The sequence below is a fragment of the Mauremys reevesii genome, linkage group 4 (assembly GCF_016161935.1).
Source record: "Mauremys reevesii isolate NIE-2019 linkage group 4, ASM1616193v1, whole genome shotgun sequence".
Lineage (NCBI taxonomy): Eukaryota > Metazoa > Chordata > Testudines > Geoemydidae > Mauremys > Mauremys reevesii.
The window spans coordinates 18,353,705-18,497,883 of NC_052626.1; the positions used below are offsets into that span (position 1 = coordinate 18,353,705).

At 44.4% G+C, this 144,179-nt stretch overlaps 3 protein-coding genes across 4 annotated transcripts in view; all 3 read right to left on the bottom strand.

Moving 5' to 3' along the window:
- Positions 1 to 14,128, bottom strand: part of LOC120403895 (inverted formin-2-like) — a 16,202-nt gene extending 2,074 nt beyond the window's left edge. The window contains exons 1-11 of one of the 2 annotated variants that reach the window (XM_039535822.1): positions 13,988 to 14,128; positions 13,384 to 13,445; positions 11,391 to 11,493; positions 10,223 to 10,305; positions 8,905 to 9,005; positions 8,080 to 8,150; positions 7,811 to 7,918; positions 4,985 to 5,055; positions 3,374 to 3,491; positions 2,251 to 2,415; positions 1,536 to 1,638 (exon numbers count right to left, since the gene is read on the bottom strand). In XM_039535822.1, coding sequence (XP_039391756.1) covers positions 1,536 to 1,638; positions 2,251 to 2,415; positions 3,374 to 3,491; positions 4,985 to 5,055; positions 7,811 to 7,918; positions 8,080 to 8,150; positions 8,905 to 9,005; positions 10,223 to 10,305; positions 11,391 to 11,493; positions 13,384 to 13,445; positions 13,988 to 14,119 — 1,117 coding nt within the window. In that variant the 5' untranslated portion in view covers positions 14,120 to 14,128. Of the gene's footprint in view, positions 1 to 1,535; positions 1,639 to 2,250; positions 2,416 to 3,373; positions 3,492 to 4,984; positions 5,056 to 7,810; positions 7,919 to 8,079; positions 8,151 to 8,904; positions 9,006 to 10,222; positions 10,306 to 11,390; positions 11,506 to 13,383; positions 13,446 to 13,987 lie in introns of both variants that reach the window. The other variant, XM_039535821.1, reaches the window with a different exon arrangement.
- Positions 14,129 to 38,002: 23,874 nt separating this feature from the next.
- LOC120403113 (inverted formin-2-like) lies at positions 38,003 to 59,718 on the bottom strand. The gene is made up of 18 exons (XM_039533861.1): positions 59,669 to 59,718; positions 57,314 to 57,455; positions 57,035 to 57,176; positions 55,176 to 56,177; positions 52,646 to 52,791; positions 52,496 to 52,557; positions 51,016 to 51,118; positions 50,841 to 50,926; positions 49,564 to 49,664; positions 46,766 to 46,836; positions 46,501 to 46,608; positions 44,353 to 44,423; positions 42,942 to 43,062; positions 42,365 to 42,553; positions 41,108 to 41,210; positions 40,135 to 40,296; positions 38,203 to 39,012; positions 38,003 to 38,082 (listed from the first exon to the last, which is right to left on the bottom strand). The coding sequence occupies exons 1-18, from the start codon at positions 59,716 to 59,718 to the stop codon at positions 38,003 to 38,005; spliced, it is 3,549 nt and encodes a 1,182-aa protein (XP_039389795.1).
- Positions 59,719 to 60,412: 694 nt separating this feature from the next.
- Positions 60,413 to 102,674, bottom strand: LOC120403896 (inverted formin-2-like). Its single transcript, XM_039535824.1, has 5 exons — positions 102,319 to 102,674; positions 65,267 to 65,675; positions 63,664 to 63,779; positions 62,860 to 63,019; positions 60,413 to 60,450 (listed from the first exon to the last, which is right to left on the bottom strand). Exons 2-5 carry the CDS (start codon positions 65,658 to 65,660, stop codon positions 60,413 to 60,415), a joined length of 708 nt encoding a protein of 235 aa, XP_039391758.1. The 5' UTR covers positions 65,661 to 65,675; positions 102,319 to 102,674.
- Between the last annotated feature and the right edge of the window lie 41,505 nt (positions 102,675 to 144,179).

The window sequence follows — 144,179 nt, forward strand, 5'->3', positions numbered from 1 at the left end:
TAAAACTCAATGTGAATAGGAATTGCAGCTAAGAATGCCCACAAGTGCTGAAGTAGCTAGGCACAATTTTCTGCAATAAATATTGAAGAAGAAACTGCAGTCAAGATTTCCAACTCATGTTTGAGTTATCATAGAATAGGGTTAGAAGGGACCTCAGGAGGTCATCTAGTCCACCCCCCTGCTCAAAGCAGGACCAATTCCCAACTAAATCATCCCAGCCAGGGCTTTGTCAAACCTGACCTTAAAAACCTCTAAAGAAGGAGATTCCACCACCTCCCTAGGTAACCAATTCCAGTGCTTCACCACCCTCCTAGTGAAAAAAAGTTTTTTCCTAATATCCAACCTAAACCTCCCCCTCTGCAACTTGAGACCATTATTCCTTGTTCTGTCCTTGTTCTGTTATACCCATATAGGATGAAATTCACCTTGATGCATTGGGCCAACGCCACTTGAGTCCTTATTAAACCCAATTTGGAGAGCTTAAATGGTGCAGAGGGCCTTGTGCTGTCTCTCTGCATGGCGGGTAAATTTCACTCTTAATTTTATATTTAAGTAACTTTCCAATATATTAAATTACTTTTTCTATTTACAGTAAAATGTAGATTATTCTAATTAGTAAGACTATATTAAATATTAGTTTACATTAAATGTACTGTTACATGCTAACGACACAACATATTGGAAATACAGTCTGTCCAATGACAATCTTGGCCCTCTTGTGGTTGGTTATCAAAATTCAGATTTTTCTTTAGAAGTTTCTAAAGATCAATAACTGGAACAGATGATATTAAAACGAATAGGACTAAAGAAGAACTGAGCTTTTTTGGTCACAGATTCTTACTCAGAGCTTGTTGAAAAATGCAAAATGTGTGTGTGTGAACATCCAATCAAACATTTACATGAATCCCGTTCGGCTGTGCTAATACGCAAACCTTCATGTAAAATGAACTTAAAATATGAATGGAATTTTAAATTTACACATGCACACGTTTACACTAAAAATGCATATCACTTAGGTGCATACTTAAGTTTAAGAATGCAAGTCATCCAGTTCCTATTCCGCAAAGCATGTGCTTAACTTTAAGCATTTGCTGAATCAGAGCCCTAATCAGGGGGAAAAAAAAAAGGAGGAGGAGAATGGGAAGAGTAACATGTGCTTTGCCCAACACAGCTTAGTTTCAAATATTCCTTAACAGACTCATATCCTAAAAAGATGCAAATGAGTGTTAAAAGAAATGCAAAGAAATCAGAAGCCTCCAAACTGAAATTAGCCTCTATTTCTGCTAATGCATTGTTTACCGTGAGTGATTATTTTCAGCTCTAGCCCCATTGTGAGGGGTATAAGAAAAGAGGTGTGTACATTTTTATCATCCTTGTGTGAAAAGGGCTTCAAAATTAGTATTTTTTAAATTTCTTCCATATCTGATGGAATAACTATGCCAAGGACTTAGAAAATTAACCAATGCTTTTTTGGTCACAAATCAGATTGTCCTTTAAAGTAGCAAATAATTCCAAAATACTTTTGTGAGACTTACTGATATTTCCATATTCTCCTTTTTGCCGCTTAGCTTCCTCCTCTTCAAGCAGTTTCTTTCTTTTCTCTGCCTTTGTAGCTTGTTCCTTCCTTTCTTGGTTTTCCTACATCCAAACATCCAGATAGAATGTGAAATAAAACATCTGAGATAAACGTTAACTGGAGAAGAGCTGACGGAGATATTTGCAATTATAAGCAAAAGCTATTCCAAACATGCTTCTTCACTTGATACCCACTGCTGTGGCTCAGTCACTGGGCTGTTGGGATGAGTGGTAGAATGAAGGCTGTTCAGAGTAAACACCGGGTAGGCCTTGCCTACCATGTTTTGAGTCTTGCTATTCAGTAAGATCTTTACTCCCTTCTAAAAATGTATCAGTTTTGCTTACTCACTTTTACACATCGCTAGCTTTTACTTCACTGAGGCCAGCCGGTCATTTTAAGGAGAACCCAAGAGATTGGAGCGTCCTTAATTCTTTGTAACAAATAGCGGATTTTTGTATTAGTTTGTTCACCCATTCTCTGCACACCTGCTTGGAGGTGGGGGGAACATAAGCAGGTGAATAGCCCCATTCACTCCTATGCACTGAGATCCAAGGTCTGGGTAGCCGATATATTGGTGTAAAAGGGCCTAGAAGGGAAGGGGAATTCATACTTCCATGCATGGGTGATAAGTTCAAATCACAATGTAGCCCTAATTATTCACAAGTGTAAACCACCTTTAGTGCCTTGATAAATAAATCCCTGAAGGTTTTCATTGTGTTAAACACATCTTGTAATGACAATTTGTTTCGATCTTCACAGAGGTAGTCCGCAAGTTCTGCCTTCTTCTTTTTAATGGCGGCAAGCTCCTCCTCCAGTTCCTTCAAACCGTTTATATGGCCCTGAGACATATTTACAATGCAATTTATTGAGGTTAAAAGCAACATGCATCTCAATTACCCGCAAGTCTCAAGGGGAGGGGCAAAATAGTTAACAAATCAACGCAATAGCGTTTAGAAAATCAGACAGAACTCTAAGTACTGCTTGCTTTGGAAACAGCAATTCATGGAAAGTTAGAACTAGTTACAGTATGCTACTTTACTTGTAATTACATTACTTGTTGTTTTCCTCAAAAATGTGTAACTATTGGGGAACCTCGCCTACCCTTAACACATCATGTAGTCTCACAGTCACAACATGACCACTTGGCATTCTTGGCCAGCATTACATGGCTAAGCAGAAGATTTATGAGGAACATGACTGTCTCCCTGCCCTTAATTAATATTACCCTGCTTTAAGACTCTCTCTAATATGACAGGCTCTGAAGGATGGTGTGATAGCGAATTATTTACTTTGGAGATGTGCAATACATATACAAAGGTTTAGTTTTGTTTAAGATGCACCTACTTTCTAAACATAGGAAGGGCCTGATCCTGTTATGTTAAGTTAAGCAGAGTTAGATTGGACCCATGATAATCAATGCTTATAAATGCATGCAAAAGAACCTTTCTGTTCTTCAGGAATGTGAGCAGTTTTTTCAAGTAAAAAAACCAAACCAAAACAAAAAAACCACAACACAAATAACTCCTCTGCTTTTCTAGAAGATGTCATGCCACAGTGATACATCTGTATACTGTAGAATACTAGGCTTAATTTTAGCTTTTGAGGGGGATTAAATGGACCAGTGGTTCAACCATTTCCATACTGTGACTGCACATAAACTCTGAAAAAGGGTTCAGGACCTTCCTCCCATCTAGGTTTAAAGGTACACCCCTTCTTCTGACCTGTTTGTGATCTCCTAGAGATATATGACATCTTGGAAGAGGGAAGCATGAGATGGATCAGACCCATGTCACTTACTTGAATAGATTTTCCATACTGTGCTTTTAAATCATCTATTGATGACATGTTATGCTCAATTTTCAAAAGTTTCTTTAAATGGGCATCTGCCTCTGCCTTCATAACTTCAAAGTTGGTTCTGAAAATTCCACAGGAAGGTTGTAAACCAAGAGGATTGCAAACAATATAATGACTAGCCTGTTTTGTTAACAGAGGAAGGATGTAAAATCCCAATCCTGCAAAAGCATCCCAATGGGTGGACTTCTGTGTTCCTGGGGAACCTCAAAAGCATATGTGGCAGCAGCATAGGGGCCCCAACATACCTTCCAGTTTCTGATTATCCCTTCATGGTAGGCAAAGCATTGTATCCACATAACGTGAGGCAGAATTGTACTGTACATCCAAACGTAAACCGCTAAAGCAGCATTAAAGCCACCCCTCCTTTCATATTTACAGATGAAAACCTGGATATCTATTTAAATCAACAGGGTTTTTGGTTTGCAAATTTGTTTTGAAAATTCTCACCGAGTGGCTTAACCCCAATACCATTAAATTAATAAATATATGATGAGCATATTTATACTAACAGTACTCATATTTCAGCTTTAGGTAATGGGATATTTATACTTTTACCTTCCAACAGCATTAGCAAGCTACTTCTTCAGAATTTAAGCTAAAACCAAAATGCTCCCTATTTTCTTAAAATTAATACACTCTTTGCATTTAATCGTTTAGCAACTGCTTGACTATGTGAGTCCATCTCCAGATTTACAGTTTCTCTCAGTGACTAGCTGCAAGGAAAACATCAGACTCCTAGAATACCATAGAGTTTCTATGAATGCATATAGCATAAATCAGCACTAATTATAATGTTAATTCTGATGTGGCGTTTCCCTCAATGACTGTGTTCCTCTTTGGATAAATACTTAGTCACTGGGCAAAAGAGAGAAAGAAAATTACTCTGTAATCCAGTGGTTATGGTCACCCCCCTAAAAGGAGAGACCTGGGTCCAGTCTTTCTTTCATTATTTATCCATAGTGGAATAGCTTTAGCAAGAGAAACTGAGGGAGCCCCACCTCAGAATATCCCATGGCTCAGTGGTTCTTGAGAGGTGAGAACCCCCTGTTCACATCCTTTCTTCACTTGTGCCTGAGAAGGGGGAAATGGGACCTGGCTTTCCCATATTCCAGGCAAGTGCTCCAACCACTGAGCTACAAAGTTATAAGGCAGATGGCAGCAACCCCTCATCCAGACAGATTTTGAATCGGACCCGATCCAGCAGGATGCCTCTGAGCATGCATACTGGTCAGATCAGGCCTTGCATATGACTTATGCAGCCAAATGCCCAGCTTCCACTGGTTTGTGAAATCACTTTGGGGGATTAGGCAGTCTGCAGCAGTGCACATGCTCAGAGGCAGAATTATAGGCACCTTGGGAAATCTGACTCTGGAAACATAGACTCAGAGCAAGTTTAGGTGTCTACAGGGTTCAACAGGAGTTTTGTGGATTGCAGTAGAGCCAAAACTGGGACTTGAGTGCCTACGTTCCTGTTTTAGGCACCTAAGTCTGGGGTTTATGTGACTAAGTACTTTTATGATTCCCACATTAAAGATTAAAAAAAAAAGGTCATACCCTTCTGCCTTTGAAACACATTCAAGGTCATTGGGAAGCTGTAGTAGATCCGTGTGGTTTTTTTCAACTTCCTAAAATGTAAGTGAAATTTGTTTATTTTGTATGGTGCATTTCCTTATACATGTGGGCACTGAGACACTTAATTTTAAAAAGTGAGAACTGAGAAAGTATGGTTTACATGTATTGGGATAAGTTTAACCCTATTATTACTCCACTGACTTAAACAGTCTCATAGTTGTACATACGGGGAGTATCAGTATATCGGACTCTACTATGTTGTAATCTGATAATTGGTACATATAAGATAAATGCTGCATCTTATAGTAAGTGCTCCATGCTAGATCCTCCACATACCTAACAAGAAACTCTTCTTGAAGCAGATTTCTTGGGCAGAGCCAAAATGCATAGAAGTCAAATCAGAGGTGTATGAGTAAAGTTTTCTTTGAATTGCTCTGACCCTAGTGTGTTCCTATAGATGCTCTCCATTTGTGTTGACAAAGCAACCTGATGACTGTTCTGATTTGCGCTGGTCTATTTCACCTACAAGGGGGCAAAAAATGCAATCCAGGAATGGCATAGAAAAGGAGCATTCTGAAGACATCTTTCTTCTAACCACACCTCCTTTTCCTGCCTTGCCAGCACCAGAGAGAATGTGGGCCATACAAGCCTCTGTTCCGGCTCTATGCCACTTGCAGGATCACCTTTCACTGGGGTGATGCTTGCCAGGGCTTGTGGCCAATGTTCACTAGCCATCCCATGCAATGCAAGAACCTGACCTTCTGTCTCTCACTAATAGAGGACAGAAAATTCATTTCATTTGGCAGATTGGCCCTAGCTTGAGAATAGCATGAATGAAGGTGCAAAGATAGGAGGAGACGACAAAAGGAGCAGCAAGGAGATATTACATTAAAGAAGCTTTTAGAAATGGAAATCATGCCTCCCCAATCTATTAGAATTCTTTGAGGGTGTCAACAAGAACGTGGACAAGGGTGATCCATTGGTATAGTGTACTTGGACTTTCAGAAAGCCTTTGTCAAGGTCTCACACCAAAGGGTCTCAAGCAAATTAAGCAGTCATGGGATAAGAGGGAAGGTCCTCTCATGGGTCAGTAACTGGTTAAAAGATAGGAAACAAGGGTAGGAATAAATGGTTAGTTTTCAGAAATTAATTAGCAGGGTCCCCCCCACCCCAAGGACCAGTGCTGTTCCACATATTCATATGGAACAACATATGGAAGCAATGCTGTTCAACATACTCATAAATGATCTGGGAAAAGAGGTACACAGTGAGGTGGCAAAGTTTCCAGATGATACACAATTATTCAAGATAGTTAAGTCCAAAGCTGACTATGGAGAGTTATCAAGGGATCTCACAAAATTAAGTGACTGGGCAACAAAATTGCAGATGAAATTCAAAGCTGATAAATGCAAAGTAATGCATAGTGGCAAACATAATCCCAACTATACATACAAAATGATGGACTCTAAATGAGCTGTTGCCACTCAAGAAAGATCTTGGAGTCATTGTGGGTGATTCTCTGAAAACATTCACTCGATGTGCAGCAGCAGTCGAAAAAGCTAACAATGTTGGAAACCATTAAGAAAGGGATAGAAAATAAGATCATAAAACCACTATATAAATCTATGATACACCCACACCTTGAATTCTGTGGGCTGTTCTGGTCACCCCATCTCAAAAAAGATATTGGAATTGGAACACAGAGAAGGGCAACAAAAATGATTAAGGGCATGGTACAGAGGGCATATGAAGAGAGGTTAAAAACCTGGGATTGTTCAGATAAGAAAAAAGGAGATGACTAAGGGCAGTGGCACATAAGCCAATTGGGTGGGGCCCCAGAAAAATGGGAGCCCTCACACTCTGACAGCTCCACCCAGGCGGCGCTCCTGCCAGGGAGCAGGATTGAGACATGGGGGCTTGCCTCAGTCCACCTGCCCAGTGCTCCAGCCGGGGAGTGGGACACGGGGGCTTGCCCCACTCCACCCACCCAGCACTCCTGCAAGCCCCTGCACCCCAGAAGGAGCCCGGGGGGACTGCAAGCAGAAGAGGTGGGGAGAGGCCCCCACTTCTTCTGGTCCAGGGGCCCCACAAAACCCTCATCTGCCCCTGACTAAGGGGCAATATTTTAGAGGTTTACACAATTATGAATGGGTGGAGAAAGTGACTAGGGAATTGTTATTCACCCCTTCACATGAGAACCAGGGGTCATCTAATGAAATTAATAGGCAGCAGGTTTAAAACAAACAAGGAAGTTCTTCGTCACACAACACCCAGCCAGCCTGTAGAACTCATTGCCAGGGGATGTTGTGAAGGCCAAAAATATAAGTGGGTTCAAAAAAAGTAAGTTCATGTAGGATGGGTCCATCAATGGCTATTAGCCAATATGGTCAGGGATTCAACCTCATGTTCCGGTATGTCCCCAAGCCTCTGACTACCAGAAGCTGGCATTGGATGACAGAGGCCAGATCACTTGATAAATTCCCCTGTTCTGTTCATTCCCTCTGAAGTATCTGGCACTGGCCACTGTCGTACAACAGCATTCTAGGCTAGGTGGACCATTGGTCTGACCCAGTATGGCCATTTATATGTTAAGTCAAGAATAGGACCTTGGTATAATTTAGATGGTACTGATCCTGTCCTCACTGAGATCAATGGCAAAGCTCCCATTGTCAACAACAGGTACAGGAGCAGATCTTAAAATGTAAGTAAGGTACATTTTAAATTAGAGCACATTAACATTAGCTGATTGTACATCTGGAAATATATTACTTGCAAGGCTAACTTCCCAGTAAGAAACTGCAGTGGTACCTCCAAAATATGGTGGAGCAGAGTAATAGGAGTTTGGTTCGCTTTGATTTCAGTTAGTTTGAGCAAAGTGTTAATTTTAAAACCACCAGCATCTCCAGTGTGACGCCCCTAAAAGATAAATAAAATAAAATAAAATCCTTGTTTCACCTTAAAATAAAGCTCCATTATTCAATTTTTGTTATTTTTATTTTATACATACACAGGAGACTGGATTGCAATTATATTTTGCCATCTATAAAAATGTAAAGATTTAAAAAAGCCTTACTTACATAGTTCAGAAAGTTTCCAACTTTAAGAATCAACTGACAGAAAATGGGCAGCCGGTGACTGGTAAGAAGTGCTAAAAAAATTAAAATGGATGGTTTAAATAAATTCAATGAAGGACTTTGAAATTGGATTTTCCTGATGTTTAAACAGGGCTTGCACAAAGGCTTTTATCAGATTATGCAGGGCCAGTATTTTTATGGCTTTGGAAACATGCCAGGCATAGGATTCGTTTGTCCCAGTGCAAAAAGAAGCAGGAATAAATAAGTTGAATAAAAGTGGCCCAAGTAGGCTTGGATTGTATAGTTGCGTGGAAAGTTGATCTTCCCTTTTAGTTTAGAATATGTCTGTGTTTAAATTCATCAATAGGAGGAAGAACTGCTTGAACAATTTCTGAAGTGCATCAAACCAAAAGGGTCAACATCACATGTTTTTCTGTGCATGTTCCCAATGGTTAAAAAAAGTGATGGTTTTTGCACACACAAAAAAGAGCCTATATTAAAACAAAGAACAAACGGTCTATATACAGAATTTGGGACCTTCCCCCTCACTAGTGGAGATCTTTGGTAGGAGTTAGTCAGCACACCTATATTTTACTCACAATCTGCTAGAATCATTCCCCCATTCTGTGTGTTCCATCTCACAGCTGAACTGTACAAATTGCAGTTCTGCATTATTCCAGAAATTGGAATCTGTGGCTAGCGCTCCCACAGAGCTTCCTGTTCGATAATAAGAGACTCATTTGGCCTAGGTGCCATTTCATTTCAACTAATGGTGAGTTTTCACTTGGCTTTTAGCACAAAGCATGGATACAATTGCATCTCACTTACTTTCACAGGCTCTCCTGACCATTTGTGCTTCAGGCCATAGCAAATCCAACAGACTGCTTGTCTCTTCACAGAACAGCATACATTCAATTCGCAACTGGTAGCTAAAAGAGAAAGTCAATGCAAGTAATACAGACGTGCTTAGCTGAAGCATGTCTAGCATGACAGCAACACATTGCTGAACTAAGACCAGAGCAAGGGTTATCTTGTTCTCTTAATGCCACCATGTGAGATATTTCCCTCATTGGATTAGATTACAAATAAATCAAACAAATAAATCAAATGTTTTAGGCATTTAGACAAGTGTCCTATAAACAATTATCATGCCCCCTCCCACCAAAAAACCCACATAGGCAACATCATATTGCAACCTATGCAAGAAAAACACATCATAGCAGTTATGGTAATAAAATAATAATACCTAGCACTTCCCATCAGTAGATCTCAAAGTGCTTTACAAATGGGGAAACTGAAGCATAGGGAGGTGAAATGACTTGCCTAAGGTCACCCAGCAGGCAAGTGGCAGACCTGGGAATAGAACCCATGTTTCCTGAGTCCGAGTCCACTAAACCACACTGCTTCCTGTTATACAGCTTTGTCTGGGGTTTGTGCTTCTCCTCTTAAATGAGAGGCAGTATTTGCCAGCACGGAAATCCTGAATCCTTCTCAGTGATGCACAGTGATCCACAGTAATGTATACAAATGTTGGAATAGCCAAGAAAGCATTTTAAAAGGGTTATTTTAAAGCAATAAATGCAGTTTGAGACTGATATAAACTACATTTCTACAGCATTTTGCAGAATGTTAAAAACAGTCTCTCTGTGAATGAAGAATAGTCAAACCTTCAGATTTTTTGTAGAACACCACTACAATTTACAACATCACAGTATCAGAGAGGTAGCCGTGTTGGTCTGGATCTGTAAAAGCAGCAAAGAATCCTGTGGCACCTTATAGACTAACAGATGTTTTGGAGCATGAGCTTTCGTGGGTGAATCACAGTGTTCTCATAAATAGTACAAAGATGACTGTACGTCTGCCAGTCTGCCCAGTTAATTCAGGAAGGCTGTTCCTCTGGTGAAACACTGCCTGGCACACACATAATCCAGTATTTAGTGTATATTATGAGACCCTTGACAGTGGCTGGTGCACAGAAGAGAGGAGTCGACTACAGCTGCAAATAGAGGAGTTGTTACTTAAGGTGAAGCAGGAGAGGCACATGCGTCTAGTGTTGTGGGCTTAGTCCCCAGGGATGATCCATGTTGAGAGAGAGAGAGAAACTCACACACACACACACACACAAATCAGTGAAGATTTCCCTTACCTAGTAATCCCAAGGAGGAGGAGATAAAATTGGTCTGCATTTGCTAGTTTTGCTTTTTCTTTGCAGGATTTCAGGTTCTCTATCTAACAAGGAAATAAATCCGTTAACACTAATAACTGCATTTGATAATTGCATTCCATACTCACAGAGCCCACTTTTCAAAGTGACTGCCTAATGCTGCACATATCAATGAGTATTTCAATGGACAAGGTGGGCAATTGGGCATGCAAGGACCATTTTGTGAGTGCAAATTCATAGATGGTCTCTGCTCTAAAGAGCTTACACCATTCTTTTGTTCTGTGTTGTATGGCACCCAGCACAATGGGGTCCTGGTCCATGCCTGGGGGGTCTGAGGATCTATCACCGGACAAATGAATATTAATATACACCCAAGTTAGGCAGCCACTTCTGAACTTAAAGTCCCTCTGGAAATTTGTCTTCTTTAGAGAAGCATATATATGCTAACACAGTGGTTTTTAACCTGTGGTCCATGAACCTCTGGGGGTCTGCAGACTATGTCTAAGGGGTCGTTACCAAACAACAAAAGTTTTCAACTTGTGGTTAGCAGACCACAGTCTGAGATTTCCAAAGGGATCTGTACCTCCATTCAAAAAATGTTAGGGGTCTGCAAATGAAAAGAGGTTGCAAACCACAGTGCTAACATATTTTAACATTAGACTATCACCAGGGCCGGCTCTAGCCAAAAAAAAAAAAAAAAAAGCCACGAGCGTGACCTGCGGCAATTCAGCAGGAGGTCCTTCGTTCTGAGTGGGAGCGAGAGTGAGGCACCCTGCCGTCGAATAGCTGGACGTGCCGCCCCTCTCTGGAGTGGCCGCCCCAAGCACCTGCTTGCTAAGCTGGTGCCTGGAGCCGGCCCTGACTATCACCCAGCCAATTTAAAAGGACCACTGTGCTAAACCCAGTGTTTTAAATGATATCCACTCTGAATCTCCCAATGTGCTGTTCTCTAATCTTTGTCTCAGTGCCAGATCCTGCAATCAGCTCCAGATGGGAAGACACATTACCTCTTAGAGCACCCTTGGATCCAGTTGCAGGATCTGTCCCATACAATGTGAGATCTTAAGAGCTGGGACTGTGACTTCGTCTGTATTTTATACAGAACCAAGCACACTGTAGATGTGTAAGAATTAATAAATAGTGTCAATACCTCATGCTTTTCAGGCAGTAGCTTCATTAGCTGCTTCAGAGTGTCAGCATCAAACTTGGTCCTGTCCCCTTTCTCAATCATGTTAGCAACCTCCTCATTTGAGCTGCAGGAAAGACTTAAAAGCTACAGTAGAACTAGGAGTAACAAGCCAAAAATAAGAGGAACTGATTCTGCAGCTTAACATTGTATCAGTAATGGATCAAGGTCAAATGGACATTACTGCTTTTCCCCCTCTACTGCGCTTACCTTGCCTTTACTTCTAGGATCATAGGTGTGCTAGAAAAATAGGATGATACTAAGAGGGAAACTGTCAAGATAGGTTCTTGGTACATTCCTGCTTAGATGATTAAAACAGGAAGAATTTTAGAAGCCTAATGTATTTGTCACTGTTTGCAGGGCTGGCTCCAGACCCCAGCGCGCCAAGTGCACGCTTGGGGCGGCATTTTGCCGGCAGGGCGGCAGGCGGCTCTGGCGGACCTTCCGCAGGCATGACTGCGGAGGGTCCACTGGAGTCACCTGCCGCCCTCCCAGCGCACCCTCCGCAGGCACGTCTGCAAGAGGTCCCCCGGAGCCGCGGGACCGGCAGCGCGCCCCCTGCGGCATGCCGCCGTGCTTGGGGCGGCCAAATTCCTAGATCCGCCCCTGACTGTTTGTTTATGTTTCTCGGCAACATTTTGAACTTCACTTGGCTTGCATGCTGAACCTAGAGTGCTCCATTTGGTTGAGTTTCCAGTATCATAGGAAAAGAGTCTCACCCCGCCAGCTTCCTCCTCTCCCTTCTCCCCCCGCCACCTTTCAGAGAAGTCAAAGCAAAACACAACTCTCCTTCTGCTTTAATGAAGACGTTTCACTAGTTTGGGATGGGCCCAAACCAGAATGTTTTATCCGAACCCCCTCTTGACCTCTCCCTGCTGTCCCAAACTTGGTGAAACAAGATACATTTGACTTGAATCCAAAAAATTCTGGAGTTGGTTCTGCAAAACCACAGCTACTAGACTAACTGGGGTAGAGCATGACCACCAAGCTGAGAGCAGAAGAGGTCACGCTTACGTGGATCTCGTCGCTCACAAACGGAAGGGCAGGCTCAGCTAGCTCTGCAACACCATTCCGACCTCTCTTTGACCCCATGTGGGCCACTCTCTACATTTAGGGCCCATGCAGAGGGAGGAAGCAGCGACTGGATGGGCTACATGCCATTCTGTCCACCCTCCCTCCCCTACATCACACACAGAGCGCAGCGTTTATACTAAGTTAATACAGGCTGGGGCTGAGTTATCTTTTCCGGGACATTCCCTCCATGGTACCAATTTCCTCTTAAAGGTGGGTCCTGGAGTAACCATGGCCCAGTAGGAATACATTGCAGTGTGGCTCCAGTGGAGATGTCCTGTTACATGGTGGGTATGTGTGTGTGTGTGTGTGTGTGTGGGGAGAAAGTGCACCTTCACCATGTGAGGAAATCTCTGTGGAAGAGATTTAGTCAAGGACCTGCAGCGATCTCCTCCCTTCACAGCATCCCATGGGCTAATTCAGCCCATGATTTTGATAACATTCTACTATTAACTAGTAGGGTATTTTCCTCTTGAAAGAAAAGATGACTCAAGACTGACTATGTTTTGGGTCTAAATTACTTGAAGTGTTTCTTTAAATTATTAAACGGATTTAGAACTTCCAGTGAGGAATCTCCATGCACGTTTGATGTCAGCAATTAACATTTATGTCACTAATGCCCATCAGATGCACCAATCTGAAAGATTCCTTTGTTATTCTGTATGAATATTCCCTGTCTGGATGCTTAGCCTATTCACCCTTAGGTCCTATAGCACAATCCTGGACTTGGTCCAGGAATATATTGCCAAGCACGTTACTGTTTTAAAAGAAAACACATTTTGACTCACTATTAAAGGTATTTTAGGGGATTAAAATATTTCTGTTGAATTGATTTGCATACCATGGTTGTATTTTATTCAGTAATGAGGTACTCTTCAAATCTTACCATTTAAATTGCTTCAAAAATATGTTCAAGAGGAGGCTTTTCTTCATATCTATAAATGTGATCTGTGTCAAAAAACGCAATCAGATGAGAAGAAACGTTTTCCTTGATTTTAATAAAATATAGGCAAGGGCTTTTTTATTTTAGTGTATCTGGTTTATATTACTTACATGGCACTTTTCATAAATTAAGCTCAAAGCAATTCACAAAGGAGTGCAAGTATAATCTCCTGCTTACAGCTAGAGAAACCGAGGCACAGAAAGGAGAAACCATTTGTCCAAAGACTAAGGGGGCAGAGTACCCCAGCATGCCTGACTCCCTGCCAGTACCCACCCACAAGACTGCACCTAACCTTCATTGGCACTAATGGAATATTGTTTACTGTAACACTGTCTATCATATGCCTTAAAAGCATATGCCATATGCTATCAAGGCATGGGGAGGAAATATATCCCTGGCATCTTACTGCATTATGAAAGGCTAATAAGAATAAAGAGTCAACTATCGTATAAAAACACAGGAGACAACTAAAAATAAGAGTCTTTCATTTTAGGTGAGCCATTTCCATGATCTTTGCCATAGCCAGAAGTGAGGCATACCCAAGTACCTCTTTTGGTTCCTTTATTTTGGGTACTGCTGTCTCCTTGGGGCTTGTTTGTGAAACACAGAAGAGTTGCTCTATACTTGTGTAATCAGGCTCTATAACTTCATCGCTGCTGCTGGTCACTGAAGCCCACATGGAGCGACTTTCTGAAAAAGATAAGGTAATAAGACTGGCTACAGAGACATCTGAAAACTCAGCACATCATGTTCAAAGCAATACTACTTACTAAAAGCGAAACACTGGGAAATTATTTAAGAGCAGCAGTTCCCACAGACAATATCCTAAAAGTTTGAAGGCTAATTAGATCAGGAAAACTACAGCCATTTGTAATTAAATAAACTGAAGACAGCAGCTGAGCTAAATGGATTCTACTAACTTCTGTTTGCTCTAGCTGATCGGTTACATATTGCAGAGTAGCAATATGCACACACAGGACTTTGAGCTCAAATTAGGTTAACATCTCTGCCTAAAATACTTAAGGACTCCCAAGGCTGCATAAACTCTCCTGGAAATGGGCTGGTGACTGATGTTTTCTGGCAGCTGCTTCCATCAAAAATAATAATGTCAAAACATCAGTTAAAAAAAAAAACTAATACCATACATTGGTGAAGTTAATTGCTAAAACATTATTGTGCTCTCTAAATGAATTTGTAGACTCTTCTAAGCAAAAATCTTTAAAAACATTAAATTAGTAAAGTCCTATACCCCTTTGTAATAACCCCATTTTATGGAAGAGAAACTGAGGCAGAGAGAGAGCAAGGTTGAGTGACATATCAAAGGCCTCACTTAGCAGAACTGGAAACAGAACACAGATGTTATGAGTCTCAATCCTGTGCTTCATCCCCAAGGCCCTCTGACTCAAGCAAATATTTCTACTAACTAAAAGCCCAGTTTCTCAAGCCCCACTATGCAGTGCGATGCTTGTGGGGGGACGGACAACATGACTCAGAGTAGGTATAAGGAGCCACCCACATGGAGCAGCTTGCAGTGATCAGGGCCTAACCTTTGGTGGTGATGTTTTTCTTAGAGTTATAAAGTCATTAAATGAATGCAGTGTTACAAGCACCTACCTCTCACCACATCCCAGGGAAGCTTCTGCCAGTCAAATGGCTTCATTCTTAATGTTGGTGTCTTTGCCTTCTTAGGACAAGGCTCGCTTTCATGTCCAGAAGAAGCACCACCAGGTGCAGTATTACTGCATGTTGGGGGATAAGAGGGTGGCATAGGTACCATACTTTGCCCAACACAAGGCCACAGAGGGGGTGGCGGGGGCAGTGGTGATGGTGGCAGAGCAGGAAGTGGAGACGCACACTGACTTGGCAGCACTGAACAGGCTGGTAGCTGGGAAGACAGAGAGTTCTCTGAAGTTCTTAGTGGCTGCCGTGAAAGGGTTATAGTTTCAGGAGGGCAGATAGTTGTAGCAGTGCACTGATCTGCACTGAGGGACTCCTCTTCTAAGTCCATGTCAACCTGAATACACTTGTTCACTTTTTGAACCAATCTCTTTTGTGCCAACTTATTACTATTTGGACATTTCTTGTGTGCTGGAAGTCTCTCCATGGCTTCCTCAATGTTGTTTTCCTCTTCTACAAAATAATACAGCCTATGAATTAGCGAGGTTCTCCAGTACTGACAAGTGCAAAATTCCATATGGAAATACAAAAGGAGCAGGCCTTACTTGAAATATTTCACCTGTTGATGTTTAAATCTGCTTTGCATGAACAAATTCTATTTTAAACATGGTTTTAACATGTCCATGTCAGGGACTAATCCAGCATTAATGAGAGCAAAGCCCAGACCACAAACTTATGTGCTGTCTCCACTGTTCACCCCTCCCCGCCTCCAGACCCCTTGCATTGTAACTTTAAAGCAACGAGAAGCAGGTACTAGCTAATGGGAAACAATCATTCTGCTTCCCTTGTTGCTCCCTTTCCTTATCACTCATCCATTGATTGGGCTGTTTCACCTACTTCAAGGACTGAGAGGAAGTCAGTGCAGATGCTTCCCCCCTTCCCACAGTCATTCACCTGTGAGGGAAAAGACCAAACAGAAATCTGATGTAAGCCACACCTAGAATGAGTCACCCAGGCCTGAGATCCAAGGATCCTAAGTATTGCCACTGAAATTACTTAGACTTCAGAAATGAGAGGCCCTTGAAAGAAGCTGTAGGTAATATGAGTAAATAGTCTACACCTGGGGAAAGCCCAGGGTTATGTGGCTGGGCTGGCTAATTGCCCTAGAAGCCTACATATGGCATGAGTAAATTGCAGACAAGTTTGAAAATTAGTCAATTATTCCTATTTTTTTGTTTTCTCTCTCAACCAATTTTTAAGCCATAGTAGATCTTTACCTCTCACACTGCGATTGTTTAGTTTCCTTCATAGCCTCTTGTAAGGGATCCCCTCAAAGGCTTTTTGAAAGTTCACCTAAATCATATCCAGTGGTTCTCCCTCATTCACTACTCTATGGATTCTCCCAGAGAATGTTAACAGGTTGGAGAGGCAGAGTTCTCCTTTATAGTAGCCATGCTGATACAACCACATCACAACACATTCCTCAGTGTTTCAAATAGGTGGTTATATCAGCATGTCTTAAAAACTAGAACTATCAACAGGCCAGAAAACATTAGTTTCCTACCCTCAGTGAAGTCACTAGCTAATTAGCAACATAGTGACTAAGGTTGGAGAAATGAACAAGGCTAATCCAGCTTTAAACAGGGGTCCCAATCAAGAAAACTCTCATACACATGCCTAGCTTTATACAAGTGAGTAGCCCCATTGAATTCAATGGGATTTCTCACAGGCATAAGTGTTTGCAAGCTCAGGTTCAAGTTCTGAATGCCTGGTCAAATGAAGTCCCTTTGAACTTTCCCCCCATATTTTATTGGAAGTGTGGAATGAATGGGAAGATGACCAGAAGGATCCCTTGCTGGCAAGACAATTGCAAGGAAGAACCTGATATAGGACCTATATAGGAGCTAGATAGGAGAAGTTGCAGAGATGGACAAATTGAAAGAGATTTCAGGGAAACCAGCAGCCCTTTGTGCCTACATGGACCCTAATAGGGCTAATAGAGAAGGTATGTGAGCCTCTACCTATTATCTTTGGAAAATCATGGGAGACAGGAGAGATTCCAGAAGACTGGAAAAGGGTAAATATAGAGCCCATCTATAAAAAAGGAAATAAAAGCAACCCAGGAAACTACAGACCAGTTAGTTTAACTTCTGTGCCAGGGAAGATAATGGAGCAAGTAATTAAGGAAATCATCTGCAAACACTTGGAAGGTGGTAAGGTGATAGGGAATAGCCAGCATGGATTTGTAAAGAACAAATCATGTCAAACCAATCTGATGGCTTTCTTTGATAGGATATCGAGCCTTGTGGATAAGGGAGAAGCGGTGGATGTGGTATACCTAGACTTTAGTAAGGCATTTGGTATGGTCTCGCATGATATTCTTATCAATAAACTAGGCAAATACAACTTAGATGGGGTTACTATAAGGTAGGTGCATAACTGGCTGGATAACCGTACTCAGAGAGTAGTTATTAATGGTTCCCAATCCTGCTGGAAAGGTATAACAAGTGGGGTTCCGCAGGGGTCTGTTTTGGGACCTGCTCTGTTCAATATCTTCATCAACGACTTAGAAAGTATGCTTATTAAGGTTTGCAGATGATACCAAACTGGGAGGGATTACATAGAAAGTAGAAAGTATGCTTATTAAGGTTTGCAGATGATACCAAACTGGGAGGGATTACAACTGCTTTGGAGGATAGGGTTATAATTCAAAATGATCTGGACAAATTGGAGAAACGATCTGAGGTAAACAGGATGAAGTTTAATAAAGACAAATGCAAAGTGGTCCACTGAGGAAAGAACAATCAGTTTCAGACATACAGAATGGGAAGAGACTGTCTAGGAAGGAGTACGGCAGAAAGGGATCTAGGGGTTGTAGCGGACCACAAGCTAAATATGAGTCAACAGTGTGATGCTGTTACAAAAAAAGCATACATGATTCTGGGATGCATTAACAGCTGTGTTGTGAGCAAGACACAAGAAATCATTCTTCCACTCTACTATGCGCTGGTTAGGCCTCAACTGGAGTATTGTGTCCAGTTCTGGGCACCGCATTTCAAGAAAGATGTGGAGAAATTGGAGAGGGTCCAGAGAAGAGCAACAAGAATGATTAAAGGACTAGAGAACATGACCTGTGAAGGAAGGCTGAAAGAATTGGGTTTGTTTAGTTTGGAAAAGAGAAGACTGAGAGGGGACATGATAACAATTTTCAGGTATCTAAAAGGGTGTCATAAGGAGGAGGGAAAAAACTTGTTCATCTTAGCCTCTAAGGATAGAACAAGAAGCAGTGGGCTTAAACTGCAGCAAGGGAGGTTTAGGTTGGACATTAGGAAAAAGTTCCTAACTATCAGGATGGTTAAACACTGGAATAAACTGCCTAGGGAGGTTGTGGAATCTCCATCTCTGGAGATATTTAAGAGTAGATTAGATAAATGTCTATCGGGGATGGTCTAGACAGTAATTGATCCTGCCATGAGGGCAGGGGACTGGACTTGATGACCTCTCGAGGTCCCTTCCAGCCCTAGAATCTATGCATCTATGAATTGTAGGACTAGGACGTAATTTCTCACTCCTAATATCATGGTGGTCTCCCAGAGCACATAGTCCAATCATTTAGTAAAGATTTTTTTAAAGTGTTATCCATTTCTCTGACTAGCATAAAGTAAATGTCATTTCAAACTGTCCATTACCACTACCATGGATCAAAATGGTGATAGAATGCCTGGGAAAGGACGTTTGCTGGCACCTTAGACCTCTGTGAAAGATACTAGCCTATGAGATCAATATCTAAAGGACAGTTTGCTTTTGAAAACCCTATGGGTTTATTGTAGCTTATTGTTAAATCATTTGGTCTACATGGGCTACTAATAATATCTGATCAGACAATGGACTTACCCATGGAGATGTAAGGCAGTCTACCACATCTAACCAATACCCTGCTCTTATATAAGCCTTTCCTTGGTATATCTCAAACCACTGTGCAAGAGATGGAGTAACATGAATTTCTTTTCACAGATGGGGAAAATAGACAGAAAGATAAGTGGTTTACTTGAGGTGGCAGAATGGAAATAGACTTCTGGTCACCTGACTCCCAGTCTAGTGGCCTATCCACTGATTCCTGTTGCCTCCCTCACCTAAAGGACCTAGCTGTCTCAGTGGCAGACTGGAAGGAATATATGAAACAATGTAATAACTCCCTAGCAGAACATTTGAGTGCCCCCCGCCCCATTAAGCCACCAACATGAAAGTGGTGGAGAGAAGAAGCCTACTGCCTTGCAAACGTGGTGTGAAAAGATGCAGGGAAGCCACCGATGGCTCAGGGAGAGGGCATTCAGAACTGCCCAAGACAAGAAAAAGAAAAATGGTGTGAAGATGCTTCCTGGTTTCTTTGGCTACCTACTGACATTTTATAATAAACTTTACCAGTCGTCTTCATCACTAACCTCAAGAGGAAAGCAGGTGGAAACACTGCCTATTGCACTTCAAATGGCAAGGAAGCTAAGATCTATAGGCAGTGGGAAGACTTCTCTAAGGATTGCAGGTAAACGTCTACTTCTTTAAATAATTTGTGTAGCAGCAATAACTACCGCACTGACCATGCATTTGTGCACAGGCTTAACATGCATGTGAGTAGCACCATTGACCTTAATGGCACTATGAATAAAGTTATTCTCAGGCATATTTGTTGGACTGAAGCCTTAGTATTTATATAATACTTTGTATTTCCCAAGTTCTGGATTAACATTAATTAATGAATTTTAAAAGTGATTTGCAAAGGGATACACAAGTCAATGATAGAGTTGGGATTAGAACTCCAAAATTTACCAGTTCCCAGTCCTATACTACTGCCCTAACAACAATTCTACAGTAACCCAAACCAACTCTCATCCCAAAAACCCAGCACCTTTTATATTGATGACAATATATTCACTCACTTTATAATATATCCACAGTAAACTTGGGAACAATGGCACCTAGGTTAAAAGAAAGTGTTAAGACTATTGGCTTGTGGTTTTTAATCTTTATGAACAAGAGCTTTGCATTAGAAACCCACAAAAGCATCAAATCAGTCAAAGTTACATTTGATTTATGTATGAAATGGAATCACTTCAAATTTTAGAGAGCCAACAGCTAAAGACCTAAAGTAGCAAATGAGCATTATTTATATCTGCTGTCTACTTGAAGTCTCTCACTGTGACCTTCCATAATGATTTTTGTACAAATAATCACTAATGCTTTCCCAAAGGTAAAATAGATTTTTATTTCTTTTATGCAAGCAACTTAATGTATCCTCTTTAGGATCTTACAGTCTTTGTATTAAAGTTGTACAGATGTTTGTAATTACTCTAGCAGTGTAAGTGAGGATTTTATTACTGTGAACTATCTTAATAAGCAATAATCCTTTTGGTGTTATAAGTGTTAAGACTAAAATGAGATGATAAATATATTAGAAATAATCATCTTAAACTTCTACTGCTTATGCGTGTTAATTATGCTACTGGTGGAATCGGCAATAGACAATTAGGAAGCTTTATTTTTTTCAGAGAACTGTTTTAAGTTATTACTGTAGGATTCTTATATAGGCAGAGCAACTTTTTTTTTGTAAATCTGTTTAAATATGAATATGTTATGTACACTTATAGTTAATATGCTTTGAATGATAAAGGGGTTTATAACAAAGTGCCACCATAGATTATACTTTGAGAACCTCTAGAGAAATCTATGCTGTTAGACAGCTTAAGAGTTTATTAAAAAGAACAGGAGTACTTTTGGCATCTTAGAGACTAACAAATTTATTTGAGCATAAGCTTTCATGGGCTACAGCCCACTTCATCAGATGAATAGAATGGAACATATAGTAAGAAGATATATATACATACAGAGCACATGAAAAGGTGGAAGTTGTCATACCAACTCTAAGAGGCTAATTAATTAAGATGAGCTATTATCAGCAGGAGGGGGAGAAAACTTCTGTAGTGATAATCAAGATGGCACATTCCATTCTATGCATCCAATGAAGTGGGCTGTAGCCCATGAAAGCTTATGCTCAAATAAATTTGTTAGTCTCTAAGATGCCATAAGTACACCTGTTCTTCCTTCGAGACAGTTGACAAGAAGGTATGAGGATACTTAACATGAGGAAATAGATTCAATTTGTGTAATGACCCAGCCACTCCCAGTCTCTATTCAAGCCCAAGTTAATGGTGTCTAGTTTGCAAATTAATCCTAGTTCAGCAGTTTCTCATTGGAGTCTGTTTCTGAGGCTTTTCTGTTGCAAAATTGCCACCTTTAAGTCTGTTACTGAGTGACCAGAGAGGTTGAAGTGTTCTCCTACTGGTTTTTGAATGTTATGATTCCTGATATCAGATTTGTGTCCATTTATTCTTTTGTGTAGAGACTGTCCGGTTTGGCCAATGTACATGGCAGAGGGGCATTGCTGACACATGATGGCATATATCGCATTGGTAGATGTGCAGGTGAACGAGCCTCTGATGGTGTGGCTGATGTGATTAGGTCCTGTGATGGTGTCACTTGAATAGATATGTGGACAGAGTTGGCATCGGGCTTTGTTGCAAGGATAGGTTCCTGGGTTAGTGTTTTTGTTGTATGGTTGCTGGTGAGTATTTGCTTCAGGTTGGGGGGCTGTCTGTAAGTGAGGACTGGTCTGTGAGGGATCATCCTTCAGGAAAGATTGTAGATCTTTGATGATGCGCTGGAGAGGTTTTAGTTGGGGGCTGAAGGTGACAGCTAGTGGTGTTCTGCTATTTTCTTTGTTGGGCCTGTCCTGTAGTAGGTGACTTCTGGGTACTCTTCTGGCTCTGTCAATCTGTTTTTTCACTTCAGCAGGTGGTATTGTAGTTTTAAGAATGCTTGATAGAGATCTTGTAGGTGTTTGTCTCTGTCTGAGGGATTGGAGCAAATGCGGTTGTATCTTAGAGCTTGGCTGTGGACAATGGATCATGTGGTGTGTCCTCGATGGAAGCTGGAGGCATGCAGGTAAGTATAGCGGTCAGCAGGTTTCTGGTATAGGGTGGTGTTTATGTGACCATCACTTACTAGCACAGTAGTGTCCAGGAACTGGACCGCTTGTGTGGATTGGTCCAGGCTGAGGTTGATGGTGGGATGGAAATTGTTGAAATCATGGTGGAATTACTCTCAAGGGCTTCTTTTCCAGGGGTCCAGATGATGAAGATGTCATCAATGTAGCGCAATGTAGAGTGGGGGTGTTAGGGGACAAGAGCTAAGGAAGTGTTCTAAGTCAGCCATAAAGATGTTGGCATACTGTGGGGCCATGCAGATACCCATAGCAGTGCCGCTGACTTGAAGGCACTTTAGCTTGCATTGCAGTTAATGTTCAAGTGAGCCTGCAGTGATATTTAAAGAAAAGCTGCACAAGAAGTTTCTGACTATTAGAATATCTGCATCTTTACATACAAGATGTACTATTTTCAAGCATTTAAGAGGAGCCCTCATATCATTCTAATTAAATCATCTTAGCTATGCCTTAATAAACAGAGCAAGGACTGGCTTGCTATAGAAACCTGTGAAAATGAGACAATTATCTCATGGAATGCAGGTGGCTAGTTAAGGAATAGCAATTCTATTAGCATGCATAGAGGCGAGGAGCCAGAGCTTGATTGAAATAGGATATCCTAACTGAGATAATCCAGTTAAAGTAAATTTACCTACAACTGCCAGTATCGTGGCTATTTCTTTTCAATAGGCTGCTAAATCAGCCTAATCCTAGGAGGGTTACCAATGTCTGTGCTATGACAGAATGCAAGCGGTGTATCTTTTTCACATAAATCTATTTTACCAATAGATTGAAAACATGTGATGTAGAAGCACACAATTTCCCAAAGTTAGGATTTAAATTCTTACTTTGTAAAAGGTTAGATTTTTTTTTTAAAAGTCTTACTTACCAGTAACTTTGAGAGTCTTTGCACAGCTCAGTTTTCAGTTCCTAGAGTTATTGAAGATACATAGCTACATTATCATGTCCGACCTTATTATCTGTAGTGGATATTTGAAAGCCCATTCATCTGCTTCAAAAACCGGACATTTCCTTTTTTGCAGACATACTAGCTCAGAAGATTTGTCTTAAAAGCTGACTTGAAAGTAAAGTGAATCTATACGTATTAGTTTAAAATGTGAAATATATAACTATTCATAGAATATCGGGATTGGAAGGAACATCAGGAGGTCATCTAGTCCAACCTCCTGCTTAAAGCAGGACCAATCCCCAGATTTTTACCCCCAGTTCCCTAAATGGCCCCCTTAAGGATTGAACTCATAACCCTGAGTTTAGCAGCCCAATGCTCAAACTACTGAGGTATCCTTCAGGAAACATGGTAATGTAATAAAATGACTTGTTTGCTAAGTAAAGAGAAGCCAACTAACTATAAATCTAACATGTATAAATAAACCAGACAGAAAGCTAATCAATCACATATATAGCAGGTTTCCAATCATTGGAGAGTACATACTTCTGATTGTCTCACAATGAGCAACATTGTTACAATAGGTATTTAGTATTTTGCTTGTTTCAAGGATTTGGTAATGTGATGTTAATTTTTGTGATTTCACAATTTTTTTTTGTTTTCTCATTTTTTGAGATCTTTATAAAGAGATAAAGATGTTCAAGAAAACCGTAAACACGGTTTTAAACCAAATCAGGGATCTTAATTCCTACCCAATAAGCAAACTATTTAACATCCTACCCTCAAGAGTCTTTTTACTCTCAACAATGTCAGGAAAAGTTATATGGTCTTCAAGGAGCCACAAGACTCTGGTTTCGGAGAGGTTTTAAAGGGACAGCAGCAACTTTAAATTTACTCTTCAGTTTGTGACTGTACATACGTTATTATTGTTAGAACAAAAAATTTGTATTAAGACACCAAAACAAGGGAAGCTGTGAATGGTGTTTATTACCAGTATTTTAAGTTACTCACCTATTTCTGATTTAGTTAAATAATGTCTAGATTTTGAGAGAGAGACTTGAAACGAGGAAGGGAGAAAGAGGTGATGCTAATGTTTAGCAAATCTGCTGTAATATTGTCTTTCCTTTTGTTTAGTGCTGCTTGTCTATAAAAGCCCTGATAAATTCAAGATAATTGCTCATGATATACAGGCATTCAAGGTCTACTCTGTAGCAATGCATGAGTGATCTTTGCTCCTCTGTTATATCAGTGCTGGATTAAATTAGAATCCGTATTTAAAAATAATTTTTTTCCCTAAAGGGCTGTCAGATTTTCCATTATAATCCTGCTTTTTTGAAAGTTTATTCGTTAGCTATTTTAAAACCATTTCTGGTGGGACACCTGCCTTGGCAAATGTGCATGACCCTTATCCAGAATGATCACAGAGCTGCTGTGTGCCGAAGAGCGTGAAAGATAAATCAAGAGTAGCACGTATGTAGTGCTGGGAGCCCTGTCATATACCAATAAGGTAGCCTTGGTACTGTGCACATTCATAAAGAACATGACTGTACTTCTTAAGGATCGTGACAAAGGAATTTCTTCAGTGTCTTCATTGGGGACTGTATGGCTCAGGGGCTTAGTGACAGACTATAAAATTTTCAGTCTCTAGGATGGTGGTTGGACTCCAGACAGGTAGTGGTTGAAGAGATTTACCATGTGTTTGCTATCGTGTGGCGTATGTGAAATGAATTTGTGGTCTTTGTCCGAATCCCTGTGGACAGCCATGCATGTCACGAAACCTGGCCTCTGTTACGCAGGAGCTCAGGCTCGATGATCATAATGACCACTTCTGACCTCAAAATCTATTGAGAACACAAAATTCCAATTGGCACTCCTTCCCACCCATGTTTGCAGAGAGGCTAAGGACTGAATATACACAAACTACCCTCTCGCCTTTCTAAGCGTTAGGGTTGCTACAGCACGTCCGTGAGATGGTTGGGAAAAACTTGAACTACTTGTACCTATGCTTTAGTTGCCTCATGGATAGCAGAAGCCTTTATGTCCAGAGATAGCTGTGTGGTAACTTCCCCAAGAAATGCACTCACTGAACATGGTAAGAAACCCACAACTTTTCATCTTTCCTCCTTTTCATTGGGTGTTACGTTCCTGTTGACCATTTTCAGGATTAAAGTATCTTCCTGAAAGGGTCTCTGGACTCGTGACTGCCACCAACTTTTCTGAACCACCCTCTGCAGCTCCTGTATCTGGTGCTAGTCATGTAAGTGGCAAAACAAGTAGGGGAAAAGACACTGATGGAGTCCAGTGGCTCCCAAAGGAACAGCTGTCCAGATCATGGGGCAATGGTTTGCCTAGTGAATGGGGGCTCTGTCCTGCAAGGCCCTGAGACCCAGATCCTCAAAGGTATTTAGGGTCCTAACTTCCACTGATTTGACCCTAACCCAGAATTGTCCGAGAGCTACTGTATAACTGTGCATAGTGCATCAAAGGGACGCACTGATTTCAGTGGAAGTTAGGAGCCAAAATATTTAAAGTGAGGATCAGGGCCTGGGTAGCTAGTGATTTCAATGGGAGTGGGTCAAGCCTTATGTCTCAAAGTAAATCTGTGAGATCTGGAAAGAATGTAGCTAGAAGAACTGTAGATTCCCTTCATTCTTCTTCTTCCCTCTGTGTATGTGTGTGTATATGTTTGTAGGCAAAAGCCTACCTAGTTCAGCTGTACTGATGACTTCCATTTTGTAATCACTCTATCGGACTTCCTCAGTTGCCTTAGCCTGCCGTTAAGCCCTAACCCCACTCAAATCAGGCTACATTCTGAAATAAGTGTTTGACCTCTTTGAATGCTGAATAACTGTAAAGGGTTCTGTGTACCCAGAAGTGGCTGAATCAGCCTTAATCAGTATGTAGGTGTTGTCAGCAAAAGATACCAAACTTCCAAGAGATACTGGTAAATATAGATAGCCATCCAACTGTAAGCAGAGTCAGGATGAGCCCCACTCTGACATCTGGTGGTAAATTATGGGGAGTGCGGAAAGTGTTGCATTGGTATTTCGGTTATTTGCATGGGCACTCCCACCCCCTAGCATATACAAAGCAGCATGGGATGGTTATTTTTGCAGCTGTGAGCCCCCCCAATTTCGTTGTTATTGGGGGAGGAATGATGATGTGTCAAATTGTCTTGTGATGGGGGTTTCATTGTCAGCTGGGATAGCGCTGCTAGATGGGGACATGGGGTTCCAAACCCATTGGAAGAGAGAGGGCTGGGGAGAGAGATCTGTACTTGGGTGCAGGGTTAATTTTTGATTTCTTAAGAGTCTAAATGCAGGTTTATTGAGCTGATTCACTGGTACTGGGCTCCCTACTAAGAAGAGCTGGAATCACTAAGAGCTGAAATCACTGAAGAGCTGGACTTGCTGAGCTGAGAGAGCTGGAGTACTGTGCTGAGTGGGGAGGCTGAAGCCCATACCCGGAGCAGAGCAGCTGGCAGAGCAGAGTGGAGCCAAGCAGCTCGCGGGGCTGCTGGCTGGCTCGACAGACAGTGGAGGACCCAGCAGAGAGGCAGGCGCAGCCAGCCCAGCCAGCGCAGCTGAGCTGGCTGTGGGCGGAGATGACTAGCAGAAGCAGAACCCACGAGAGAGGCAGGCAGTTGGCCCCCGAAACCAAGGTGTCCTTTTTTACTACCAGGCTGGGGGAGGGGGTGCAGAGAGACTCTTGAGCTCTGGGGCTGCACTGACCCGGGACAGAGACTTTTGGATTGTTTTGACTTTTGGGTTTTGGGACTGTTTGTGATTTGGGGTTGCTGGACTCCCAAGGGCCCCAGAAGGACATGCATGGTTTTGCTGGCTGTTTGCTTTTTGACTTGACCCTGAGACTCTAGATGAGATATTTTTTTTTTCCCAGTGTTTGTTGTGTGTTTAATTATCACTTTAAACCTTTTCTCGAGCTGGTTTGCTGTGCGAGAGGGGAAGGGGCCCTGGGTGGGAGGAGGTGAGTGTGGGTGGAGTGTGATTGGTGGGCTGGTGGGGGGTTGCTGCTTGTTTGTTTTATGTGGGGGAAGGGACCCCTATGTATTGAACCCGGCCCTTGCTGCTATCGTTTCGGCCCGGCAGAAGGGTTACACAACCAAGGGGGCTTAATAACTATATCCAAACCAATTCAATAGGGGCTGATTGGATTATTATGGATGCCACATAAAGGAAACAACAGTTCTCCCTTTCCCCCAATGCCTCCTAGTCCTGCAGGAGAAAATCTTCTCAGAACAGGTTTTTGGTGTATATCCTGGCTTGTCTTGGAAAATGAAATCTTGTCAGCCGGGGCCCACCCTGGCTCTCCTCATCTGCGAGTGTATACAGGCCAAACCATTCTGAAAACTCTATAGGAAGCATGTTTGAAAGGGGAGAGCAACAGCTTGAAAACTTTTTTATTTCAATGGCATCAACCTGGTTGTCAATATGCCTCACTTTAGCATCTGGTTTAGTTCATTGTGCAGACATCCTTTGAAGTCTACTCTAATTCCTGAAAGGCAATTGATCTAGCTTTGGGGTTACTGCTCCCGCCCAGAGATGGTAGTTTCTTGGCTTGCTGTGGAGTTTTTCTCTCTTGTGGTTTCAGAGTAGCAGCCGTGTTAGGGTGTATCTGCAAAAAGAACAGGAGTACTTGTGGAACCTTCCCTCGAGCATGTTAGTCTCTAAGGTGCCACAAGAACTCCTGTTCTTCTCTCTTGTGGGTTCAGCAAGGCAGCACTAGCCAAACGTTCAGTAGAATCCTGACGTGGTGCAAAGAAGTTTTATCACGATCACAGCATTATTACATATTTTCTACTGGTTTTAAGCCCTGAGTGTCGGAGGTCATCTCTTTGCAGGCTTTGGGCAATAAGTTGTCTAGGCCAGTTGAATTTTAAAGATGATGAGCTTTTGCCCAGTTGGGCCCTAAGGCAGTGGCATCGTTAGGGAGTTTTGCTCTATACTGTCTGGCTCTGAATGGTGCCGTTTTACCCGAGTTTTTACACAAGATTTTCATGGCAAACACTGTAAGGATTTAAGAACCTATTGTGAGTTAGTTTGTGTCCTAGTACCAATCAAGGTGTGTGTGTGTGTGTGTGTCATATATATGTATAGTGTGTGTACACTACATGTACTGCAGCCTCCATTTTTACAGCCCCTCGTGGGAAATTACAGGTCCCAGTTTTCTCCATTGTAGTGAAGGCTCTAGACAGGACCAAACCATTTTTCACACCGTTACACAAAAAGTGACTGAGCGCTGGTGGAACACAGAATACTCCATGACTGAGTTTGGTTTTTGATGAATTATTACCCAATAAAGAAAGGCAGGATTTCATATAGTGCTGATTTATTATTGGTAAGCTCTATCTTTTACTCCAAATAGAGTACTGTGTACAGAAAACCAATCCTTTACATACAGAAAGCCAGAAACATTAAGCTGTAGAACTAAGCTTTACATTTAGAGGGGATGAAAATTGGTTAACTTTTACATTTATCTGTAAATTTCCTTAACAGACAGTTTGGTGCTTCTCTAATCTTCTCTCCCAAATAGCACATAACAAGTGAATCAAATAATGAAGAGACCATGGCAGACAGGTATTTGCATAACTTTTGTACACAAAAGCCATTCTAGCCCCATTCTACACACAACTCCCATTGACATTGTACTGAATGTGGAAATTGTTAGCACCATGTGAAGGTCAAAAACTATTGTAAATTCATAGATAAAGTCAGTATGAGAGAAATTAACCCTGTGAAAATTATTACTAACTGTATGCCACCAACAGTGTGCTTAATAGCCAAGTAGGAGACAAAGTCCAAAGAGCTTGCAGTGTAAGGCTCTCGTCCTGCAAAGATTGCCACACATGCTTAACTTGACCTACTGACTTCTGTGGCGTCTACTTAAGTGCATAAAGTTAAGCTTGTGCATAGCCTTTGCAGGATGATGCTTTAGGCACTGTACAGATGTCGGAGAGGGGTGGAAAAGGAATGCAGCTGAAAAGTGAAATGTACTATTAGTTTCACAATTTGATTTATTTTCTGTTTCTTTTCACTGCGGGAAGGACTGAGATTCTCTGGGATAAGACTGTGTTAAGTTAGTGATTCCAGTAGGAATATTTATTTAGGCTACAATGTAATATGTTAACTTTATAGTTATAATCACCATAACTATCTGTAACCATACAAAATAGTGTAGAATCCTCCCCACCCCGCAACAAACAGGAAAGTTGTGAATTCATCTTTTCCATTTTTTTAATTCCAAATTTTTAAATATTTCTTCAAAATGTTGAAACAAAGAAGAAAAAACCCACCTACCTCTAATGCAAGGAACTTGAAAAAAAGGTGTTTGAATTTATTTATACCATAGATTAATCATGCAGATGCTGCTCAATACTAAAATTCTTGAAAGAAAAGTGAATTTCTTTCTGAGGGCCAAATTCACTGCTCTGCTGGCATAAATGGATGCAACTCCATTGAAACAAATTAGAAAGGCCTTGCTTACACCAGCACTGAATTTGGCCCTGAGGTGACTAGTAAGAAATCATGAGGAATGCTTAGTTCTTTTGGGAGAAAAGGGGTGGGCGCTTCTTGCAAAGATCACAGGTAAAATACAGCCCAAAATTAGACATCCCATTCAGACAGCCTTCCTCTTCCCACCCTGTCTTAGTCACCTGTACTCTTGCTAAATTATTCCTGTGACAAAATTGGAACTGCTCTGTCATGATTTATGAACAGTGAGTGTTGACCTGGCTTTTGGGACATTTACTGTGTGAATATATTGGTTTAGTTTAGTAGGTGGCTATAAAGAAAACAAACAGGAAGGGAAGAAGATTGGCTCAGGATAAGCCACATCTCAGCAAACACTTGAGTGTTGTTCAGTGAGCAATGCCCATACTCTTATAGCATCAATATTTTACCTCCTCCCAAGCCAACCTGCAAAACTAGTTTTGTCCAAAGGGACAAAGGCCAAGAATGTGAGAACAAAGGAACTCTGACAGTTTAGGAAGGGGTGCTCTCTGCAGAGAGACAAGTTGTCGTTTGGGGGAACCAGACTAAGATGCAGGCATTCGCTGGATTGTCTGAAGAAATTAGTCCTGACTAGGTGACCCTGAGGGGATGGTAAGCCTTTGGGTAAGATGGACAAGTGTGGACTATTTGTCCTAAAATGCTTTTTCTCTACATGCTTTGTTACTATAAGTAAAATGATCAATACTCCGGTTTCAATAAGGCAGTTTTGTCACTATACACCACCGGCCACAGGCTCCTGAAGGGAAGAACCATAAATGCGGAACCCAATCAGACCTGCTGGGTAAGCATGGTTGAGTCCCAGGGTACTGAAGCCAAGCTCCCAGTCTGAATGGGAGAACTGTAGAATTCCACCCTGGGATAGGTAAAGGCCTGACACTTGAGGGGGTGCATCCAGAGAGACCAAAAAGGGAGCTGGGTGCAGCTAGCCCTCCAGCCATCACCATTACAACTGTGATTGACCCCTAAGCTCTTTTGTGTGTGTGGATGTGTTTTTTTTTTTTCTCATGATGAAGGGTCACATTCACTGCTGATAGCATAGCTCCACTGAAGGTAATGAACCTCTACATGTTTACACCAGTGGTGAACTTGATTTCAAATGCAGCTTTGCTACACTGCTACAGAGGATTTCCGCAGCTGAATCTGATAATGGCAGCGTTCCATTCTAAACTGGTAATTGCTGTAGTTAACCAATTTTCACCACACTCCAAGCAAAGTTTTTAGTTAAAGGTAGCCCGTTTTAATTCTGAACTTCGTCCAGTACAGATGTTAGTAAATGACACTTGATCAAGTCTTAATAAGCGATGCAAAATAGCTTAGCCTGAACACTATTATATATGCTCAGCAAGTTACTGTATATAGGCATGATTGCTAAAAGTAATGATTTTCTACACAGTTCCCACTGCAATCTAATATTGCAATACAGCTTGAACAAACATATAGAATTTTAAATTGACAGCTATGTACAAAATTATATGGTACAAGGTTATTATAAAACATAATTCAGAAATAAAGCTCTGATTTCTTAACACAAAATACTGCAGGTTCCCGGATTTAAAGCACAAATTGCATAACTATTTTTTTAAACTGAAACAGACTCTAAACATTCTGTAGTTTGATTCCAAGTGCCCTTGAGTGCATGCAGCAGGCAATAAATATTCAGAACCAGAGATTTGCCAAATAATAGTTTTAAATATTATGAATGGATCACCCTAGAAAAATCTCTTCCTGTTTCTTTAACAAAATAGATACTCTAGGCCCCAAACCTGCAAAGACTTATGCATGTGTCTAACTTTATGCATGTCAGAAGTTCCACTGAACTCCAGAGGACTATTCACATGCTTAAAGTTAATGTGTGTTTAAGTCTTTGCAGGATCCAGGCCTTAGGACTTGTGTATATGGAGAGTTAGTGTGCAGCAAGCTGGAGTGCAGTGCCCCAGCCTGTCACGCGAACTAACAGGCAGTGCGGACCCTCCGAATGCCCACTAGAAGTTCTGTAGTGCACTTTGATCTATTCCCAAGCTGAAACTGGAGTAGATCAAAGTGCACTGTAAAACTTCTAGCGTGTGGTACCAGGGTCCACATGAGTGCACAGTACATTTGAACTCCAACTTGACACAAACTAACTCTCCATATAGACAAGTCCTTAGTGTTCAAACAGCCAGCTGTTCACTACAATAAATTTTCCTTTAATAGAGATCCCTGTTTAAAATGATAGCAAGGGAAAGTATGTTCATCTGAATTGGGTCTTTTATTTGGTCCAATGTCAGTTCCAATTGTTGGTAGGGCACTAGAGCGGGAAGTACCAGATTTCCAATCAGATGCTGATGACAGTGTCTAATTTTACCCATAATTCGGTTTTGGAGGAACTACTGTCTTTAAAATGACACATGGGGTAAAATGCTGCAGTCATTACCCAGGCCATGGCCTCATTGTCTTCAGTAAGAGTTTGGCCTAGGAAGGGACTGCAGGATTTGACCCCAAATGAAGTTTATCAGAGGCCTATTCCTATTAGCCCTCGACACATGGAACTCCCATCAGCTTCCACAGAAGTTCTGGGCATGGAGCGTTTTCAGCATCAGACCGTGGCAGCATTCACATAAGGCACATTCTGAAGGTGCTTAAGTCTCTTGCATCTGGCGGTTATTTGCTGGATACATAGACTCCCCAAGGAAGGATTAGTGAAAGACCATTTTAGAAGAAACTTTACATCCCAAGATATTACTACAAACATGATCAGTAATGGAATTTCAGCACTGCGGAACGTACAGAGAATGGCAGCATTATATGGATATGTCAGCATTTCACTGACTCCTCGTTATTTATTCTTCTGCTTTGTTGTGACACCTGCGGGAGAAAATATAAAACAATTACAACAACAAAAAAGTTGTGGTCAGGGGTGTGTGTGTTCATGTGTGCATATCCTGTACATGATGTACTAGTTGGGAAAATTGGTTTTAAATCCATCAAATAACCAGGTGCCCTAATGCACTTTAATTAAAAAAAGGGGGGGGGAGAGCGAGAAGAAAAAACAAAAAAAATGGTAAAACTATTAATGTATGTACTCTGTGAAAACTCTATTTCATTCATGCACTGAGATTCTAACTTTGTTTGAAGAGTTTAACCAACCATCTTCTTTGTTCTGGAGCTGGTCACTGCTAATAATTCAGCACAGTACTTTAAACAATAAATGTCATGTTCTCCATGCGGAATGCTGGAATATACTAGGTTTTCAGCTGTTTGGTAGTTAGACACACCAAGCTTTGGGACTAATACTGCTTCCTCTGCAGGAGCTGGCAGTTTTGCCATTGACTTGGGCACTGATCCCACAAGTAAATCTGAGGAGACAGACATCCCGCTGCCTTCACCCAGAGCTGCATGCAAGCATGGGGTTCTTCTAGCACAAAGTAACTTGCATAAATGAAATTGTGAATGGAGCACAGTGGGGCCTTTAGTTTTAGCATAGTGGTGGTGAAAGACATTTGGCATGGACTTAACTGAATTGTCCCAGTGTGTCAATTTCCAGAAAGAAAACACCAAAATTCCAATGTTGAGGAATTCTATTTTTGCACAGTCTTATTCAGATGAGTAGTACCATTGAAGACAATGAGGTTACTCAGGTGAATTAGGCACTTCAGGAAGTGTTTGCAGGATTGACGCCTTAATCTGTAAATGTTAAGGTGCTGTCTAGCTCATTGACCAAACAAAACCTCCTCCAGATTTCATGCATATTTTACAGATATGGACACCATTACTAAAGATGTACACACCCACGAGAGTGAATAATTAGAATCTAGCGGCAGATGAGAACATTTAAGACCATAAGAAGCACTGAATCTGTTGTAGAAGACAAGATGGGTTGTTAGCCCCCTAGAATTAGAAAACAAAAATGACCCAACATGAGTTATCCTAATTTTTTTTTTTTAAACTGAAGAAATACAGTCCTTATGGAAAAAAGAGCAGGTCAAGGTGTATCCGTAACAGATAATATATAGTGTATGGGACTTTTTTTTTTAAACTTTTATTTGTAACCCTTGATAAATTGAAATCTACTTCCTCCCTGATTTATTTTCTTTTTCCCTCCTCCCTTTTGTGACTACACTGCTTTGTTCAAACAGAAACAAGTGCCAAGCACAGGCACTCATCTCTTACTCTTTGAAGAACAAAACTGTACTTTTGGGAGTGAGAGGGAAAACAAAATAAGCATCATTTGGCCTTTACAAACAGCTATTTCAATAAAATTGGGGTTAATGCAGGAATCAGGTTCTATGGCTGGTGATTTGCAGATGGTCAGCCTAGATGATCATAATAGTCCCTTTTGGCCTTAAAATCTATGGTTCTGTGAAACAAGGTAAATTTGAGCACATCAAAGCCTGTCTTTATTCTACTGCTGTTGCAGATGCACAGCATGCTAAAAACTGGGAGAGGTTCAACTTTGATTTTCCAACTGGATTTTGGCAGGGGGGAGCTTGTGCCCACACTGAGCTGCTTCTAAAAAATGACCATGTCTCAAATGAAAATCAGTTCCCCTGATTCCACGCAAATTGTGCTTCCTTGCCTTACAAAATCAAAGGCTGTATTTCGGTAGAAAGGAAGGGGGGATGGAAATCCAGCTACTTTTTCTCCAGAAGGTGACGATGACTAATAGCACAACTCATCTCCTAGTTTTACTGGGTTTGTTCCCACTCTCTTTTACAGGGAACGTTCATTGCCTAGTGAAGTAACAGTGCTGCTGTTTGTACTGAAAAGTGGGAAGCATGAATCGGATTTACAGACAGACTGGTGAGGAAAAATCTGCAGCTAGAGGCCGTAGGGGAACTGAAGTAAAGGGCTTTTCTCATCTACTTCTCTTTAATTCACACAAGTAAATAACCGTTAAGACACCAGATAAAGAAGGAAAGAAAAGAATTTCGGAGTAGGGGTTCACTGTAGTATGTTCTTCCAATAGGTGACCACCAGAGGGCACTAACAGACAGACATGAAGGTGGGACCCTATCATAGGTAGAAATTTGGGACACCCTCAGCTGTGAATTGCCTTTACTTTTACTGCTTTCTTTCAGGACCTTTACAGCTATGGGCTTGATCCAAAGCCCACTGAAGTCAGTGGAAAGACCCATTGATTTTCAACCAATTTTGGATCCGACCCTTAATGTAAATTCTTGTGTGTGGCTTTCTTGTGTATTCCAAGGCCAGTCCCAAAAACCTGGATGTGCCTCAGGTCTTGTCTGAGAAGAGATGTCATAAACACACGTACGGTCATCTCTCTCCAAACATTGCTAATGTTCTTGACGCTACTCTTCTGACATAAGATGGCTCAGTCCCTGGTACCCTGACCTGTGTCTCAAATGTGAATTACTGCTGCTCTTTGCTGCTGCTCCTGTCAACCTTTGGCGACTGGATTCTTAAAGGCAGCACAGCAGCTTCCCACCTTTTTCAGGTGAGAAGCTGTAGAGAAGGGGTGTGACTGGTGCAGGAGGAGCCAGGAGTCAGAACACTAGGATGGTCACTCGCACATGCCCAGAACACTGGACGTTCCAGCACTTCCAGGAACGTCGCATGACCCCGTCCCCTCAGCATGGCTTTGTGTGCACTGCATGGGAGGGGTCATTCTGAAGAGCACATTGCCCAGCTCTCACTGGTGTGACCTTGCACTCATGCTGGTGATGGAGGCAGAGAAGAACATTCTTCATTATGGCATCCTCAGTGTGATACTGGAGACAACCACACCTGGTTTTGTCTCAGTACCACATGTGGGACAAACAATCCCAAAAGAGGACGAAATGACCTTCTTACAGAACACATAGTGCTCTGGCTAATCCTTGGCTACCAAAATGGCTGAGAGAAATTGGTTCCTGTCATGATAAATTAGAGTAGCCTTCAGGCTACTGATGCAGAAAATACCAAAAAAAAAAAAAAAAAGTCTTAGCAGAGGTTCCCATGGCTTCTATTTCACCACCAATAGATGACTGGCTAAGAGGAATATTAGTTCCTGGGGATCACTAGGGAGGGATACCCAATATTCTTACATAGCAAGTAACTGCAGACTCTGTAGAATAAATACATTTTGTTCATAAAATCAGACATTCAGAGAGTTCAGATCATTGGCTCATTTCATTATGGCTGCTTATGATTAGAATGCAAAGGAAAACATGTAACTATGCAATTTCAGTACATGTAACTATGCAATTTCCCTCCTGTCCCCCTTAATATAAATAAAGGCCAACCTTGGAAAATGGTTTTGGAGCACTTGATAGAGAGTTTCAGAAAAATTGGGTTTACCCATAGCTGCTTTGTCTCAAACAAAGCAAAATTAGGCCCCAAACCTGGGCTACGTTTACACTAGCACTTTTGTTGGTAAAACGTATGTTACTCGGGGTGTGAAAAAATACCCGCCCCCCTGAATGACATAACTTACACTGACAGAAGTGCTGGTGTGGACAGTGCTATGTCAGCGAGAAATGCGCTCCTGGAGACATAGCTACCGCCAGGTGGCTTAATTATACAGACCGGAGAGCTCTCTCTGGTCAATGGCTACATGGGAGATCTTACAGTGGTGCAGCTGCATCGGTACGGCTGTGTCGCTGTAAGCTCTCTAGTGAAGACATGGCCCTGGAAAGATGTATACATGTGCTTAACTGTAAGCAGCTGCATGCTCCATTCACTTCCATGGATTACTCATGAGCCTAATTTTAAGTACATGCACATGTTTTGCAACACTAAGAGCTTAGCACGTAAAATTTAGATTTCAGTTGGGCTGGTAGTCCTGTATGAGCAGAATTTCTCCCCTTGTCCACTATTCTGCTTTAATAATTCCAATAAAGCGGTTAAAATAACTCTGTAATAAATAAGCCCCATCCACAACTGTGAGCCTTAGGGAGGAGCAGTCGCCTCTTTCACAGGATGAATGTACTGAAGTTACATTTTTACAATTTTTGGAAAAAATAATAATCAGACAAAAGCAAGGCCTCCAGTTATTCTAGCAAACTGGGTTTGCTCGGTTTAAGTAATTAACACCAGACTTTATGGTCTCTGCTGGGAAAGGTTGATTGGCTGCTGCTGACGTAAAAGACAGACATGTGGGACCTGATCCTGCAGCACTGGGAGTATTGCCACTGACTCCAGTGGGGCAGGATCAGACCCTAGGACAGCAAAAATCACAAACACATAATCAGATATTAAGGCAAAAAGCTTAGTTGCCGTAATGATTACTGATGGCATCATAAAGTGTAAAGTCCCAGTGCTGGGGTTAGTTCACATAAAAGCAACGTTGCGTGTTTACATACCTCACTGTATCACACAATGACTTTTGGTTTTATTATCTCCAGTATCAATGTCAACCTCTGCTTTTAAATAAAAGAGAGACACTAAATATATCTGCCCGCTGTGACATAAAGGTAACAACATGGAACGTCATAGGACAGAGACTGTCCTCTAGGAAACATGATTAGTTTATATTTCTTGGGACTAAAAACTATTAGTTTAGTCAATAGCTAAAAACAGTCTGAAAACTTAAACGATTAAATTGTGCTTGGGGCCGACGGTGGCCACCCAAGGAGTAAAGTGGAGTAAAAGCTCCCGCCCCATCCCGCCGCATGGGAAACACACCATTGGATCATGTCTCCAGCCATGGAGGTGAGAAGAGCAGGAACTGCATGCCCAATATTCTCTCCCCTTTACTCATGAGGGAGGAGAAGGGGTGGAGAGTTGGGAGAGGCATAGGTCTACCACTGTCTTTCCTGTCTGCTGACGTGGCACATGTGGGGTTTGGGGCAGCAATGGGAATACACTGTGTCAGTCCTCTAGAAGATACAGCCGATTTCCCCATGAATCCCAAGTCAGACGGAGGGCTCTGGAGCAACTGTGCCAGAGAGTCCCCCAGTCCTTCCTGGGGCAGCACAGTTACACGTACTCGGGGCTACATCTAAAAGCTGTCTCTAGATGTGATCTTTTGCACAAGCATCAGTGTGATTTTCCCCCTCCCCCCAAGATGTGTGCTTGCATATTTAAGATTAAGGAAGGGTCACACTGAAATACACCTGAACTTTACACTGCATGACACTAATTCTCATGCAGAATACTCTTGTAACTGATGTCTTGGGGAAAACCTCATAAAAATTGGGTGATGGGAGTGCGGGGAAGAGTTTTAATCACACTTATATTAAAGATACATTTATAAATAGTTTATATGGGGTTAACAAATGATTAATAGATGTTATAATGAATGGTTAGTCTCATCTATAGTAAATGGTTAATCACTGTTTACAGAGTTCAATGGATCAGTTTGTTGCCTCTAACTCTAACTTACAACTATCTGTAGCACCTTTGACAGATGTGCTTATCACCATCTGTACTGCACTCCATTCATGTGTGCAACATGCTTTTTATTGATCCGTTAATCATTAACCCTTCATAAACTATTTATACATGCACCTAATGGCTAGTGGGACCAATGTTTTTGCATTGTTTAACCACTCTCCGATGTTAAAGGACAACTGCATTAAACAGTGTTTTTCCTGAGGATGGTAAAACTCCTATTGACTTCACTGGTGCAGGACTGGGCCCTAAAAGAGGAAGGAATACTTTTAATTAAAAAATCCCAGAGAGCTGAAGATGAGAACTCCAGTCTCCTGTATTTAGCTAAAGGGTTGTTAATCTCCATATGCTGCACTGAAATGTGTTACCTGACTGGCTTTTGCTGTGCCGTCTATTCTTTCTCCGTTTCCCAGACCCTCTTTGCCTTTCCTTGTCAGTAAGTGCTTGCGCCGGAGGGACTGTTGCCGAGCAAGAAGAATCAGTCACTGGCTCTTCTGAGAAGGATTTCTCCTGAGAGGTGTCCAGCAATGAGTCCACAGCAGGGTCATTTTCTTTCTCTGTCTCCCTTACCTCTGTATGCTGAGAACTCGACTCTTTGGTTGGAGTCATTTCAGCACCGTCACGTGCTAGTTCAACTCTGGTTTTAGCCTCGTTCCCAACTGCATCACTTGGTTGTGACATTTGTTCATTAGACACCGGGCCTCTTTCTAACTGCGCGGGTCCGAACGCACTGTTTTTATCTCCTGAGATGGAGCCATTCAGTTCCTCTCCTAAACCAATGCAGTTGCCTGAAGAGCTGCTTGCAAACTTTATAGTTGTTCCTGGGTTCAATGGCGCAAACACAATGGGGTTGTATTCCACGTTCTCTGGAAAGCTACATGAGCCGTTGATCTGCTGAATACTCAGTCCATTGTTGGGCTGATGGGTTCCCTCAACTTCAGCTGAAGGTTGGAAGCTCCTGTCAGTACAGGGCTGTTGTGGCGAATTTCCTCCAGCTCCGTCTTTAGGAAGCACTTCGTTGGAAGCTGGTGCCTCTTTGACAACTTTACCGGTAGCCCTTGCAATGGCAGCAGCTTCTGAGGCAGGAGTGTTTTCTGTGTGCTGACTGCTATCCTTTTGCTTGGTCTCATAGGCACTTTCCTTCGCTGCTGCTGCTTCTGAAGCATCAACGCTCTTTCCTTTAAACGGACAACACAGGGTCAGGCACAGTTGTTCAGTCTAGCGTGTGGCCGTCAACCAACAACAATGGGTTGTCTGAGTGTAATCTGACCACCTGCAACGTGCCCCGGGCTAACGGCTCAGGGCAAAGGGGCCAATGAATTTATAATGGCCACATGCGGTCAGGAGCTTTTTATGTCTTATCCAAAAAACTACCCAGTCCCAAAGCTTAGTGACCCCTAACATCACATGGAGGCATTTGGTTCAGAACCCAGACTCCCACACAGCAAAGCACTTCAGCACATACTTAATTTCGAGTATTTGCTTAGCTCCCAGTGACGTTAATCAGTTTCATTCCCACTGAAGTCAATGGAACTTAAACATGCTACACAGAAGCCTAGCGGAGGGGAGCTAAGGGCCAAAGAATTCCCAGCTGGCATCATGGGCCTGATCCTGCTGTCCAAGCCTCGTTGCAGTAAATAGCTCTGCCTGAGACAGGCCTTCAGAACTGCCCCCCTTCTGAGTTTCTCCTATCCAAGTACCAACCCTGCCTGACCCTGCTTTTTAAAGGGATTGCAGGAAGGCTGCAATTTGCAAGTTATCTCTTGTGGCAGGCCAGGCGATACCCTGCAACAAGATCGTTGGCTGGTTTGCATCTGGGAATGGAGGCTACCGCCTCAAAAGCTGAAAGGAAGCTCACGCTGCAAATTTAGAAAATAAGCATCTCTCGGGTAACATTTCCGGAAGTGCCCAAGTCCCTTGGAAAATGGGACTTAGTCACTCACACACTTTTTTGAAAATGGTCCCCATTGTCTATTGATCAAATGCAACAATTCAAAGAAGAGAAGTTCCTGTGTATGTGTAACGCCGACAGACTCCGGTCTTTGGCAGATGGGATCAAACCTGGGGCATCTGGAGCTTAGTGCATGAGCCTCTACTGCATGAGCTAAAAGCCAGCTGACTGTTAGCTAAGGCTGTAGAGCAGACTCATTTTATCTCTCTTTAAGTGGTCTTGGTGCCACTAGACGGGACATAACACCACACCCAGAAGGTGTGTGGGTTACATATGTATTTGTTTTGCTACAATATTTTCAGCAGGCTGGAGGTTAATGGTTGCAGGTATGGTTGGTCTTTGGTCTTACCAGGCTCTCTCTCCTTCAGCGTTTCGGCAGGTGAGGCTTTAGGAGCAGCGTTTGGCTCACTCTTGTTCTTAGCTGTTTTTCGCAACTGGAAACCTTTTCTTATGTCGGCCAGCAGGGCATCAATAACGCACACCTCCTCCTGCTTCACGGCCCCTTTCTTAACTAGTGTTTAAACAAAAATGGGGAAATGGCTAATGTCGCACTCCTGGGCATGGACAGTGATAGTCGAAAGCGGTGGGATTACCACCCAGGGTATAGGCTGGGGAGAGAGGGCCTAATTTTCCATTGCCCTGCCCCTTGCGTAATCACCCGTTCCAGTGCAAAGTGGGTGTCAAACACTGCCACTCTGATCTGGCACCATTGTACACCCACTGAACCAGTGTAAATGACTATGGACGGTGAAGGGCAGCGAAGAACCTGGCCCAGAGCCCTGGCCAACCAGGGTCGGCACCTCTAGTATTCTCTCCCCTTTGCCCTAGGCCAAAGCACACCTGTGGCACCCTGCAGGCCAAGGCCTTTACATGGCTCCTGTTCTGTATCTTGAATTTTATTGAAGGTGAGGGAGGGCTAATTTTGTTTCTCCCCTTTGCTGCTGTCTGCTGCATGGTGGTAAGGGGCCTCTTTATGGCACCCAAAAACCTTCAGCCATCGAACACTCAGAAATCTATGCTGAATGATTATTATTGGAACATTAAGGCATGAAGAGTTGGGAGCTTCTATCAGTCCTCACATAGCTGACTATGGATTGTATGCAGTGTTGTTGCAGCCATGGATATTAGCTGACTATGGATTGTATGCAGTGTTAAGCCAGGATATTAGTGAGACAGACCCGAAGAAGAACTCTGTGTAAGCTCAAAAGCTCGTCTCTCTCCCCAACAGAAGTTGGTCCAATAAAAGATATTACAATCCACAGAGAGACAAGGTGGGTGAGGTATGTACATCTCCTTGTAAAGAAACCCTTTCAAATACTCACTGATCTTCCCGTTGTCTCCCTTTTGTCTCTTAGCCTCTTCCACTTCCAACTGTTTCTTCCTTTTTTCTGCCTTTGCAGCTTGTTCCTTCCGGTCTTTGTTTTCCTGGAGCCAGAGAAGAGTCACAGGGGATGTTTGGTTAAATATCTGGTAGCAAAGCCACCTAAAGGGAAGATGGTTCAGTCTATTCACAGCTTGTTGCAAAACAAGGGGGAAATTCTGGCTCCTCCCTCCCAGAGAGCTCCAACAGGCAGCTGGGAGCTGTGTGCTCCCCCATTGAGGGGGTGAAAGGGAGTGAGTGTGCTTGGCCGGGGCTCCATACCCATCCCACAGTGTGGCATGGGGATGGGCAGCAACTGGGTCCATTGTCCAGACTCCCCATATACAGGGGATGGACAGCAGGGTGAGGAATCTCCCCACACTGGCTGCAATGGACTCTGAAACACTTCCCCAGCTGCTACAAAACCCTCTTTGAGCCAAGCCTGGTTGCTTGGGCTGGACTCAGCGATCGGTTTCTGACCCACTATAAATCCACCACTTTTCTACAAACTTATCCTGGAAGAGAAAGTGTCCTGGGTCTATCACTCAAATTCTGGGTTAATGTCAACCTCTGGCCTAGCAGCTCTAGCTTGGTAGTGCAAAGCTCACTGAGCTCCATCCTCACTCGGCAAAGGGGTTCCTTCATTAGTGCACATTGCAATCTGAAAGCTCCCTGCAGATCTCAGTCAAATCCCCAAGCTGGCTGTTTCAGTACCACATTCAGAACCCAGTAATGTCAGTGGCAAAAATCCCATGGACTTTAGCAGGGGAAGGCCCTAGCTCAGGAATCTGACCCTCAGGTTCATATCCTCCAATGTGATCAGATGGTGCAAAGTGGATAGATTCCAGCTAGAGATGGCCAGTGGTGAACACTTCTTGCAGTCCTGCCCGCTGGCTTGGGGACATGCTGAGAGATGGATGGAATAGGGCAAGGAGCATGGTGGGGTTGGCTGAGGGTATAGCGGAGCAGAGCTTTGTTACGCCAATTCTCCATTGGCGTATGGTCCATCAGGGACCTTATGTCTGTGGAGAAGTTAGAGCAGCCACTTGGTTGCTCTAATTAAAGTCAGGGCTGGGCCAATGCTGAATCAGAGGGTCATAATGAGCTCCTTGATGGCTCTGCCCTCACCCCCTGCACCAAATGGAGCTCAGATTTAAGGGAAAACCAGGTCTTATATACTATCTGAACTGATGCATGTGTCCCAGCACCTGGATCCTACTACATAATATTCACAAATGCAAACCTTTAGTGCTCTAATGAAGAGATCCCTGAAGGTTTTCATGGTGCTAAATATATCTTCTAATGACAACTTGTTTGCATCTTCACAGAGATAATTTGCAAGTTCCCCCTTCTTCGTTTCAATGATTTCAAACTCCTCCTCCAACTTCTTTGATGCATTTATGCTGTCCTGAAATGCATTTAGGCCAAGTTACAAAGCACTGTGCAAGACATTGCAAGGAAAGATTAATGGAAAAAATAGTTAGAATGACAATGTAACAAGAGTTCAGTTCCAAGGCCCAGATCCTTGGCTGTGGCCCAGGAGCTCCTGGGGCAGTTAGGAGAAGAGGTGCAAAGATGGCTTGGGTTCTCCCTTATCCCTGCTCTCTGCCTTTTTAGTCAGTACCTGCTGGTCATGGCAAATGAACACAAAAGGGTTGTGTGGCATCCACATTCATTTTCAAATATGAGAGGCGATGAGGGGACAAATGTTTCCACTCTTCACTCCTCCCTGAACATGCTGCCTTTGCAGAGTCTTGGCTCTCCTCTCCTCAAGTGAGGGCACTCCTTTCACTGACCTGGATGGGCGTCTCATACTGGGCTTTCACGTCGTCTTTCGAGGACAAAACCTTTCGTTCAAGTTCCAGCAGCTTCTTTAAATTGGAACTGGATTCCGCGCGTATGATTTCAAGGTTAATTCTGAAAATGAACACAAAGCCGCAGGAGATTAAAAACAGTTCCCTTCTTGGAGGGCTGGGCTAGCCAGAAGAGAGGAAAAACTGCAATAATTTCCCACTCTCCTCCCCCTTTTCTGTTTCCCAGTGACTCTATGGTATTAAGCACAGAACTATGCCTGTGTAATCCGAGGTAGCACCGCAAGGCAACACGGCCTAGTGGTTAGGGCACTGGACTGCATTGGGAGACATGAGTTCCATTCCTAGCTCTGCCACTGATCTGCTGTGCCTGGGACAAATCACTTCACTTATCTCATTGCCTCTGTCTGACTGGCCCATCAATCGCCTAGCACGAGGGGACCCTGCTCTCAGTTGAGGCCCTTAGGTGCTACTGTGATGCAAATAATTCGTGAATTTAGAGTGGGCGTTTCAAAGTGCCTCAGTGACTTAGGAGCACAACTCCATTCACTTTCAATGGTGTTTGTGTTTCAATGGGGCTGTGCTCCTAAATCACTTAAACACATTAGGATGGGCTTTTCAAATCCCACGATAGTACAAAGCATCACCAGCTAGAATGGATCATGCTAATATTTGCTCACCATTATCTGGCTGTGCAAATTCTCAGGGGACATTTGTCCACATGTATCTTGTTGGGCTTAATGTTTTGTTCTCAAGAGCAAAACGGTCACTAGTGTAAGAGAGATGAAAAATCCAAACAGTCCCCCCAAAACCTTCAAGCAACAACACAAACACCTGTGTTAACAAGCCAGCTCTTTGCCAGCCCCATGAGGAGAACATCCCCCAGCAGCACTTATGAAGAGAAGGCCAGGTCTAACTGGAATCTTGTGTATTATACATTTGGAAATGGGTATATACCGACTTTAATTGTTTGGCTTCACTAACACATTAGAGAGACTAATCTACAGATTCAGGGCTCTTCTGAAGCTGCTCGGCTATTGTCCCTGAATACAGCAGTGACAGGTACTTCAGCACTGCTTATAGGTAGCTAGGATTAAAAAGATAGAGCCTCCTTGAACTCCATACCATTTCTGTGAATGCCTGCAAAGCAGAATTAATTGAATGCAGCACAATTTCTGACCCTACTTACTGGCTTGCTTATTGCTGAACCGTGCATATAGCCAATTTGCATTTTAAAATGGCTCCAGAATTTGCAAAAGGAAATCCTTTGGTTAAAACTAGTTGAGTCTCTATCCGGTTAATGAATGGATTATAAGAACACCCACTTATGTCTTAATTTCTTGAATCTGGGTGGTTCTCCTTTTTTTAATTTAAAGTAACAGGTTCTCAATCCTACCCGGCTGCCTTTGAGACATATTCAAGGTCCTTGGGAAGCTGCAGGAGGTCTGTGTGACTTTTCTCTACTTCCTGAAACAGAAACGTTTGTTATTTTTGTATTTATTTTTCGTACGCAGTGGGTGCATGGTGGGGGGGGGCGGGGGTTGGAGGGGAAGGGTTACAAACAGAGGGAATGACTCATGTACGCAATGTTTAATTCCCACCCCTCTCCCCGCTGTTTGTTTAGCAGGATTCAGAAGGGGACCGGCTGCTTCTATGGTTGCAAAGACTATCCAGAATTATAAGAGTACGGATTAAGAAAAAATATACAAGAGTATTGAAAGGGCTATGAACCCTCATGCCTCAGGGCGGAGAGCAATCTCTAACTGATGGGTGGTTAGAAAGGAACTTTCCCAGTAGATAGATTATCCCAGAATCTCCTACTGCGGGGTTTCTTTTACCTTCCTCTGCAGTGCAGGGTCCAGGCTGCTGCTGGAGGCAGGATATTGGACTAAAAGGACCATTAGTCTGATCCAGCCTGGCAATTCTTATGGGCCTGTGTATGCGTTAAGAATATCTGTGTCCTAGTTTATCTGCCTGCCTGCCTATCTATCTACTTACTTATATAACCATCTTTGCCACAGTGTCCGAGCACCTCAGCTTAACAATTTGGAGTCAGCTAATTTTTTTTTTGGTGTCACGGTAAAAGTGAGACCCCAAAAAAGGGTTTGAATGCACAGGATTGGCAAGGGAAGAGCTAATGAACAGGGCAATAAGACTGGCATCACTGGCAGAGGAGAGAGAAAAGTGGTAAGCTCTGGGTGGCAGGGACTGGTTTTTTTGGTTCTTTGTACAGCACCTAGCATAATGGGTCCATGACTAGGCGTCCTAGTCACTATGGTAATACAAAAAAATAAATATAAGGGGCGCTAAGCAGCAGTGAGAAAGCTATGAAAGATCTTGAAGCTTGGGCAAGAAGCTTGAATGTGATCTGGTAGAGAAGGGCGAGCCAGTGGAGCACGACAACACTGGAGGTGACTTCACTGGAGCTACGGGCCAGGAATATGTTCCTGGCAGCTGCATTTTGTATGGATTGGAGTGAGGTGAGATGGGCGTCAAAGAAGCAAGAGAGGAGGAACTTACAGAAATCAAGGTGGAAGATGATTAGGACTTGGATGAGATTCTTTGCTTTCTCAACTCTTTGTTTAGAATTCTTTGAAATCTAGGTAGCACCTGCAGCCCAAGTACTATGAGCCCAAGCATATCAAGCAATCTCTCCAGTACTATGCAAATATAACACCGACAGACCTCGGTCGTCAGCGGGCGGGATCAAACCTGGGATCTCTGGAGCTAAATGCATGAGCCTCTACTGCATGAGCTAAAAGCCATATGGCTCTTAGCTAAGGCAGTAGAGCAGACTCATTAACCTCTCTCTAAGTCAGGGGTTCTCAAACTGGGGGTCAGGACCCCTCAGGGGGTTACGAGGTTATTGCATGGGGGCTCGTGAGCTGTTAACCTCCACCCCAAACCAGGGGCGGCTCTAGGAATTGCGCCGCCCCAAGCAGGGCGACATGCCGCGGGGGGGCGCTCTGGTGGTCGCCGGTCCCGCGGCTCCGGTGGACCTCCTGCAGGCATGCCTGCGGAGGGTCCACTGGTCCCGTGGCTTTGGTGGACCTCCCGCAGGCATGCCTGTGGATGCTCCACCAGAGCCGCGGCACCAGCGGACCCTCCACAGGCACGCCTGCGGGAGGTCCACCGGAGCCGCCTGCCGCCCTCACCGGAGCCGCCTGCCGCCCTCCCGCAGCACGCCGCCCCAAGCGCGCGCTTGGCGCGCTGGGGTCTGGAGCCAGCCCTGCCCCAAACCCCGCTTTGCCTCCAGCATTTATAATGGTGTAAATATATTAAAAAGTTTTTTTAATTTATAAGGGGGGGGGTCACACTCAGAGGCTTGCTGTGTGAAAGGGGTCACCAGTACAAACGTTTGAGAACCACTGCTCTAAGTGGTCTCGGTGCCACTAGATGGGACAGAGCACCACACCCAGGAGGTGTGTGGGTTACACAAACAAGTGAGGAGCATATGAACACAAGCACATAACATCAACCAAAGGTATGGCTGGAAAAATAGTTCATGTCCAACCAAAATTCCCAAAGGAAATTGCAGTAGTACCTCCAGAATATGGTGGAGCAGAGTAATACGGGTTTGGTTTGCTTTGGTTTCAGTTAGTTTGAGTAAAGTGCTAATTTTAAAGCCATCGGCATCTCCAGTGTGACTTCCCTGAAAGACAGAAAGAAGAGACAGGAATAACTCATGTCAAACTCAAACACTTACTCTGTATTTATAACCTATACATGCAAAAGAGAGAAAAAAAAGTTCTTTTCATCTATAAAATGTAGTGATCTCTTAAAAACAACAACAAAAAAAGATTTCTTACATAGTTAAGAAAGTTTCCAACTTTGAGAATCAGTTGACAAAAAACTGGCAGGCGATGGGTCGTAAGAAGATCTGAAAAATAAAGGTATCCTTTACAGAAGGGTCAGCTTCAAAACTGAATGTTTCCCAAAGTGGATCAGAATTTCCATTGTACCAAGGCAGGATTTCCATACACTAGAACCTCAAAGACCAGAGTTATGGACTACAAGCAAGACACCATGTGAAACTGGAAGTAACCAATCAGGCAGCAGCAGAGGCACTTCTCCCCCCTCTCCAAAAAGCAATACAGGCACAATATAGCATTTGCATCTTAAAGGTAGGCACATCTGGGCTGCCTGTCCCCACCCCCACATGCGGGGCAGCCACTTATAGCTAAGAGGTGAAGACGCTGGGGCTGCCAGCCCAAGGCAGCCAGAGCCAGCAGAGTAGAAGGGAGCTCAGCTGCTGCCAGAGCCTGGCCTGGAGTGTCAGGTGCTGGATCTGGAGCCTGAACTGCCCTTTGTTACCAACATCTTGTAAGTGTACAGTGCTGCCGTAGGAGTGCTCCCGCGGCAGCGCTTTGAAGTGTGAGTGTGGTCGCAGCACCAGCGCAGCAAAGCTCTCCCAGCGCTGCACGTACTCCACCTCCCCGTGGGGGTTAGCTTACAGCGCTGGGAGCTGTGCTCCCAGCACTGGGGCACTGTTTACACTGGCGCTTTACAGCGCTGTAACTTGCTGCGCTCAGGGGAGTGTTTTTTCACACCCCTGAGCGAGAAAGTTGCAGCGCTGTAAAGCGCCAGTGTAGCCCAGGCCTTAGTGTTACAGACCTCCATTCCCGAGGTGTCCATAATTCACAGGTTCTACTGTATTTGTAACCCAAACACTGCTGCATGCCGTCTCATGTGGGAGAAGACTAACAGGAAACAGACTCTAATCAGACCTGTCTAGCTTCATTAGTTAGGCTGAGTAAAACGTTTAGTTGATTTGTTGGACATTTTAAAGTTCTTTCATCTTTATTAGGAAAATATATAGAGACTGTTTCTCTCCATTTACACTAGTGTCAAACTGCTGTAACTCCATTGACTTGAATAGAATTACTCCAGATTTACATTGGTGTAAGTCAGAGAATCAGGCTCCAGCATTTTTATCTTAAAAAGCACTGAGGCCTGGATCCTGAAAGGCGTTTGGGCTCCTCACTTTCACTGAAATCAGTGGATGTTAGGAGCCTAAACAGCTTTCAGGATCTTGGACTTAGAGCCTGCCCCAGTGCACAGTGAAACCAGTTTTGACCAGTCCTTGCAATTATATCCTAGCCAGTGTATCTCTACCTGCTAGTCCTATTGTTCTCCAGTGGCCGGGGTGACCAGGGAGCTGCTTATCAGGATGTGAAGGATACAACGTGTGTCCTCGCTTATCTCCCAACAGTAAGTGCTGTAGCACCAACAGGAGGGGCGCTGGAGGCAGCATCAGGAACATCCAGAGGCAGGCTGCATGGTCGAAGCCTTTCTGAGCATTTCCCACAAACCCCAGCACCCCCTTGTAATTCCAGCTGGTCAAAACCATGGCACAGCATGATGGAATCAGACTTTCTGAGTACATTGCTCTTGACAGCGGAGATGGAACATGATTCCAAGTCCATTGAAGGCAATGGGAGTTTTTCTCCTGACTTCAGTGGGCTTTGGATCAGGCCAACAGAAAATAATTTATACTCTGTATTTTTTCCTGTGGCCAAAAAATAAAATCTGCAAGTACAAATTCAAACCCTGGAAAGTGCCCTAGAAGTGGGGCTAGTGACTTTATTTACACTAGGGGGAGATCTTGAATAAGAATCACTCAAAACATTTTATTCCTTCCTTCCTCCCCTGCTGCCTTTTTCCAGAAACATTTCCCATTCTGTTCTTTTCATATCAGCCCTGCGCTCCTTAAACAACTCCAAAACAGGAAGCATAACTTATGGTGAGGGCTACCACATGATCTACCAAGGTATATCCATGATGGCCTACATTGCTGCTGTATCCGAGTACTTCCTATTTAGAAAAGCAAACATAACAAACTTTCTGGTCCTGCTCAGTCTGTAGGACAAAGAGTTTTGATTAGTTTATAGGGGGATTTGGGAGTGTGATTTTTTTTGTGGGGTGAGGCAGGATTGTGTGTGAGGAATTTATTGAGGGAAAGCTCAATTGAATGAATTTGTTTAGCATTAACATCTAAACGTGGTCATTCTTAACTCCTGCAAGAGTGAGTTCTGTAATCTAAAACCTGCTTCTCTGAAAGCTGTGTCACTTGCACCAACAAACCTCTGACTGGTTGACAAAGTCATTGTTCAAGTGGACTGTATCCTGGGGGTCATAGAGGGTGAAGTGTCCTCTCTCTGGTACCCAGTGCCAGCTCCATGGCAGGGCTTTGAACATCAGGAAAGACAGCTTGAACTACACTCTGTGCTCATTGGTGAGCCAGGGCAGAGAGTGGAGAAGTAGGGTGATGCGTTTATAGTAGCCAATGGTGTTGAGCAGACAGGCTGCTGAGCTTTGTACCTGTTGGAGGTTTTTCAAGGCTCGTGGCTCTATTCCTAGTTATGAGTTGCAATAATTTAAACTTGGTGGCCATGAATGCATGGGCCATCCTGGCCAGGTCTGTGTCTGATAGGATGGGGGTGCAATCTTCTGCCTAGTTGCAGATTTGCATATGTATGAGATGGAGACAACAAAAGGCCACTTCTTCCTTAAATTCTCGGGTAAGGTAGATATACTACCATAGCTGAAATGAGGCCTCACATGGCTCTGAACACAATACGCTGAGGGGTGACGCTGTCCCATTTACCTTCACAGGCTTTCCTGATCGCTTCTGCTTTTGGCTGTAGCATATCTAACATGACGCTGGTCTCTTCACATGACAGCATACACTCAATCCGCAGCTGGTAGCTAAGAGAGGGAGCCGGCACAAATATACAGTTACGCTTAACAGATTCCTGACCCTGCCAGCAGAGTCTCCCCCTTCCCATTCCCAAACCATCACACTCTAACCTCTGCCAAAAACCACATCCAGGCTTGTGACCAGCTACCATGTCTGCATCACACTGATACTGCACAGCTCTGTCTGTGGCTTGGGGCGGTTCTTTCTCAATGGCAGGCCATAACTGGCAGAACGCAGATGGTGGCTCCTGCTGGAGAGGACATGCTGATCTCAGTGGAGAGGGAGGATGGCCACGTGGCTATTGGGAGATCTGGATTCTATTCCTGACATGCCAAAAGCCTTCCTGTGTGACTTTGGGCAAGTTACTTAACCAGCGGACACAGGGCCTATGCCAGCTTCTCCCATCTCAGTGGGGGAGATTGTGCTGGAGCAGTCACATTCTACAGTCTCACAGACATCCCCCTCAGCCTGAAAAAGAGGCGGCACTAACTGTGGAAGGGTATGTCCATCACATTCTCTCATCACCATGTGCTGGCAGGGATTCCGATTGCCTTACGACTCTTTCCTCCGGCAGCAAGCCCAGCAGAAGGGCATTGGTGCTATTCCTTCCTTCAGTACAGCAGTTTTACTAAGTTCAGTAAATGGCCAGGTTGGCCCAGCGATGTATAACTTACATTTAACTGTACCAGTGTGTCTGCTCCTCTCTGACACAGAGACTACTCCCCTACCTTACACAGGTGAGGATGATTAATATTTATAAAGCACTTTGAGAGTCTCTGATGGAAGAGGCACGTGAAATGCAAATAAATATACAAGTGCAATATTATAATATGACCACAAACAAACAAAACAAACAAAACAACTAGGGAGTACACTAAAAGCATTTTAAGAAAGGCTTAGTTTTAAAGCAACAAATCCATTAAAAGAAAGATTTTTTTTTTAAGGCCTTTCTCTAGTGTTATCATAATAAAAGAGAGAGACTCTTTAAAGCTGACTTTCCCTAATTGCAGCAAACATCTCGGTATTCAGAATGTTTTGCAAAGTAATGCTCTAATTTAGAGTACTTTCAGTGTCCTTTTAAATGACACAGAGTGCTACAATCGGATCAAAAAGAGAAGCTTGTTGTTATGGAAAACAATATGCAAGCAAAAGATCAGCATGAAGTCGCTAATGATCTGCCTTACCTGGGAACCCTGAGGAGGAGAAGATAAAATTGATCTGCACTTGCTAACTTGGCTTTTTCTTCCTTGAAGGCTTTCAGGTTTTCTTTCTAACAAAAAAACACAAGAGTCAAGACCCCAGAATTGCATCATATCTACAGCCTTTGTGAATTGAATTAAAAGAATCTTTCCATCTAACCTCATGCTTTTCAGGTAGCAGCTTCAGTAACTGCTTCAGAACCTCCACATCAAACTTGGTCCTGTCCCCTTTTTGAATCATGTCAACTACTTCTTCATTTGAGCTGCAGAGAACAGGCACGTAATTAGAAGCAGCAACAGAACAACAACACTGGCCAGCTCCCTATGACCATATGCCATTGATTATGCCTTACAAACACTAGTGAGTGGTGCATAATTAGGCTTTACTGACAGAAAGGCTGTTCCATTGATTAGCGCAGTAGCCTGGCACTCAGAATTATAAAAAGGGCAGCATGCTGGTTTTAGATGAGGCACACTCATCCACTCTCGAGGCACCATTACAGAAAGGGATATGGCCATTCTTCCCATCCGGTACTGATCACGCCGGGAGGCATCGTTCCACACCTTAGCCTGTGAGTATTAGTGCAGTGCGTCGTTATACTGCACGACTTGTTTGCTTTAACCAACCAGTTTATTTTAACAAGTTTTAAATGTTATCACTCATGTCATTCACAGGCCTCCACTGAATTACACTATCTACAACTGCCATGAAGGCTCAAACCTTACAGAATTCAGTTTGGTTTTAGTTATTATCTTTACACTACTAATTGGGAACACAAAAACCAAAGGTTACACATCAGATACCTGTTTATATCTTTAGGCACCTAAAAATCTGGCCCTTTGTCTCGCTGTGCCTCAGTTTCCCTCTGTAAAATGGGGTATAAATAGCACTGTCCTTCCCTGCTGGGGTGTTGTGAAGATAAATACATTTAAAAAAATTTAAATTTAAAAATTTCTCTTCAGTGGATAGCTATAATAAACTGAGCATAAAAGGGACTGATAACGTAGGAGTAAGTGCCCACTGTCTCAAGTAAAATTACTATTTTCCCCTCTTGTGTTTACCTTCCATTACTTTTACCACCATGGAACATAAGCGAGATGCTTTCAAATCAGTAACTGTGGACATGAATAGAGATATGTAATGTTGTAACCTAGACAAATTATAAATAGATGGGATTGAACTAGCTGTCTTCCTTGTTTGTATTTAGGCATGTCATGTTATAGTCATTCCTTCGATGGTCATTCACTCGCTCTATGTCTTAGCATCCAGAATGTGTTTGAACTGTGGGAAATATACTGCCCCGTGTCATCCTTTCATTTTAAATCTCAAATACAATCTTTATTGTACTGTCTCTCACTACAAACGTTTAGGGTGTAATCCTGCAAATAATTCAAACAGTGAATAGTCCCACTGAACTCTGCTGCTGTGAATAAAATTACTCATTTGTAATTATTTGTATGGCCAGGCCCTGGATGTCCTAGGAAGAAGGATGGTCAAGTGGCTAAGGGATTAACCGTGGCCTTGGGAGTCATATAGATTTTTCAGCCCCTCACAGAACTGTCTGCTACACAGGCCATGCTAATTTCACTTGCCAAACTGTTGCTTTATTCAACAACTGTGAAACCAGTTCATAGCTTACCATTTAAACTGCTTCAAAAATATGTTCAGATTGAGACTCTTCTTGGAGTCTAAGAACGTGATCTGTTTAAGAAATAATAATTTTTGTTAGAGGAGCCATGTGCAGTGGCCTTTCACTGTAATCTTCAGATGATGAGAAATAGCCCATTACCTCCTTTGGTTCCACTTTCACTGGGGTAGCCGCTTTCTCTTTGGGCTTTGTTTGCGGAAAACAAAATAGCTGCTCAATGCTCATGTAATCAGGCTCTATAGTTTCATCGCTGCCGCTGCTCACTGATGCCCACATGGAGCGACTTTCTGAAAGAGACGAGGTACTAAGAACGCTTCAGAGGCATCTGAAAACGCACCACATCAAGAGAATGCTCCTTACTACTAGTGTTGTCAACCCTCCAGGATTGTCCTGGAGTCTCCAGGAATTAAAGATTAACTGTTAATTAAAGATTAGATCATGGGATGAAACCCCCAGGAATCTGTCCAACCGAAATTGGCAACCCTACTTACTAAAAGGGAAACCCTGAGAAAGATGAATGCAATAAATAAGAAAAGAGGCAGATTAGCCCTGGACCTGTGCTAATTATTTAAGAGTGGCAGCTCCCACAGGATCCCGAAGGTTTGAAGGTGGATTAAACCAGGAAAACTACAGTAGCTAGCAATTTAGCCGAGCTGAAGGCAGCAGCCGAGCTAAATGGGATTTACTAACTTGTGTTTGCTTTAGCTGATCGGCTACATATTGCAAAGTCACAGGTGTGGCATGGGACGCCGAGCGCCGGTTAGGTTATCATCTCTGCCTAGAATACGTAAGGGCTCCTGAAGGTCAGTAACACCACCAGACTCATTAGGAACCCTCAAAATACCTCTTGGGCCCCCCAGTATCTACCCACAGTGTTAGTTATACTAGAGAGAATTCTGCTATATGCCGGAAGGGGAAGCTTCATCTGTTTGGGGGCTAAATTGTGACTTTACACCAAAGCACCATGATAAGGGGAAGATGCCTTCAGGAGCTACCAGGCATGGCAGGGCAGCATGGGGGGAGGGATAGCTCAGTGGTTTGAGCATTGGCCTGCTAAACCCAGGGTTGTGAGTTCAATCCTTGAGGAGACCACTTAGGGATCCGGGGCAAAAATTGGTCCTGCTAGTGAAGGCAGGGGGCTGGACTCAATTACCTTTCAAGGTCCCTTCCAGTTCTAGGAGATTGGTATATCTCCAATTATTACCTTTAGCCACAGCTGTGTTCCTTAAAGGATACAGATGGTGTTCTGCTGCACAGCTGGCTGGGTTAGCGTGATTATGGGTGGGCAGGGGAGGAAGGCATGGCTCTGCAGCTAGCACCCAGCCCATCTCCTCGCACGCAGGCACAGACACCAGCCACAGTCTGGCCATTTTGCTTCTCTAGTCTCATTTTCTGGCTATGATCACAATTAAATACTAAATGTGCAGCAATAGACACTGCGAGGTAACTAGTTCTGAATCCTGGACCATAGGTGCTGGAACTAGGGGTACTGCAGCACCCCCTGGCTTGAAGTGGCTTCCATCATATACAGGGTTTACAGTTTGGTTCAATGGCTCTCAGCACTCCTGGACTGGAGCCAAAACCCAATGAAGCCGATGGGAAGACTCAGTGCTAGGGCACCTCAGGCTGTTTGGGAGAGGGGAGGGGAAGGGAGATATAAGGAAAACACTATAAGGAAAAACCAGCTGCTAACCCAACAAAATCCAGTGGAAATGTCACAGTAAAACCTGCCCCCACCCAAAGGGACCCCTGGGTAAGCACCAGCGCTGTATATTGCTAACGCTTATATATGCGTGGGAAAGGGTTCTGGGAAGGGTTGAAGGTGTGAGTGTGGAATGAAAGATTCCTTTGCAGGTTGCAAGAGGCTGAAGAGGGAGGAAGGGGGAAAGGAACAGGTTAACTCAATGATTCAGCTAGTCTTGAAGATAAGGAACGAAACTGCCGCTCAAGCCCAATACTCCTAAACAAGCTTCCTGCTACCAAACAGCCAAAAGCTTGTGGGAAAGGAGAGCTGAACCAGACAGACCTGAAGGGGGTTGCAAAACGAGAAAGATTGCGAAGGACGGTGAGTGGAAGAACAACAGTCTCATGACCCTGAAGCTGGTGTGTTTTGGGAAACCTAAGGGAGCTGCAGAAGGCCGTTTTGGACTGGTACAGAGAGCATGGGAGACGAGGATCCCTGGACAAAAGCGCCCCCGGAAGAACCCAGGGATTAAAACCCTCCCGAGAGCTGAAGCAAGTCGGAGATCAACAGTGGACCCTAGACGGCCTGTGCACAGGACAGAACTCTTGTGTACCCTTCCCCCTCTTCTTATGTTACACCCAGGCTTGGCCAGCCTTGTGTTGTCTGTGTGTGTGAGTATGAAAGTGGGTTAGGGCTTGGGCACTAACGCTTTCATCCTTCCGCTGAGTGACGTGGGGCGTACCCAGCACTCACTGCTGTTATTTGATTAATAAATCTTTAAAACTAGTCACTGGGTGTGCTCCTTCATCTCCTCCCCTGAAGATCCTGCGACCTCAGCCTGATCGCCTGAAGCCCCAGGCAGATTGGTAACCTAAATCTGTCACAGAAATAGATGGCATAGGACACACTGGAGGCAGCTATGTGTATGTGCGTCTCTCTACAGGAGCTACAAAAACAATGACTGAGTGCAGCATTAGACACACCTACCTCGCACCACATTGGAGGGCAGCTTCTGCCAGTTGAGTTTCTTCATTCTCAGGGTCGGAGTCTTCACCTTCTTGGGGAAAGGCCTGGCGTAGCCCAAAGCATAGTCAATGTGGGCAACCACTACTTCCTCCACATTGCCTTCTGGAGGGGGAGGGGGTGGCATGCCCTCGAGGCCGGGCAGTGGGGGAGGAGGTGGAGGCATACCTCCCAGGCCGGGCAATGGGGGAGGCGGTGGAGGCATACCTCCCAGGCCGGGCAATGGGGGAGGCGGTGGAGGCATACCTCCCAGGCCGGGCAATGGGGGAGGCGGTGGAGGCATACCTCCCAGGCCGGGCAGTGGGGGAGGAGGCGGAGGCATGCCGGGCAGTGGTGGTGGGGGAGGAGGAGCTGGCACAGCTGCCATGCCGGGCAGTGGTGGTGGGGAAGGAGGGGCTGGCACAGCTGCCATGCCGGGCAGTGGTGGTGGGGGAGGAGGAGCTGGCACAGCTGCCATGCCGGGCAGTGGTGGTGGGGGAGGAGGAGCTGGCACAGCTGCCATGCCGGGCAGTGGTGGTGGGGGAGGAGGGGCTGGCACAGCTGCCATGCCGGGCAGTGGTGGTGGGGAAGGAGGGGCTGGCACAGCTGCCATGCCGGGCAGTGGTGGTGGGGGAGGAGGGGCTGGCACAGCTGCCATGCCGGGCAGTGGTGGTGGGGGAGGAGGAGGAGGAGCAGCACTAGGCGGGGATATGCACTGCCCTGGTGAAGTGGAGCAGGCTGCTAGCTGGGAGGGTGAGACATTCTCTGTGGCTCCTGGTGGCCCCGGTGAACGTGCTGCTGCCGCTGGAGGGAAGGCTGTCATAGTAGAGCTCTGAGCTGCACTCAGGGACTCCCCGAAATCTGTGTCGGTCTGAGTGCTTTTGCTCACTCTCTCAGCTGATCGCTTTTGCTCTAAGTTTCGTTGGTTTGGGCACTTCTTTATGGATAACAGTCTCTCCAGGACTTCTTCAATGCTGTTCCCTTGGACTGTAAACCAAGGTGAGGGGAAAACAAATGTAAACTAAACATTATCAAAGACTATCCAGATCCCCTTTGGAGCAATTGATCTGCAGCAATATGAGCATCCCACAGGTTTTGTCAATTATGTTACAGAAACCTCTGGAACTGATCTCTGCTGCAGCAAGCTTTTCCCACTGAGCTCACCGCAGGAGCTGGGACTCGCATGTTAACAACACCTTTGTGTATGTAAATAGTGCTGCCCTGCCCAGCAATGAAGGCCAGATCCAATACCATCTGCAATCAACAGAAAGACTCCCATTGACTTCAACAGGTTTTGGATCAGAATAAACCCTGGGATTCCTTTGTAGAGACAAGGACTTAGTCGACACTACAACGTTTTGCCAGTGGAGCTACATCAGCTGGGAGTATGAAAAAAATCACGCCCTCTAGCCAACATAGCTATGCCGGCCAAAAAACCTGGGGTAGATGCAACTGAGCCAACAGAAGAGAGCTTGTGTCAGCTAAGCTAAGGTAATGGCAGCTAAGGTAATGTCTCTCAGGGAGGTGGTGTGCCTACGTTGGCAGAACTCTTTCTGTTGACTTATGCCATATTTCCAGTAGGGGGCTCTGCTGCTGTAGCTATACTGATAAAGGCTCTGTAGTGTAAACAAGGCCAAGGAATGAAATCTTGATCCCGGTGACTTCATAAGGGCAAGCATTTTGCCCAAGGATTTCAGCACAGACTACATATTGATTTTTTGCCTTGGGTTCTGTTTAATTCTGAGTAGATGCAATAATGGAAGTAATTTATGTACATTTGATTTTGGGAAGTTGGGAAGGGTGTGGGGAGGCAAAGCCTGAAATAGCAGGCAAGTTGTTCTTACTGTCATTGGCAAGCAAAATGGCTCTGTTCGCTAAGATTTCCAAAGATTCCCACAACAACAGGTTGGAGTGATGAGAAGGTTCCAAATGCAAAAGGGTCTGGAGAATGGACAGCAGTTGGATGGCGACTGGAGAGCTGCTCACCTGAAATACAACACAGTTTCCTATTAATTGCATTCTCTCCCTTTCAAACATCACTGCAGCACCCACTTCTGATCTCTAGGGCCGGCTGCTGTCATTCCCACTGCAGAACAGTATCCCCAAAGTAGGTCCTTACTCACTTTATTGAAAAGACACGAAAAGACCTCTTGGTGATTGTTCATGTCAATCCCATCGCATATCTTTAACAATTCCTCGTCGTCTTCGGCCTTGGACTCCTCAAATGTCTCACACTGGATAAACAGGTCCTCGTCCTCTATATCTCTACAATATCACAACACCCACTTTAATAGGAGAGCGTATAGCACCAGTTCCAGTTGAAACTTCTGTGTTGGTGTCGCTTGTACTTCTTCACCCACCAGCCTGACTATTCATGGCTGAAATGACCCTTCCCTTAGTATCCCACCACGCTCTCCCCTGCAGTGGAGTATCTTCCTCTGCAAGTAACTCCCTGAAATCAACGGGACAGCTTTCAGAGCAAGGTGTTATTCAAGGGAGAGATGTCTGGCTGAATCTGACCCCGGATGTGTTTTGAACGCAGGTAAAAGAAAAATCTGCTCAGAGTTTTGATAGGATCCTGGCATTTCCCTTTTTTAATTCTTCTCTCTTCACTTGCCACTAGTTATTTATCCAGACAAAGGAGGATCATTCAAATGATTTATTTGCTGTTTCAATTGACGTTCCTTCCCTGATCAAAAAAGTTTTTTTTTTATAATCTGCAGGACTCACAGAACAGGCACCCTTGTTAGCTGATGGCAATGGAAACACCACTTAGCTCTTAATTTTTAAAGGACTAGAGCAGACAGCCCAACCGTGTGAATAACTGACATTTATTATGCATATATCTTAAAACTTGACATGGTTTCCTCATGGACTGTCCTTCCAAATGAACAATTTGTTCAGACAGGTACATCCAGCCACGTGTCTTAGCTGGATGTTTCTGGGCAGGGCCGGCTTTAGGCCAATTCCACCAATTCCCCCGAATCGGGCCCTGCGCCCAGTAAGAATCTCTTCCCTGGCTAGAGGCACCTTTTGAATTTTTACTCATCTGGCGGTGTTAGACCTGGAGCGAGTGAAGGATCTGCCGCCGAAGTGCCACCAAAGACTCAGAGCACTGCCCAGTGAGTACAAGCCCCATGTGTGTGTGTTTTTTTTTTTTTTTAATATAGTCATCTTCCTAAAGCCGGCCCTGTTTCTGGGACAAGAATCAGCAATCAAATGGTAAAATGCCCTCAAACTGTTCAGTGACCAGAAGCTATTGATACTATAAGCTGAGGTGAGATACAGACTCAACAAGACAACAGCACATTGATCCACGGTGATCTGTTTGGATGAGTCTGCAAGCTCTTTGCAAAAACAATCTTGAAAACTGTCCCAGTTAAAGCTGTGGTCAGTGTGGATGAGGCAAAACTTGTTTTGTTTAACGTCTCCCCTGATCCAAAATAAAAACCAAAAAAGCCAGATAAGCGAGGCTTTAAGCCAGGGGTCTCAAACACAAAGTAAAACTATTTCCTTCCCCCCCCCCCCTCCTCCCCAGTTCCTTACATCTCCTTGTCAATTGCTGGAAATGGGCCATTTTCATTACCCACTACAAACAGTTCTTTTTCTCTCCTGCTGATAATAGCTCACCTTAACTGATCACTCTCCTTATAGGGTGTATGGTAACACCCACTGTTTCATGTTCTCTGTGTACATATATATATCTTCCTACTGTATTTTCCACTGCATGCATCCGATGAAGTGGACTGTAGCCCACGAAAGCTTATGCTCAAATAAATTTGTTAGTCTCTAAGGTGCCACAAGTACTCCTGTTCTTTTTGCAGCTAAAGACTAACACAGCTGCTACTCTGAAACCTGTAGTGTTTATGGAAATCTTAGGCATAGTCTCCAGACCAGGGGCGGCTCTAGGCACCAGCGCGCCAAGCAGGCGCTTGGGGCGGCCGTTTCCCGGGGGGGCGGCATTTGGCTCCGGTGGAGCTCCCGCCGGCATGCCTGCGGCAGGTCCACCGGAGCCCGGGACGAGCGGACCTGCCGCAGGCATGACTGCGGCGGGTCCCGTCTTCCCGCGGCTCAGTTGAGCTCCGCAGGCATGACGCGGCTGCGGCAGGTCCGCTCGTCCCGGGCTCCGGTGGACCTGCCGCAGGCATGCCGGCAGGAGCTCAACCGGAGCCGCGGGAAGAGGGGACCCGCCGCGGGACCGGGGAAGGGCGGTGCAGCGCTCCGCGCTGCTTGGGGCAGCCCAATTTCTAGAGCCGCCCCTGCTCCAGACCCCAGGGGTCCCCGGACCACAGGCTGAAAACCACTGTTTTAAAGCACAACTGTGTTGATAAATTAGAAACAAGCCACAAAAGGGGAGTTGGAGTGTGTGTGTGGGAGGGGGAAATCTTTTAAAGGAAATCAGATTTTGGACCTGATCTTTTAATCTATCCTTTTGATTAACTATGTCGCAACACAAATATATATCAAAGTCTGCCTACAGCAAGAATCCAATTGTCACATGGAAAACATTGATGCATCTGCCTCCCATCGCTTAGGGCTTACCCTGAAAGGTGCTGATCACTTTAGCTCCAGTCCAATAACAAACATCAGGCCTGATCCAAAGCCTGTTGAAGTCACTGGAAAGATTCACTTTGACATCAATGTACTCTGTGGATCCGGCCCTTAAACACATTCTTAACTCTAAGCATGGAGTAGTTCCCTTGACTTCAACAGGACTACAATCACATGCTGAAAGTTAGGCATGTGCACAAATACTTCCAGGATCAGAACCCTACAACATGGAGATGGGCGCAAGCATCAGAATTTGGAGCTGGATCTAGATTTCAAACACTCCAAAATTTTGGGTGCTTGGATCTTAGGTTTTGGTTTAGAAAAAGGAGCTATTTACAAAATGTAGATCTCAATTCAGATTCGGAACACTGCAAAAGATTGGGGAGGGGGTGTGGTTCTTGGGTTTTGGTTCTGGCCCATGATTAACATAAAGGGAGAAAAAATGAGATATCACAGGAAAAAGTGCAGTGGTTTTTGTATTTCTAACCAGGAGAGAACTCAGAAAGGAAGCAGTGAAAAATATAGATAAGCCAAACATTTTTTAAAAAAGGAAATAAAATAAAAATAGACATTTGTATAAAGTGAAAGAATTGCTAAAATAAGCACTACGTATTTTTATAGTTGTATCAAAATGAATCGCATTATAAAATAAAATTTAAAAGAAGAAAACCTTACCTTAGCTTATTTAAAATATCCAACAACTGAAGACCTGGCAGAGGAAAATAAAAAGTGTTGTCATTCTAATCTACTAAATGTTAAGCACTTCTGTGTGGAATTTGTATATGCATAAAACGTAACATTTCCCAGGTGCAAAGGATTAAATTGCTATTTAAAGTTGCATTTTTTTATTATTACCAAGGTGCCTTAATTCTCCTCTTGGAACTGCTAATCATTGTAAATTGCAAGGCTGTACAAAAAATTAATTAAAAAAAATTAAGGCCCCCAGTTCTACAAAGACTTACGCACATGCTTAGTACTACTTACTACTGCAAGCAGTTTCATTGCCTTCAACAGAACTACTCAGAATGAGTAAAGTTAAGCATATGCATAAATGTTTGCAAGATTGGGACATGGAAAGGAAAATGTTCATTAAAAAGAGCTTGGATCCCAGTCTTGCAAATATTTGTGCAAGTGTGTAATATTCTGGAGCTAAATATCTGCAGGATCAGGACTTTATTTTACAATGCTGCGAAAAACGTAGGTGTATTATCCTCAACTGCACATGAAGTTTCTTAAAATGAAGTATTTGAACATCTGTCTCATTGTATCCAACATTCCTTATGTTCAAGCAATTAGAGACTACTACTGTACATTCTTAAATCACGTGCTACATTGTATGGGCTAAACTGAGTCCTGGCAAAAGAAAGCGCAACTCCCATTACCTGTGAGAGGAGTTGCATCAGATCTCAGTTTGGCCCTGAATTACAGAGGCCATGTCTACACTACAAAATTATGTTGACTTAACTTACGTCAGCATACAGCCATCACAGTTATTAAATCGCTTGGGTGTGTGCACACTTGGCTCTTTGTGTTGGTGGTGCGCGTCCTCGCCAGGAGCATTTGTATAAATTGTATGGTCACTATGGGGCATTTTGGGACAGCTCTTGAAAGCCACAGTCAATGTAAGCAATGCAGTATCTATACCAGGGGTCCCCAACGTGGTGCCCGTGAGTGCCATGGCGCCCGTGGGGGCATCTAAATGCGCCCACGTCCTGGCCAGTGGTGGAGCATCTGCCGAAATGCCGCCGAATTTCTGCAGTGTTTCGGCGGCGACGCCTCTCGATGATGCCACTTGCCGCTGACAAGCGACGTCATCGAGAGGCGTCGCCGCTGAAATGCTGCAGAAATTCGGTGGCATTTCAGCGGGTGCTCCACCACTGCCACAGTCCTTTGTCTGGCGCCCACCAGACGAAAAGGTTGGGGACCACTGATCTATACTGACACTGCATCAACCTAATTACATCAACCGTGACTCTACGCCGCTTGGGTAGTGTTACTAAATCGGTGCGAGCCAAATTTAAGTGGAGACACTTCCACAACTAGGTCAATGTAAGGCAGTTTATGTTGACATAACTGTGTAGTGTAGATCAGGCCTGAATAAAGACTGGGCTGCTACAGGCATGAGTTGATTAAACTAGCTCATGGAATAGAGGCTGCAGTGTATATATAGGGTAGATTTAAGCTGGAATTCTGTTAGCATACAAGAAGAAAAGATCAAGTTTATGTGACAAAGAAGAACAAAGTTTGAAATAATGGGATTAAAGAAAGTGTATCAAATATAAAACAAGAGTCAAAGGTTACTGCACTGGCTGTAAATTAGGCTCATTATTGGTGTCTCAGGTATGACACAATGCAATTTGCACAACTTTTTTTTTTCATTTAAGTATCTTACTGGTATTTTGAAAACCTACCACAGAACTGGCTTGAGTTCAAGAGTTTAATTCCTTTGATAAAGTTAGATCCAACCAACTTTCTTACTGAAGCGGGGAAGTTACCCCGCTCTGGTGGAAAAAGCTAGGCTGACTGAGGAAGCGGCCACAGCTGGGGCCACGCCCAATCAGGCCACTGCTGGCCCTATAAAAGGGCTGTGAGCCAGGAGCTGAGTGACAGTCTCTGTCCGACCTTGGAGGGAGAAGGACCCAGCTGCCTGGGAATCGGGTACATGAAGCAGAGTAGTGTTGGGGAAGGGCAAGAAGAGCTGAGGAGCTTCAGCCTGGCAACTCCCCAGGCTGAGGCCTTGATAAAGGCTTATGCAGGTACTGGGGCTGGGAGGTGCAGCCCAGGAATAGGCAGAAGTAGCTGGTCCGACCCTCTTTGAGTGGCCAATACAGCCTGCAGTTTGCCCCAGTGAGAGGGGGCTAGATGACGACTGGCAGTAGCCACTGAGGCAAGGTGGCTATAAGGGATTGGAGGTTCTCCTGGGAGGGGGACCCAGCGTGTGGGGGTACCACGGTGGGCAGAACCCCAAGGTAAAGGGCACCGGGGTCCGGGAGGGACATGAGGCCTGCGACAGGCAAGACACCAGCCACCAGGAGGCGCTCTGAGTGCTGGATGAGCTAATTCCCAAATGACCAGCAGGAGGCGCCGCACCCATGAGTCTTCGCTTTGCTACACTTACCTATAAACTCATTTCTGAGTTGAGTCCTGATTCTTAGTTCTTCAGTCCCCAGGATCACGGCATTAATAACACTTAGCAGCGTTATCATGTAAGGCACGTTATCCGTAGCGAAGAGCTCATTCATTATGACACTGAATCGATACTGTTGGTTCTTCACAGTCTGTTAACACACAAGTGATATTGCAGATGTTCCAGTTTAGAAACCGTTTTTTTCCCTTTTAAAAACAGACTCTAAAACAAGGTCAGTATCTTAACTCCTCATCAGCATATCTCACTAAACATGAGAAAGAAAAATGTGTGCTAGAGACAGCTCCTTCCATCACTGAGCAGACGTCTAGTCAGCAGAGAAAGTAAATGGAAACTGATCACTTTCATTGGAAAAGTTCCCTCTTTGACCTGAGACTTCTTCCTGCTCCTTGGTACAATCATCCAGGGCTGTGAAACCCACAGGCATGGTACCTTTGATTTTTGTGAGTTTTCCACTGATGTTGGTAGGGCTGCCACAAAGATCCTTATGACTGCCAGCCAGCTGCCTCTAGCTGAGTCATTGTGCAGCCACTCAGATTTCTGCTGACAAGGAAGGCATCTATTTTTTTTTTTTTACTTACCAGTTTTTAAGTCCCTGACTCTCTAACCAGAATGATGCAACTTGCTCTCTATGCCTGTGCTGTGCCCCCAGCTGGAGGGATGCACCCATGTGCCTCCTGCTGCAGGATCAGAGCTGAAATAATACTGCACACTGGTTTACCTATCACACAGGGAGCTAGATAATAACACAATATAGTGCTCTGACTATGCACTTGCCTTATAATGGTCCAGAGCATCCAAAGCCAGGGCATGCCCGTCCACTGAGTAAATGCAGAGTGCAGCTAGCAGGTCAAACACCTGTTTTTTGACCATGACATTAGATGTGTCCAGTGCTGCCAAAAAGAGAAAAATGTATATTAGTGTCTACTTCCCTGAAACTTCATCAACATCCATAGTCTGTGATGCACACAAGCAACGTCCTTGTGGCTTGCATGTTATTTGCAATGAGATTCAAATACCTGGACTCTCAAGAGTTACACATTTTATTGCAAATTCACAAAAACGGTTCAGTTTCTTGAAAAGCAGGAGAAACGTTGCAGGTTTTTGTTTGAACAGTCTTATTCTTTGAGTTTAAATGGGTGTACTATGAATTGCTCTAATCAGCCATCCTATATTTCTGCTTCCCCTTTCCCTGTGTGTTCCACAGAGCAGGGGCCAGGATATACTTTATTAATCTTTTACACTGAAGCAAAGAGATTGCATTACTGAATAACCCTACAAATGCTCCTACTTCCACAGTGAAAAATGCCCATGGCTATATTTTATTGCTGTTAGGAAAGACAAATCTTTTCCTTTTTGGGAGGAGATAAAGGAAAATCACTTTAAAATATAGAAGCTTATCAAACAGTGGAGGGTTTAAATAGCTATAAATAATAGGTTTGTAGATATGGCGATTCTTCTTAGCATATGCACAACATGCCTCAAGTGGCACGTGACTAGGATTCATCACTGAATTTGGTCCACTGGTTGGATCATTAGCTTCCCCGACCCAGGCCAGGTGCTGACTGGGAGCATGACATGAATGCTGATCCATGTGGCATTAGTAGTATAGAGTAACGTTAGAGACCTCCGCTAAGATCAGGGCCTCATTCTGGTTAGCACTATACAAATAATAAGAGATGTCTTGAAGAACTTAAATCTAAACAGCCAAGACACACAAAGGATGGAAGAAAGAAGGCAGCATTAGCCTCACTTTACGGATGGACACTAAGGCCTAAAGAAATTAAATTACTTGATAAAGGTCACAGGAAATCTGTGGCAGCACCAAGTATAGAACTGGGATGTTCTGAGACTTAACCACAGAGACACCCTTCTTCTTTGTCAATTGTAGCTGTTGATGTCCACTTCATTAACTGTCCACACTCTGCTTTTTTGACTTGACAAACAATAAGTGACGGATATCTGTCTACAAGGTGGTCAGGGAGGTAAGGAACCAGTAGTTTCTATGTTATCCTAAGACAGAGTATGTCTTACCTTTGTTGGCAAAACATGAAAGACTTCTATGTGGAAACAGGTCCAATATTTCTTCTCTGCCATATGCCAAAAATTGGGGGAAGTGGCATTTAAAAGCAGTAGGGTTTTTTCAGAGGAAAAAATCCCTGGTTTATTAAATGAGTAGGCATAAGAATAGCCTCTAATGTCCTTGTGAGAAAGCTGCTAAAGCCCTATGATATTTAAAAGGCAACAGCATGATAAAAATACCTCTTTATTATTTCACAGATATATATTATGTTCAGAGTGGAGCAGGTGACTAAGCAACAAGAAGCCTTATTGCAAAGCTGACTTGTGTGTGTTTAAAAGGAACAATAAGCGTTCTTACCTTGAGAGAGTTTCCTGACATAGCCTTCATTGCTGACAATGTATTCGATCCCCTTGTGGGAGTTCATGAGAGCTCGCACACAGTTAATGCAGGTGAGCTGAAGCAGGGCATCAGAAATCCTGGATACTCCTCTTCCAGACAGCCTGTCCAGGGCCTCTAAGAGCAGATCTAGGCCACTCAGCTCCAGGAACTGGATCATCCAGGCGTCATCGCTGCTCTCCAGTCGCTTCTTGAGACCAGAGTAGTTCACTACTGAGGGCATTTGTAGGAGGCGAATGCATAGTTCTGGCTCTGCATTTTCCAGGTTGGCCTCTGACTGGTCAGTCTCCTGGGGCCCAAGTTTTTCCTTTACGGAAGCCCATTTCTTCTGGGCACCTTCCTTCTTGACAGACATGATGAATAATCTCTCCTTTAAAGGGAATGAAAAGGCAAAGTGAGAAATATTTGGATTTGGCAACATCTCCTCAAATGAAGGGGCATTTCCCATAGTGATCAGAAACTTAAATCACAGATATTGAAGGTCTGTCTTTATTCTCAAGCGCCCAGCTGGTACACTGATCAACTGGAAGAGTAGCCCTCCAGCTATTGCAGTGGTTCTCAAACTTTTGTACTGGTGTCCCCTTTCACACAGCAAGCCTCTGAGTGCGACACCCCTTATAAATGAAAAACACATTTTTATATATTTAACACCATTATAAATGCTGGAGGTGAAGCAGGGTTTGGGGGTAGAGGCTGACAGTTCGCGACCCCCCATGTAATAACCTCGCGACCCCCTGAGGGGTCCTGACCCCCAGTTTGAGAACCCTTGAGCTACTGAAAGAAGATACCATTGCATTTAATCCACTCACATCACAACCAATCACTGCAATCTGTTCAGACTGGCTTAACCATTAGAACATCAAAGACAGTAATCCATAGTTTTTAAAGTAATTAATTTACATCATTCAATAATCACTTGCTAGTTTTCACACAATGGAAAGGATGGTGGTGTAAGTGCTGTATTATCAGGTGTTGGCTTGGTATTTTTCTTCAGCTGTGTGTGCTTGAAGAGAAACCAGCCGATCTCCTAGGTTTTGTTGAACAGAACTGGTTGAAGAATGTTTGGGTCCTCCTAACCCTTCACCCAGAAAATGTTTCATCTAAATTTTCCACAGAAATTTTCTTTTCTCTTTGGCAAAAATTCAAATACTGAAAAATTTTGGCAGAAAAGCAAAACATTGGGGGAGTTGGATGATTTTTGTTTTGACAAAAAATCAAACATTTCCACAAAAAACTAACACTTGTTTTTGCAAAAAACAAAAACACCCCTCCTCCCTACTTTGGTTAAACCCCAATTTTCCGTCATTAAATAACTTGGATGGAAAAAATTTGACCGGCCCTCCTGTTGATTTGTCTACACTGTTTAAAAAAAAAAGAAAAGAAAAGAAAAGAAAAATTCAAAAGCTAATAGTTTCTATGATTTTTTTCTTAATTCGATATTTAATGTGTGGATTTAAACATCCCCTGTGGTGTTTCCAACCCCAACATTGCAACATGGTGCAAGAGAATGAGAGATGAAGCCAAGTAGGTACTGGAGAGGGGTGCAGCTATTGTACCTCATATGGCGCATCATAAGTTTTGGACATTAGGGGGTTCATGTTCTCGAGGAGCCAGTGGAAAGAGGAGCAGAGAGGGAGTGATGGAAACATTTTAATGAAAAACTAAATACACCCCTTCTAAAGGACATGTGCTGAGGATGGAGTTCTCCTCCTGACAGGGCCGGATTTCCAATTAGGCACAGTAGGCACGTGCCTAGGGGCACCAGAGTTCTAAGGGTGCCTAAAAATTCAAAGTTTGCCGCTGCCAGGTCCTGGCAGGGTGCAGGGCTGGCTGATGGGGAGACGGCCTCACGCAGCCCTGCTGGAGCACTCCTGACAGCAGGGAAGGCGAAGCAGCATGGGAAGAGCTCAGCAGTCCAATGCAGCTGGGGGCCCTGCTGGGTAAGTGGGTCCTGAGGAAGCCCGGCCTAGGCAGGCCCCATTCCTGCTCCAGCCTGGCTGATAACGCTGCTCCCGAGAGCCCAGAGCAATCAGCTCCGCGGACACGGTCCCCTCCCAGTGGGGCTGGTGAATGCGGCCAGGGAGCAGGGCACAGGAGAGTGAGTCTCTGGAAGGGTTTGTGGGAGGGTCCTGGGCAGTGAGGGGTTTGTGGGGGCTGCTGGGCAGTGGCGGATGGGGAAGGTCTGTGTGTGCTGGGATGCTGGGCAGTGGGGGGTCTGTGTGGGGCACTGGACAGTTGTGGTGGTGGGGCTGTGTTGGGGGTGCTGGGCAGTGGTGGGGTCTGTGTGGGGCACTGGACAGTTGTGGTGGTGGGGCTGTGTGTGGGGGTGCTGGGCAGTGGGGTCTGTGTGGGGCACTGGACAGTTGTGGTGGTGGGGCTGTGTGTGGGGGTGCTGGGTAGTGGGGGTCTGGGTGGGGCACTGGACCGTTGGAGTGGTGGGGCTGTGTGTGGGGTGCTGGGTAGTGGGGTCTGTGTGGGGCACTGGACAGTTGTGGTGGTGGGGCTGTGGGGGTGCTGGGCAGTGGGGGGGTCTGTGTGGGGCACTGGACAGTTGTGGTGGTGGTGGGGCTGTGTTGGGGGTGCTGGGTAGTGGGGGGGTCTGTGTGGGGCACTGGACAGTGGTAGTGGTGGGGCTGTGTGGGGGGGTGCTGGGCAGTGGGGGGATTTGTGGGGAGTGTTGGGCAGTGGGAGGGCTTATGGGGGGTGCTGGGCAGTGGGGGTTGGGAGAGGTCTGTGTGTGTTGGGGCACTGGACAGTTGTGGCTGTGGGGCTGTATGGGGGGTGCTGGGCAATGGGAGGGGTCTGAGGGTGGAGGTGCACGGGGCGGGGGTGGTGGTGTACAGGGTGCTGTGCAGTTGTGGTGGGGGATTTGTGGAGGGGTCTCTGGGCAGGAGGACGCTGCAGATGCTGTGCCTAGGAGCCCGTAAGGTGTAAATCCAGCCCTGCCTCCTGAGACATAGCACAGGCTTCCCTTCAGCTAGAGCAACATTCTTTTGCCCTTTTTTTTTAATTGAACCACTCTTGGGAAACACAGGGACTCAATCCTGAGACCCACAACAGCTCCACTGTGCTTAAACTGCCAGCTGGGGATTCTCCTGATGTAGGAAGAAAATCTGCATGGTGCAAAGTGAATCTCTTGGGGATGTGCTAGGCGCAGTGGTTCTCAAACTTTTGTACTGGTGACCCCTTTCACATAGCAAGCCTTAGAGTGCGACCCCCCCTTATACATTAAAAACACTTTTTATATATTTAACACCAGTATAAATGCTGGAGGCAAAGCCGAGTTTGGGGTGGAGGCTGACAGCTCGCAACCCCCCATGTAAGAACCTCACGACCCCTTGAGGGGTCCCGACGCCCAGTTTGAAAACCCCCGTGCTAGGGCAAGGGGGAGTGTTGCTGGCTGTGCTGTGGCTGGCAGACCGTGGCTGATGGTCACTGTATTTTTGAGATAGTTTAGGGCAACCCAATGGCTGTTCTAATCGATGGTGGGGGCCAAACTGGCTCTCAGCTGCCCCAGGCTTGGGGAGTAGCAACCCCTTCCTTTACGGCTTCTCTACCTCTGCGGCATGAAGCAGAGATTGGACATAGCAGAGGACTGAGCCCCATGGTTTAAATTACAGGGTGGGGAAAAGGTTTGTGAACGCCAACTAAAGATTTTCAAAATCTTTAACCCTGCAAGGTTCATGCTTCCTTGCCAGAAAGAACAGTCAGCCTGATAAGCCTGTCTTCATTGTTCAAGCTAAACCAAGTACACGAGGTAAACAATGGACAAAGACCTATCCTCTGTCTGTCTGCTCATGCATTTATAAACAATGGAGAGTAAATTAGTTTTCTAAAAATTCTTTTCGTTGCAATAATCTCTGGCTATATTTCCAGACATGTATAACTAATAATATGTTTAAAATATGTGATTATGGCATCTGAGAGTGTCCCTTTAATTGTTTTTTTAGATCTCCCCATAGCTGAGCTGTTTTACAATTTCTAAGTGTTCAGAACATGCTCTTGAACTCAGTTTGATTAGATCTTATTCCTAAGCACATCCTATCATAAATGTTTTCTTTTCTTTTGTTTCTTTTTGATTGATGTGGAGGTTAAGTTGGTAACAGCCTCTTAATGTCTTCCTCTTCTGTTCTAATAGGACGTCACTTGTAAAATGTGCCATTTGCATATCATATGTGAAAGTGGGATGGGTTGTGTGCTGAAGAACTGAGGTGTGAGGCTATTATAACAGCAGTACATCTAATGTGATACCTCATTTTAAGGCCCTTCTACCATGAGGGCCTAGTCTGTAGCAGATATTCTATTTGCAGCAAGGAGGCACAAAGATTGAGAGCAATATCAAACTAGAGTCAATTCACTTTTGACAACCTGTCAAGTGGGTTTATGTCATTATGCTGCATTTTAACAGGACAGTTCAAATCAAAATAATAAGGGAATTATCCATCTAGGTCATCACTACAAGTTCCAAAATTTGCCTTATGGAGTTTCTCTGGCATTGCTCCTGGAGGTCAGGAGGGATTAAGCCAGCAGAGGCCAGGGTTCAGTCCCTAAACTCAGCCGATCTCAGAGACTAGAGTCCTCCACACAGAGGCTCTGAGTCTCAATGCTCTGCTGACTTCTGGTTCCTCACCTGGCTTCCTGGAGCACCTCCCCTCCTGCCAGCTCCCTTAACAACACCGCTGTGCTGCCAGGAAATCTCTACTGCTCCTAGAATCCCACCTCCCTTGGGTAAGGAATTCCATACAGACAAAGGAAACCAAGGTAAATTAGTGGAGTCAGGCCCACAAAATAGGAGAAGGGTGGGATGATGTTGTGAAGAGTGTTCCCCTGATAGCTCCCCTTCAGCCACAGAGCATCAACTCAATGCAACATCCAAAGATAGGCTTCCATACGGATGGGTGAGAGAAAGATAGCACAAAGGTAGCACCCCATGTCTATGCTACTCCTGCTTCAAACCACTGGGAGCTCATCTCCTCCGCTGACAAAGGCAGGACAACAGAGGCCTAGCGGTTCTATAATAATGGATGAAATAGTCGATTGGGTTACAGTCATTAGCATTCTGTATCCTCACTCTCCAACATTCTGCAGCACAGGCCACACATAAACTGCAGGGCAGCTAGAAGCAGCACAGTCCCATAAGCATATGGCTGAACTATAACAGTAACCCAGGACTGCCAGTTCCTGTGATTTTGATTGTGTCTTGCCATATTTGAGGTTTTTCTTAAAGTCCCAGCTCCCGAGGTCAAGTGATTATAGAAGAATCTCAGCTTCCATTCAAATAACCCCACCGAAGCAGTAAGTTTCTAGCCCTTCTGGTTGTGGAGAAAAGTTTGAAAGCATGAACTGAGTGTATCAAAAGGTTCAGAAGGCAAATGAAAAGAAACCCACATTTATAATTGCTCCAAAATAGTGTCGTGATTTTAAAGCCAATCTCCCGATTTTCTGATGCCTGACTTGTGATTTTTGAACATTTGGGATGGACAATAGTGATGATTACCCCTGTGTCCATTATGCTTTGTACATACAGCCAGGTTTTCTGATTCAGAGGGAACTTTATTTGCTCTCCTCTTCTCCCCCCACCCATCACCATTTAGTTTAGGGCAGGGGTCAGCAACCTTTCAGCAGTGGTGTGCCGAGTCTTCATTTATTCACTCCAATTTAAGGTTTCGCGTGCCAGTCATACATTTTAACGTTTTTAGAAGATCTCTTTCTATAAGTCTATAATATAGAACTAAACTATTGTTGTATGTAAAGTAAATAAGGTTTTAAAAACGTTTAAGAAGCTTCATTTAAAATTAAATTAAAATGCAGAGCCCCCCGGACCGGTGGCCAGGACCCGGGCAGTGTGAGTGCCACTGAAAATCAGCTCGTGTGCTGCCTTTGGCAGGCATGCCATAGGTTGCCTATCCCTGGTTTAGGGTTACCATGCCTTTGGAAATCTATGCATATATGTGTCTATTCACCAGCCACAGGCATTTAAGATATGGAGCTGTTGCTTTAAAGTGTGTCTCCTTGCAGTACGGATGTGTCATCGGAATGGAATGTACTAGACTTGTAACTGCTTTAGCTTTTCAGAACTTTTGCATTAGGATTGACTGCTATTTCCAGTAGCATAGCTCTGATTATGCAGGTTTGCCAGCCACACTAAAGTCAATGGGTACCGATTTAAAACTGGGTGAGGTGTCAAACGGGGTGGTGTCCCTGGGGGGAGTTTTACAGAAAAGTTCCTGAGATCAAATGTTTATTGAAGCTACAGAGAAAATTTCAGCAGTGCTTTGTCTGTGTCCCCTTCTCTCTCAGTTCTGTTTGACTGAAAAAATGACAGTAACAATGGAAAATGTGAAGCAGCGAATGAGCCATTTAGGCACGTACTGGACAGCAAAAAAATACACAAACCAAAAATCCATTCCCAGTGCAGCCGACTTTTATGATCTGTCATTAATAACCGAATTCTGCAGTAGTCCTAACTTGGGCAAAAATCCTCATTAAATTCACTGGGATGAAGCTTCTCTACTGCCACCCCTCTGTACTAAGTACAAGAAGCTGGGCTTGGCACAAGGCAGTGATCTGTGGGGGAAGGGAAGAAAAAAAATCCTCCCCCAGCCCAAAAACGGTGGAGCTCTGTGCAGTCTGCTAGAGCCCTGAGGCAGAGGTAGCCCTTTTACCGGTTAAGTTGCTGCGCAGTGGATTTACTGTCACAGCCTGTTCTCTTCCTGCAAAGGAAGTCCCCAGGCTGCTGGGCTCTGATGCAGGCAGGGATGCAGCAGACCCATTTCCCATGTGCCTCAAATCCTGCCCTATGCTGTGCATCAAAACCACACACCTTCCAGGGTCCGAGGCCAAGCCCAGATCCGTCTGGCTGACTTCAATAGGCTCTAAACAGGTGCCCACTGCAGGCAGGGCCCTCTAGCTTTACAGGAGGCGGCTAAGGGAGGTAAATAAATAAAAGCACCTCTCTATATTGCCAGATGATGTCAGTGTTTTATACCAAAGCAGATAAAAGCAAGACTGCCTTGTCTGCCTGCAGAGCAATGCTAATGGGCTATTGTTTTCCTCAAGCACATTTCCTGCTGCAGTGTCTCTTTGGGTGGGGAAGGGCACGAGGAATAGTTTCGGAGCCAAGGTGCATGAAACCAATGGAAGAATTCAAACTGTTATGTGTGCAACTTTGTCTTGGCACCAGTAATTGCTACCCACACCTTAATGTTTTTCTACGTCTCGTTCTGCACATAGCATTTCTCCTGGGAGGAAAGAATGGTCTAATGACCAAGGCAGAAGCTAGCAATAAGGAGATCTGGGTCCTGTTCCTGGCTCTGTGTGACTGTGGCTGAGTCAGTGATCTTTCGGAGCGTCAGTTTCTCTTCCTGTAAAATGGCCATAATAATACGTTCCTAACTCATTGGGGTGTTTTGAGATTTAATTCCTAAGCAGCTGTAAAGTGCTTTGAGACCCTCAGCTGAAAGTGCAAACTCTTATTGCATTTCTCATTTCTATATTTCAGTAAAATGCAGCATGTGAACAAAATGTGATTGATAATTTCCTTTTTTAGGCCAAACATACACGTGTAGAGCAGGCCCGAACTATACAGCCCTTCCTCTGTCCTAATTCACAGGGTCTGGCTCTCCTCTTCCTTACGCCAGTGTAAATGAAAACGTATTCCTTCACTGACGTCAGTGAAATTACACAGGGGTAAAACTGCTGTCAAAGGAGAGAAGAATCTGTGCCATTAACTTTAATGGGAGTTGTGCTTGAATCAGGGCTGCAAGTTTTAACCCTGTATGTACAGTGCAGAGCCAAAGCTCCTACCCTGTGCAAAGCCTGGGACATGAGCTTTGCACTGGAGATCTCCACAGGGCGGAGAGAATGAAATCCTTTCCCTGACTTCACAGAGGGGGGCTATACTGCAGTTCTGTGCCATTCAGCCTCCAGGCAGCAGAAGCAACCGCTGATTCTGTACACATTCCTCTTTCTCTGTTAATATTACTTTCTTTTAGATTGGGGGTAAATAGCTTTTCTGCTCTTCGCACAGCACTAAACCCTTTGATAGCAAGCCTGGAAATTAATGCCATTTTTTTAAAATATATTTTTACTTTTAGCTATCAAAATTAGGGCTGTCAAGTGATTAAAAAAATTTATTGCAATTAATCGCACTGTTAAACAATAATAGAATACCATTTATTTTAATATTTTGGATGCTTTCTGCATTTTCAAATATGTTGATTTCAATTACAATACAGAATACAAAGTGTACAGTGCTCACTTCATTTTTGATTACAAGTATTTGCACTGTGAAAAAACAAAAGAAATAGTATTTTTCAATTCACCAAATACAAGTACTGTAGTGCGATCTCTCTATCATGAAAGTTGAACTTACAAATGTAGAATTATATACAAAAAAACTTGCATTCAAAAATAAAAGAATGTAAAATTTTAGAGCCTACAAGTCCACTCAGTCCTACTTCTTGTTCAGCCAATTGCTCAGACAAACAATTTTATTTACATTTGCAGGAGATAATGCTGCCCACTTCTTGTTTACAATGTCACCTGAAAGTGAGAACAGGTGTTCACTGTTGTAGCTGGCATCGCAAGATATTTATGTGCCAGATGCGCTAAAGATTCATATGTCCCTTCATGCTTCAACCACCATTCCAGGGGACATGCATCCATGCTGATGATGGGTTCTGTTCGATAACAATCCAAAGCAGTGCAGACCGATGCATGTTCATTTTCATTATCTGAGTGCTGTAGCTACCTTCATAAACCTCACATTGGCACCTTCTTTGCATTTTGTGAAATCTGCAGTGAAAGTGTTCTTAAAATGAATAGCATGTGCTGGGCCATCATCCGAGACTGCTATAACATGAAAGATATGGCAGAATGCGGGTAAAACAGAGCAGGGGACATACAATTCTCCCCCAAGGAGTTCAGTCAGAAATTTAATTAACACATTATTTTTTAAACGAGCATCATCAACATGGAAGCATGTCCTCTGGAATGGTGGCCAAAGCATGAAGGGGCGTATGAATGTTTAGCATATCTAGCATGTAAATACCTTGCAATGCAGTTATAAAAGTGCCATGCAAATGTCTGTTCTCATATTGTAAATAAGAAGAGGGAAGCATTATCTCCTGTAAATGTAAACAAACTTGTTTGTCTTAGCGATTGGCTAATCTTTTCATGGATTGAGAACTGGTTAAAAGACAGGGAATAAAGGTAGGAATAAATGGTAAATTTTCAGAATGGAGAGGGGCAAGTAGAAGTGTTCCCCAAGGGTCAGTCTTCGGACCAATCCTATTCAACTTATTCAGAAATGATCTGGAAAAAGGGGTAAACAGTAAGATGGCAAAGTTTGAAGATGATACTAAACTGCTCAAGATAGTTAAGACCAAAGCAGACTGTGAAGAACTTAAAAAAGATCTCACAAAACTAAAAGATTGGGCAACAAAATGGCAAATGAAATTTAGTGTGGATAAATGTAAAGTAATGCATGTTGGAAAAAATAACCCCAACTATACATACAATATGATGGGGGCTAATTTAGCTACAGCTAATCAGGAAAGAGATCTTGGAGTCATCGTGTCTGAAGACGTCTACACAGACAGTGTGCAGCGGCAGTCAAAAAAGCAATCAGGATGTTAGGAATCATTAAAAAATGGATAGAGAATAAGATGGAGAATATCTTATTACCCTTATATTAATTGATGGTACGTCCACATCTTGAACACTGCGTACAGATATGGTCTCCTCATCTCAAAAAAGATATACTGGCATTAGAAAAGGTTCAGCGAAGGGCAACTAAAATTATTAGGGGTTTGGAACGGGTCCCATATGAGGAGAGATTAAAGAGGCTAGGACTTTTCAGCTTGGAAAAGAGGAGACATATGATAGAGGTATATAAAATCATGAGTGGTGTGGAGGAAGTGAATAAAGTTATTTACTTGTTCCCATAATATAAGAACTAGGGGCCACCAAATGAAATTAATAGGCAGCAGGTTTAAAATAAATAAAAGGAAGTTCTTCTTCACACAGCACACAGTCAACCTGTGGAACTCCTTGCCTGAGGAGGTTGTGAAGGCTAGGACTATAACAGTGTTTAAAAGAGAACTGGATAAATTCATGGTGGTTAAGTCCATAAATGGCTATTAGCCAGGATGGGTAAGGAATGGTGTCCCTAGCCTCTGTTTGTCAGAGGGTGGTGATGGATGGCAGGAGAGAGATCACTTGATCATTACCTGTTAGGTTCACTCCCTCTGGGACACCTGGCATTGGCCACTGTCAGCAGATAGGCTACTGGGCTGGATGGACCTTTGGTCTGACCCAGTATAGCCGTTCTTATGTTCTTATGGCTGAACAAGAAGTAGGATTGAGCGGGTTTGTAGACTGTGAAGTTTTACATTGTTTTGTTTTTGAGTGCAGTTATGTAACAACAAAAATCTACATTTGTTAGCTGCACTTTCATGACAATGAGATAGCACTACAGTACCTGTATGAGGTGAATTGAAAAATACTGTTTCTTTTGTTTATCATTTTTACAGTGAAAATATTTGTAATAAAAAATAATACACACTTTGATTTCAATTACAATACAGAATACAATATATATGAAAATGTAGAAAAACATCCAAAACAATTAATAAATTTCAATTGGTATTCTATCTTTTAACAGTGTGATTAAAACTGCGATTAGTAGTGATTAATTTTTTTAACTGTGATTAATTGTTTTTAGTTAATCGCAATTAACTCATGTGATTAATCATCAGCCCTAATCAAAATACACAGTTGTTATAAAATCAATTAAAAATCATCTATAAAAGTCTGAATAGAACAGAATTGTGCTGCCTTTCTGGTATATTTCAAGTTAATATCTGAAGCTAAACTAACTCCAAGCGCAGACAGGAAATCCTGATGACAGCTTCCTGTTTATCAGCGCTTTGCCTTTCTCAGCACCTGCACTAAGCAGATCTGCAGAGAAGACGCGCTTAGCACAACTCCAAACAGGTGCATGTGAAAAGAATAAAGGCTCATGGTTGTGCATTAAGTTGAAAAGGCTGGATTGATTAAACTAAACTCTCATCTTTAACTGCAATATATTACTGGGCGAATACACTCTTTCCATAAGCAAGAAAGTGCCTATTATTGTGGAAACATCTTTAGTCATAAAAAGAAGGGAATAAATATCCAAAAATGGGCTATATAAATGAGAAGAGAAGAAACAGAGAGGAAAAGATGGTACCATTATACTGATGATGTGATAAGCGTGTTACACAGATAGCACTGGCAAGATGTTATAAATGGACTGTCTGTCCATATTTTCTGTGACGCACCAGCAGTTCTTTAAATTGATTTAGCCTCATCTTTAAAGAGCTCTTCGTTTTCCTTGTATCGCCTGACCACAAGGATAGATTAGCAGGTAAATGATCTAATCCAGTGGTTCTCAAACTGTGGGTTGGGATCCCAAAGTGGGTCGCAAACCTATTTTAAGGGGATTGCCAGGGCTGGTGTTAGACATCCCAAGTCCCACCACCCGTGGCAGTGGGGCTCAGGCTTTGGCCCCTCCACCTGGGGCAATGGGGCTTCGGTGGGCTCAAGCTTTGGTCCCCCATCCTGGGGTCATGTAGTAATTTTTATTGTCAGATGGGGGTCACGGTGCAATGAAGTTTGAGAACCCCTGATCTAATCAGTGAATTATGCATGATGGATGAACAGGCAGTACATGTTTTTCATGTCCGAGGGAGAAGAAATTGAGCTCTGTGTTGCCTGGATAAAGGAGAATTCTTGTTCTGCATAGAGGGGATGGAGAAGAGAGGAGGCTCATCTCTTCCTTCCGGCCCCTCACAGTGTGGACCCAGGCAGGATGAGGACCGTAGTGGTTCCTGGGTGCTGGGCAGGGCAGGGTTAGTGCACCGAAGGCCCACACTCCATGTTGCTAGCGTCTGGCAGCAGGCACCTGGGGATGTGAGGAACGCTATATACAGTGGGCTGTCTCTTGAGTTCCAGGAAACATTCTGCTAGGGTCTCTGCCCTTCCGGGGAACCTCTAGGCAGCCCCAGAATATTCCTGTTCTGATCAATCCAGTTGTCATGATCTCACACCTCGCTCTGTAAGGCTGGTTAGGCCCGTGTGTAAGAGGGAGCTCGCAGGGGAAGTGTCAGTGCAGAAATACTAGGATATAAAGAGCCTCCTTTGGGAAAGGCCAGGCTATCACAATGCTCCTCCTCGGCGCCCGTCTAGGATGGTGATGTGGTTCATGGTGTCTCTCTGAGCAGTGGGCTCTGCAAAGCCATTAGGCCATGCTAAGTGTGCTCTGAATCCATCCAACCCAGCTTGTTGAACCAACTACCCCCTTGTTCTTCCTCTCTGACTAATACTTAGGAATCCTCTGTGTACCGTGCTAATACACATTCTCTCTAATAAACCAGTGACTCACAGGGAGTTTATTCATCGCTATCTATGGGAGGTAACTGGGGCGGGGGAGTAAACACTTCTTCTGGTTGTGAACTTGGGGAGACTGGAGCTACATAGCAGAGGATCCGCTCTGAATAATTACCTGTCTCACTGATGGGGGGAGGGTGTCACAGCTGAGTGAAGTCATGTAGAAGGGCAGCTGGGACCCCTCTTATATAAACTGACGGGGATGGGAAGTTATAGGCGGAACTTGCTGTATTTGTTTCTTGGTCCTGATTGATTCCCTGAAAGCAGGGTCTGAACCCCCCAGAAAGTCTAACAGGAGTGTGGATGCAACGCCACAAGCCACCCACAATCCCCACGGCCTGGAGTTTGCCAGCACAACACAGCACAGCCTGGAGCGGGCCCTTGGGTGTAACGTGCTGCACTATGCCATTGTAACCATCAGAGCCTCCTCCGGCACATCGCTGGCCCAAAGCACCGTGGCTACAGGCAGCTGTAACTACCAGTCATGCTGACTGTCATTCTGGGGAACTGTGACCCACATGGGAGGAGGGGCCATGTGCTCTGCTAAGAAAGCTGGGGGCAGCACAGAAAGCAACACTGCCAGCCATGCTGCAGCCTGTGCTGAAGGACTGGGAGCCGAAGCCGAGCAGGGAAGGAGCAGCTCTGCACTGAGATCCACAAGGTCTGACTTGTCTTGATCAGTGGATTTTAACCCTAAGTGCTGCTTTTTTGGCTCTGTTCCCTGCTCACTCCAGAGCACTCCTGCTCCCTCTTGTTCTGAACTGAGAACTGTGGCAGCTCCTTTTAAAGGCACAGATCTTTCCTGCTAAGTCCTCCTGTGCATATTTACAGCATTCAGAATATCACTCCGTTTAAGTGAATTTTAATTATATGGTTTTCTTCTGTGCAAACCCCATGCTCACCCAGCCACAGAAAACAGGCCAAGCCCTTCTCTTTTTCAGCATGCCAGACTACTTAGTCACTTAAAGGAAAATAAATTATGGCTCTAGGCTTTCTGAAAACAACATCCACAGGCCTGATGGTGTTGGTCCTGCTTTGAGCAGGGGGTTGGACTAGATGACCTCCTGAGGTCTCTTCCAACCCTAATCGTCTATGATTCTATGATGGACCTGAATTTCCTCCCCCTCAATTTGGAGGAGTTTGCCTGCAACTTGGCTGGCTAACAGGGCTTCAAACATGTTATCTTCAAGGGGCTTGTGTTAAACTAGCTCGCTTGAATGAACAGGGTTGCAAAGGATGAGTAGATTTCCAGCTAGCTGATCTTGCTGGAGGCTCAAACACCGGCAGGGTCAAACCCATGATACCTCAAGTGGGAGCGGGGTACCAACCAACCAGTCCACAACCTCCTTGTAGTGCAACCCAGGTACCCTTAATGGGGAGCCAATAGGAGGGGGCTGCACACCTTGCGGTGACTGGCAGTATAGGTACTTACTCAAGCCAAGAAACCAAAAAAATGAACAAGCTCAGCCCTACTTAACCTTGGTGTCGGAAGAAGGAGAAGATGATGATGACTGAAGTAACACAAATGAAACACCCTTTGCCCCATTAACACCCACCCACCTTAACTCCTTAAGACACTTCCTTCCTTCTATCCCTAGAGGCTGTGTATAATCTGATTCCTTCCTTCTTCCTCCCTCCCCCTTCTTCCCAGCACACTCCTGTCTCTCCTCTCCCACCCCCAGCAGAATTTTAATTTACACGTAACAAAGTTTAAGCCATCTGGCATTTCAAGATGCAACTTGTTAACAGTTAAATTTTTGATCACGTGAAGAACAGAAATTGTTTGTTACCCAGCAACATGGAAAATGCTTTTGTAACTTTCTAAGATAATTATATTAACGTCTCAGCAGGAAGCTGTTGCAGGACCTGCTATGAAAACTACTGCCACAGAGCATTGTTGGTAGCATTTTTGCTCCTTGCAAAAGAGGATGGTAAAATTGGCAGCGAGGAGGGAATTCATGTGTCTAATAGCTGAAGCCAAAGCATTCTGCAGTTTTTTTCTTACACTGAAGCAAATCAGCTTCCTTTGAAAAAGCTGTGTAAGCTTTCACTTCCAAAGCTCCATCATTCTTACTCTGTGCCAAGCAATCTTTTGCTAATAAAGGCTTAATCCCTGAATGTGTCTGAAAGTTGCGCTGTATCAGAAAGCTTGACAGGATGTCGGTGTTTATGTTTATGAAAATATCAGTCTTATAAAGCTTCTGATGAGAGAAAGCAAGTGCCTTTCATGTAAGCTACAGAAAGGGCTCAGTTTTGCTCTCTGATCCACATCAGAATGTCATTTAAATTCTTTTCTGCCTCATCTCTATCTGAAAAATAATACCTACCATACAGGGGTGTTCTTGTCTACACTACAAGCAATACAACAGCACAGCTTCAGTGCTGCAACTGTAGAGTAGACACTCGCTACAGCAACAGAAGGGGTTTTTCTGTCACTGTAGTAAATCCACTCCCTTCAGATGTAGCATCTAGGTGGCTGGGGCTTAGGTTGGCTTAACTACATCTCTCAGGGGTCTGGGATTGACCCAAATTTTAAGTGGGGACCAGGTTTTAGAGTGTTTTTAGATCTTTAGATGAATGGCTCTATTTATGTGTAGAGTATTATAGTAATGGAATAAATTCAAGAAGTGGTTTTTTACCCACCAAAGCTTAAGCCCAAATAAAGACTAACAGAATGAAGAAGTGGTTTTTTACCTATGAAAGCTTATGCTCAAATCATTTTAGCAGAAGCCTCCAGCTACTCTGGGGCTATGGACTGTGACTGTAGTTTGAGAGCTATTCCTCCCTGTTCCCCTATCTGACCCATACCGCTGATAAATGATAAAATGATAAAAGTCAGAAATCGGAGCATAGTCTAAATAAAGCCCTTTCTAAGCAGTGCAGTTTCACCCTTACAATTCATTGTTCAGGGAAATAACTTTGCAAAGCATTTCATCCTGCCGTAGGAAACAGTCTGAGGCTTTATTTATATAACAGAGGAGAAATGTTAATCCCTGATGGATTTCAGATCAGTAACTGCATTTTCGTTTTATGTTAGGCTCATTCCAGAGGTGTAATCCACAAATCCTGACAATGTCGGCTGCTGAGCCGATTCTTAAAGCAGAATTAGTTTCACAGTAGATTATGTTGACAAAAAAAAAATACACAGAAAGGAATATTGATGTTGCAAATTCCATCCCTCACTGCTGCAAGAAGAAATTTAAAGGGATCTCAACTGCCAGGAGACCTCAGTTTAATCCTGAATTGATGTCATTGTGCCAAAACCATTTGTGTTCATACACGAAGGGGAACAAATAAATCCAAAAGCTCTTTGGCTGCTGACATACTGCTACTGGATGGATTGCAATTTCTCTCTCCCTGCACCAGGAACACATTGCCAACGAAGGGGCAGGAGTTAAAAAATTGATCCCAAGCCTGTGGCTCATCAGTCAGAAATGTTCCTTCCAGGTGAGTCCAACACTGCCAGTATGGCTGCTGGCTGCGAGGACACTGACCATGCTCTGTCTTCTGTGATGAGTCTATGATGGCAGTTTCAAGCAACTTCCATTTTTAACATGATTTTAATCTGTGATGGAAAAGTAGCAAAATCCTCTCATCTGCAGACCTTACACCCCAGTCCCTTTTTTACTTGTATTGTGTATTGCCTGTTTAAAAGAAACAGGGGAATTCCCACTTTGGTCTACACTTAAAAATTTGTTTGACCTAGCTCACACCCCTGACATAGTTAGGTCAACCTAACCTCTGATATAGACAAGGCTAGGTTGATGGAGGAATTCTTCCGTCGATCCAGGTACTGTTACTCAGAGAGATGGATTAACTACAGTGATCGAAAAACCACTTCTGTCAATGTAGGAAGCGTCTACACTACAGTGGCACAGCTGTAGTACTGTATTTATGCCACTGTAGCAGCTGTAGTGTAGACATGGCCTTAGTTAGCTTGGAGTTAAGGTTACCCAAGTGAACTTCCTATCAGCACAGTCACTAAGGCCTGGTCGACACTTCAAAGCTTTGCTGCATAGCTTTGTCAATTAAGGGATTGGAAAAATAACACCCCACTGATATAGCTGTGGCAGCAAAAGCCCAGCTGTAGATGCAGTTATACGTGTATAAAAAAAAGTCCTATTGTTCAGAGAACAGGTATAAGCTATACTGGTAAAAGAACCCTTCTGACAGTATAAGCTATGTCTCCACTAGGAGGGTTTGCCGATATAGCAAAACTGGCACAGCTATACCAGCAACCCCCTCCTAGTGTAGACAAGGCCTAACTGTCAAAGCCACCTACTGTCCTCTATTAAATCTCCCCCTAAAACTTGCCTTTGCTCAGATGCCTACAAAAATGTCAACAAGGGTGAGGCAACTGGTGTGCTGTGATCACTGCTTATTGAACTGATCATAGTCATCTCATTGCTACACCATCTGTCTGTTGTTTCCACCTCTCGTTCTCGTTTTATACTTGGTTTCCAAGCTCTTTGCGGCAGGAACTGTTTTTCTGTGTTTACAGCCTAGCACAATGGGGCCATGATTCCTCACTGGGTCCCTGAGGCACTAGTGCAATACAAAAAAATACTAATAACAGTAGTCAAAGAGATCACCAGTTGAGACAACATTAAAATCCAGGCCAAATTCAACTTACAGGCCTTGCATCATAATAGCTACCTGAATTTATGCAAGCCTCAGCTCCACAACATAATAATAATAATTTTATTATTTATTAGTATTCTTTTAGTGCCTAGGATCACTAGTCATGGACCAGGACCCCACTGTGCTAAGAGCTCTACAAATACAACAAAAAGACAGTCCTTGCCCAAGGGGCTTCCAATCCACCATGTGTGATGCAGTTAGGTCAACCTAACCTCCACTGTAGATGCAGCTAGGTCGATGGAGGAATTCTTTCATCGCCCTAGTTACCATCTCTCCAGCGGGTGGATTGATTACAGCGATGGAATAGCCCTGCTGTCACAGTAGTATGCGTCTACACTGCATAACTACAGCAGTCTAGCTGCAGCGCTGTAGCTGTGCCACTGTACGGCTTGTAGTATAGACATACCCCTAGTGCCTTCAGTTCTCCCATAGTCAGTCTATAGCACTGTAATGTAGACGCTTCCTACATCGATGGAAAGGAGATTTTCTGTTGATGTCGCTAATCCACCTCTTCAAGAGGCAGTAGCTGGATTGATAGAAGAATCCTTCTGCCTACTCCAGGGGTTAGGTCAACCTAAGTACATGCTCAGCCATGAACTTTTCACAGCCTTAAGTTACATAAATAAGTTGATCTAAGTTTTAGGTGTAGACCAGGCCTGATTGCAAGCTGCTCAAACTGTTTGTCAGGCAAATTTGCCTGCTACAGATGTCTCTTCCACTGACATGATGATGAGGATGGACCTGTGTCTGTGTGTGAAGTTTTTGAGCTTGAGATTGTTTAGCCAAAAATGCAAGACGATCAAGATTAAATTTCAAGAGTGACTCATTTCTAATTGTTGTCTTGGGAATAGTTAGCAAATATTTTTTCCAAAAGCCCTTGCAGAAAATGTACTTGGTCTCTGAGCAGTAATTATGGTAAGCTTTGGTAATTTAATTCAATCACTGCTGTGTGAAATGGAGAGATTTTAATCTTGCTTTAAGCAAAAAGCCCGGTGCATCCTTAACTATGGGATCTTCACTGCTGCCTCCATAATTTACCGTGTTACCTGGTTACACAATGGATACATGAAATGAGATAAACTAAATATAAATAAGCCAATTTTGCCTTTAAAAATTGGATTATTCTGAATTCTAGCCATCAGTGTCTTCTTGCCACTGTCGATTGACGTGACTAATCCGCACCATCCAAGTGGTTCACATTGCTCTTGTAGGTTGAGTGTTAAGAATTTCAGAAACTAGATGCATAACACTTCCACCTAGCACTGGCCCAATAACTCAGCAAATGCAACAGCAGTGTTCTGTTTGGGTGATCTAGGCAGAAGACTGACCTGCTGTCAAATACTGGGACAGACGAGTGCCAGAGAATTACAGAAGTCATATATATCTCCATAACTACAGAGGTGGGAGGGATAGCTCAGTGGTTTGAGCATTGGCCTCTTAAACTCAAGATTGTGAGCTCAAACCTTGAGGGGGCCATCTAGGGCAAAAATCTGTCTGGGGATTGGTCCTGCTTTAAGCAGGGGGTTGGACTAGATGACCTCCTGAGGTCCCTTCCAACCCTGATATTCTATGATTCTATACCCAGTCCTTAGGAATGGCACAGGAATGTTAGTTGTGTCTCTGAAACGTTAAGCCAGGTCAGGCTGAGCCAGTACTTGTTTAAGAGAGTTCCAGGGAAAAGCTATAGGGTGTTGCAGAAAGTAATCTTGGTGTTTCAGTAGATGGTGAGGTCTTCCCTCTGAGTGAACCAATGCCTCAGCAATCAGGGCCAGCCATGGTTCAAGAGGGGCTATTTAAATTAAGTGCCCTCTCTCCAAATGTTCATGGAGAGGAAACTGAGGGGGTACAACTCCTGCTACCTGCAAAGAAGGGAAGGAATGTGGTTTCCTTGGCACAACACCTCCTGCACTTCTCCTCTAGCATTCCCTCTGAAAGAGCAAAGAGGCAGGAAACTCCTTAGCATAGTTGGTTGGGTGACAGATGGGGAATGGCCTATGAGGCAATAGTGAAGATAGGATATTGTCTAGGTTTGCTATCTGGCTATCTAAAATCGGTCTGGTTTGTTTCTTCATTTATGAACAATGCATAAGGCTATGATTTTGTCATGGATATTTTTTAGTAAAAGTCAGGGATAGGTCACGGGCAATAAACACAAATTTATGGACGTCATGGTCTGTCTCAGACTTTTACTAGAAACATCCCTGACAAAATGAGGTCCAGCAGCAGCTGGGAGCTACAGCCACACCACACCCGCCCAGTGGTTGGGAGCTGGGGTGATCACCCCACCGCCCGCAGGGGTGGAGGAACTGGGGGGGGGGGGATCCTGCTGCCCACAGCGGCTGGGGAGCTCCAGGGTCCCCGTGGCAGCTGGAATATGCGGGGGGTGGAGGTGGAGAGGGCCTGGCGCCTGTGGCAACTGGAAACCTCTTGGATCCCCTGGGGAGCTGGGGGAGGATCTGGTGGCTAGGCTGCTGCAGGGCCCCAGTGTCATGGAGGTCTCTGGAAGTCACGAATTCTGTGACTTCTGCAACCTCCATGACATAACCGTAGCCTTAACAATGTACTCTGAACACGCGAGGAATAGGAAGCCTCAAGGAGGACCACATAGGGCTGTAAAGCCAATTCTTCTCTGCGCCACCTCCTGAATCCCTCTACCTACTTTCACTTCCCTAGTTCCCTTGGAGATGAAAACCATGGAAAGCAAGGAGATTCTGACCTCTGTATGTGTTTGTACCTTGGTAACACTACAGCCCTCTTCTCCTCACAACTATTTCTCCTACCACCTTTGGGTAAAATATACTCTGTATGTCTTGCATCCGACGAAGTGGGTATTCACCCATGAAAGCTCATGCTGCAAAACGTCTGTTAGTCTATAAGGTGCCACAGGATTCTTTGCTGCTCTGATACTCTGTATGTATGGAACGTTATAGGAACAAATTGGGAAAATTCTTTATCTGATGGATAATTAGGATTAGCTGAGGTGACTTTACTGCTGCCAGAACATGCATGCTTCTTGGCAGTGGTTTTCTATTTAATGTTTTAATGCTTTAAATGTGATACTTCGTTAAAAATATCAGCATTTTTTTCAACTAGGAAAACATTGTCAGATAACACTTCCTGTTTTCGGGAGGGTACATGCAGCTGTACAGAAGGATCTTCTGCTTCAGTGTGACACTTTGGGCTTTGTTCAGCTTGGAATGGAGATTACAAAAATATCCAGAAAAAACAATCAGTGGTTACATAGTGAGTGATGGACACAGTCATATTAATATAGATGGGAAACATTTACTAACTATTTTCAAAAAGATGTGCTCATGCCGACTACTAATGTCTACACAGAGGACCAGTGGGGTAGTGCTGATATTTATTCAGTTATTTATTTATTCTGAATACATATATATTACATCCAAATTTTTGGGTGCCCAATTTGAGACGCCTCGGTCCTGATTTTTCAAAGTACTTAGCATTATATGGCACTTTAAATGTTCAAAAAACAGCTCCCACTGACTTCAGTTGCAGCTGTGAGGACTCAGCACTTCTGTACCCCTGGAGTGTCAAGTTAGGTACTCAGGAAATGAAGAATGCACCGTTAGCGGCTACCTGTGAAAAGTTTGGTTCAAGTGAGCTGCCCAGCATTACACAGGAGTGGCTGAGGTATTGATAGAATCTAATTCTGCAGGGCAGCATTCAACTGCTTAAATAAACCATGAGACCATCCTCTTTTCTGTTCTTTCAGTCCCCTTTCTCACTCACTACACACTTTCCAACTACTGCAAGAAATAAGGCAGGAGTCCTACAGTCCACAGCCTCCTTCATTGCACAATCCTGATTCATCCCCAGGCTTGTCCATCCTGTGCACTGAATGAGGCAGGGGCCTCTGGAAAAAATGGTATGTGATCATGTAATTAAATATATGTGTCACAATGCACAGGCAACCTTAATTCTGGCATTTCATAGGCATGTGCTGACAGCAGAGGAGCTGTTGAGCTCAGCAGTCTTGGGTTCTATTCTAGGTAGGGTGACCAGACAGCAAGTGTGAAAAATCAGCATAGGAGTGGGGGATAATAGCAGCCCATATTTAAAAAGCCCCAAATATGACTATAAAATCGGGACATCTGGTCACCCTAGGTTCTGGAAGAGATTATTCGCTAGTGGTCACATATCCTTGTGCCCCTGCCACCTCTGGCCTATCCCTGTCCTACTCCTGTCCTTCCCAGTCTCCTTGCCTAGACAGTCTGTCTCCCACTCTGGGCTGCCCATTTGAGTCCCAGTCTTCCTCTCACCCAGTGCCCTGTCCTACTTTCCATCTCTGGGCAACTCATCCCAGTCTGTCCTCTAACTCCTTGTCCCAGTCTCCTGGCCCACCAGTCAGTTCAAGTCCCTTCCTCCAGGTTCCCCCTCAGATCTCAACTCCCAGGTCCAGTATCCATGTCCAGCCAGTTCCAGTCTTTCCCTATCTCAGTTTCTCATCTGATCTTAGCTTCTCATCAATCCCCATGGTCCAGGTCTTTTCCCTCTACATCTGAGTCATGCTATTCTTCCTCCACCCATAGTCTGGGCACAGCATGGGAGTTATTGTGAGCACAGGAAAAGCAGTCTCCTTGCTTATAGTTCCAGTGCCCAACACCATAGCAGCTGGGAGGAGCAAATTGCAAGGGAAGTCCTGCTTGGCTCCTGCAGCCCTAGGTTGGCGGATGCTCAGTGCAGACTGAATCCGCAGAGATCTTAGCTTCGAAGCTCTAACTAGTCCCTAATGAGTGTGTGAGATCTGAGATTTGCAAAGGCTTATAGCTCGACCAAATCTGGTCCCTTTTCCCCGGGATCTACAAAAGGCACATGCTTGGCACCAAGCAATAGTCCTGCCAAATTTCAAGCCTCTACTCAAAACCATGAAGGGGCTAAAGCTTCTCAAAGAAACAGCTATACAATTCTTTTAACGTGGGCAAAACAATGGATTTCCCCCTAATCTTGGAAGCAATTGAATCACTTTTACTGAACCTTAAAAAAAAAAACAGCCTGAGGCAGACACCCAGCATGGAAAATTTTGGCCTGAATAGTTGGAGTTTTGCAAAGTTATAAACAACTGAAAACTGGGTCTTATAACTGAAAGTGTCAGGCAAGCTTAACTTTAGATGGAGCTATTGGATCCTCCTATAAGGAGAGAAAGAGAGAGCTGGTCAAAACAGCATAAAAATGTTTGTGAACACTTCTACAATGATTTTTCCTCTTTATTTCATAACAATTTGAAATGTCAGTAAAAAAAATCATAAATAGATTGAGAAATTTCAGCCAGCTTCTATTATACATAAATAATGAGATTTTTGAGCCATCAAGCTGTACATATTACTTGCCTAATTAACCCTTTGATCGTATTTTTGTTACACTCATCCTCCTACCCACCTTCCTGCCTAATGTTTGTTACATGCTTTTGTTGTGACCTAAAATTAGGCCATGATCCTCCAAAGACTTTTTATGTGCTTTAACTCTAAGCGCATGTGTACATCTTTCCAAGACCAAAGCCACAGATTGTAAGCTCTTTAGGTCAGGGATCTTAGAATCATAGAAACAGAAGATTAGGGTTGAAAGAGACCTCAGGAGGTCATCTAGTCAACCCCTCTGCTCATAGCAGGACCAACCCCGACTAAATCATCCCAGCCAGGGCTTTGTCAAGCCGGGCCTTCAAAACCTCTAAGGATGGAGATTTCACCACTTCCCTAGGCAACCCATTCCAGTGCTTCACCATCCTCCTAGTGACATAGTTTTTTCCTAAATCCAATCTAGATCTCCTGCACTGCAACTTGAGACCATTACTCCTTGTTCTGTCATGCGCCACCACAGCCTAGCTCCATCCTCTTTGGAACCCCCCTTCAGGTAGTTGAAGGCTGCTATCAAATCCCCCCTCACTCTTCTCTTCTGCAGACTAAATAAGCCCAGTTCCCTCAGCCTCTCCTCATATTCATGTGCCCCAGCCCCCTAATCATTTTTGTTGCCCTCCGCTGGACTCTCTCCAATTTGTCCACATCCTTTCTGTAGTGGGGGGCCCAAAATTGGATGCAATACTCCAGATGCAGCTTCACCAGTGCCGAATAGAGGGGAATAATCACTTCCCTCGATCTGCTGGCAACACTCCTACTAATGCAGCCCAATATTCCATTAGCTTTCTTGGCAACAAGGGTACACTGTTGATTTATATCCAGCTTCTTGTCCACTGTAATCCCCATGTCCTTGTCTGCAGAACTGCCACTTAGCCAGGCGGTCCCCAGTCTGTAGCGGTGCATGGGATTCTTCCGTCCTAAGTGCAGGACTCTGCATTTGTCCTTGTTGAACCTCATCAGATTTCTTCCAATTTGTCTAGGTCACTCTGGACCCTGTCCTTACCCTCCAGTGTATCTACCTCTCCCCCCAGCTTAGTGTCATCCACAAACTCGCTGAGGGTGCAATCCATCCCATCATCCAGATCGTTAATGAAGATGTTGAACAAAACCAGTCCCAGGACCAACCCCTGGGGCACACCGCTTGATACCAACTGCCAACTAGACATCGAGACGTTGATCACTACCCGTTGAGCCCGACAATCTAGCCAGCTTTCTATCCACCACAGTCCATTCATCCAATCCATACTTCTTTAACTTGCTGGCAAGAATACTGTGGGAGACCATATCAAAAGCTTTGCTAAAGCCAAGGTATATCACATCCACCACTTTCCCCACATCCACAGAGCCAGTTATCTCATCATAGAAGGCAATCAGGTTGGTCAGGCATGACTTGCCCGTGATGAATCCATGTTGACTGTTCCTGATCATCTTCCTTGCCTACAGGTGCTTCAAAATGGATTCCTTGAGGACCTGCTCCATGATTTTTCCAGGGACTGAGGTGAGGCTGACCGGTCTGTAGTTCCCCGGGTTCACCTTTGCTTTTTTAAAAAGATGGACACTATATTTGCCTTTTTCCAATCGTCCATGACCTCCCCCGATCGCCACAAGTTTTCAAAGATAATGGCCAATGGCTCTGCAATCACATCAGCCGATTCCCTCGGATGCATTAGATCTGGACCCATGGACTTGTGCATGTCCAGGTTTTCTAAATAGTCCTTAACCTGTTCTTTCACCACTGAGGGCTTCTCACTTCTTCCTCATACTGTGCTGCTCAGTGCAGCAGTCTGGGAGCTGACCTTATCCATGAAGACCGAGGCAAAAAAAGCATTGAGTACTTCAGCTTTTTCCACATCATCTGTCACTAGGTTGCCTCCCCCATTCAATAAGGATCCCACACTTTCACCTTCTTGTCTTACTATGTGTTTATATAGCACCTAACAAAATGGGGGCCTGATCCTGCTAGAGTATTCTGGGTGCTGCTGCAACATGAACAATGAATAATAATGTCACTTTGGCTTAACAAAATGGGCTCTTCTGTTAGGGCTGGCCAAATTATTTACTGTGAATAAATTATCCAAGATATCCTTTCATTGTGTTTACAACTTGTTTGCAAGCCAATCCAGCTTTCTTGCAAACATGTTCATGAGTATTCACCAAAGAGTCTGGTGGAAGAATTTTCAGGCTATGGGTTGTTTACGGACTGTTCACTTTGTTTTTCATACTACTTTTGGTGTGTGATTTGAAACCTAAATCAGATGGTATTATTTCTGCCCCCTGACTGGAAGACTGAAACTTCTCAAACAAAGCGAATGGCAGGTGGAGGATAAAGAATATAAAGCTGATGTAAGATGAAGTTTCTGTCTTGCAGGAAATTGTGATATTTTGACATTTGTTTTCATCTTTAATCTGGATGACAGGTCTAAATATCAAAACATTGTTCAGAATAAAATTGATTCAGAAATATTGAAATGTTTCATTTTGAGTTAGGTTGACACTCATTTCTCGGTCTGCCTCAGCCACTATGGTGCCTTTTGGGAGATGTAGTTCTAAGCCCCTCCTGTATCCCTTCTTCTCTATGGGCCCTACTCTTGCCTGGACTACACCTCCCAGGATGCACCTAAGTTGCTCCCTGTGCCTGAGCTGCTGCTGTGCCTCATGGAAGATAGAGTTTCATTTTGATTTTCCCAACAGAAAATTCCACCAAAATTGATCCTTTCATGCAGAAAGTTTTGATGTTAACGAAACTGAATTTTTCAATGGAAAAAGTTTAATTCAAAACATTTAGAACAGTCCTACTCGAATACAAGATGGATATTCACACAAGAAGAAGGACATTCATACAGAGAATAGCCACTCCCCAAACATCCGTGTGAAGAAACAAAAAATTGTATGGATGTTCACAAATGAATGGGGCAAAAACAGGGGTCAACCAATCAGCCACTCACAATTTGAATGAATATTTGTGGACATTATATTGAACCTGGTCTGTCAGTTATCTTGCACAGCAAGTGGCCTAATTGCACACACCCTCTATATACACACCTCCTGTTCAAACAAGACTAACCTTAGCTGGGATTTCCATAACACACCCACTCTGTGAAGTTACTGGATCCGTTCTCTCTTCCACACACTTTATTGCTTGCAGCAGGGTTGTAGCTGTGTTGGTCCCAGGATATTAGGGAGACAAGGTGGGTGAGGTAATATCTGCTATTGGACCACCTTCTGCTGGTGAAAGTGTGAAGCTTTTGAGCTTACACAGACCTGAAGAAGAGCTCTGTGTAAGCTCAAAAGCTTGTTTCTTTCACAGGCAGAAGATGGTCCAATAAAAGCCATTACCTCCCCCACCTTACAATCTGTGGCTCTGCCTCTCTAATGCACTTTATTAGAAGCTTTGTTTGCATATGAACATTATGAGGAGTTGCTACTGAGCATGCTCAGTCACTAATTTTAAAAGTTAGGCATCTGAGCTGTTTAAAATGATTTCTTGCATAAAGTAGAAAAGGGGCTTAGTGTGTTTTAGAAACTAATCCCCTCCAGAAATGCTTTAAAATTAATCCAATTACTTTCTCTAGAGCCATATAGAAAAGTTTGGAGTCAGTTTAAAAAATTGATTTATGTTGCAGTTCTGTAATTCTAAAACATCTTGGCCAGTTTTAACCCTTCCATTGCTCTGCTCCAGAATTTGTACCAATGGGGTATCAATTATTTCAGACACCAGTTGTGGGGCCTAGAATTGTGTTTCTCAAACCTTTCCTTTTCAAATCTGTTCCAATGTCTTGTAATTGAAGTGGATTGAAAGCAAAGTGGTTTATGTGTAATTTGTATGTTCATGCTGGTAGCAAAATGCCTTTGCTATAAATATTGTTTAAGTTATATACAATATACGGTGTGTTTCTATGAGTAGTAATAGTGTCGTGCTCTTCCATAGTGCTTTCTATGCAAGGATCTCAAGACCTTCATAAACAATTTGTTGGCACTCTGTCTTTCCAAATAAATAGAAATGTGGGTTAGGTTACCTTGGCCAGATCCTCAGCTGGTGTAAACAAGCAAAGCTCCACTGAAGTTTAAGAAACTGCACCACTTTACACCAGCTTAGGAGCTGTCTCTCTCTGCCTGGCCTAATATATAGAAGACACTAGACTTGTCCAATATCTTTAAATGAATAAATAAAATGACATTTTTTATTAAAGCAGTCCAGATCTACATGTATGAATTACTCCAATGCTTTCTTATGAGTGCACCCAGAACAACAGTTTGGGGCTTGCAGACTTCCTAATCAATCTGAGAAAGTTTAAGCAATGTGGCCATGTGATAGAGCTCCTCTCCCTCTCCTAGGGCAGGGGTTCTCAACCTTTTTCTTCTGAGCCTCCCAACATGCTATAAAAACTCCACGCCCCACCTGGGCCACAACAACTGGGTTTCTGCATATAAAAGCCAGGGCCGGCGTTAAGGGGTAGCAAGCAGCACAATTGCCTGAGGCCCCATGCCACAGGGGCCCCCATGAAGCTACATTGATCAGGCTTCAGCTTCAGCCCCGGGTGACAGGGCTCAGGCTCAGGGACCTGGGCTTCAGCCCCATGCTGTGGGGCTTTGGCTTTCTGCTCTGGGCCTCAGCAAGTCTAATGCTGGCCCTGTTTGGAGGCTCCCCTGAAACCAGCTTACGGCCCCTAGGAGGTCCCGGACCCCTGGCTGAGAACCACTGTCTTAGGCAGAGGTGGGCAAACTGCAGCCCGCGGGCCACATTCGGCCCACAGGATCATCCTGTCTGGCCCTTGAGCTTTCGGTTGGGGAGGCTCGCCCCTGGCCCCTCCCCTGCTGTCCCCCAGCCCCTGCAGCCTCAGCTCGCTGTGCTGCCAGTGCTCTGGGTGGCAGGGCTGCGAGCTCCTGCCGGGCAGCGCGGCTGCGAGAGCCGCCGGCCTGCCCCAGTTCTCTAGACTGTGTGGCAGTGTGGCTGGCTCCGGCCGGGCGGCGCGGCTGCCAGTCCTGGTGCTCTGAGTGGCATGGTAAGGGGGTGGAGAGCGGGGGGGTTGGATAAGGGGCAGGGAGTCCCAGGGCAGTCAGGGGACAGGGAGAAGGGGTGGTTTTATAGACGTGGGTGTCCTGGGGGGGCCTTTTAGGGGTGGGGGTGTGGATAGGGGTCAGGGCTGTCAGGGGATAGGGAGCGGGGTTGGATGGGAGGGGTTCTGGGGGCAGTTAGGGGTGGAGGGTCCTGGGAGGGCGTGGTCAGGGGACAAGGAGCAGGGGGGGTTGGATGGGTTGGGGGTTTTGAGGGGGGCAGTTTGAGGGCGGGAAGTGGGAGGGGGGCGGATAGGGGGCGGGGGCCAGGCTGTTTGGGGAGGCACAGCCTTCCCTACCCAGCCCTCCATACAGTTTCGGAAACCCACTGTGGCCCTCAAGCCAAAAAGTTTGCTCATTCCTGGTCTTAGGGTAAGTCTGCACTGCAATTAGACACCCACAGCTGGCTGTGCCAGCTGACTCAGGCTAGTGGGGCTTGGGTTAAGGGGTTGTTTAATTGCTGGTGCCCGGGATCTAGGACCCTGCAACGTGGGAGGATCCCAGAACCCAGACTGCAGCCCAAGCCCAAGTGTCTACACCACAATTAAGTAGCCTTGCAGCCCGAGTCGGCTAGCACTGGCCAGCCCTGGGTGATTCCTTTTCCTTTCTGGACAGTTAGAATCTCATTTTGTGGGGACATCGGGGCGAGCTCCAGCAGCACGGCAGCAATGCAGAGCTCCAGCAGAGAAAGAGGGACCCGCAGAATGCAAAGACCTACGAAGGTCTAGGACCCCAGACAAGCCTACCAAAAATCGGAAGATGAGGAAGGGTTTGTGGAGGCGAGGCAGGGCGCAGCGCGCTACATAACTGCTTTCCCGAGCCCAGGACAGGGGTAGAGCAGTCGGTAAAGTGCTTAACCATGTTAACTTTTAGAGAACTCCACGAAGCTCTCCTGCGTTAATCGACTATCTCCTTCAGTGCCCGCCCTCACGGTATATCGCCGGATACTCTGCATCTAAGTAAGGGAAGAACGCCCCCCCCCAGAAGTTAAAGGAAAACAATCCTCTGTTGACTCTTTTACATGTCACATCATCTGCTGAAATGCTGCTGGCAGATAGACGCGCTGCAGCACTCAACACAAACATCCTCCCACCCCCCCCCGGGGGTGGTGGATGGGTGGTACACTGCTACCCGTCGCCTATTGGCACATGGGGCAGCAAAAAAACTGGTAACCATAACAACCATACCAACTTTGCTTGGGACAGGCGATCAAGGTCAGCGTCTCTCTCTTTTTTTTGGTAGATGGTGCAGTATGGCTGGTAACCGTCCTCATCATTGCAACACAGGGGCTGCTCCATCAGCCCCCCCCCCCTTCATTAAAGAAAAGATTCAATTTCCCCTGGACCCTGATGGGATGATCCTCCTCCTCCTCCCCTCCCCTAATGTCATCATTGCAGCTGGAGGCTTCCTTCCACTCATTTCTCACAAACGACTACCTGTGTCTTATTCATGCATTCTATATTACTTCATCACACAAGTGGGGACAATGGTATATTGAACCCAGGAAGGGGCTGGGGGATGAACAGCTGTGACTTGTGTATGTTCTGCAGGACCGCTGCAGGACAGAGGACTCAAACAAGTCCCAATCCCAGTCCCATCCATAAACTGTGTACTTAAAATAAAAAAACTTTGCTGTTAAGTACTGTTTTTCCGCCATTTTTCACTGAAGACTTTGTTTGAATGGGTGTGTGGGGACCTTTCCCAGGGTACAGACACGGGGGCCATCAGCAGCGCGTCACACACATAGTGAAAGTCATGAATAAAGAAACCTCCTCTCAGTAACAGTGTGACATGTTTTTTTTTTTTTTGTGCAAGGCTGGTATTTAAACAGTTCCTTGTCGCTGTCCCAGGCGCCTGTATAGGGCTTCATGAGCAAAGTGCATTAGCGGGCAGGCTGGGACCAAGGATCACTATAGGCAAATGCACATCCACAACAGTTATTTTGTGTGTCGGGAAAAAAACCTTCCAGAGCAGGCGCCTGAGCAGCCAGAATGGTCCCCAGTGCTTGCAGAACCATTGGAAAAGTAGCCCAATTCTCAGCTGCTGAAATGTGGAAGAGTGGGGCGAGTGCGAGAGAGGAGAAAACGGCGAAGGATCGGCTCCCATGCCATGCTTGTGCTGTGGTAGTCTTGTAGTGTAGACAAGGCCTAACTGCAGTTTAAACATACTGTTATAGACCTTGTGGGGCACATTTAGCACTCAGTTACAGTAGTGTAAATCCAATGTGACTCCAATATCTAGATAGGAATAATAGTAACATTTGAGAAGAATAGAATTTGTCCCCAGGCTTTCAGAAGCAGTAAGTGCTCCTCAGAGGTGGATAAACACTAAACAGCTAACAAATACTGGACAATTTGTTCTGCAGTTTAGAGTCCGTGGTCCATTCTTGTATAAGCTTATGCTGAGAGCTAACTCCTGCTGTTCAGTGGGACCAGGTTTTGGCCCTTAGGAAATCAATGTAATAGAGAGAAATAGAATAATTCAGCCACGCTACTTATAGAAACTGCAACTGAATGGGCTAAAAGCCACATTTCCCTGATTAAAATGGAGAGAAATGATTTAGCTATTTCTAGTCTATGACATTAGCTGTATTTATTCCTGCAGTTCAGCCAAGGGGAAGGTTTGATTCAGTGCCCAGCAGCGCATTAACTCACATGAACAAGGCAAGTCAGTGTTTACTTCACAATATCTTAGTGTGAATCACTAATATCCTGTATAAATATTGCAATCTACTTTTCTTTCTCCCAACAAGCTTTTTATTCCCACTATGTCTACATTCTAGATATGGCTGACATTTAAACCGAAGATTTCCAAAGTTTTTAATGGCAGAAGTAATTAATCTAATTGATGGAGTAACTAATTTTTGTCAACAGTCAGCCATTTTTGATCTAAGAATACACAAAAGGTGCAGATTGTAGAGCATTTGCAATGGCGAGCAATTACACACCCAAACAGCCCTCTGGAAATCAATAGCACTACTTATGGATGTGCTCAGCAATATGAGCAAAATCTCCACAATCTGGCCCAGAAAGCTGGAATCTCTGGATATTTTACATAGCCGCTATAATTTACGAACAGCGGGACGGACCTCAGTGCAGTTTTGGGCTGCAGCATTTTATCTTGGCTGAAAAACACAATCTGCATCTTCTAGATTGCAAACACTTTGAGGCAGAGACAATCTTTTTGTTATCTTTATTCTGTCTCTAGCATAATGGGCTCCTGGCCATGACTAATCACTACACTGTGTTAAATTAGATTGGTGGAGTTGTATTAGATGTGTGGAAGTCTTATGAAGTTAGGTACCACCACAAAAACCTGCATTTTACAATAGAAACCGTGACAGACAATGGAAGGCACCTCTCTAGAAGACTCCATTGATTCAGGGAAGTTTTATGGCTTGTGTTATACAGGAGCTCAGATTAGATTATTACAGAGGTTGTTTATGGCTTTATAATCTATGAATGACTGTGTCCCATTACTGAAGAAACATCAGAAAAGTACAGTTTCATGGACTGGCTCGTTCACTGAGGTTTTGAATGAGAAACTAAGGTGGGGGTGGGAGTTGGGTCTGATTAAATAAACATGGTGGATACAGCCATTGGAGAACAGGAGAGCCATGCTTACAGGAGAGAAAGCTACTGACAACTGAAAGCAAAATAGCTTCTCATAATTTACTGTAGGGAAAAAAAAACCCAAGTAGATAACAGTTCACATAGATTAAGTAGTGATCTGGGAAGCAGATGCAAGGCAAAGTATTTGGGCGTATCCTGGCCTTCTGGAAAATAACATTTTGGTCTGGATCAGGTAGGGAAAGAAGCCTGATTTTCCAGTGTCCTGAACCTTCTGTAGTCATTTACACCTGTGAAAAATGGGTGTAAAATATGATCCAATCAGTGCTTGTCTATACACAGTGATGCACTGGTTCAATTTAAGGTATGATTTTAAATTAATTTAATTAAACCAGTGCAAAAGCTGTGTGGACACTGATTTTGCTGTAATCCAGAACTTTTTTGGTTTACCTTAAATTGATTATGAAGATGTTTAAACTGAACTGAAATAAGACACTCTTAATCTGAAATAAGAGTGTCCCCACAGGGGCTTGCACCAATTTAACTAATCCAGTTGAATTAAACAGAGTCAAGTTGGTGTGTACACAAGGCCTCAGAATGGTAGCTTTTTACTGCCGCTGTGCACTGCTGTTCATGACCACACAAAGGCAATGGAAAATTAGGCCCTTGGCTGTTGAACTATAGAAGAAAATCTATTTACAAAAGTAAACTACCTTGTATTAGATAAGCCTGTGCTTCCATCTGGAGGTTCTAAGAATGGATGATGCAAACATCTTCTTCGAAAGAAAATACAACACATCCCTTTTTGGGCTGGATGTGCATGACTTAACAGAAGAGAATGCCATCCAAACAGGATAAGCAGAAGACAGCTTGAAGATAGATAAAACCAATGTGGAATAAGAAGCACAGAGAGAGCTGCCTTGTTAAAAATAATTTAGTTTAATTGCCAGTGAATGGAGTGTAACGAAGTTACTTCCCAGCTATATCAAGACAAACAGACCCGGCTCAGCTACATTAAAAACAATGTCATCTTCATTCATTTTGTTGGACAGCTGTGAGGGTTGGGGCGTCTATGCACAACCTTGTGTTGGAAACGGTGCAGAGACACAAGGCTGCAGGTAGACCCAGGCGCTCAGGGAAGGAATGTGCTTCAAGCAGGCACGGGCTCGCCCTGGTGAACATCCTTTAGGAAGATGCCACTTGTTCTGTTAGAGTGCTGGGAAGGCTAGCACAAAGAGGGGGGTATGATAGCCCCACCTCCTCCCTTGCCCCTTGGTAGTGGTGTATATTCCTGGGAGAACAGGAAGGGATTAGTTCCTATGCTGCTCTGGCCATAGGTTCTACCAGGAAGGGAAGTCTACTTCCATCCCTTCTTACCGACTGTGACCTGTGCAAGGGCCGTGGACAGTCTTGCTCAGTATATCAAGCAACCTGCATTGCGCGGTATGGAGCTGGACTGGGTTCTGCCCAACTCTCCTCTCGTGACTCCTATCCTTGGACTCTGATGTCCTGGCTCACTAAAACGTGGTTCAACTTTCCAAGCCAGAGACACTAAAGTGAGCAAAACCACTGTGGCGCTCGGATGCTTGAGATACTTATTGTTGCCCCTTCTCCTGACCCCAGTCTCCTGATAACAGCGTTGCCCCTCTACCAAGCAGTAGCATGTTGGCTTCCCAGTGGAGGAGAAAATCAATGAAGTGATATCTTCTAAGTGTAACTGTAACTGCTTTATTTACACATATATCAGACTTTCCCTTCTTATATTCCTCTCTTTCAGGAATCTCATCCTAACACCAATGCCCAGTTCTCAGGGAGTAATTCTACCTGAAGAACCAGCTTGAGTCTAATCCAGGTTATTGGGCTCAGTACAAGGGTGAATGAGTGGGCATTAAGTGGCCTGTGATGTGCAGGAGGTCAGAGTAGATGGTCTTGTGGTCCTTTCTGGCCTTAAACTCCATGACTATGTCTACACCATGGGTGCTACAGCCACACAACTACAATGTTACAGCTATACTGCTGTAGCACCTTAGTGTAGACTCTTTCTACAGCGATAGAAGGAGTTTTTCAGTCGATGCAGGAACTCCACCTCCCTGAGCGGAAGTAGCTAGGTTGACAGAAGAATTCTTCCATAGACTTAACTGTGTCTCCCCCAGGGAGTAGGTTGGCTTAATGACAGCACTCAGCGGTGTTAATTTATCACACCCAAAAGCAACATACCTATCTCGACCTAAGTTTTAAGTGTAGACCAGGCCTATGACTCTAACTGGACACCAAGGCAGAGAACAAACTCTCCGTCTCCTGGCACATAACCTTATATATAAAACCCCAAAACTAATACCACCATGAGCATGTCTTCCAAGTCTAAAAATGTGCTCAAGTACTAAGACAAGAACTTGGGAGATGGTGTTTAACAGCGCCACCTGGTGACACCTCCCATAACTATAACCATAGTGAGCAGAACCATACTTGGGACCCTTTCAACTCCCAAATCTGACAGATCTACAGCTGCTTGTTGTTAAAACTAGATTATTCCTAGTCTAATGTCTCTTTTGAAGGCAGCTGTCACTTTTAAGGCGGTTTTAACATTTGGGTGAAATTCTAATCCCACTGAAGTCAATGACAAAACTCCAGTTGACTTCAATGGAGCCAGGATTTTATCATTTGGGTCCAATTCCTGCCCAGTATAATTCCATTGACTTTGTTGTCAGGCCCTTTATTCATTCACAGCTTTCCTAAAGTCATTTTAAATATATCATGAAATCTTCTATTTTCATTTATTTCTGACTTCACTATTTTGAAGCATTTTGAAATATCAGGTAAGGTGCCAGGCTGTTGGAAATGGCTGAACTTGGAAACAATATTGATCATTATGTCAAATGGAAAAGTTATCGTACTGCTAATCAACAAAGACCCCTCTGACTTTAAACTTTCTCTGGGAATAAAAGACTATGCTGACAAATGACAACCAATATTCAGCTGCCACATTATACAACTAGTTACTTTCAACTGCAATAACTCTTTATATGCATACGCTATGACTCAACAGCAGATGAATACATACACCCTCCTTGTACTTATTTCCACATTCAGTTCCGTAGAATTGGCTACCCATCCAAGCTGTCGACATCTGGAAGCAATTATGAAATTTGTCTGTTATACAGCAGTCACTTTCCCAGGGAAAACAGACAGTGCCCAGCCTCTGTTTGCTTAGCTAAGTCACAGAACTATTCGGTCCATTTCTTTTGCAAGATTCTTTTAATTGTTCCTTCCTTAGTATTCTTCCAGCACAGCTCCTAAACTGGAACAACTAGAACATTGTGTCAGAGCCCACGCCCAAATCTACAGTAGAACTAACAGAAACAATGCCAGCTGAATTAACTATAATCAAGGGTGATAGGCTAATTCTCAACCTTATTGAGCTAATCGTTTATGTAAGTATTTGCATGGCCCTTTACATGGTAATATATGAGGGCCTTCCAAGAATCTTAAAAAAATTAATGTTTGCAAAATCCATGTTGTACTTTGTGCTTTCAGTGTTCATTTGTTCACCTTATAAGACAAAGTCAATCTTGGCAGCACAGCACGTATAAGCATCCCTGTAATAATCTGTTGTACGTATGTGATTCCGTAAAACAGGTAAATAATCCTGAGTTCTAGTTCTAGCTGGGAATTAGAGACTCATAATAAAGCGTGCTGTGAAAATGACTAGGAAAATGCTTTCATAATATTATGAGTTAAGCGATGAGACCCATGCCACCGCAAAATCAAAATAGTGTTAAATCACATTGTAAGACTACAGCTAGGATTTACAATATATTTAACATTTGTACTCGATCAGGTAAAGAGTAACAAGATCATAAATGTAAAAAAGCAGGGATAATTCCTAGGGCTCTGTGGTATGTCAACACTGCAATAAATCACCTGTGGCTGGCCCCTGTCAGCTAACTTGGGCTGGCGGGGAGTGGGGGTTGGGCTGCAGGGCTATAAAATTGCAGTTTAGACATTTGGGCTCAGGCTGGACGTTGGGCTCTGGGACTTTTCCCCCTAGCATGGTCCCAGAGGCCAGGGTTCAGTAGCTGGCAGCTTGTTCTGAATCCTTACTGATAAGATCCCCATAAACACCTTTTGTAAGAACAGAGGCGTTAACCCTGGCAGTTGAATGGCAGCTCAGATAATCACATTCTGCCTCCTAAAACATAAGGCCAATTTTAACTGGATACATTGTTCATTCCTGATCTGAGCCAGTGTGTAGTTATCAACAGCTCCCATCTTCTACAGCAGAGAGGGCTCCATTATATAGCGGTGGGAGAAATCCTTCATCTATTATCCTATACACAATGGTCATGTGAGACTTTAAAATTAATGTTTGTAAAGTGAGATCCTTTGATGGGAGTCGAATAGAACTATTCATTTATTACAAGACAGAAATAACTTTTCAGATATCTTGATAAATTTCTGCATACCATATGTTTCTAGGCCTTATTTGACAGCACCTACATTCCCTCTGCATAATGGAAAATCAAGTCAACAAAGATCAAATAGGGTTGAGTCTGACTATTCAGAAACAGAAGTTAAAGTCCAGGCAAATGCAGTAGACTAAATTCATCCTTAGTGTAACTTCACTCACTTTCAGTTCAGTTCCTTTACACCAGGCTTAAATTTGGCCAACAGTCTGACCCCTGAGTATGGTGCAAGCTATGAAATATTTTGTTTGATGTGCTTCCCAAATTGGGGTTTGCCCTCCCAGAGGAGTTGCCATGTCAGGCCATTTGGCATGTATGTATGCCGAGTCCAATGAACCCGTGGCAAGAGCCATGTGTCTCATAAAATGGGTATAGTGCTGGGAATTAGAACCTCGGGCGGGATTTGGAGAGTTTCTCCTGCCTGAGACAGGATGGATAGGATGTCAGGAGAGCTCCTGGATTTTCCTCATGGCTCTGGAACTCATCTTAGGTTGTTGATGCACTGATGAGGTTATCCCTTCACCCCTTTGCTCGGATGTCAGCAAAAATGCTCTTTGGGAAATGGCAGTGAGTGTGTTTCACGCACGCGTGTGCCCGCAGGAATGGGTGGGGCAAGATATGGGGAAGCCTGGCCGAAAAATGCCAGACAGGATACTTTCCTGCAAAAGCAATTTTCAAACCCATGTAGTTGATGTGGTATGTCTCTAGATCTAGCACAGCAAGCAGAAGTAGAAACTTCCCCATACTCCACTACCAATGTGCCTCACCCTCATCCAGAAGGACCACATCTTTCAGAGAGAGCACATCGGTCGGTTTATATGCCAATTTAGCCGTTCATCTAAGTAAATTATGATCAGATTTAAAAGCATATAATTACACTGAACCCCATCACAGCTAATGAAGGTATTTCTAAGGGGCAGATGCGGACATCTTAACCTGAAATCAACAGGATCCCAGCCCAGCAGAGTAATGTAATGCACACTGAGTAGGATGTCAGAATCTGGCCTTTTACATAGTAACATTTTACAAAATACCTACAAAAACACCCCTGGCCATACACATTCAAGTCTAAAAATACGGGGTTTTCTTACCATATTTCTGCTAAAAAGCAGCCTAGGACGGAAGATACAGACTAGCCTTCAACCTGATTTTTTTTGGCGCACCACCTAAGGTGGATGTGCCAGCCCAGATTTTGTTACTCTCCACTCTGAAATTCTTTGCATAGCGGAGTCGGAGACAATCAGATCTTTCACAATTCTTTCAAAGGAAAAACAAATTCCTCCAGCTGAATGCAGCGGGGTTTACTGCAGGGAGCCCCGCTCTATCCCGAACGCATGCGGAGCTCCCCTGCCTCTGCCCAGAGATGATTCTGCAGCCCCGAGCTCGTGAGAAATCAAGTCACCGGTGACTCGTTCTTGCCGCCCCCTGTCTCCCGCGGCAGCCTCCCGGGGGCGATGGGAAAGAGAGGATGGTCTTACCCAGCTCTCCCTGCGCTTGTTTTCCTCTCCTTCACCGGCTGCGGCTGCTGCTGCTGCTGCTGGCAGGGGCGGCAAAGATCATCCTCTCCCTGCTTCCCGTGCGTGCCCGGGGCAGCTCCGGACAGGCGGCCACAGCCCAGCTGGTCCCAGGCGCGGTGCAGGCGGAGATCGGCTCCTGTCACTGCCCAGCGTCCCACGTGGAAGGAGCCGCACCCCGCCCCGCTCTCCCCCTGCCGATCGGCCCCCGGGCCCCACGCAGGGCGGGTCCTGCCAGCCCAGCGCCAGCTGCGCGCCGGGCAGCTCCGGAGAAGCGTGTGCAGGGACCCAGGCACCGCCCAGCAGCCCCGGGGCAGCCGGTCCCTGCCCTGCGGCCAAACGGCCGGGGCCCCGCGGCAGCAGGCGGAGGAGAGACCTCGGCCCCCACCCTCCGGCCCCGAGCCCGGGAAGGGAGGGGAGGGGAGGCGGCGGGGAAGGGAGATGGTGGGAGGGGAGAGTGGGTGAGCGGGAAGGGAGATGGTGGATGAGGAGGGGAGGGTGGGTGAAAGAGGAGGGGAGAGTGGGGGAGGGGGGGATGGTGGAAGAGGTGGGGAAGGTGGGTGAGGGGTAAGGGAGATATAGGGAGGGTGGGTGAGGGGGAAGGGAGATGGTGGATGAGGAGGGGAGAGGAGGAGGATGGTGGAAGAGGTGGGGAAGGTGGGTGATGGGGAAGGGAGATATGGGGAGGGTGGATGAGGGGGAAGGGAGATGGTGGAAGGGGAGGGGAGGGGAGGGTGGGTGAAAGAGGAGGGGAGAGTGGGTGAGGAGGAGGGGAGAGGGGGATGGGAGGATGGTGGAAGAGGTGGGGAAGGTGGGTGATGGGTACGGGAGATATGGGGAGGGTGGGTGAGAGGGAAGGGAGATGGTGGAAGGGGAGGGGAGAGTGGGTGATAGGAAAGGGAGATGGTGGAAAATGAGTGGAGGGTGGGAGAGGGTGAAGAGGGGAGGGAGGGTGATGAGGGGAGGGTGGGAAAAAGATCTTGGAGTCATCGTGGATAGTTCTCTGAAGATGTCCATGCAGTGTGCAGAGGCGGTCAAAAAAGCAAACAGGATGTTAGGAATCATTAAAAAGGGGATAGAGAATAAGACTGAGAATATATTATTGCCCTTCTATAAATCCATGGTACGCCCACATCTCGAATACTGTGTACAGATGTGGTCTCCTCACCTCAAAAAAGATATTCTAGCACTAGAAAAGGTTCAGAAAAGGGCAACTAAAATGATTAGATGTTTGGAGAGGGTCCCATATGAGGAAACATTAAAGAGGCTAGGACTCTTCAGCTTGGAAAAGAGAAGACTAAGGGGGGATATGATAGAGGTATATAAAGTCATGAGTGATGTTGAGAAAGTGGATAAGGAAAAGTTATTTACTTATTCCCATAATACAAGAACTAGGGGTCACCAAATGAAATTAATAGGCAGCAGGTTTAAAACAAATAAAAGGAAGTTCTTCTTCACGCAGCGCACAGTCAACTTGTGGAATTCCTTACCTGAGGAGGTTGTGAAGGCTAGGACTATAACAATGTTTAAAAGGGAACTGGATAAATTCATGGTGGCTAAGTCCATAAATGGCTATTAGCCAGGATGGGTAAGAATGGTGTCCCTAGCCTCTGTTCGTCAGAGGATGGAGATGGATGGCAGGAGAGAGATCACTTGATCGTTGCCTGTTGGGTTCACTCCCTCTGGGGCACCTGGCATTGGCCGCTGTCGGTGGACAGATACTGGGCTGGATGGACCTTTGGTTTGACCCGGTACGGCCTTTCTTATGTTCTTATGTTATGTTCTTATGAGCCAGTGTCTCTGCCTCCCTGGCCATAGTCAAGATAATTCTGGCTGTTTGCTTCTCTCTAGAGATGTCACCTTGCTTACAGCCCAACATGCCCAATGTTATATTAGCCAAACACAACGTAAGAGCCAAAGCCGTGTGGACGGATTTCTTCTAGTCCTCCCTGCATGTCCCATGCACTTGTCTAATGCACCTATGGCAGTGGTGTCTAGGATAAAGTCTCTCCTTTTCCCTGGTGCAGTTTTGTTACAGATCAGTGTACTGCCTCTGTTGGGAGAAAGGGTCATTTCTTGTGAGTGGAAGGAGGGGAGACAACATGAGCACAGCTTGACACGTAGCAGAGAATTCCACTGAAGAATAACTTGTCCGCTGCTTCAGAAATTCAGGGGGAGGGATAGGTCAGTGGTTTGAGCATTGGCCTGCTAAACCCAGGGTTGTGAATTCAATCCTTGTGGGGGCCACTTAGGAATCTGGGGCAAAAATCAGTACTTGGTCCAGCTAGTAAAGGCAGGGAGCTGGATTCAATAACCTTTCAAGGTTCCTTTCATTTCTAGGAGATAGGTATATCTCCATTTATTATTTTTTTTAAAATCTCTGTGCCATCGACATCTCTGTGCCATCGACACCTAGAGCAGAGGGAGACATGATTCCCAGCAGTTGCTCCTGAGCTCATTGAGAGCCTTGAAGGTGAAGGACCTAAACCTGGGTCTAGTACTCAATGGGAGCCCAGTGACAGGGTGTCACCACTGCAATGATCTGTTCTTCTCTGTCTGCTCAGTTCATCTTCCTCCTAAGTGAAATTGCCCACACCAGGGAGGAACGGGCTTGCACCTGTGTGCTTACCCACTACCTTGGCACTGACTCTGTCTTCTATTGGGCTCCCTCTGACTGTGGGGTCTGGAGCGCAAGGCCTTTATTCTGTTGTTGGCAGGGGGTTATGGAGGAGAGGAAAAAGGAGGTGAGGGGAAGTTGTGGAAGATTGGAATAAGCTAAATAGATGGTGTGAGGCCCAATGAGTAAGGCAGTGGATTAGGATTCTGGCAACGTGGGTTCTGTGCCCACTTCATACAACAGGCCCATAGCACGGATGATTTAGTTGGGGATTGGTCCTGCTTTGAGCAGGGGGTTGGACTCGATGACCTCCTGAGGTCCCTTCCAACCCTGATATTCTATGACCTTTGGCAAGTTACTTCAGTGTCTTAGTTTTTCCATCTGTAAAATAGGAATAAGGATTAATTTATCTTCTAAACATTATCATCAAAGGGGGGAGGATGGGGGAAAGAGAAGGAAAGGGGATGCCTGGCCCTTTTCTGCTTGACACAGGGGATCAGTACTTTTGTCGCCTTTCAGTGGTGGAGATATGGAGGGGCTGACTCACTCAGTGAGTAGCATTGCTAGCCACAGACTAGAGCTGATGAGCATTTCATTCTACTCAGCAAACCCATCAGTGACATCACCCGACAAACAGACTCTGGAGAGGGAGAAAAGTTGAACTGAAAGTTGGGATGAAGCTGTTTTGCAATGCCTGAACAGTAATACCATTGCTGTGGGCTGGGGATAGCCAAGCCTTTTGACACTCGATTTAGCTCATGTGATGATTACAGGATAAATACGCAACTGGGAAATCTGTAAAATGACTCACAAAAGTGGACCTGTGAGATGTTGATGTTACCATTTGCTTGTAAAAAACAAGGGTTTTTTGGGGTGTGTGTGAAAGGGAGGACTTTAGTTCTTGTAGGGGAGAAGGAAACTGCAGCTCTTAGGAACGGCTCTTAACCTTCGCAGGTCTATTGTTATTTTTGAAAAATTAATCCTTCTAATTGCTGTGGTTCTTCCCCAGCTAATACCCCGACGCAATAAACATAGACACCCCATCAAAACAAATTGATGGGCCCCCAAGAATGGTTTTCTGAAACAAATCGGTTTTAAGCTTGATTTTTAAAGGGCTAATTGTTCCCCAGGAAATAAAAGTGATTTATATCCTCAGGTACTGGCTGAAGAAAGACAAATCCCAGCTATTTTATCCTTCAGTATGTTTATTCTCCTTTGTTTGATCTCTTCTCTTCCTGGGGATTGGGAATCGCTGGGGTAGGGGGCTAAGGGAGGTCTGGCGCTTTCGGAGACATTGAAGAGAGTGGTGTATCTGGAGCTTCTCTGAGCTGTAACGGGCTCACCTGGCTTCCTGCTCAGCTGATCTTAGTTCACCCATCCTACTCTAAAGTTCATACTGGCAACGCTGCTTCCCGTCTGCGATTGGAGGTGCACATTGCACACCAGCTCGCTGCATCAGTTAGGAACGAGAGGAAAAGTGACACCAGGCAGAAGCATTTCTGTGCTGTGAGAGGACCTCTGTCATCTGACGTAGAAATGAGGGGCAAGGCTTGCCAATAGCAGGGAATGGAAGAAGAGTTCAGGACTATGACAATTATGAAGCTGAGCTGTGTCTCTTTGCAACGGACTTGGCCATTACCCTACAAAAATCTGTCCCACTGAAGTGAAATAGAAGGAGGAACTTTAAAGAACACAGGTTTCCGTGTTAATTGATTGGAATAAAGTACTATCTGTGTGTGCATGAGAAAGAGAGCGAGAGTGTGAGTGAATAGGATGGGGAAAAGTTGTTTCCTTTTTACCCACATATATACCATCTGAGCTCTGGGCTCCACTGTAATTTGATTTAGCCTTTGCCTTTCTTATTATCCTACATCCAAAAAAAGGACAGGGTCATAATTTCATCCTCATCTATGCCTCTGATTAGTCTGCACAAGATTCTATAGAAGGGCATAGATCCTGTGTGCAGTTTTTTTATTTTTCAACTCTGCATTTCATTGGCAAACATAATTCACTAGGTTTATGAAGCACACATGATCAGTTTACTTCCCTGTACCTTTGTCATTGTTTTCTCAGTGTTGATCAAATTAGAATGGCTGTGCAATTGACTTCTATCCAGCATTGTTCATTCAATAATAGCACAGAATCATAGAAATAGAGGGTTGGAAGGGATCTCAAGAGGTCATGTTCAGCCCCCTGTGTGGAGACAGGACCAAGTAAACCTAAACCACCCCAACAGGTGGATTTCTAATCTGGTTTTAGAAACCGGCAATGATGGGGATTCCACAGCTTCCCTTGGAAGCTGATTCCAGAATTTAGCTACCCTTCTAGTTAGAAAGTTTTTCCTAATATATAATTTAAATCTTTGTTGCTGCAGATTAACCCCATTACTTCTTGTCCTTCCTTCAGTGGAGCTGGAGAACAGTTGATCACCATCATCTTTATAACAGCCAGGGGTGAAAGTAATTTACAGGATTTACCGGTACTGAGTCCTGAGGGGGGCGTGGCCTCATCCAGAAGAGGCGTGGCTTCTCAAGATTTAAAGGCCCTGGGGCACCAGCTGTGGCTGGGAGACCCAGAGCCTTTAAATCAACCAGGGGCTCCCAGCTGAAGAGGTGGCTGGGAGCCCTCAGGGGCAAATTAAAGGGCTCGGGGCTCTGGCGGCCGGGGGGGAACCCGGAGTTTTGCAGGGCTGGGGCTGGGGCAGGGATTTAAAGGGAGCTCTGAGCCCTTTCAATCTCAGCCACGGCCGGGATTCAAAGGGCAGCCCAGAGCCCTTTCAATCCCCGCCGTGGAAGCCAGTGCGGTCCAGCATGGCGTACTGGCTCTTGATGGTACGCTGAACCAGACCAGACCGGACCGGCTTACTTTCACCTCTGATAACAGCCTTAACATATCTGAAGACTTTTATCAGGTCCCTACCTCAGTCTTCTTTTCTCAAGACTAAATATGTCCAGTTTATTTAACTTTTCCCCCTAGGTCAAGTTTTCTAAATCTTTTATAATTATTGTTTTCTCCTCTGGACTCTCCCTAATTTATCCACATCTTCCTTATGTGTGGCACCCAGAACTGGACACAGTACTCCAGCTAAGGCCTCACCAGTGCTGAGTAGAGTGGGACAATTACCTTCTGTGTTTTACATAGGACAAGCCTGTTAATACACCCCAGATTGATATTAGCCTTTTTTTTGCAAGTGCTTCACATTATTGACTCATATTCAGTTTATGAACCACTGTTACCCCAAGAGCCTTTTCATCAGCACTACTACCAAGCCTGTTATTCCCCATTTTTTAGTTGTACATTTCATTTCTCCTGCCTAAGTGTGGTACTTTGCACTGTCATTATTGAATTTCATCTTGTTGATTTCAAAGCAGTTCTCTAATTTGTCAAGCTTGTTTTGAATTCAAATCCTGTCCTCCAAAGTACTTGCAACCCCTCCCAATTTGGTGTCATCCTCAAATTTTATAAGCCTATTCTCCACTCCATTATCCAATCATAATGAAAATAATGAATAATACTGGACCCAGGTAACTAGCAAACCATAAATAACTCTTTGAGTATGGTCTTTCAACCAGTTCTGTACCCACCGTACACTAATTTCATCTAGACAATATTTCCCTGGTTTGCTAGCACAAAACACATCACTGCTGATTGCATCATGTGTTTGCAAATGAAATGAAATGACATGGGTCAAATTGTCCCACACTTACACCTGGACAACCCCACTGAAGACCCAACATGGGACCTGAAATGCCTGAAATCCTGTTCTCACAATATTGATAGCCCAATTTTACAAACTAATAAGGTTTGAATAAGCACCAAGGCTCTGCTCCTGCTACAATGGAATCAATGTCAAAACTCCCAACAAGTTCAATAGGGGCAAAACTGGACTCTCCAAACTCTTGGCTGTTTGTCTGAATGAAACCTGAACTCTGATCCTTTTGAAGTTCACCCATCACTGCTCATACATTGGTTCTCATGCTTTGCTGCCCACCAAGGTTCACTGTTCTCTTTTTCACTATTCGCGGTTTGAGCTTTATTATTCAGTGAATCTTTGGCTTCAAACGATTAGTTTATCTGCACTTCAATGACCCGCCAAGAAACCAGATCCTGTGTTTGAAACTAGGGGTGAAATCCTGGCCTCATTGAAGTCAAATTGGAGTTTGCCCCATTATCTCGGGCCAGGATTTCACCCCAGAGGTTTATGAAAGCATAAGCCTAGTAATGAAAGACCTAGCCTACGCTGGGAAAATCCATTGGTTTAGCGAACCCATTAACTAGCACAATGTAAACATGTTTGAGCACTTGGTATAGACCAGGACTGTTGTGTTTAAAATCATGTCTGTTGGTTACTCAGCTATTAATTTTAATGGGAATTAAGCATCCACATCTCCTAGGCAGCAATGAAAATTTCAGCCTGTGTGTTTTTATAATGTGTTATTTAACAACGTATGATAATTGAACATGTTTTCTAACATGATGCCCTTTCCCAGTATAGACAATGCCCACCTGCCTTTATCTCCATTCAGTCCCACTCCTTCTGGTATGAAAAGAGCACAGGGCAAGAATTACGAGCACCTATTTGCACTCAGTTTTGAAGCAATACTTAAAGCACCTTGTGGTAGTGTTGGAGATACGCTCTGTGAAATCTGCCTGGTGGAAAGTGACGTGTGCTGTATTTAAGCAAAGCTGACAAAAAGCTAATATTTACCTGGTTTGCCAGTTGTGATAGTCATCAGTCCTTAGGCTATATTGATTGCCGCTGGCACAAGGAGATGAAAACTGTGATATTTTGTATTAGAAAAGGCCACTCCAGAGGACAGGCAGCATTTCCAGTGTTGCTCTTCCTGGGACAGGCATCTTTAGTTCCTGCATAAGAGCCCTGCTCAGTGCTTAATTTGTGGCAGTTCATAGCCCCGGCACCTCTGGGCTTGCTGGATCAGTTATGAATGTAAAAAAATTGCTTGAGCCCAGCACTTAATTGCTTGTGCCCTGGCACCATTACAAATTAAGCACTGGCCCTGCTAATGAATGCTGCTGAGGGGATGCACCTCTGCCAGTCACCCTTTTTGGCCAGCACTGCCCATTATTCTGGCTGCCAGTTCTTTTTCTGTGAGGCAACTTCACCCCTATGGACATTTATTCCACAAGCTGGCATAAAGCAAGGCTGAATTTAGCCACTCAAGTTGACTTTTCTTCTGGACTGGGCCCTGCTGAAATGTTTGCTAAACATGCCAGTAAAACTTCCTCAAAATAGATAATTACTGGTTCTGGGTCACATAGTGCTCCCATTGAACAGGGGAATGTTGCTGCCAATAGGAGTTTTTCCATCAATGTGACTAGACACTGGATTGGACTGGGGGAACTTTCTCAGAGGAGCACACTGGGAAAAGAGAGACTGTTGTTCCCAGATGTTAGCTAGCCAGTGTTCCCTTTTTAGTATTTATCAGTACACATATTTTGTTTGAATTGGAGTTTTTTCCCTTCCCACCCAGCTTATCCCATTTTTTTCTCCAGCAGTGAAATCTTGATTCTAACACATTTTTTTTTTCAGAATTTCATTTTGCAGGAAATTTTGATTGTTTTGTGGTGGTTGTTTTTGTTTGGTTTTGAGTGGATTCTTTCAAAATCGCTGAATTTCCAGTTCCTGCAGAGCTCTGCTGTTGTCTTCAGAGGAGTAACAGCAGTGCAAGTAAGATCTGATGTAGGCCCAGACTATTTTACTTATAACTGAATTCTCTTAGCCTTATGACTTCAGGGCAGGATCAAAGGAGTCAAGGCATGTCTGTGAGAGAACCATCCCTTGTTTGAAACGCCTTGGTAATTCGCTTGTTTAGAAAGGGATCTGACAAGTACAGCATTTCATTACTGCACAGCTTTATGAATTGTAGTCCCAAGGTCTCATGGCATGAATCATATTTTATATTCTCTATGGATTACTGAATTATTTTTTTTCAAACAGAAGAGGTCTCTAGCACTGTTTAAGGTTAAAAGTCATTTATAGTACAGAAACATTTCTAAAATGTTCTCTCTTTGCTTAATCCACGTGGAAATGATACTCAAAGTGAAGGTCAGGACATAAAACAAAAGACTTCTCTAGTTTTGAGCTGCAAATTAATAAAAAATGTTTAATTTCCTGAAGCAGGAAACACAGTAAGGGATATAGTCAAAGATAATGTCCACTGGTATTCCATAGAGCAAGCTATGCTTTTTTTGTGTTCCGTAAACCACAGGAGATAAAATAAGAATAGCTTTGCTAATAAAGAAAGATTGCAGAGACGTATCTGAAGATCTGGATTTGGTACGTATCTGAAGATCTGGATTTGGTGATCTCTCTCTCTCTCTCTCTCAAACACACACACAGATTTAGATACAAGTTTACAATGTTAAAGCAGATGTTGAAATGGGTGGAAGATAAGAATTTAAACCATTTATAAAACATGGATTTAAAGAATGGGTCAAATGCCTAAAAATTCAGATAAACCCTTTTAAAACCCACTCATGCCTCTATTGTATAACATATCTCGATTAGAGGTGATAATTAAAGATTTTTTTCAGTCATTCTCACCTCTCCATGTTTTATTTTGATAGATCCTGACTTGCATGGCAAGAGAGTCTTCTGTTTCTTCAGTCTTCATCTGCCCCTACTGCTTAGCCCTCAGTTTTTGTGCACACCCAAAATATTACATCTCAAACATGATTTCAAATGGGGTAGAAGTGGTCAGAGCCAGGTCTAGTTGATTTCAGTGCAGTTACACTGCAGATTAATTTCACATATTGTATTTCAGAGATTTTCACATTATTTACACCATTGCAACAGAGACCAGAATTCAGCCTGGTGGATCTCTAAAGAACTGCAGTTATTGCAATGCCAGGCTCAGCCTTCTGTTGGACACATCCAGCCTATGCTGAAGCATAGATTAAGTGAAGGTAAAATCTTATAGATTCAGTTCTCTCACATCCTTAAAATCCCATCATAATCAATAGTGCTTCTCCTGCTGCTCTCACATGTTAGTTTTCCCGGCACACTGCAAAGCATATCTTCCTTTCTTTGTCCCCAGGCTGCCGGGGAAGGAATGAGCTAATGGTTGGGCTGGTCATATTCATGGGCAGTCCCATTGATGTTATTTTGTGTGTTTTAACCTACGGGAGAGGCATCTACAATTCAAATTCACAGATGCAAGCCACATTTACCTTTGAGATAACTGTTTATTTTAGCACATGCAGGATAGCCTCATGCTTTTACATACAAAGTCCTGCATTCAGTCCCTATTGCAGACCACCCAGCTAGTAGCATTGTGTTACACAAAAATGTCTGTTCTCTAAGGTCCCAAAGAAAAGGTATTGCATACCTTGTCCAATATGTGATACCTCTGGCTGATGACTTACATCTCATATTTCAAGCTATCTGAGTGTGGCTCACTGCCAGCTCAGCTTCTTGGCTTGTATCCTCTGTCCAGGGCCTTTTTGTGCATTTTGAAAACGACAGTGAATTTTCACAGCATACTTGGGTTTCACAGCCCTCTACTGCAGTAGCACCTATCTTGCAAGCACCAGTGCTTGCGTGTTCTTTGTTTTCTTTTCGTGCACCATGTAACTCTTTTTTAAACTACTCAGATGCCCTAGTTTCCACTTTTTGTAGGACTCTTTTTTGAGTTTCAGATCATTGAAGATCTCCAGGTTAAGCCAGCGTGGTCTCTTGCCACATTTTCCTACACAGTGAGACAGTTTGTTCTTTTGCCCTTAATAATGTCTCTTTGAAAAACTGCCAACTCTTTTGAACTGTTTAGACTTGCTTCCCATGGGATCTTACCTACTAACTCCCTGAGTTTGCTAGAAGTCTGACTTGGTGAAATCCATTATCTTTATTGTGCTGTTTTCCCTCCTACCATTCCTTAGAATCATGAACTCTGCCATTTCACAATCATTTTCACGTAAGCTGCCTTCCACTTTCAAATTTCAAATACATTTGAAACTGGATCTGTTTTTACAAAACGTTCACACTAAAGCCCCAGTCATATACATGTAGCAGACCCTTGATGTCACTAGGGCCATGTCTATATTACCACTTTTGTTGGAATAATTTATGTCGCTCAGGGGTGTAAAAAAACCAGGGTTACACTCAAAATACCATATTTGTGACACAACTTTCCCAAAATGTCAGGGGATACAGAAATGGACAAATGTAAACTGCATTATATTTCATGGAACGTGTTTTGCAAGGGCTCAATCCTGTAAGTTTCTGAGCACTCCAGCCCTGATCCAGCAAAGCACCTTTTTATTGAAAGTATAATTAGACTGTATATTTGCATCCACACCAAGGACTGTACCTCTTTAACTACACCAGAGTAGTTAAAGCAATTGGTTTATGGACAAGGCCTTGGATACAAAGCTAGTGTTTTCAATGAAAAATCTGTGCCAGACTATGGTCGGCTTTAACCAGCTTAACCAAGATGATAGAAGAAGTAAGTATCATCCGAAATAAAGGAACAGCCTTCCTTTTTTCAGATTGCTATCTGTTCCCATCATCTCAGTTTGCTGAGATGAAGCAGAAGCAGCATGTTCTGCACTTTGAGCCATCAACATGTCACTGTATTTCTTGCCCAGTTTTGCTAAATTGAGTCAGTGTTTTAAATGAAGGCAACCGAACAGAACCCCTTTGTGTGTGCGGTACTTAGGCCTAGTGTATGATTTGGGGAAAAATGTAACCCTTCCTCCCCCCTCATTTTTGGGAGGGAACTGATACAAACAGCAATCCTTTTTCACATACAAGGCTGCCCTTTCAAAGCTAATGCATTCAGCAGAACAAAGGCTGACCTTGCTTCTCATCTGGAGTGCCTAATAGCCTGGAATATTTATGAATTTGGCTCTTCTTTACATGCATACATCATGTTTGATTGTAAATGAACAGGCCTACAACTGGGTCAGACTTCCTAATCACACTCAGACGCCTGCAAACAAATGTTCAGAAAAGGTGGCTGCTCTTGTGTCTTTGCATCCCTCTCCCCCAGCTGATGCTTGCTAGGGTTGCAGAGGACCCTGGATTCCAAGTCCCCTAAATGAGTAGCTGTGGATTCCCCCAGTTAAAGGAGGTACAAAGCCTGCTTTTACACCACCTGTTTCATCCCTTATCACAGGGGAGACGGCGGGGATATGTGGGAGGGACAGAGCTGGAACACTCACAGTACTCCGGCCAATTCTCAGACAGCAGAACAGTTCCTGTTCTTGTAAATTTAGAGCAGTCCTGAGGCTGCTCTACGTTTACACTGGAGGCTACATTGGCCTCCTGACAACCCAAGGGATCAGAAAAGGATGTAATAACACCTCTGCCCCTCCTCTCTATTTCTCAGGTATGCCATGCTAAAGTCAGGTGCCCTGATGAGTGATTCCATTATAGCTAATCTATAGTATATACATTGATGTATATAGGTTATGAATGAACACTCAGGAAAGGAAGGATGGTCCAGTTGTTAGTATACTGGCCCAGTACTCTGCCACAAATGTCCTGTGTGACCATGGGCAAGTTGCTTAGTCTCTGTGTGCCTCAGTTCTCCATCTGTAAAATGGGATTACAGAGCTTCCCTATCTCACAGGGGTGTTGTAAAGATAAATACATTTTAGATTGTGGAGTGCTCAGATGCTATGGTGATGGCATCTGTACAAATCCCTAATATATATTTACATATGCAGCATATACATCTGAATTATTGTTCATGTCAATGGTTATCTGGATAGGTGAACAAGGTCAAATGATGCTGGTGTTTTTAAATTATCTGGTGTTTTATTGGGTAAAACCATTTTTTATGTGGAAATTGTGATCAGACAGTAAATTGATTGGGGCTAAGTGAGAATCAGGCTTCTTTCTGTGGACATCAGCGTATGACATGAGTCAAATAATCACATGACTCGTGTATTGCACAGAAGGTCCCATGGAGGAACAATGGTCTCATGCTGAGGAGTTGTCAGGAAAGAAAAGAAGGGTGATTCCTATTGCAACAGAATCTTTGTGCATATTTTCTCATTTAAGCAAGAGGAACAAAGAGGGCATTCATACAAAATGACTGCCTAGGAAGGCGTACTGCGGAAAGGGATCTGGGGGTCATAGTGGAGCACGAGCTAAGTATGAGTCAACAGTGTAACACTGTTGCAAAAAAAGTGAACATCATTCTGGGATGCATTAGCAGGAGTGTTGTAAGCAAGACACGAGACGTCAATGGGCTTAAATTGCAGCAAGGGAGGTTTAGGTTGGACATTAGGAACAACTTCCTAACTGTCAGGGTAGTTAGCACTGGAATAAATTGCCTAGGAAGGTTGTGGAATCTCCATCATTGGGGATTTGTAAGAGCAGGTTAGACAAACCCCTGTCAGGGATGGTCTTGATAATACTTAGTCCTGCCCTGAGTGCAGGGGACTGGACTAGATGACCTCTTGAGCTCCCTTCCAGTTCTAGGATTCTATGATTCCAGCAGCAGGGCCGATCACTTACATTGCAGAGTATGGAATATCCTCTGAGTAGCTCAAGAATTCATCAGCACCTGCCTTACGGCTTTCTGTAGTTCCCATCACTCAACTTATGATTAATTATTATCACTGATTTGTATTTCACTCATGCCCAAAAGGCACAAGTATGGTCAGTGCCCCCGTGGGCTACGCACCGTACAAAGGAAGAGACAGTCCCTGCCCTGAAGAGCTACCGGAAGAATCTACATAGAAAACAGAGATCAAGGGCAGAAGAAAGATATTATCTCAAAAGTACTGATGGGAAACTGAGGCACAGAGCAATTTGGAGGCTAGATTTCAAAAGAACTTAGCACCTGCAATTGAGGCCGGGTTTTCAACAGAGCTCTGCTCCCCCATTAAACACCTAAATGAAATGTCCAGATTTTCAACAGAGTTCAGTGTATTGGGTGCCAAGCGCCTTTGAAAAAACTAGCTTCAGATTTGGTGCTGAGCCCTCAGAAATCTGCCCCCTGGGGTCTTGTCCAAGATGACACAGGAAGTCTGTGGCAGAGTCAGGAGCTGAGCCCAGATCTCTCGAGTCTCTGTCCACTGCCTTACCCACAAGACCATGAGTGGTTATTACTAGGGTGTTAAGTGCTGCTCCTGTGCCATATGCAGGGCTGGCCTTAGGCAGGGCTGGCTCCAGACCCCAGCGCGCCAAGCGTGCGCTTGGGGCGGCGTCCCGCGGGAGGGCGGCAGGCGGCTCCAGTGGACCTCCCGCAGGCATGCCTGCGGAGGGTCCGCTGGTCCCGCGGCTTCGGTGGACCTCCCGCAGACGTGCCTGCGGGAGGTCCACCGGAGCCGCGGGACCCGCCACTGCCAGAGCGCCCCCCTGCAGCGTGCCGCCCTGCTTGGGGTGCCGCAAATCCTAGAGCCGCCCCTGGCCTTAGGGAAAATGGTGCAAACTTTCTTTGGCACCATTAAGTACTACTCCCCCAGCAGCAGGTGATGGCTTAGCAGGCAGAGCAGTAGCAGCGGCGGTGCTGCAGGTGTCATGCTGCTGGCAGTATAGAGAGGGGACATGTGTGAGTGCCTGGCTCTGCCCTGCAGTTCCCTTTATCCCCTCCCTCCTTGCCTCCTGGGTGGGCATGGCCCTTCTGAAGCCTATTGACCTGAGCATCCTCCCAACCATGGCACCCTGGGTGGTCACCCACCCGTAAGGCCAGTCCTGATCATATGCTACTGTTACTGTCTAAGTGCTTTCTTACATTGTCAAAACATTTATCCTGCTGCTGCCGCTGGCCTCTGAGCTAATTGTGGTGTAGCTGTGATGCTTGTATTGGGCTCTGTCCATGCAGAATGCTGCAATCACAGCAGCTGATGCGCTTTGGGAATTTCCACGTGTGAGGTCGAAACTATGCTCTGGCTAGACACTGCTGGGCTTCTTCTGACTCAGTTACCGGTGTGAGTGACTCTTGGGACTTCACGGCTCCAAAAGGAAAGAAAAAAAAATTCTTGACTACTGTAATAATCTCAGATAAAAACTTGCTGGGCCCAGTCTGAGAGTGTATCAGGGCTGGGTGAGGGGGTCTCTGTTAAACTGGAATGGCAGGGTGTTTACTCCAGGCTAGAGTGTGACTCAGACCACATGCCTGTTTAAGGGAGTTGGCACTCAGGAGTACATAGGGCCACATGCTTGCTTGCTCTCTGTCCAGAGCAGGTGGGCATAGAGTGAGTGGGATGAACGTTGGCTTCCTTCACTGGCCAGCTCAGCCTGTGTGGGGGTGACAGGGTGACCAGATGTCCCAATTTTATAGGGACAATCCCGATTTTTGGGTCTTTTTCTTCTATAGGCTCCTATTACCTCCCCCCCCACACACACACAATTTTTCACACTTGCTGTCTGGTCACCCTAGGGGGTATTGTAATTTATTGTTGGTATAGGCCAGCAGTGCATGATTGCTCCCTTCCCATTTCCCGTAACAAGGAGGAAGCATGGAAGGGAATTGTGACTCAGGGCTGAAGCTCTAAGTCACCAGGCCTCCCAGGGCTACTTCCTGTAGTGGGGCAGTTTACGTATTGCCCCTTGCTCAACCAAGTGCCTAAAGTCACAAGCTAGCCCTCTGTTTACTGCTATCTGCAGACTGTGCTGCCCTGGGTCTGGCTATGGTGACGTGCAGTTAAAATAACATATGTGGTCATGGTATTATGCAGTAAAGTGCATTAGTGGCTGGCCTAGCCATCCTCAAAGGGCCAGGTTCAACTTTAGCACACTGCAGAAGCAGAAGTGGTTAGTATGTCCTGAGAGGGTTCATATCTGCAGCTACAGGACGGGCACTTGACATACAGATGAACTCAGCACGGCCAGCCGTAACAGAGGAGTTGCAGGTCAGAACTGCCCACCCTCTGCTCTGTGTATCCTAGCATGGCAATGTTTTGCTTGGGCACACTCTGCATAGAAAAGACCAGGATTGAGTCCAGTGGGGAGAGAAGTAGGGGTGGGCTGGAGAGAAGCACATGCAGATGCCAAATGTGACATGCTTTCTTCCCAAGCACTAGAAGGACTGGGGCCCAGCTTTAGGCATCTAATTCCCCTTGATTTTCTGTTGAAATCAATGGGAGTTAGGCACTGAAATCCCTCTGGGGATCTGGGCCTAAGGGGCTAATTCTGATGCTTGTGATTGATTTCACTGGGAGAAGGATCAGGGCCTGACAAAGATAATGCCATGGAGGCTGAAGTTCACAATTCCACACCTAATGTTTCTGCATTCCAAACACCCCCGGCTACACATGGGCATTGCACATGCCTGATGACTACAAGCCCATGGCTTTTAGCACCTGAGGCAGAGAATCCTGCTGATTGTCAGGTTTCCATTATATACCTACAGAAGATCAGGGTCCCATTATGCCGAGTGCTGTATAGACACATCATGGCACAGCAGGGGGAAGTGACTTACCAAGGTGTCAGTGCAGGTCAATGCCAGAACCAAGTCTTCTGACTCCCAGTCCAAGGTCCTATCCATAGGATAACCCGGCCTCCCACAGGCTTGGGGTTGTGACGTGCTCAGGTTGTTTTGGAAGGGAGCTTGTTCATCAGACGCTCAGTTAGAGTTATTGTACCAGCTCTTTGGGGGCAGGCACAGTCTTTTTGCTCTGTGTTTGTACAGTCCCTAGCACAACGGGGCCTGGTCAATGGCTGGAGCTTCCAGGCACTACAGTAATATAATTAATAAAGATGGCGTCACAGTTCAGGGAGACTGCAGTTGTATTTCCCCTCGGTGGCCCAGTAAGACTGAAGACTGGGAACTCCTGCCTCAAGCATGGAAGGAGTTCAGGGCATGTGTGTAGTAAAGATCCGCGCTTCAGCTAAGAGATCCACAGTGTGGATTGAGGAGAAGAACTTTGCTCTTAGGGTTACGGTAATGCATCAGGGCCGGTAATTTAAATTTAGCAAAAAGGGTTCTTGCCATGTCTTCGTGCTGGCGAGCCACGAAAGTGCTGTCCCCTAACACGCAAGGTCATAACTATTTAGGCGACAGCGGCCTTGTGCAGGGGCATAAGATGGTGCTTAATTCTCCTTATGCCCTTGCATGGGACATCCAGCTCCTGAGTCTGGGTGCACAGGGGTCAGCTGGGTCACCGTGCCTGTTACTCATTCCTCCTCTAGCAGGTGCGGGGGAATGGGAGGAGCTTTAGTCTTGCCCCAGTGCACCAGCCAGTTGAGATGACCAGTGTAAGAGGAATGGGTAATAGCTTACTGCTGATGCTTGTACACAGCAAATTGCTACCTCTGGGTTGGTGGAACTGTGACTCCCTGAACTATGGGTCCTTCTCTGGGGATGGTGTAGTTATGAGCTCCTTTTGTACTGGCAATACAAACAATCGGGGGGCCTTGTGATCTAGCCCTCAAATGTATCATAACTATTATTTCCATTTTATTCCTATGGATTGAAACAATTATGCCAAAGAAGTAAAAACAGAGGCTATGAGCTGTATGATGCCCTGGTTTTCCACCTCAGATCTGAGACTCTTCGGTGACTTCATAATGAGCACAACATAGAGCAGACACGAAACAGCCTTGGTGACACTAGCTCAGAGCCTATAAAACTAGGGAGAGTTCAGTGCTTAATTTGTGCCAGGGCTTGCTAGGGCTGAGCCCCGGCACCTCTAGGCCTGGCAGTTCATAGCCCCAGCACCTCTAGGCCTGGCAGTTCATAGCCCCGGCACCTCTGGGCCTGGCAGTTCATAGCCCCGGCACCTCTAGGCCTGGCAGTTCATAGCCCCGGCACCTCTAGGCCTGGCAGTTCATAGCCCCAGCACCTCTGGGCCTGGCCGTTCATAGCCCCAGCACCTCTGGGCCTGGCCGTTCATAGCCCCGGCACCTCTGGGCCTGGCCGTTCATAGCCCCGGCACCTCTGGGCCTGGCCGTTCATAGCCCCGGCTCCTCTGGGCCTGGCAGTTCTTAGCCCCAGCACCTCTGGGCCTGGCAGTTCATAGCCCCAGCACCTCTAGGCCTGGCAGTTCATAGCCCCAGCACCTCTGGGCCTGGCAGTTCATAGCCCCGGCTCCTCTGGGCCTGGCAGTTCATAGCCCCAGCACCTCTGGGCCTGGCAGTTCATAGCCCCGGCTCCTCTGGGCCTGGCCGTTCATAGCCCCGGCTCCTCTGGGCCTGGCAGTTCATAGCCCCAGCACCTCTGGGCCTGGCAGTTCTTAGCCCCGGCACCTCTGGGCCTGGCAGTTCATAGCCCCGGCACCTCTGGGCCTGGCAGTTCATAGCCCCGGCACCTCTGGGCCTGGCAGTTCATAGCCCCGGCACCTCTGGGCCTGGCAGTTCATAGCCCCAGCACCTCTGGGCCTGGCAGTTCATAGCCCCAGCACCTCTGGGCCTGGCAGTTCATAGCCCCAGCACCTCTGGGCCTGGCAGTTCATAGCCCCGGCTCCTCTGGGCCTGGCCGTTCATAGCCCCGGCACCTCTAGGCCTGGCAGTTCATAGCCCCAGCACCTCTGGGCCTGGCAGTTCATAGCCCCGGCTCCTCTGGGCCTGGCCGTTCATAGCCCCGGCACCTCTAGGCCTGGCAGTTCATAGCCCCAGCACCTCTGGGCCTGGCAGTTCATAGCCCCAGCACCTCTGGGCCTGGCAGTTCAAAGCCCCGGCTCCTCTGGCCTTGCTGCATCAGTTATAAATGTAAAAAAAATTGCTTGAACCCCAGCACCTCTTTCATTACAAATTAATCCCTGGGGGAGGTGTAGGTGTTGAGACATTTTTCAGGTTCACGAAGGAGCAATATTGCACTGGAACCAGCTAGACGCTCACCTAAGTGTGAGTAATTCAATTAAACCAAGGGCCTGATTCTCTGCTGTGTTGTGGCTTGTGTAGCCACTTGTACCTGTGCAAAATGCTGCCAAATCAGAATAGAAGCATGGTTTTACACCCACTTTGCACAAGTGCAAATGACGACAGAAGACTCTAGCTAGTGGAGACGATGGCCCAAACTGTTTCTTATAGAAATACCATGAAACTTGGAGTTTATCACTTCCTGAAGCAGGACGATAACTGCAGACATTTCAATATGGTTTCCCATAGGAAATGAGCATGTCATTTTCATTTAGTTTCACTTCCAAGTGACCCTGAAGCTAAGAATAACTTGAGTCAAGAGACTCAGTGCCCCAGAGATATTTATTTTGTAAATTTCAACAGAGTGATCTATTTCAGTGCAACCTCACATACCCTCATAAATACAATTTACTCCCCCACCCCAAATCTATGCCATGTATTCAACTATGCTTCCTTCAGCAGCAAAGGAATGAAAGAAAGAAATCAGTTTCTTGTGTCTGATCAAAAGATAAAGATCAGAGTGAAATGTAAATACTCAGCTTTCTCTGCAAACATGGAATGGGCTAAACACACAACATAGTGAACCACACAGTTACCCCTGGGGTGAAAATATCAGCACGCAGGGCTGGTCCAGCTGTAACTGGCCAACACCCAATTCTCCTCCTTGACTCTCAGCTCAGCTGGGATGAAACTATTAAACAAATGTAGTTAATTGGGGATTGAGTTTTGAACAGATACATGTGAATGTGTCCAACACACACACTCTGTGGTTTGACCAACGTGTAATGCTGGCACCTCGGTGCAACTGGTATGCTTGTAATTTGTTGGCACAGGAAATGTAGGACCTGAGTCAATGACTGTTCAAATCAATTGGCGTCTTTCCACTGATTACAAATGGGTGTTGGAGCAGGCCCTTGGAAAGCTTTGTTTGCTTTTGAGGTTTGGTTGGGGCTTCTGATGTTTAATGTGCAGAGCAGGGAGATGTTGGCAAACATTTTAAAACAATGGGCAAGGCTGACAACACTTCCCGTGTGCTGTAGTTGGTCTGAATACTCAGTGCTGCGACAGTGTGTCATTCAACTGCAATTAGCTACAACTAATCAGGAAAGAGATCTTGGAGTCATGTGGATAGTTCTCTGAAGACATCCATGCAGGCAGTGTGCAGCGGCAGTCAAAAAAGCAAACAGGATGTTAGGAATAATTTTAAAAGGGATAGAGAATAAAATGGAGAATATCTTATTGCCCTTATATAAATCCATGGTACGCCCACACTTGAATACTGAATACAGATGTGGTCTCCTCATCTCAAAAAAGATATACTGGCATTAGAAAAGGTTCAGAGAAGGGCAACTAAATGATTAGCGGTTTGGAACGGGTTCCATATAAGAAGAGATTAAAGAGGCTAGGACTTGTCAGCTTGGAAAAGAGGAGACTAAGGGGGAATATGATAGAGGTATATAAAATCATGAGTGGTGTGGAGAAAGTGAATAAGGAAAAGTTAATTACTTGTTCCCATAATATAAAAACTAGGGGCCACCAAATGAAATTAATGGGCAGCAGGTTTAAAACAAATAAAAGGAAGTTTTTCTTCACAACAGCACACAGGCAAGGAGTTCCACAGGTTGACTGAGGAGGTTGTAAAGGCTAGGACTATAACAGGGTTAAAAGAGAACTAGATAAATTCATGGTGATTAAGTCCATTAATGGCTATTAGCCAGGATGGATAAGGAATGGTGTCCCTAGCCTCTGTTTGTCAGAGGGTGGAGCTGGATAGCAGGAGAGAGATCACTTGATCATTACCTGTTAGGTTCACTCCCTCTGGGGCACCTGGCACTGGCCACTGTCGGTAGACAGGCTACTGGGCTGGATGGACCTTTGGTCTGACCCAGTATGGCCATTCGTATGTTCTTAATGTACAAGCACTATAGAAAATATGTATTTACTAGGTTCCCGCATATCTGATGCACCCAAAAGGGTTGATGATAAACACATGAATGTATAAGCAATAAAGAGAATCCACTGGAGAACATGTTGCTTTTTTGGGCTCTGAACCCTCACACTGAGTCTTAAAGGAAAAATACAAGATAATAGAAAAGAGAGGCTCTAATCTGTATCAAATTACAAATAAGAGCCAGTCACTAAAATGTATTATTAAAGTGTCTGAAACATAATACAGAAAGTTAAGGGCCAGATTCTGATGTGAGTTACACCTGTGGAAATCTATAGGGGTCCCACTGATCTTAATGAGGTTACTCTAGATTTATGCAGCTGTAGATGAGATTAGAATCTGCCCCCAAAAATCAAAGAGCAAGGTGTGATTTTGACCACTTCCTGAAGCATAAAACATATTAGGAAGGCCCTGTTTAAAAACAAACAAACAAACAAACAAACAAACATATTCCCCAGTGGAAAGGGGAAGCAAATGGTCAGAAGCAAGAGAGTCAGACGTGATGGTCATGGGACATCGCTGGTATTGGAATATTGTCAACAATATGCCTCTGTGGTGGTGTCCCAGGATACACAGTTCTCCTAGAAAGATGCATCAGCTGGACCAAGTTGGACTGCTTGGCTTTCATCTCAGACAGATGCTATCAGAGCAGCCCTCTGCAAGAGGGCCATATGATCCAGTAAATAGGGCCCTGGCTCTGGAGTCAGAAGATCTGAGTTCTAGTCATGCCTCTGACCTACTGTGTAGCCTTGAGAAAATCACTTAAACTCTCAGGCCCAGACCCCCAAAGGCATATCAGATTCCTAAAGTGGTTTACACTAGCTAGGGACCTGAATTTCAAGGCATGGAATAACCTAGCCACACAGTTCGCTAGTGCAGGATTCTCTTGCTGTAGGAAACCACAGCAAAAAGCATCTTGCAGAGAGCTGTCCTATTAGAATTCTGCACTATCAGCCAATAATGGAATCACTAGTGCATTTCACAGCTGTAACTTTACTTGAGTTCAGGGGTGGCTCTAGCTTTTTTGCCGCCCCAAGCATGGCAGGCAGGCTGTCTTCGGTGGCTTGCCTGCGGGAGGTCCCCGGTCCACGGCTTTTGCGCCCCCGCCACCGAATTGCTGCCGAATCCGCAGGACCGGCGGACCTCCTGCAGGCACGCCGCTGAAGGCAGCCTGACTGCCACCCCTGCAGGGACCTGCAGGCCGCCCCCCACGGCTTGCTGCCCCCAGGCATGCACTTGGAGCGCTGGTGCCTGGAGCCGCCCCTGCTTGAGTTCACACCAATTTACAAAAGAAAATACCCAGGCTGTCTTGGATCAATGGGCTGAAGACATGCCCTGCCAAGTGCCTGCTGTTTGTTCCTTTGTAAGTACCAGCCAGCACCACTCTCTGATATTTTTTGCTTTCTTTGTGATAGTGTGTTCTGTGATGCCAGCCCTAGGTACAGAAGCCCATCAGCAGAGTTAAGGTTATGGGACACAAAATATCACTGCAAAAGCAAGAGCAGTGGGCTGGAAACCTGTGTGCATGGAGGGGGAGAAGAAAGTAGCAGGGGAAATGAATAGCTGTTGAAAAGGACAATGGAAGCTGTGTCTGATGTAGCCAACTGTAGTACAATCAGCTTCTCATTTGGCCTGATTCTCTTACCACTCCCACTAGTGTAAATCAGGAGTAACTTCACTGAAGCTCATGGGTCTTTTACCAAGGCAAGAATTGCTGGGAGAAGAAACGAGCCCACTGTCCTTAAAACAGACCTGCACTTGCTTGGCAACACAATAGAGCATGAGCTAATAGCTAAAGGAAGGATGGTTCTGTGGTTAAAGCATCAAACAAGGAGTCAGGTGATGTGGGCTCTATTCCTGTCTCTGCCGCTGACTTCCTGTGTGACTAATATCCTGATTTCAAAGCTGCTGAACACCTGCCACTCCCATTGCAGTCAGTGGGAGCTCTGGTTGCAGGCCTTCTGAAATCGTCCCATTAACCCCCTCATTTACTCCATCTTTTGAATGGGCGTACAAGTACTCACCTCCCTCACAGAGGAGCTGTGAAGGGATGGCTCCTGCCCTCCTCACACCAGCTGAAAGTCCTATGGAGACTAAGGAGAGTTCAAATGAGCAAGGATTGTAGGGTTGGGCCTATTAGTGGCAGTAGCAGCATGGTGGCCAATTGCTATAACTCTGAAAACAGGAGCCATCCCTTGGGGAAAGAGAGCTGCCAAAAGTAGATTTTTTCCATTTGGTTGGATATTCATAGCTGAAATGTGAGCGTAATTGGGTCCTATTTCTGTTCAGGGACCTTTGGACAAAGCATGTAGCACAAGGAGTAAACTAAACACGTTGATATAATGTTTGCTGCTGGCAGACGTCTCAGCTGCTGATGATCACCAGTGAAATGAGCATTCCATTTGCAGTATTGCCAATTCCAAGTGTTCAATAATCAGGAATCAGGTCCCCCCCAAAAAACATGAGGTTTTTTTTTAAAATAACACATTTTGGGTTCTTTGCTGAAGCCTTCGGGTTAATGAGCCTATAGGCTACACCTGGTTCACGTTTTCCAGTTTTTCTCCACAACCAGGAGGATTAGAAATGTGACTAATGTGAAAACTGAGATTCTCAAGTGCTTTCTTGTGAATTGCAAATCCTCGCTGGTGTGACCAGTGCTGAAGTACTGTGTCCAGTTCTGGTGTCCACAAAGCAAGAAGGATGTTAATAAATTGGAGAGAGTTCAGAGAAGAGCCATGAGAATGATTAAAACTTTGAAAAACGTACATTAGAGGGGAAGATCTTAAGGTGCCCAATCTTTAGCTCATCAGAGAGAAGGTTAAGTAGTGCCTTGATCGGAGTCTATCAGTACATAAGTGGGGAACAGAACTCTGATAATAGAGGGCTCTTCAATCTAGCAGACAAATGTATAATGAGTACCACTATTTGGAAACTGCAGCTAGACAAATTTGGACTAGAAATACATTTTTACCAGCGAGAGTAAGGAACAACACTGAATCACTGGAAATGTTTAAATTAGGATTAGATCTACACAGCTATTGGACCTGAAGCAGAAATTAATTCATGGAAGTCCTAGGGCCTCTGTTATGCAGAACTCAGTGATCAGAATGGTACCTTCTGGCCTTAAACTCTATGAATCTATAAATCTTCCACCAGCTGGGGCTTTAAGAAGAAAACCACCAACTATTGCAAGACTCATAGTAAAATCACAAAGGGTGGCAACACTGCAACACTGGGCAGGTGAAGGATGATTTTGCAGATGGTGCAACCAGCTGTAGGAGAAGAGGCCCAACATTAGGCTAAAACATGAGCAGGACATAGCAGTGTTGTCACAAGGGGCAGAGAGAACAGTCTCATGTAGAAAACAGAAGACTAGAAATCAGGACCCTTAGTTCTGTTCCTTGTTCTGATAGTGACTGACTTTGTAAGGCCCCGCTCCAGAAGATCACTTAAAAGCATGCTAAACTTTAAGGATGTGAGTAGGTGCACTGAAGTCAATGGAATTTCCCATGTGCTTTAAGCTAATCACATGCATAAGCACTTTGCTGCAACAGACCACAGTCATCTATTCTCATCTCTTTGTGCTACATTTCACTCGCTGACTGGCTAAGTGGCAGTTCTCAGAAAAGGACCTGGGGATTACAGTGGACGAGAAGCTGGATATGAGTCAAAATGTGCCCTTGTTGCCAAGAAGGCTAATGGCATATTGGGCTGTGTTAGTAGGAGCATTGCCAGCAGATCGAGGGAAGTGATTATTCCCCTCTGTTCGGCACTGGTGAGGCCACATCTGGAGTATTGCGTCCAGTTTTGGGCCCCGCATTACAGAAAGGATGTGGACAAACTGGAGAGAGTCCGGTGGAGGGCAATGAAAAATGATAGTCATGTGCCCCAACTAAGCTGGGGCACATGACTTATGAGGAGAGGCTGAGGGACCTGAGCTTATTTAGTCTGCAGAAGAGAAGAGTGAGGGGGGATTTGATAGCAGCCTTCAAATACCTGAAGGGGGTTCCAAAAAGGATGTAGCTAGGCTGTCCTCTGTGGTAGCAGATGACAGAGCAAGGAGCAATGGTCTCAAGTTGCAGTGGGGGAGGTCTAGGTTGGATATTAGGAAACACTATTTCACTAGGAGGGTGGTGAAGCACTGGAATGGGTTACCTAGGGAGGTGGTGGAATCTCCATCCTTAGAGCTTTTTAAGGCCCAGCTTGACAAAGCCCTGGCTGGGATGATTTAATTGGGGTTGGTCCTGCTTTGGACAGGGGGTTGGACTAGATGACCTCCTGAGGTCTCTTCCAACCCTGATATTCTATGATTCTATGATCTCTGGACCCAGATCCTCTCCAGTAGAATGTGGGTTTCAGGGAGTTTATGCCTCTATGCCCTAGATCCAAGCAAACTTACTAGCATGGCTGTGTTGTGAATCTGGCTGCATGTTTATAATCCTGGAAATAAAGCACTATGTACATGCAGACTCTCATTCCATTATGCCATGTCTACATGCACTCCAGTAACCACAGCCTGCTTGGCTTCATCTTGTTTCAATTTCCCATTTTGGCTACTGCTGCTTCATTTTCATGCAGCTATGAACTCGCTGTGGGCTGCAGCCCTTCTTCTCACTCACTCTGGCCATCATTTAGAAAGTGCTCTGTGTCTCTCGAGACTAGACACTCGGCTGCAGGGTGCAACTCAGAAAATGTCGGGCCTCCGAAATGAAATATGAATGAAAATGTTTGCCCAGGATAGTTCAGTAAAGCATTTCAGTGCATGCTGAAGTCCACCTGCTGAAATGTTTTATAGAATGTGAGTGGCCAAGAGTTAAGTCCACTCCAAGGACACAGCAGCTCAGCAGTGCACTACTGTGACACAGTGGGACTGGGGACTTTTGTAAGGGGTCCAGTGCCTTGGGGGCTGGACTCCATAGCATGGAGCGGCCTAGCAAGGAAGATAGGAGGATGCCATTCATACTAAGTTTATGCACTACCATGTACTAACACTTTTACCTTGAGCACCCAGTTCCATTGATATTCTGTCCGTGTCACACTGATCTGGTTGTGACTCCGGATCAGTTTAATGCATTGAAGGACATTTTAACACTTCCCCTTGGCAAAGGTGCTATTTATTATCTGCCAGGATTACAAGAGGACGAAGTGGCTCAGGCTAACCATGTAATGATGTTTACAGATCATTTGTTTCCACAGAGGAGAAAACAGCAATTCTGCTATTTATGCCACAGTTGTTTTGTTTTACAGTCTAATGTGTTTATTTCCCTGTGACAAACTAGTGAGGAAAAAGCCCACTTTCATCGGTGTCACTCAGCTGTATAATTAAACACAAAGTGCCTGATTTACCAGGCAGCTACATGGGACTCGTTCAGGTTTCCATGCAATTTAGCTAGTGGAAGGGAGGAGCCTATCAAAACTGGAAGGATTGCGCTAGGTTGAGATCCATTAAACCCATGAATGGGTGCCTAATTAGTTATCCAGGGTCCGGGCAGTCAGAGGGCAGGGAACAGCGGGGTTGAATGGGGGCAGTATGTTCCAGGGGTCAGTCAGGAAGGGGGGTGGGGGTTGGATGGGGTGGGGGGGCAGTCAGGGGCAGGGGTTCCGGGGGCAGTCAGGGACAGGGAGAAGGGGTGGTTGGATGGGTCAGGGGTCCTGCGGGGGAGGGGAGGATAGGGGGTGGTGGCTGGACCATGACCCCTTCCCCTAACCAGCCCTCCTTACAATTTTGGAAACCCGATGCAGCCCTCAGGCCAAAAAGTTTGCCCGCCCCTGTCCTAGATCCAGAGTGCAAGGTGCAAACAGTCAAGCTGTGCTTCAGAAAATCCTCCTGGGTTTCATTTCTGCATTGTTGCTCTACCACCATTTATCAGAATGGAATAACAGACTGTTCTGACACACTGTTTTTTAAAACACAAAACACACAAAGATAGTCCACAGAGGCAACTTTGGGCTACTAAAGTAGCCCTAACACCAGTGAGTGAGAATATGGGTTCAGATAAACAAAGCTTAAAAGGTTTGAGCTCCTTAAGCCAGTTCAAATTCAGACATCAGCAGGAGTTGGGTTTTTATTTAAAGGTGTGCCTGTCTTACTTTCATCTTGTTTAATGGCAAATTTGATTATTTGTGATATCAACGCAGCACCCTCTGGTGGTGAATGATAGGAACTGTTATAGGTCCATCTCTGCTTGCAACTTCTGAATTAAATGGATGGTGTTAGAATTTAAAATTAAAACAATCCTGACCTCATAGCTATTACAAATAATTTCAGAATTAAAAATCTAACTTTTACCATTAATATTGTTTGTTTGTTTTGCTTTTGATTCAGTGTGGACAGCGTGCCTAGGCTGGAATGATACTTCTTGCCCTTTGTAAAGTGCTTGGAGATCTACTGATGAAAAGCGCAGTATTAGAGGTAGGTATTATAAGTTGATTATAGTCAATGTCATTTTCTGATTTATAATCATTTTCACTTTCTGATTCTTAAAACAAATCTGTTTGTTTTAATTAAAAATGCTTCTAAACAATGCTAGACGTACTATATTTTGTAAAATCTCTATTTTTTAAACAACACTCAATTTTGAGACTCTTGTCTTTTACTCTTTCCACAACAATATACTGAAAACACATGGGTACAGTTGGATCCCAAATAACGGTGTTTGCTAAATATACTAAAAGATGTAAGATCCAGCTACATACATACTGTGGCTCTGACTTGTTTTTTGTGGCTTCCAAACCACAGGACAAAGTGAGCACCACTAGAAGGCTCACAAACTATTTAAAGAGATACTACCTTATTCCTATATACGTTAGAGACCTGAACTGTTAGATTCACACTACACTTAGATAGATTAGTCCCTTTGAGAATCTACAAAAACAACAAGTTGTACTTGTGGCACCTGAGAGACTAACACATTTATTTGGGCATACGCTTTCGTGGGCTAAAACCCACTTCATTGGATGCATGGAGTGGAAAATACAGTAGGAAGATATATATATGTATACAGAGAACATGAAAAGATGGAGGTTGCTATACCAACTCTAATGAGACAAATCAGTTAAGGTGGGCTATTATCAGCAGGATTAAAAAAACCTTTTGTAGTGAGAATCAGGATGGCCCATTTCAAACAGTTGACAAGAAGGTGTGAGTAACAGTAGGTGGAAAAATTAGCATGGGGAAATAGTTTTTAGTTTGTGTAATGACCCATCCACTCCCAGTCTTTATTCAAGCCTAATTGAATGGTGTCCAGTTTGCAAATTAATTCCAGTTCTGCAGTTTCTCACTGGAGTCTGTTTTTGAAGTTTTTTTGTTGAAGATTTGCGACTTTTAGGTCCGTAATTGAGTGTCCAGGGAGGTTGAAGTGTTCTCCGACTGGTTATTGAATGTTATGATTCTTGACATCTGATCTGAGCCTCAGCCAGCATCCCACAGTGATTGCGCAGCCTATGGCTGACTTGGAGTGGCAGGGAAAAGATCCCCAACGTGGGCCTTTCCTACAGGTACCCTGTTCACTTGGGCTGAGTGCAAGGGCCCTGATTTCTCCCTTAAGCCCCACTCCTATAAGATATTTCATGTGGGAGACTCCTGTACCCCAGGTATAGGACCAAGACCTCACATAGGAAAGCTTGTAACTCTTTTCCTGACTCCTTACAACCCCTTGTTAACTTTTTCCCTTTGCACGATCTGTAATTGAGCTGGTTGAAAATTTTCCATCAGAACATGCTGATTGGATGGGTTTGAAATGTTTCCTGGGAGTGCATTGATTAGGATTTTGTTGACATTCTCAAAAAGTTTCATTTAGATAAGGTCCAAATTCTTTGTCTCAATTTAGTTCGATGGTAATTTATAATATAATGTAATAGAATAAGGCGAAAACAAAATATTTCTGAATATTTAATTTCATGAACAATTCAGTGACTTTTTGATTTTTGGGATAAAGTCAAATTTCAAAATCTCAGAATTTCCCATGAGAAGGAAAGTCCATTTTGCTGCTTTATGCCGAAAACTTACATCGGCATAGCTATGCCTCGGAGGGGTGTGAAAAATCCACACCCCAGAGTAACAGCTATGCCGAGCTAACCACAGGTGTACACAGTGCTAGGTTGATGGAAGAATTCTTCCTCGCTACTGCCTCTTGGGGAGGTGGATTAACTACAGCCATGGAGAGAACCCCTCCCGGCCCTGTAGTGAGTGTTTTCACTAAAGTGCTACAGGGGCACAGCTGTTTTAAGTGTAGACATAGTTAGCCCTAGGCTTTAATCAGAAGATTTCTCTCGGTTGTGGATTTGGTTCAGCCTCTGAGTCCTCCCATGCCACAGTGATTGAGGTTGCACAAATGGAAATGAAAGCTGACTTCGGCCGTGTCTATCTAAACATGCTGTTTGGAATCTTATTTTAATAATCAGCTCTGTGCTCATTTCTCTCTTCTGTTTCGCGGAGTAAGATATAACAAGATCCAATAGCCGGAAGTTGAAGCTAGACAAATTCAGACTAGAAATAAGGTGCACATTTTTAACAGTGAGGGTAATTAACCACTGGAACACTTTACTAAATGTCGTGATGGGTTTTCCATCACTGGCCATTTTAAAATCCAGATTGTTATTTTTTTTTTCCTAAAAGATCTGCTCTAGGAATTATTTTGGGCAAGTTCTCTGGTTTGTGTTACGCAGGAGGACAGTCTAGAACTAGATGATCACAATGGTCCCTTCTGCCCTTGGGATCTATGAGCTACTCTGCCCGTTCACAACTGCATATGCCTAGGAATCGATTTTTGTAGATTTTTTTTCTGTCACCATAATTAAAGAACCAATTATTCTGCTGGTGTGAATGGGTGCAAATCCTTCATCTCCAGCAGAATTTCACCTTTATTCCAGCAGAGGATTTGATAATCTTTGTGTTACAGAACTGCCCTTTGCATGCAGGAGATCAAAGAAGGGAAGGACATTTCTAATAGAAGCAAGATACGACTTTATCCTTCTCGTTCCAAGTTCTGCTGAACAGGAATTGTGAATAACTATATTTAATCTTGCAAGTGCACATGTGCATAAGTGATAAACAGGCACATATGAAAAAAATTATTGGCAATGAGCAAATCCAGGTTTCTCTACTAGAATATGGTTACATGCCTTAAAGAAGCTACAGTATCACCAAATCTTTCCAAACATTTCTCACTCTTTGACATGCAAACCTCTGTCCTTTGGCTTATCTAGGCATGTTTCTTCAGCATTTACATTTAAAATACCTTTTAAATATTTCAAGGATGATCCTGGTTTTTTTATGCCAAGTTCTGCCATAGTGTGACCTTGGGCTAGTTGCTTACCCTTTCTGCAATTCAATTTCCTCATCACTAAAATGGATAAAATACTACTTTTCTAATCCACCGTGGGCTTTTTTTGAGAACTGAAATCCTCAGCCACAAAGGTCTTATTGTATGTGTGAACCTGATCCAAAAAGGTCATTGAAGTCAATGGAAAGACTCCCCTTGACTTGAATGGACTTTGGATCAGTGCCTATGCACAGCATTATTACCACCTTTACATTAGGGACTAAATTGGGTTTCAGAAGATTAGCTGTCAACCTGGGCCTTTGCCACATTACAACCAATCTATCATTCTAGATTACTATAGCATGTGTAACGTGCCATGGAAAACATTAGAGCATACAACATAGATAGTAGATATGCATGCCCACATAAACGTATTCATTCTTGATAGTATTTAAGGGTCTACTTTACGTCTTTATGTCTAAATCCCTGATTTTACACATCCGCATGGGTACACTGGTGCCACTCTAGTTATTTCAGAGACTTCAAAGGTAAACATGGAAACAAAGAAATGTGCTTGGATAAGGAAAGCAGCCCAGTGATTTGCCTGTAGAAGAGTGAGACGTGTTCTGCGAGAGATAGAGATATACTTTGTCAGCCTTCGGATGAGTACTCCTTTACTCTACAAGTATCCCATTCAAAATAATGGGTCTGCTCACTGAATAATGGACTACTTGACATGAGTAATGATGGCAGACTTGGATCCCATAGTGAGTGTGGATTCTTCCATGCATGTTTTATACATATCACACACACAAAAACGAAGTACATTAAAAGAACGTTACTAAGGTTGCAATGTCAAGCACTCAAAAGTTAGGAAATGCCAGAATTAATGTTGCCTGTGCACTATGACACAGTCTTTAATTACATGATCACATGCTATTTTTTCTGCAGGATCTTTGCCTGAGCCTCTCCTAGAATATCCCAGTCCAGAAATCAGTGTTTGTGAAATGCCAGTATATTTTTCTTTAAGACGTGCTTATTGCTTAGGCTCAGGTACATTTAGGTGATTAAATATACTTATCCACAAATCTAATTAAATACTCCTTGAGTGGGTGTGGCATTTTAAGAAAGAGAGTATTAGTTCACTTCTGTTTGAAATCCTCCACCCTTCATTCTTAGCCTTTTTTTTTTAAAAGGCCAACAGAAAAATAAACCACAGAAGCTGTAAAAGCTAGAGCATAATTATCACTTAATTTACTGTGGCATCACAGCAAAAAAAAAAAAAAAAAAGGAAAAGATGTGGCATATCATTGGGTACTTTTCTTCTTATTTAAGAGAAGGGTCCACATCTGAGTTAGGATTTTTTCACTACATCTCCTGGCTGATCTATTTTTAAAAAAAATCAAATATTATATGTGATTGAGAAACTTTAATGAAGTTGTTTTCTGGGGGATGAGGGTTGGTGAGAAAATATATTTTGGTACCAGAAATCAAATATAACAACATAATGATCAAATGCAACCGTGCATGTGATTATGAATTGAGGCCTTGGGCCAGCTCCCAATGAAATCCCCATAAAGATTCCCACTGAGCTGAGCAGGAGTTGATTCTGGCCCTGAAATGGAAATCAAGTGAAATAGTCCAAAAGCCAATGTTTATATCAGATATGCAGTGCTCAAAATACACCTAAGAGCACACAAGCCAATTAACTAACCCCATTGCCAGATCTGCATTGGAAAGAAACAAACCAGCATGACATTGATTCATGCGTCTTAGAAACACAGGAAACTAATGTATATATTTGCTACATAGCAAAAGCAAAACTTAGTAGAGGACCATCTTCCATTAGCACTCAGGCTGGGCAAACTAAATTTACCTTGGGACAACATGGTGGATTCTCCATCACTTGCCAGCTTTAAGACCAGACTGGATCTCTTTCTGAAAGATGTCTGATAGCTCAGATAGGAGTTGGGGGTTAGGGGCAGAAATTACTGGGTGAGGTTCTTTGACCAATGTTATTCAGGAAGTCAGCCCTGATGACCACATTGGTTCTGTTTGGCCTTAAAACCTATGAATATGTAGCAAGCAATATATTTATTAAAATAATTAAGTCCCCTTTTCTGTTCATAGATTATCTGTGAACAGACTTTAATTTTTACATAATTGGTTTTTATTTGGAATTATCAACAAATGGTTTATGCAAATATATTTTAGCTTATGGATGCTCAGGGCCTAAGTTGTTATTATTTATAATATAACAGTGCCCAGATGTCTCAACTGAGATCAGGCTCTCATTGTGCTAGGTGCTGTACAAACACATACAAAGGGGCCAGCTCTGCCCCCAAAGAGTTTATAATTTTATGTGAGAAGAGAGACAAAAGTTGGGAGGGAAAACAGATGAAAATGACTTGCCCAAGGTCACATAGTAACAGAGCTGGGACTAGAATCCCATTCTCATGAGTCTTAATCCAGTACCCTCTCTACCGTGTTACCTGGGCACAGTACCCAGCCTGTCTGACTCACGAAGGACACCCCGCCCCCCCAGCCTCTGCTTGAACCAAAACTGACCAGAAGAAAGACTTACAAAAAGCAATGAAAAGGCAGTGGGAGACACACCTAAATCCCTAGGACAAGGGTGACAGGATTAAGGAAACTCCCCTAGCCTCATTTGCATCAAAGATGGGACAGGGAGGCATCTCTATTAGCATACAGAATGGAGAACAGAGATTCCAAGGCAAGAACTGCACGGAACTCTGAGACCAGAAAAGCAGGGAAGCACTGCATGATGGGGGATCTCTGCTCCGGATGTTAATGAACCCGCCTGCACACACCCAGCTCAGTAGCTATCAGACCAATTCTAGTAATAAATCCTTTCTTGATATCCAAAATACTGAAGCTGCCTAATTGTATTGTGAGGTCCCTTGAAGGAACACGACCCAGAGCCAGGAGTGATCAGCTCCTATTGTCTAGCCCAGGGTCAGCAACCTTTCAGCAGTGGTGTGCTGAGTCTTCATTTATTCACTCTAAGTTAAGATTTCGCATGCCAGTCATACATTTTAACATTTTTAGAAAGTCTCTTTCTATAACTCTATAATATATAACTAAACTATTGTTGTATGTAAAGTAATTAAGGTTTTTAAAATGTTTAAGAAGCTTCATTTAAAATTAAATTAAAATGCAGAGCCCCCGGACCGGTGTCCAGGACCCGGGCAGTGTGAGTGCCACTGAAAATCAGCTCGCGTGCCGCCTTTGGCACCCATGCCATAGGTTGCCTACCCCTGGTCTAGCTTGAACAAAACAACTTTGGTATACTCCCTTGAGCTGTCAGTTTACCCATGAACAAATCTAGTGTTCTCCCTTGAACCATTCTTGTTTCCCTACCAAAAAACCCTATCCATGCTTAAGTAAGTGTTCTGAAGCCTGGATCCAAAATATGCATCAGTTTCTCTCTCTGTTTTTTTTCTACTCTAGGTATAGCTTTCTAACCCTGACTTTTGTAATCAAATTTAAGCTAGATTTAATACTGTAACTGTTTTGTCTGTTTGGCTCTCCTTGTATGGCTATTACCTGGCAATAAATAGCTTTTATAGATAAGCTGGTTGCTTCCCCGCCCACTCTCTTTTGTGTTTTTGGCTTCCCCATTTGCTCTGCAGCAACTCTCCTCTTACCTAAAAATCCTTATAGCACCCAAAAATCCTGTGGGGTTTGCTCATCAAGTAGGTTACTACCGGAACAATTGTAATGTAAAAGTGGGGATAGGGACGTGCTGAACCTGTGGCATAGGAGGATGGCAGCTTGAAAGTGCTGCTTGACCCAGCCTGCTGAGTCCAGGGACATATAAGGGGTCAGCTTGGGAGTGCTGATGGACCCAGTCTGCTCACACGTGCTCTGTTAGTGAGTGTGTGTGTGTGTGTTCATCTGATTCTGGGGATGGAGGAACCCAGGTCCTGCAGGATAGCTCCACTGGGAAGGAACTTGCAGAAGGGAGACTCCGTATGAGAACACAAGTGACACAAGCAGTACATTGATAGAATTACAGACCCCCCCACCCCCAAAAAGAGTAACCCGAATAAATAAGCATATCCCAAAGTAACGGGCAAATCTGGTAACAGCTGGACCATGCACCCTATTAACATTGGTCATCCTATTACTTTGGGAATGTGTTATTTTAATTCATTATTCATGATTGATCACTAAGTACTGTTTCTGCTTCTTGCTTGGATGACTCCTAAACCTCCAATATGCATTCATTGAGAACATTCCCAGTAATACAAATTCTCACTAGGGTTTGCAACACGTTCTCATATGCAAACGTTCTGTGAAAGTGAATAATCAAGGTTGTAAATACTAGGAGTACTTGTGGCACCTTAGAGACTAACACATTTATTTGGGCATAAGCTTTCATGGGCCCAAGAAAGCTTATGCCCAAATAAATGCGTTAGTCTCTAAGGTGCCACAAGGACTCCTCATTCTTTTTGCTGATACAGACTAACACGGCTGCCACTCTGTAAATACTATCTCTGTAAATACTATCACCCTGAGGTTTTTTGAATGAAAGTTTGTGCTGAATTTTTTGCAGCAGTGCTCAATAGCATGAGTCTAACTGTTCAGATTGCTGAGGAAAAGAGAAATTCTAACTAGCAAATATCAAGTCTCTGGCCTGAATTAGCTTGTCCATAGATATGCTATAATGACATGGTGATTTTAAGATCCTATATCTTGGAACCTTCCATGACTAGAGGCAACTATTTTATGATCTTATCTTTATACATGTGATGGGAATTTCACTCTTAGTTATAAGTGTAGAGACCTAATGAGAGAAATTGTTGAAGTTGACAATGGGGTTAATCTGATTGTTTTAATACAGATGAGTTCATAACCACAGCTTGTAACTCAATCTCTCTCTAGTCCTATAACAGATGATTTAGCAGCCTGAATACTACTTAGGGTCATAGAATCTCAGGGTTGGAAGGGACCTCAGGAGGTCATCTAGTCCAACCCCCTGCTCAAAGCAGGGCCAATCCCTAGACAGATTTTTACCCCAGTTCCCTAAATGGCCCCCTCAAGGATTGAGCTCACAATACTGGGTTTAGCAGGCGGATGCTCAAACAACTGAGCTATCCCTGTCCCTTGAGTTTTAGTTTCCGAAGGATGACCTGTTCCTCTGAGCTAATATAATATATGGCTTGCCATTACAGTCCAGCCATGGTCTAAAAACACTTCTGCTTAGGGGATGCACAAGCAGGCCAGGGTCTGATGTTTGGCTTTTCTCTGATAATTGAATAATCCCCAGCTTGGAATAACATTTTCCGCCCCCTAGATAACATAATGCTGTAGGGGCGGAGGGAGCTAAAGCAGTTCCAGATATTTACCCAACATGCCTTGCAGTGTTTATTCTAGATCAGGTGAGAACTGAGAGGAAATGTTCCAAAAGTCAAATTAACTTTACTGCTGGGTCTAATCCTGAGATGTACTGAGCCTTCAAACCACTGGGAACTGAGGACATGCAGCACCTCGCAGGTTAGTTCTTATCTTTGCTGTCAGCAGAGAAGACGGAGGACATTTAAAAGTAGGTAGGCAAAGCTAAAAATGGAGGCCCAGATTTTTAGAGCTGAGTGCAACTGGAGGAGCAGGTATTAACTGCCCTGGGAAGCTTCCGTTGTCAGATGGGCTGTAACCCATCAGTGCCTTTGAGCACTCCATTATAATTATTTTATTTCTACAATTTTAGTGATTTCTCTTCTTTGACTTGTGGGTCTTTGTTAGAAATTTCCGCTGTATATCTGGCCTCAGATTCTTGCATCACCATTTTGGAGACTGTACAAGAGTGGGGTAGCTCAATGTAGCTGATTTCTAGGATTTCTAGTAGAGCTGAAGATGTCAAAGCCAGCACTGCTTTGCTATTTAATCTAAGCCCCTGGCAGGACTGTTTGTTTTCAGACTGGTATAGTATACAGTTTCCATCTAGAGGAAATCAGTTTTTAACACTGACACAGAATAATAATGTAAAAACAAATGGAATATGGGGCAGAATAGCAGAGCAAGATCTAATTCTAACCTCACTTTCACATCAGTGTAACACCGAGTGCGGTGGATTTTCCCCAGATTTATATTGGCGTGAATAAGAATTTTATTGAAACGACAGGTCCGATTCTGATCTCCATTGTAATAGATATACCCTGATGTATCCAAGGTCAGACTCTGGCCCAGTGTCTGAATGTTCTAGAATCTGAATAATTAGCTGTTTCCAAGATGTTCTTAATCTGGTTCTGTAAATCTCACGTATAGGATCATCATACTATAGGTGGGATTATGGTAGTTTGAAACTATTTTCTTAGTTCTGAGGGGAAAATAGGCTGATGTATTACTGTACATTGCTAGTTTACCGTATTCTCATTCCCTTGCTTGCGGAGAAATCAAAGGGACTTTCTTGGTTTATGGTGCTAATCAGCATGGTGTAATCTGACTCTTAAGTATCTGATACAAGATACAGTTTCCTCACTGAATGTTTACAAGGCAGTTGGCCTGCCCAGGCATGTGCCTAGTATAAGTTTCACACTGGCAGGGAGCAGCAGGTGAGAGGGATTTAGACATGAGAACACTTTGGTTATGTATGCAAGTTGGTGGGAATCACCCTTTTTGCCCTGAAGCTTGATTACATGTAGACATCAGGGATTTGTGCGTCTCCATGTGTAATTATGTAGCAGGCACAATGACAGCAGCTGCACAGACAGTTGCAGATAAGGAATTGGTGTTACATACACATGGTCAAATCCTGTCCTTGCACATACCATTCAATTCCAGTGGGGGTGCCCAAGTGTAAGTGAGGGTAGAAACTAGATCACTCCAGTCTCTCTCTCTATCCCACACTCCTTTCCTCCTCTCAAGTGATTTTTTAAATCAATCATTATTGTTATTTGTATCATGGTAGCACCACGTAGATCCAGCTTGGATCGAGGCCCTCTGGGTGCTATGTATACATGGTAGAGACAGTCCCTGCGTAGAGACAGGACAGACAAGAGGCAGGAGAAAGGGAGCAGTATTATTCCCACTTTACAGATGAGGAACTGAGGCATTCCAAATCTGGTGCCCTTGTAACACTGACAGACCCTGGTCGTTGGCAGGCAGGATCGAGCCAGGCACTTCTAGAGCTTAGTGCATGAGCCTCTACCGCATGAGCTAAAAGCCAACTGGCTCTTAACTAAGGCTGCAAACTTATTTAACTGTCTCTAAATGGTCTCAGTGCCACTAGATGGGACAGAACATCACACCCAGCCGGTGTGTGCGTTACACCTTCACCACTAAATCATCCTTCCTCTGAAAAGAAAAAAGAAAAAGAAGGAAACTTGAATGATTCACATGAACATAAGAACAGCCATAATGGGTCGGACCAAAGGTCCATCTAGCCCAGTATCCTGTCTTCTGACAGTGGCCAGTGCCAGGTGCCCCAGAGGGAATGAACAGAACAGGTAATCATCCAGTGATCCATCATATGGAACAATTATTTCCTGCAGACCCGTTGCTGGCCACTTCCACAGAGAGGAGACTAGGCCTGCTTGAAAATTTTCCATCAAACCTTTTATTTTCAAAGGGAAATTGGATTTTCCACAGAATGAAAGATTTTGCAGAGGGTGACTGCTCTTGTCAAAAATGTTCATATTTTCACCTGAAAACCAAAAGCCAGAAATGTTGCAGTTTTCAGTGATTTGGGGAGGAAATTGTTCAGTTTTCTGGCACCAAAACAGAAGGTTTTGGTTTTTCTACAACATTTCTACAGAAAAAAACCCAACCCATTTTCCAACCAGCTGTGCAGGAGACTGTGAGGGACAAATCATTGATCTAATCAGTTTGGTCAATTCCTATTCTCCTAAAGAAACAAAGCAATTTCTTATAACTATAACTAAGTACCAGCCAGACTAGCTGGCATTTGAAGGTTGTTACAATCTTCAATGTGAGGTGTGAGTCTCAATCCAATGCCTAGCGCACTGGCATCTACCACACAACCCTCCTCCCCCACCCCCGAACCCTCTGCAGTTGGCATTGATGGCACCTGAAGATTCAGTAGTGGGGCCAGAGATTCAGTGGATAAGGAAGCTGAATTTCTTCCTTCCCACTGGAGATGAAGAGTCTGGAGGAGGATTTAAGGAAATGTTGATGAACTTGTGGGTTCCTGCTTTGTACAGAGGGAGGATTTCAGCTTTCAGGGCTGTTGGGTTTGCCTCTTTTGTGAGCACTAAATTCAGTTACAAACAATAGAGTGCCATTTCAATGCGCATGTCTCTGTGGCCACCTGGGATTTCAGCTCTGCCCTGGCATCCCAAGAAAGGTGAGATTCTGGGCTTTCCAATCCTATTAAAGCACCAGCACAGAGCGCAGATGGCTGCTGAGATGGGTGTGTGTGTCAAATGTTGATTTCAGTCCCATCTGTGTGAAAACAGGAGTAGCTCTGCTGAGCTCCGGCGAGTTACGCTGTCATAGCTAAGCTCAGAATCTGGCCCACTGACATTAAACAGCTTCCTGTAATTTTTTCAAAAAAACACAATTTATTTTAGAAAAATGAGGTCACCCCTTGAAATAAAATTAATGGGGAGACATTGCTAAGGCAGGTTTCAGAGGGGTAGCCGTGTTAGTCTGTATCAGCAAAAACAACGAGGAGTCCTTGTGGCACCTTAGTGACTAACAAATTTATTTGGGCATAAGCTTTCGTGGGCTATGCCCAAATAAATTTGTTAGTCTCTAAGGTGCCACAAGGATTCCTCATTATTGCTAAGGCAGCATCTCCTGCTGGCAGATTCACAGGGACACTATTCAGGAGCAGGGATTCTTTTGGCTCCAGCCAGAACCTATTGGCACATTTAATTGCAACCTGGACCCATGTTAGGAAGCAGCCATCTTAGACTGACATCCCAGACCACATCGTTCTGTGTTCCTTCCCTCTTGGTGAGTCCTGTGCACATGCCAACATCATGGAGGAGCCTGTCTGAGAATAGCCAGTGCTGTGCCACTGTGGAAGAAGAGGGGTAGTCTGCAGGGATCTCAGACAAGGGCCTTGCATCCCTGATGTGTTCTGTGAGGGTGCACCTCAGCATACTGGAGGAGTTACAAAGGCTGGTCCATTGCATCTGTCATTACATGAGTCCACCGCCTACCTCCCCACCCCACAGATGGAGTGGGGTACCACTCCCGCGCTGTGGCCTGCAGGTTGCTTCTGCTTGCCCCCAGTGGAATTTCCCAGAAGCAACCTGCAGGAGGTCCACCGGAGCCGCGGGACCGGCGACCAAGGCGTGCCGCCGTGCTTGGGGCGGCGAAATTCCTAGAGCCGCTCCTGATCTTTGGCACTGAGTACTGAGAATATTTTTGCTTTTGCCAAGTCAGGTAATATTTCTTCACTTGTAGGCATTTTGTAGTGAGCTCTTTTTAGCGCTTTATTTAAATTGCTTGGGTCCATGTAAACATATAGCATGGGTGGCTTGCAAGCTCTATGACTTTAGCACGAATGCCTTCTTTTCCACTTGCTTTATTGCTCCCATTATTTTTTCTCTTCGTGAAATGGATACTCTGAGAGGCAGGAGCTGTAGTGGCATAATTGTTTTATTTCTTTCCAGGCACAGCATGCCTGGGAAGACACCACAGTCCTTCAGAAACATCTTGGTAATCTTTCAGCAGCTTTGCTGCAGGAATGCCAGAGTGCATTGTCTGCTCTGGCTCTGTTTTTTATTTTGCTTGTGTGTCTACTGCAGAGGTCCCCAAAGTATGTGGTGCACCCCCCTAGGGTGGCATGGGGGACTGTCCAGGGAAGTGGGGTGGAGCCCGGGCCAGCTCCCATGGGGGCAGGGAGGGAGCACCACCCAGCCCCTCCCTGCCCCCCAGCTCTGCTCCGGTCTGGCCCCTAACCGTGTCCCCAGCTCCCGGCCCTGCACACACCTGGCCTCGTCCCCAGCTTCGGCCGCTGGCTGAGGCTCTGTTCCCAGCCTGGGGCTGAGGCTGGGTCAAGGCCAGGAGTGGAGCTGCACCTGGCTATGGACCTGGCTGCAGGCCCCCTCCGCAGCCCATCTGTAGCTCCACTCCTGCCCTTGCTCCCAGCTGTGGCCCCTGGCCATGGCCCCTGACTGCGACCCCAGACCCACCCCCCGCTGCAGCGCCCGCCTTGGCCCCTTTACCCCTGTCCACGTTCCCCCACATGAGCCGGGGCCCTGCTCCCAGCCCTGGCTCAGGGGGGATGAAGGGGCACAGACGGGGTAAGGAGGGGTGCGACCCTCCAAAGTTTGGGGACAGCTGATCTATTGTATAAATTGTTTGTTCCAGGTCTAGTGTCGCCATGTTCATGAATTCACACATTTGAGCTGACAGCACTGACTTCTGTGTTGTCTGTAATACTGAAATTTCAGCCTGTGAACTTTTCCTTGGTGTTCCGCTGGTACGTTGCCCCAGTGATCTTATGATTGTGCTGTCATATAATTTTAATTTGGCTTTGCTTGGTTTCAACTTCACTTTCTTCTTGCATATGCTGAGGAAGTAACTGTAACCTTGTGTGCTGCTCCCTTGTTGTTGCATCTAGTGCTAGTTTGAGCCTTTCAAACTATTTGTTTTGCTGTTTTTGCTCTACCTTTACATCAGATACATGCAAAGGCGTCATCTTCTGAGTCCCTGCTTGCTGTCTCGGTTTGGCAGCTATGTACATCTCGGTTCCTTTCTTGTAGTGAATGTTTAAGCTAGAGCATTCCTCGGTATGGTGCTTTGATTTCTTTGCTTTTCTTGTCGGCAAGCTTTGACACAATGATTTCTCTGGCCACAATTATTGCATATGACCCTATATGCTGGTAACCGCCCTCACCAGCGCCACACCCAAGTCTCTTTCAGGCCCTTTCTTCAGGGCACACTTTATTAATTCAAACACAGACTCCCACAGTAACGCAAACCAAAGCTCTCCCCCCATGAACACTGGCTGCAAGGTCCTAGAGGCCTGTCTCTTTGCACCTCTGCCCCTAGAATAAGGACGTACCCCTTCCTTTAAATCCCTGCTGACTCAAATGTCAAGCAGGCATCCTTAAAGCATCTCCGTTATTTACATATTTGAGCCTAGCTCCAACTCAGGCTTCAGCCCTGTAAATATCCCTGGGCATAATAGCTGTTGGGCTGCAGTACAGCCTAGTGGGTAGAGCAGTGCACAGGGATTCAGAAGACCTCTTTTCTATTTCCAGATTCGTTGCTTGCCTGTTTGATGACTTTGGTCAAGTCACAGCACCACTCTCTGCCTCAGTTTCCCCATCTGTAAAAAATGGAGATAAAAGTACTTTACAAAGGAGGCAAGTAGCATTATGATGTACTGATGAAAAGTGCTACATAACAGCTAGGCATTATTACTATCACTGCTTGTACTTCAGTGAGAACGACACCCACTAATAACGGTATGCAGGATTGCGCTTTTAGAATCAAACCCTGTTGAAGTCTGTGAAAGTCCTTCATGAGCTTTGTGTCAGGCCCTTACTGGCTTGGTTTCCTATCTAATTCGTAGGATTTATGATAAAAATTGCTTTGCCGCCTCTTTTTTAATGAAATTTTTAAGGAACAAATGGAGTAACTTGCTATGAATAATGGCTGGGTTAACAGAACACTATGGCAGTGTGTGAAATAAAGACAAAACCCAGCCTCCTTTATATCCACCTCTAAGACTGGGAGGTATTAATTTAGAATCGCATATTAGTAACCGTGACGTTGATGTCTTATTACTACATCAACAGTATGTGGAAAGGAAAATTGCAGGTTTCCTACGTTGACATGGTTATGGTGATAAATTAGGTATACAGAGGAGCTAATGATGAAACTAAATGGAGATATGAATATGTATTAGGTATCTTTCTCAAGGTCAACTTTGGATGACACAGCAAAGAGATAGGCAATAACAGGAAGTCTTCAGTCAATGACCTTCATCTGTAACTCAGGCATCAGTATTCATTAAGAAAATTAAAACACAGGCAAAGAGAGGAAAGGGAATAGGAGCTTTGTGTTGGAATTCAGCAGAAAGACTAAGGAAGAGCAATTCCTAGATACATTGTGAGCCTGATCTTTTAGAAAAACATCCAAACTTGATTTAAAAATTGCCAGTGACAAAGAATCCGCCATGACCCTTGGTGTGGTTAATTACCCTCACTGTTAAAAATGTGTCCTTATTTCCAGTCTGAATTTGTCTACCTTCCATTTGCAGCTATTTGATTGTGTTATACC

Bases quoted from the DNA above. Each gene is read 5' to 3' on its own strand.
- LOC120403113 (XM_039533861.1), bottom strand. From the start codon at position 59,718: ATGGGAGGCAGATGCATCAATGTTTTCCATGTGACAATTGGATTCTTG. The intron at 57,456-59,668 runs GTAGGCAGACTT...GTGATATTGTAG, and splicing joins GTGACAATTGGATTCTTGCT to AGATATAGAGGACGAGGACC. The intron at 57,177-57,313 runs GTGAGTAAGGAC...GTTGTATTTCAG, and splicing joins TTTCGTGTCTTTTCAATAAA to GTGAGCAGCTCTCCAGTCGC.
- LOC120403896 (XM_039535824.1), bottom strand. From the start codon at position 65,660: ATGTCTGTCAAGAAGGAAGGTGCCCAGAAGAAATGGGCTTCCGTAAAG. The intron at 63,780-65,266 runs GTAAGAACGCTT...TCTTTTTGGCAG, and splicing joins TGTCAGGAAACTCTCTCAAG to CACTGGACACATCTAATGTC. The intron at 63,020-63,663 runs GCAAGTGCATAG...GTGTGTTAACAG, and splicing joins ATGCTCTGGACCATTATAAG to ACTGTGAAGAACCAACAGTA.